The 138194-nt window shown below is 49.1% G+C and overlaps 9 protein-coding genes, 1 long non-coding RNA gene, 1 other non-coding gene and 1 pseudogene across 21 annotated transcripts; 2 read left to right on the plus strand and 10 right to left on the minus strand.

The window, feature by feature from the left end:
• Positions 1-206: 206 nt before the first annotated feature.
• On the minus strand, positions 207-4846 carry LOC148774148 (uncharacterized). Its single transcript, XM_088831252.1, has 3 exons — positions 4777-4846; positions 2081-2751; positions 207-251 (listed from the first exon to the last, which is right to left on the minus strand). The coding sequence occupies exons 1-3, from the start codon at positions 4844-4846 to the stop codon at positions 207-209; spliced, it is 786 nt and encodes a 261-aa protein (XP_088687378.1).
• Positions 4847-8947: 4101 nt separating this feature from the next.
• LOC129543156 (uncharacterized) lies at positions 8948-12011 on the minus strand. Of its 2 annotated transcripts, none has more exons than XR_008683252.2 (3): positions 11889-12011; positions 11562-11691; positions 8948-9136 (listed from the first exon to the last, which is right to left on the minus strand). It is a non-coding gene; the product is annotated as an uncharacterized LOC129543156 (long non-coding RNA). The 2 variants fall into 2 exon arrangements; XR_008683253.2 differs by lacking the exon at positions 11889-12011 and adding an exon at positions 11828-11866.
• A 1452-nt stretch (positions 12012-13463) lies between these two features.
• Positions 13464-13995, minus strand: LOC129543153 (histone deacetylase complex subunit SAP30L-like; annotated as a pseudogene).
• A 12103-nt stretch (positions 13996-26098) lies between these two features.
• On the minus strand, positions 26099-30867 carry MUC21 (mucin 21, cell surface associated). The gene is made up of 3 exons (XM_055406419.2): positions 30626-30867; positions 26905-27728; positions 26099-26272 (listed from the first exon to the last, which is right to left on the minus strand). Exons 1-3 carry the CDS (start codon positions 30687-30689, stop codon positions 26099-26101), a joined length of 1062 nt encoding a protein of 353 aa, XP_055262394.2. The 5' UTR covers positions 30690-30867.
• A 16529-nt stretch (positions 30868-47396) lies between these two features.
• On the minus strand, positions 47397-55048 carry MUCL3 (mucin like 3). Its single transcript, XM_055406058.2, has 3 exons — positions 54967-55048; positions 48051-49261; positions 47397-47543 (listed from the first exon to the last, which is right to left on the minus strand). The coding sequence occupies exons 1-3, from the start codon at positions 55046-55048 to the stop codon at positions 47397-47399; spliced, it is 1440 nt and encodes a 479-aa protein (XP_055262033.2).
• A 2955-nt stretch (positions 55049-58003) lies between these two features.
• On the minus strand, positions 58004-62780 carry LOC148774149 (uncharacterized). The gene is given in 8 exon segments (XM_088831253.1): positions 58004-58108; positions 58869-58972; positions 59543-59550; positions 61157-61193; positions 61196-61276; positions 61279-61863; positions 62317-62631; positions 62720-62780. Coding segments are annotated over 8 exon segments (1296 nt in total).
• Positions 62781-64807: 2027 nt separating this feature from the next.
• SFTA2 (surfactant associated 2) lies at positions 64808-65812 on the plus strand. Its single transcript, XM_055406072.2, has 3 exons — positions 64808-65126; positions 65378-65466; positions 65601-65812. The coding sequence occupies exons 1-3, from the start codon at positions 65066-65068 to the stop codon at positions 65685-65687; spliced, it is 237 nt and encodes a 78-aa protein (XP_055262047.2). The 5' UTR covers positions 64808-65065; the 3' UTR covers positions 65688-65812.
• A 789-nt stretch (positions 65813-66601) lies between these two features.
• Positions 66602-66705, plus strand: LOC129543919 (U6 spliceosomal RNA). The gene has a single exon (XR_008683376.2). It is a non-coding gene; the product is annotated as a U6 spliceosomal RNA (small nuclear RNA).
• A 2390-nt stretch (positions 66706-69095) lies between these two features.
• Positions 69096-80822, minus strand: VARS2 (valyl-tRNA synthetase 2, mitochondrial). Of its 3 annotated transcripts, XM_055406039.2 has the most exons (30): positions 80702-80822; positions 80028-80264; positions 79812-79893; positions 79595-79695; positions 79212-79333; positions 79031-79097; positions 78844-78941; positions 78204-78285; positions 77916-78035; positions 77089-77200; positions 76286-76374; positions 75694-75784; positions 75352-75479; positions 75135-75238; positions 74869-74950; positions 74510-74586; positions 74328-74403; positions 73944-74049; positions 73688-73758; positions 73431-73556; positions 73112-73216; positions 72885-72953; positions 72691-72769; positions 72454-72581; positions 72170-72322; positions 70949-71155; positions 70151-70262; positions 69831-70006; positions 69531-69659; positions 69096-69425 (listed from the first exon to the last, which is right to left on the minus strand). In XM_055406039.2, exons 2-30 carry the CDS (start codon positions 80226-80228, stop codon positions 69321-69323), a joined length of 3198 nt encoding a protein of 1065 aa, XP_055262014.2. In that variant the 5' UTR covers positions 80229-80264; positions 80702-80822; the 3' UTR covers positions 69096-69320. The 3 variants fall into 3 exon arrangements, with proteins under 3 accessions (XP_055262014.2, XP_055262015.2, XP_055262016.2); XM_055406040.2 differs by lacking the exon at positions 80702-80822 and having other exon boundaries at positions 80028-80662; XM_055406041.2 differs by lacking the exons at positions 79812-79893; positions 80028-80264; positions 80702-80822 and having other exon boundaries at positions 79212-79269; positions 79595-79693.
• A 124-nt stretch (positions 80823-80946) lies between these two features.
• Positions 80947-88587, minus strand: GTF2H4 (general transcription factor IIH subunit 4). 2 transcript variants are annotated; one of them, XM_055406060.2, is made up of 14 exons: positions 88366-88587; positions 87600-87686; positions 87233-87337; positions 86775-86906; positions 86417-86513; positions 86236-86324; positions 85689-85800; positions 85475-85543; positions 85191-85274; positions 84807-84939; positions 84485-84615; positions 83393-83440; positions 83138-83216; positions 80947-81267 (listed from the first exon to the last, which is right to left on the minus strand). In XM_055406060.2, exons 3-14 carry the CDS (start codon positions 87304-87306, stop codon positions 81095-81097), a joined length of 1221 nt encoding a protein of 406 aa, XP_055262035.1. In that variant the 5' UTR covers positions 87307-87337; positions 87600-87686; positions 88366-88587; the 3' UTR covers positions 80947-81094. The 2 variants fall into 2 exon arrangements, with proteins under 2 accessions (XP_055262035.1, XP_055262034.1); XM_055406059.2 differs by having other exon boundaries at positions 87600-87742.
• Positions 88588-95607: 7020 nt separating this feature from the next.
• DDR1 (discoidin domain receptor tyrosine kinase 1) lies at positions 95608-111957 on the minus strand. 7 transcript variants are annotated; one of them, XM_055406044.2, is made up of 20 exons: positions 111937-111956; positions 111256-111357; positions 110324-110506; positions 107453-107579; positions 107260-107362; positions 106815-107043; positions 105330-105477; positions 104956-105064; positions 104288-104474; positions 103831-104077; positions 102834-102929; positions 102561-102712; positions 101630-101795; positions 100762-100872; positions 99505-99749; positions 99203-99330; positions 98807-99022; positions 98100-98334; positions 97400-97549; positions 95609-97292 (listed from the first exon to the last, which is right to left on the minus strand). In XM_055406044.2, exons 4-20 carry the CDS (start codon positions 107535-107537, stop codon positions 97152-97154), a joined length of 2748 nt encoding a protein of 915 aa, XP_055262019.2. In that variant the 5' UTR covers positions 107538-107579; positions 110324-110506; positions 111256-111357; positions 111937-111956; the 3' UTR covers positions 95609-97151. The 7 variants fall into 7 exon arrangements, with proteins under 7 accessions (XP_088687185.1, XP_055262019.2, XP_055262018.2 ...); XM_055406043.2 differs by lacking the exon at positions 111937-111956 and adding an exon at positions 111681-111910; XM_055406048.2 differs by lacking the exon at positions 111937-111956 and adding an exon at positions 109616-109737 and having other exon boundaries at positions 111256-111610.
• Positions 111958-133901: 21944 nt separating this feature from the next.
• On the minus strand, positions 133902-134791 carry LOC129537000 (transmembrane emp24 domain-containing protein 2). Its single transcript, XM_055396265.2, has one exon. The coding sequence runs from the start codon at positions 134768-134770 to the stop codon at positions 134165-134167; it is 606 nt and encodes a 201-aa protein (XP_055252240.2). The 5' UTR covers positions 134771-134791; the 3' UTR covers positions 133902-134164.
• Positions 134792-138194: the final 3403 nt, after the last annotated feature.

The following is a 138194-nucleotide window of genomic DNA, read 5'->3' on the forward strand; positions in this document are numbered from 1 at the left end:
CAGAAACAAGTATTTGCTTCATTTCTTTGATCAGACTTAATGAATATCTCTTATATTTGAGTTATGTGTATCTTCTCCAAATAGTTTTCACATCCAAACCTGGTAGATAGGTAAAGGTAATTTTCCTGAAGACATAACCATGGCCAGAATTAGGTGATACTCAAAGTGGACAGGCATTCTTCTGAGTGTCCCTAACATGCTTATTCTCAGGGCTGGCCACCTTCCTCATCTGCCGGTTCCTGGGCTCTAGACTGGGGGAGGAGAGTGGAGGTCTGAGAACACATATTCACACTTTGTAGGGTCCTGTAGAGGCTGAGAGGAGTCTGGTTTGCTCAAGAACCAACCGTAGGCACTGCTGGGATTGTCCTTATGGTGTACTGCAATCCATGACGTGGGGATGATAAACAACTCTGGGGAATGGATTTAACGGCTGCAGGAAATAATTTTTCTAGGGAGAAAGAAAGTGGTTTGTTTTTAAGACTTTGTTCCTCTCTTAATCCTGGTGGTTGTGGTTTATAAAGACCTTCCCACTCATCTCTATGACGCCTTCCCATTTGTCACTTTTTTCAGACCCTGGGACTTACTGCAAAAGATGCACAGTTTTCAAAAACGCTGAAGTCGTGTCAGCAAAATAAAACTATTTTGATCAGAGGATTTGGGGGAGGTATAGAAACACAGTTGATTCTTGTTTTTTAAACTTCTTTGGTTAAATATTTAAAAGTTAAGAATTTAGTAAGTTTGGGAATACAAACTTTCCTTTTATCCCTGTACCCTGGGTCTTTGGAATCGTCTCTTATTTTTAGTCTTTACAAGAGGTTAAGAAGGTGCCCTTGCTAGTGGCCACCCAGTGCCAGCCCTCAGAGGCTGGTTTGGAGGGAGGAAAGTCTCCCCCAGCCTGGAGTGAGAGTATCTGACTTTTCATTGTGAGCTATATGATCAAAAGGCCACTTGTTTGTGATTTCAGTGAACTCAAAAAGGGCTTCCATCTACTGATGAATATTGAACGTGACTCATGCGTGTGTCAAGTACATATGAAGGCTTTCATTCCTGTTTTCTTTTTGTCAGCCATCTTTCAGAATGTCCTAGTTTCACGGTGTGCTTTTGGTAGAATTAAACATGAACACCTCAACTGAATAAAGCGTTACGTTTGGCTTAATCACACAAACGGATCCTGTGCTATGAGTTTGCCTCATGGAGAAGAGGTCAAATGCACACTGGCATCAGTGACCAACAGGAATGAATGAGGTTTTAATGACCTGCGTGAGCTGGCTGATCATGTAAGCCACCCTCGCTGAGATTCCAATGTGCATTTCATCCTTCAGTCAGGATGGCCCCAGAGGGCTGGCCCTTCTATGTCCAGCAGAGGCCACAAGTTGAAGGCTTGGATTTTAGACCAAAGGTCAACAGGAAGTCTCAGAGCTGGCACAGAGTCCTTTTATCTCTTGTTTTAGAAACAAGGCCCCTCAGAGACAGAAAAACACCTAGAGCTCCTCTTTGAGCACTGACGCCCATTGTCTCTCCAGGACAGAGAAGCCCTGCTCATAAAAACCTACCCAATCTTGGTTTTAAAAAATCTGCAGAATTCCCCAGTGGGTAGCAGTTCATGCAAAGTAACATAATTTCTGACATGAGTGGATGTCTAAAATGCTTTCTTTTCTCCTCTTCTCTTATCCCTGCCCCAATTTCTCATCTTGTAAAAATTTACTAATTTTTGCATCTGTACTTACTTAATAGTTTAAGCCTCACTCCAGCTCACATTATGTCTTAATATATTTGCGCTCTTATGGTCCTTTCTGTGCTCCTTTTCTCTCTCCACACTTTCTTCCCCTTCCCTCCATCCTCCTTTGCCCTCTGTCTCTTACACCTTCCTTTCTCCGTTCTGCCCTCAGTTTTTAATGCTTCTTGCTCCTTTTCCTCTCCGTCTCTGTGTCTCTGTCTTTGCACAGATACATCTCTTCGCTCTCTGTAGGTTTCCTCACCTCTGACAGTTTTTTATGTTTCAGCCCCCCTTGCCCACTTCATCCTCCTCCGATGCTTTCATTCCCATAATGTCCTTCACATTTCAGGGCCAAATACTCACCACTAGGAAGCCAAATCCAACAAAGAGTGCAACAGTGACAGCGGTGGCAGCCAGGGAAATGAGGATGATTTTGCTGGGCGTCAGGGGCCCAGGGGGTTTCGCTGCTGTTACTGAGTCTGTTCCCTCCAGTTGAGTGTCTGGATGTTTAGTGGTGTAGTCATCTGTGGTCCCTAGGTCTGGTGTGGTGTAGTTCTCCGTGGTCCCCAGATGTGGTGTGGTGTAGTCCTCTGTGAGTCTCAGGTCTGGTGTGGTGTAGTCCTCCGTGGTCCCTAGGTCTGGAGTGGTGTAGTTCTCTGTGATCCTCGGGTCTGGTGTGGAGTAGTTCTCTGTGGTCCCCAGGTCTGGAGTGGTATTGTCCTCTGTGGTCCCTAGGTCTGGAGTGGTGTAGTTCTCCGTGATCCTTGGGTCTGGAGTGGTGTAGTTCTTTGTGGTCCCTGGGTCTGGAGTGGTGTAGTTCTCCGTGGTCCCCAGGTATGGTTTGGTATTGTCCTCTGTGATCGCCAGGTCTGGAGTGATGTAGTCCTCCGTGGTCCCCAGGTCTGGCGTGGTGTAGTTCTCCGTGGTCCCTGGGTCTGGAGTGGTGTAGTTCTCTGTGGTCCCTGGGTCTGGAGTGGTGTAGTCCTCCATGGTTTCTGGGTCTGGAGTGGTGTAGTCCTCCATGGTTTCTGGGTCTGGAGTGATGTAGTCCTCTGTGATCTCCGGGGCTGGTGTAGTGTAGTCCTCTGTGATCCTCAGGTATGGTGTGGTATTGTCCTCTGTGATCACCAGGTCTGGCGTGGTGTAGTTCTCCGTGGTCCCTGGGTCTGGAGTGGTGTAGTTCTCCATGGTCCCTGGGTCTGGAGTGATGTAGTCCTCTGTGATCCCCAGGTATGGTGTGGTATTGTCCTCTGTGATCGCCAGGTCTGGAGTGATGTAGTTCTCCATGATCCCCAGGTCTGGTGTTGTGTAGTCATCTGTGATCCCTGGTTCTGGAGTGATGTAGTCCTCTGTCATGTCTGGGCCCTCAGTGACATGATTCTCAGTGGTCCCTGGGGCAAAAATGAAAGAACTTCGGGACTTCTCTGGTGGTCCAGTGGTTGAGAATCTGCCTGTCGATACAGGGGACATAGATTTGATCCCTGGTTCAGGAAGATCCCATGTGCTGTGGGGCAGCTAACCCCGTGTGCCACAACTACTGAAACCCTGGCACTCTAGGGCCCATGCTCTGCAACAAGAGAAGCCATCGTACCACAACTAGAGAGTAGCTCCCAGTCTTTACAACTAGAGAAAGCCGACACTCAGCAAAGAAGACCCAGGGCAGCCAAAAATTAAATTTAAAAATGATAGAGTTTTGTCTTGTCTTTGAGTCTCCAGGGCTGGTCTCTGGGTCTTTAGTGGAAACATTTTGGCTTGTTCCTACTCAAAAAAAATTCTTCTAATGTGGATCATTGATGGTCCATTATCATCTGCTCTAATAGTCTTCACAGCTATCTCGCCCTTACAAATAACACATCTCCCTATATAATGGGATTAGATTTATTTGAGTTAAGGATCATCTGATATTTTAGATTTAATTCTGATAAAACATGTTCCAACAGCATTCTTGACAATATGGCATATCCAGAGCTAAGTCATGTCCTTAGAGGATCTTCTCATCCAGCCTTTGATTCTGCCCTTTGTGGTTCTGGTCTCTTCCTAAATTTCACTTCTCCTATTGGTGTTTCAGCATTCTGGGTATTCTGACTCCAGGTTTGTATGTCTCTCCACTCATCCAGTTATGCCTGGGTCTCTGGTAAACAAGTGAGACAGGAACCATGATTCTACTAGAGACAGAATTCAGGTCATGGTCTGGTATATGATTTAGAATGAAGCAGACCCTGGGTCATATCTGGGGCTGAAGTGGCAAGATGGAGGGCAGGTAATATTCAAGGGGGTTTGAGGTGGTATGTGTGCTCAGTCGCTAAGTCATGTCTGACTCTGCGACCCTGTAGACTGTAGCCTGCCAGGCTCCTCTGTCCATAGAATTTCCCAAACAAGAATACTGGAGTGGATTGCCGTTGCCTCCTCCAGGGGATCTTCCTGACCCAGAAATCAAACCCGAGTCTCCTGTGTTCCCTGCATTGACAGGCAGATTCTTGGCCATTGAGCCACCTGGGAAACCCCATTTTGAGGGTAGGAGGAGTCATAAGGGGCTGTGGATATGGTCTGGTTGGGGTTGACAGCAGCATTAATTTGGGTACAAGTAGATGGAGGAGATGAATCTTTCCACCTCCCACCACGCCCACCCGCAGGATGTCAGAACTGGGAGATCATGCAGCCTACATGGCGCACGTTTCGGAGCTCTGGGCTCCTCTGCTCAAAACAGTTCTCTCCCAGCTCCTGCCACTTCCTCAGATTCCTCAAATAGGGCTCAAATGTTTCAATTCCCGAGGGGAGTTGACACACAGAAACATAAAGTCTAAGTAATAAAAAATAGAGTATTTCCTTAAAAGAGGGTGTGAGAAAGATAATGAACAGGCCCATTGGAACCTGCTCCTCTGACCGGGAACTGGGGGCAGGTAGCAGGGTCTGGAGCTCCCCGAGGTTCCTCTTCCACACACCCCCTCCAGGAGGGCCCTACCTGAGTCCTAAGAGGTCCCTTCTCCAGGGATCCCGACCCCCAGCTCTCCAGATCCCGGGGAACCTTTGCACTCTTCTCTCCTAAACAGCTCACTCACCCAATTCCAAACGCCTGAAGAGAAGCAGCAGCAGGAGAAGGGAGGGAGCGGGGCCTTTTCTTTTCTTCATCTCAAGAGGATCCACGTGGGCTGGAACCCAGGATGCCTTTCCCTCCTCCCTTCTCTCTGTGTTTTCTGCCTTCCCTTCTCTGGACGCGCACAGCGGGTGTGGGGTTTATATCTGCTGCTGCCAAGGGAAGCCAGGATGCCTGGGTCTTCCTTCCTTCTTTCGGGGAGGAACAGCCTGCTCTTTCACTGTCAATCAAAGGAAGAAGAATCTGATGCAGAGGAGTGGCAGGGTGGAAGGGAGCTGTCCTAAGTGCAAGAAGGAGATCTTGGTGCTGCCCAGAGCCCAGAGTTGGGCAGTAACAGGGGATCAAGCTTGTCAGTGTGAGTGGCATCGCTTTCTGATGCAGAGCCCTAGACAGACACCATGATTTGGTGCTCAGGGAGGGGCTTGGACTCCCTCTTCCACAGGTGGAGTGGTAAAGTTGGGGTGACCTTGGAAGGTTAATGGCAGGCCTGCCTGAGGGATAGGGCAGTGAGAAAAGAGCAGGACATCCGAGGGTGTTCATAGAGCACTTGGTCCTCACCAAAAAGGAGGATCATTGATGAAGGGGGAGAAATACCCAATCTATCTAAGAACTGCCCTCGTCTCTCAATCAATCATTCACGAAAGTCCTTTCCAATAGCTCATCTCCCACCTGCAGATGCATCTCCTTGCTTCTATTACTTGAATGCCCTCAGCCCACCAAGCTTTCCTCAATGACTAAATGAAATTAGTCACCTCTGAAAGTTCCAGTTGTCTTTTAACGAGAATGGCCATATTGCTTCCTTTTCTGACTCCCACCCCGCCTCACTCCATGTTGTCCAAAAAGCTATAGCTGCCTGTCTTCATTCAGAGGCAGGAAGTTTCCTGACACTTGTGGGGCCTATCTCTTTCCCAGTGTTCTCTTAAGTGGAAGAGGAACTGGGGAATTACAGGAGGGCTGTAGATTCCCCAGATTCCCCAAAAAGGGCTCAAATGTTTTATTTCAGAGGGCAGCTGATTCCCTGAAAGTCAATTTAATGAATGGTCGGTTTACCAAATTTAATTGATTACTTCAACTACTGATTTTATTTGAATGGATTAAATATTTTCAAAGAGAATACTATTTAGATGAATTAAGAACGTATTCCTATATGTTTACTATAACTAATGAATATGTTTTAAAGGACTATCATAAGGAGTCAGTTCAGTTTAGTTGCTCAGTCGTGTCCAACTCTTTGCGACCCCATGGACTGCAACACGCCAGACTTCCCTGTCCATCACCAACTCCCAGCGTTTGTACCTCTTGACTTATTTTTTAAGTCAAGAAGTACTATTTGCATTTAGTAAGACCCACCTTTTTTTCTTGTATAGATCTGTGAGGCTTTGTGCTTTATTTAAATTTTTTAAATTTTGAGATACTTTTAGACTTACAGGAGAGTTGCAAAAATAGTAATGAGAAATTTGAAATTAAAAGACGCTTCCTCCTTGGAAGAAAGGCTGTGGCAAATCTAGACAGTGTATTAAAAAGCAGAGACATCATTTGCCAATTAAAGGTCCTAATAGTCAAAGATATGGTTTTCTCAGTAGTCATGTAAGGATGTGAGAGCTGGGCCATAAAGAAGGCTGAGCGCCAAAGAATTGATGCTTTTAAACTGTGGTGCTGGAGAAGACTCTTGAGAGTTCTTGCAAGGAAATCAAACTGTCAATCGTAAAGGAAATTAATCCTGAATATTCATCATTGGAAGGACTGATGCTGAAGCTGAAGAAGCTCCAGTACTTTGGCCACTGATGCAAAGAGCTGACTCACTGGAAAAGACCCTGATGCTGGGAAAGATTGAGGGCAGGAAGAGAAGCGGGAGACAGAGGATTAGATGGTTGAATGGCTTTACCAACTCAATGGACATAAGTTTGCACAAACTCCAGGAGTTGGTGAAGGACAGAGAAGCCTGGGGTGTTTCAGTCCCTGGGGTCAAAAAGAGTCAGACGCGACTTAGTGACTGAACAATAAATAAAATGATAGAAACTAAGAAATTAATGTTGGTATAACACTACTCACTAAATTACAGAACTTATTCAGATTTCATGTGTTTTACCATTGATGTCATTTTTCTGTCCCAGGATTCAATCCAGAATTCCACACGGCATGTATTTATAGGTCTCCTTAGTCTTTTCTAATCTGTGACAGTTCCTCTGTCTTTGTCTTTCATGATGCTGACACTTTTGAAGAGTATCATCATTTCATAGGATATCTTAAAATCTTTTTATTTTTCATTAATTATAGTTGATTTACAATGTTGCATTTGTTTCTGCTGTTCAGCAAGGTGTATCAGGTATACATATACATATACCACTCTTTTCTAGATCTTTTTCCATATAGGTCATGTCATTACAGAGTATTGAGTAGAGTTTCCTGTGCTATACAGTAGGTCGCTATTGGTTATCTATTATACATATATAGAGTAGTGTGTTTATGTCAATCTCAGTCTCCCAGTTTATCCCCTACTTTCCTCCCTGCTGCTGCTGCTGCTGCTAAGTCACTTCAGTCGTGTCCGACTCTGTGTGACCCCATAGATGGAAGCCAACCAGGTTCCCCTGTCCCTGGGATTCTCCAGGCAAGAACACTGGAGTGGGTTGCCATTTCCTTCTCCAATGTGTGAAAGTGAAGTCGCTCAGTCGTGTCCGACCCTTAGCGACCCCATGGACTGCAGCCCTAGGAACTGTCAATTTGTGTCGTCCTGTTAAGAAGGTTCTGGCAAAGATCCAGATTTTGAGAACTACAGCAAAAGCCAAATGAAAACATGAAACAAAAGTGAGTGATTCATCGGCATGAGGAAGGGTCAGAGAATGTGTGTGATGAGCAAGTTGCACCAGAATCCTTAACGAGGCCTTGGCTTTCAGCATTGTTGGGTGCTGACACATGGATTTTTTGGCCCTGTTCTGAGACCTGGCTTTGTGGGAAGTGCCAAGAACTTGGTTCCTGGACGTGGAGGCTGAGCCCACCCTTGCAGAAACTGGGATCACACTTCTCTGCCCAGGACGGCTGCTGGGGCTGCGAGCCTGCAGGCGAGACAGGTGCCGACTCACACCTGTCTTTCCAGTGAAGAGCAGACCCGTGTGGCCAGGGAACCAGGCAATGTGCCACCTCTGGGGGCAACCCCGTAGCAACACCTTCTCTGCTTCACCATCTGTGAACTTGTGCCCTGACCTCGCACAGAAACTGTTTTCTGATTGTGCAACACAAACCTGTGAAGCCCAGCACTTTCTCCCCCCACCCTTTCCTGATTCCATTCTTCCATCAGCCTGGAGACCTTCAGGGAATGGGGAAGAAGAGGGGATAAATATAGTCTGGATTTCACTCTAGAGATTCAAGACCTGGGAGAACAGGGAAGAAGGGTCTTTAGGAACCTTTATTCACAGCAATGTATAAACACACACCCGCAGCGTCTGGTTCCACATATATTTGATGCATTTATTCAACAGTTCAGTCACAGCTACAGCCTCCTTTTGTTGGAAGAATCAAACCGGGAAGGAGGACCCTCAGAGGCTGAAGAAACGTTGGGAGGAGCAGGAACGAGGGGACACTTAACCCCTCGATCCAGGTCAGCCACCTCTCTGCCCCCGAGGACTGGGGTGCTTCTGCCTTCAGGGACGCTCAGGGCCATGCTTGTCTCCCAGTCAGCTCTCTGGCTGCAGGAGAAGACAGGTCTCCTCTGAAGTCAGTTACCGTCGCCCTGGACCCTTCTGGGACTTCATAACAGCCGTGAGGGCATAGCAGTTGGGGCGGCAAGAGATCTACGTTGAAGAGGTTTCTTAGGCTTGGAGAGTTTCTCTAGAAGACAAGAAGCTGAGTAGTTTCAGAGTCTTGCCCCCTCCTCCAGTGCTCGCCCACTCCCTGTATTTCTTTGGCTCCCATCTTCCCCTCATCACTTTCCTCTGAATGTCTTGGCTTTTTGACCCTCTCTTGCTGACTCTAACCTGCTGTTTCTATCTTTCCTGATTTTCTTATCCCGTTACTCCTGCAATCACCCTGCTGTCTCTAGCCTGACTTCCCTGCTCTCTTTCCCTCAGTAAAAAAGGGGTTTCTTGCACATTAGACACTCACGAAATAGAAGAGAAGCCCAGTGAGGAGAATCACAGCCATTGTAACCGAGGCCAGAGTAACTAGGACGACCTCCCCTGGCCTCAGGTGTCCGTTAGGGTTTTCCTCTTCCCTTGGTGGAGCAGTACTTGAGCTGGTGACACTGGAGATGGTAGCGGTTGTGTCAGTTCCACTGGATAGTGTGGCCAATCCAAGGGAGGTGGTTGTAGTGTTAGCAGTAGAAGTTACAGCTTATTAATAAAGGATGGCTGGTTAGTTCCATTGGAAGTTTTGTTTGATTCTGCAACTACTACTACCACCAACGGCAATAATGTGTGTGTGTGTGTGCACACGCGCACATGTGCTCAGTCACACAGTCAATGGCAATAATAACTATCATCTATTGAATAATGACTATGCTCCAGGTGTTGTGCTAAATGCCACATATGAATCAGTACTTCAAATACTCACAATACTTCCATGAGATAGGAACTTTTAACACTCCCATTTTATAGATAGAGAAATTGAGGTTCAGAGAAGTTAAGCCTGGTCCTAGGTTAGATAGCTAGAAGTTCATGGAGCAGGAATTTATTTTTTTTTTTTTTGTTTTAATTTTATTTATTTATTTATTTGCATTACAATAGTTTAATATGAACAATCAGAACTAATTAACAGTATAACAATATTTTACAACTGAAATAATTAAAATAAACTATAAAATTACTACATAAAACAGGTCTGATCTAGCTTATTTACTTTCTATAATCTCTTCAGTGCTGCAAAACCATTTATTTCTTTTTTTTTTTCATGTTTTAATAAACACTTCGTCTTTTTGTATTGCTTTTTTTTTCATCACAATAATAGAAATATAACATCATATATCACTGTAAAACACATTTCCACATAAATGCTGATAAGCACAAAATATTTTTCATCATTTACATTTTAACTGTAATAATATATGGCAGAATTAAAGCTGCATCCATCATGAGTCTAACTCACCTTGCTGTAATGAATTTTTAAATGTAATGGTTTCTGTCGCAAAGTAAAATCGTACATAATGTCTAGTGACACAGTACGCTGGTGGATGGGTGGATTTGGAAAATGGAAATTCAACTTCATTTTTAATTAGATTTATAAACTTCACCACCTCCACCTCCAGCCAGCTTCCCAACCCTCCCTCCCACCACCATTATTTATTTATTTTTTTATTTTTTTAAAATGAGGCTTTTAATTAATGTTTGACAGAGCTGATTCAGGTTGAATAGACTAAATTTCTTTAAACAAACTTACTTATACTCCAGAGTCCTTTAAAAACTTAATAGCATTTATACATTGAAGGAATTTAAACCAAGGCTGACTGACACTAACTCCAGCCCTTAACCTGTGTGTTCTACATCCTAGGTCACATGACCTGGGAAGTCACATGACCTGGGGTCTAACTATTCATGCTACTCTTTAGATAAAGAACATAAAAGAGCTAGTTGAAGGGTCCATGTGTATATACACGTGTATATATTGAGCTACTCTCCAAACAGAATTGTACCTGTCTTCCAGGGGAGAGATAATCAAGGGGAGGTTTGGGAGGGGAAATAGTGTGTATTTTCACTACTATCAGGTAATTCTTATGCACACAAAAGTTTGGGAGCTGCCAGGTATGGGACCTTAAGTGACCTTGACACTTGGCCTGGCATAGAACTTGCTGCAGGTAGCCTGAAATGATAAGATCTCCCAGGATTCTGGGAAGGGACCCAACTTCCTTACTTAGTGAGTGAGCATTAAGATGAGGCTTGTGCTTTTCCCCTCTATTTCATGTCTCTTTCCTACCCTGTTCTGATTTTCCATCCCAACAACAACCAAGCTCTTGGCCTCCCAGCTGCCTGTATACCCTCACCTCATCTATAGGTCTGTTCTCCTGTTAGGATGTGGTTTTCTTCCCCTTACTTATTCCTTTCATAGTATCATCTGGACTAACATAAATATCACAAATTTAGATTTAGAGGCAGAGTCCAAAAATTCCTTGTTAATGCCTCCGATTAGGGTTACAATCAGGGTCAAGAGAAAAAAGAGGAATTTCCTAAGGATCCAGTGCTTAGGACTCTGTGCTTTCAGTGCCAAGGGCGTGGGTTCAATCTGGTCAGGGAACTAAAATCTTGCAAATGCAAAAGAGAGTGTAGGGGGGAGAGGGGGGGAGAGAGAGACTAAGTGAGAAATTGAGATGAGAAGTTGGCCTATGGAGAGGGAATAGATTTGTTTTGTTCAGGAGCATAAACAAATGAGTCAAAGTCATGATGGGGCAAATTCTAGAAAGAATTCAATCTGTGCGAGTGTGGAACACTTACAGGCTTAACTGGAGACTAGGTGACCACTGTCAGGAATGTTGGAAATGCGTTCCTGCCTATTGCAGGTGGTCAGACATTAAGATACCTTCCAACTCCAATGCATCTGTCCTTAGGGTTGATTTATTACAGAGGAAATAGGTCAGACTTCTGGGCAGAAGAGTTGTTACTGGGAACAGAATAGAGAGCAAAGGCTAGGTTGGATGGAAGAGAATAAAGCAAAATATCTGTCCTTACTTCTTTGATGAGAATGAGAGCTAACAGGCAGAGTGTGCATGCCAGGACTGGACAACATTTTCCCCAAACCCTATTCAGACCTCAAGATTATATCACTCACCATTTCCTAAAAGTAGTAGAAGATGAAACAACAGCCAGCATTCAAGGGAAAACGCTTTTTCCTTCATCTTGAGATACTTTGACTGCCACGCCTGGAAAGGAGATTTCCTGAGTCCCAGATGTGATTGGGCCTAGAATGGAAAGAAAAAATTCTGAGATTCTTCTTTTTGAAGAATCTCAAGGTAGAGATCTGAGACTAGAGTGCTGGGAGTTTGGGTCTCCAAAGAATGGGTCCTCAACCTAAGGAAAAACACCAGTAGGGGGCACCTGGGGCTGCAGACTGGATGCCTGGTCCCTTAGGATCCCTCCACAGAGTGTCACCTCTTACTTTCTCTTTCGAAGAAGGTCTTTATAGTATCATCGGGGCTGGGCATGTTACCTGTTGTTCTTCCAGCTGTGGGAAGGTAACAATATCTGAACTCAGAGAAGAGGGCTGTAGAGGCCAGGAGATGCATGAAAATGGAAGATGACGTGGTCCCCTTAGGCAGGGCCTGGGGAGGAGCAGGAAGTTGTACAGTTCAAGGGGATCAAATTGTCACGGTGGAGGGAACTCCTCCTCTGAGGCACAGATGGGGCTAAAAATCTGTTCAGCTCAAGACCTTGCTTCCTGGAGAGAAGTCCTGAGTAACCAGGATGACTGGGCAGGGCAGGGAGTGTGAGAAGAAAGACTTGATGAACAGACCTTAGTTGGGAGGACACAGAAAATGAGATTCACTGTCACTGTGAATCTCATTGTCCAGTATCACCCGGACTAACATATCTGGATGATATGTTAACTTATCCACCCAAGGAACTTCAGTTGGTTCTTCTCATCAGTGCTGCATGCCAGACAAGCGGAATGATCAAAGAAATTCCTACACTTAGGACTGTGCCAGTTTGCCAGGGAGCTGAGGGCACATTACCACCTTATTTAGACAGTAGATGAGACCAGCAGAAATGAAACAAAGACAGCTGGAGGAGGAGTATAAAACAAAGACAGTAATGGGGCTTTGACAATCCCCTGACAGGGGACTGACAGTGCGTTCATTCACAGTTCATGGCAAAAAAATCAGGCAAGGATTCTATGGGAGTTTTATTTGATACTATGTGTAATCAAAGCAAGCTGTCTCCACCTTCTCCAGCCATGGAGGTTTTCTGGTAGAAGAACCATTTCAGATTCTTTTTTTTAGAGGAGGGGCGGTCATCTTATGGGATTTAGTTCCCAACCAGGGATCAAACCTGTGTCCTTGGAGTGAGAGTATGGAGTTCTAACCACTGGATTGCTAAGGAATCCCCCCATTTCAGATTCTTTAGATGTTTGGGTGAAAGAATATTCATTGCTTGTGAAGCTGGAGGGAAGTGAGTTGACAAGCAGGAGATGTATATTCATCCCACAAATATTTAGTGATTTCCTACTGTGTGTCAGACATCGTACTCCAGTAAACAAAACAAATTTGTGTTATTTTGGAGCTTATATCTAAAATAGAAAAGAACTGTGAATGAATGAGTTTTAAAAGTAGGTAGAGAATGGGTTGTGGTAGAAAATGAGGTGTTGGGTGGGAATAAGCAGATTTTAGGATGTCCTAGGAAAGGCCTTGGTTGTTGATCTACCCACTGTCTGTGATGGGAAGTCCCATGTGAGGATGGATGAGGAGTGTGGTCAGTAACAAGTTGGTATTGGGATCTCAGGTTAAAAGTCCCAGAAACATTTCTAAGTAGAAAGATGTTTTTCTCTACAACATATTGGAGTAATAGGACTTGTCTTAGAGCGAAGGTTTACTGATATATTAGCTGTTTTTCCTTTTTTCATCTTTCAAGGTTTTTTATTTACAATAAAATTTAGCAGTCATTATGGACTTCAATGGAGCAGATGTCAGCTGTGTATTAAGCATTATCCTTCATTCCTTGAAGGCGTGCCTCATCATCACTCAAGCTGCTTGCCACCCTCTGACTTCTGGTCCAGTCTACACTCGTTACTCTTGACCATGTAGATGAAGAAAGTGAGGGTCTCCTTTTCATTCACAGGTATGTTCCTGAAGTGTTGGCTGACGGTTTCTGCTAACTGGGCCTTATTGAAGCCTGATCTGGTCTGCAATTTTTAGTGTCGTTTATAATATCGGAGAGTGTTCACCTGCAGCTGGAACAGATCAACCTCAGGACTGTGTCGTGCTCAGGAGAATCTCCGCCATCGTCACTGGTCTTCCTCTGCCTTTTATTTTGTACACTCTGGATGAAATTTTTGTGGAAATCGCAAATATACAGGTGCCTTACGCCCTTGTCGATGTCCAGCTTGAGTTTCTCCTGTGAGATGCTCTTCTGGACTCTCTTGAAGGAGGCGTTGCCCTCGAGCGGGACCCAGCGCTTGCTGTCCTCGGTGAGGAGGCAGCTCAGGCCATGGCCCGGGGCGGCGGCGGGGGCCCTTCGAGGCAGTTCTTCTCGGTGCTAAAGCCGGTCATCTCCTCGTCCCGGGCCGGGCTCTCTGGGGGAAGGTCCGTTAGGCCACTCCGCAGCCGCGCTCCGCGCAGGGCAGGTCGCCGAGGCCGCCCGCACAAGAAGGTCCCAGAGCCCGTCTCCCGTCGAGGCGCTGCCCGGCCCCGCTCGCGGGAGGCCCGGCCCCGCGCCGCCGCGCTCCAGCTCCTTCGGTTCCCGGCCCGCGTCTCCACCGAGCCCCTTTCTCCCTGCCCGCGGCCTGGGGGTGGTCTCCCGCGGCTGGCACGGCCCGGCCGGGAGTCTCCCCGAGGCGCCTTCTGCCGGGGGCCCTGAACCGTTACCCTTCGGCGGGGACGTCCAGGAGGGCGTCCCAGGAAGCAGTCTTCCCAGGAAGACTCCGGGCCCGGTTGCCAGAGGGTTCTGAGGGCCCCCGCCGGCTCCAGCCTTATTTCAGCTGCGGAGCAAACTCGCAGCTCCCCCGGGGTGGCGCGGCCTCCCTGCGCGGCGCCCGGCCTCGAACCCGCGGCGCCCGGTCCCCTGCTACTCGTCTAGCCCGCCCCACTCCTGCAGCGGCTCGGTTGCGCCCCGAGTCCCGAGTCCCGAGGCAGTGCCTGGGCCGCCCGGCCTCGCCCGCCCAAGGCTCCGCACCTTAGCTGTTTTTCTGAGTGACATCTTTCTCATCTACTTAATAGGGATTATAATTTGAACTTCATGGGGTTGCTGGGAGGACTAAATGATGGTATATTTTTTTAAAAAAAATCATAGAAGTCACTCAGAAGCAAAATGATAGCAAAACAAAGTTAAAAAGATGGCCATTTCATCTAGATACAACATGCATTAATGAACTTTTATTTCTTAGAGTATGTTTATTTCTTAGAGTGGCTAGTAATTTTCTTCTTCATCACACAACGTCTGGAGGAGACACAAGAAGGGAGGAAGGCTCTTCTTAAAGACAAAGTCAAGCTCTGGAGGGCCCTGAAATGAACTGAGTGGAGAAAAGATGGAGAAGCAGTGACCGTAAGAGTTGTTACTGTGCCCGTCCCAATACCCAGTGAAGCAACCTCCTTGATCCTAGAATTCTAAGTTATGAGGAGAGCCCTGGGAACATACTTGATATCAATGCTAAGCCTGATGAAGCTATGAGTCTTTTCTGAAACAACACCCTGCTCCAACACTGCAACTTTGGTTGTCAGACATGGGAAAGCTTTGCTTATTCTTGTCCTTGACCTTGACCTATGGCTATTCCCTGGGAGCATTCTGGTCTTCCATCATGACTCACTCCCTCATCACGGTTCTTTGTCTTCACCTCCATGATCCTCTTCTCCACCAAGGTTTCCTCCCTTAAAATGTCTCCCACTCCCCAGCATCTGTGGCCATGCCCTTTTCAGTGACTCCACTAAGATCTGCTCTGTGGCTGTCACTGGTGTGTCTGTCCTCTTCCATGGTTTCTTTCGTTCATGGCCCCAAGCCTGTGGTTTTCATCATGGCCTCTTCAGTAGAAACCTTGATGACTCATTTTCACAATCACCTTCATGATTGTTATTCAATTCATGGGCCACATGGTAGCTTTTTTCATGGCCAAGGCCACAGGCCTCTCCATGACTCAGTTTATTGTCGAGGCTGCAGAACAGTAGACCCAGGCCAAAATCATGGGTGTAATAAGTGTTTCTCAGAGGCAGAAGAGTATCCCTCTAAAAGAGAAAGATGTGAATATTTTAAGAGAGTAATCCTTTCACATTTCACAATCCACCTGGTTGGTTGACTAAAATCACAAACTCTCACTTTTTTTCCAGGTATTTATTTTCAGTTCAGTTCAGTTCAGTTCAGTTGCTCAGTCGTGTCCGACTCTCTGCGACCCCATGAATCACAGCACGCCAGGCCTCCCTGTCCATCACCAACCCCTGGAGTACACTCAAATTCATGTCCACAGAGTCGGTGATGCCATCCAGCCATCTCATTCTCCGTCGTCCCCTTCTCCTCCCGCCCCCAACCTTTCCCAGCATCACAGTCTTTTCCAGTGAGTCAACTCGTCGCATGAGGTGGCCAAAGTATTGCAGTTTCAGCTTTAGCATCAGTCCCTCCAATGAATATCCAGGGTTGATCTCCTTTAGAATGGACTGGTTGGATCTCCTTGCAGTATAAGGGACTCTCATGAGTCTTCTCCAACACCACAGTTCAAAAGCATCGATTCTTCAGCGAGCCTTCTTCACAGTCCAACTCTCACATCCATACATGACCACGGGAAAAACCATTGCCTTGACTAGACGGACCTTGGTTGGCTTTTTAATATACTATCAAGGTTGGTCATAACTTTCCTTCCAAGGGGCAAGCGTCTTTTAATTTCATGGCTGCAATCAGCATCTGCAGTGATTTTGGAGCCCAAAAGAATAAAGTCTGACACTGTTTCCACTGTTTTTCCATCTATTTCCCATGAAGTGATGGGACCAGATGCCATGATCTTTGTTTTCTGAATGTTGAGCTTCAAGCCAACCTTTTCACTCTCCTCTTTCACTTTCATCAAGAGACTTTTGAGTTCCTCTTCACTTTCTGCCATAAGGGTAGTGTCATCTGCATATCTGAGGTTATTGATATTTCTCCCAGCAATCTTGATTCCAGCTTGTGCTTCTTCCAGCCCAGCGTTCCTCGTGATGTACTCTGCATATAAGTTAAATAAGCAAGGTGACAATATACAACCTTGACGTACACCTTTTCCTATTTGGAACCAGTCTGTTGTTCCATGTACAGTTCTAACAGTTGCTTCCTGACCTGCATACAGGTTTCTCAAGAGGCAGGTGAGGTGGTCTGGGATTCCCATCTCTTTCAGAATGTTCCACAGTTTATTGTGATCCACACAGTCAAAGGCTTTGGCATAGTCAATGAAGCAGAAATAGATGTTTTTCTGGAACTCTCTTGCTTTCTCCATGATCCAGCGGATGTTGGCAATTTGATCTCTGGTGCCTCTGCCTTTTCTAAAACCTGCTTGAACATCTGGGAGTTCACGGTTTACATACTGCTGAAGCCTGCCTTGGAGAATTTTGAGCATGACTTTACTAGCGTGTGAGATGAGTGCAATTGTGCGGTAGTTTGAGCATTCTTTGGCATTCCCTTTCTTTGGGATTGGAATGAAGACTGACCTTTTCCAGTCCTGTGGCCACTGCTGAGTTTTCCAAATCTGCTGGCATATTGAGTGCAGCACTTTCACAGCATCATCTTTCAAGACTTGAAATAGCTCAACTGGAATTCCATCACCTCCACTAGCTTTGTTCGTAGTGATGCTTTCTAAGGCCCACTTGACTTCACATTCCAAGATGTCTGGCTCTAGGTCAGTGATCACATTATCGTGACTATCTTGGTCGTGAAGATCTTTTTTGTACAGTTCTTCTGTGTATTCCTGCCACCTCTTCTTAATATCTTCTGCTTCTCTTAGGTCCATACCATTTCTGTCCTTTATCGAGCCCATCTTTGCATGAAATGTTCCCTTGGAATCTCTAATTTTCTTGAAGAGGTCTCTTGTTTTTCCTATTCTGTTGTTTTCCTCTATTTCTTTGCATTGATCACTGAGGAAGGCTTTCTTATCTCTCCTTGCTATTCTTTGGAACTCTGCATTCAGATGCTTATATCTTTCCTTTTCTCCTTTGCTTTTCGCCTCTCTTCTTTTCACAGCTATTTGTAAGGCCTCCTCAGACAGCCATTTCGCTCTTTTGCATTTCTTTTCCATGGGGATGGTCTTGGTCCCTGTTTCCTGTACAATGTCACGAACCTCTGTCCAGAGTTCATCAGGCACTCTATCAATCAGATCTAGTCCCTTAAATCTATTTCTCACTTCCACTGTATAATCATAAGGGATTTGATTGAGGTCATATCTGAATGGTCTAGTGGTTTTCCCTACTTTCTTCAATTTAAGTCTGAATTTGGCAATAAGGAGTTCATGATCTGAGCCACAGTCAGCTCCTGGTCTTGTTTTTGCTAACTGTATACAGCTTCTCCATCTTTGGTTGCAAAGAATATAATCAATCTGATTTCGGTGTTGACCATCTGGTGATGTCCATGTGTAGAGTCTTCTCTTGTGTTGTTGGAAGAGGGTGTTTGCTATGACCAGTGCGTTCTCTTGACAAAACTCTATTAGCCTTTGCCCTGCTTCATTCCGTGCTCCAAGGCCAAATTTGCCAGTTACTCCAGGTGTTTCTTGACTTCCTACTTCCTACTTCATTCCAGTCCCCTATAATGAAAAGGACATCTTTTTTGGGTGTTAGTTCTAAAAGGTCTTGTAGGTCTTCATAGAACCGATTAACTTCGGCTTCTTCAGCATTACTGGTTGGGGCATAGGCCTGGATTACTGTAATACTGAATGGTTTGCCTTGGAAACGAACAGAAATCATCCTGTCATTTTTAAGATTGCATCCAAGTACTGCATTTCGGACCCTTTTGTTGACCATGATGGCTACTCCATTTCTTCTAAGGGATTCCTGCCCACAGTAGTAGATATAATGGTCATCCGAGTTAAATTCACCCATTCCAGTCCATTTTAATTCAGACGCGACGCGAGAGACGCCGCCCGGGCGCAACGAACGACGCAAAGAGGTGCGGCCGTGAGGAGCTACCCCACGCCTGAGGCCAGGGCCGGAGGCCGAGAGGAGCTACCCCACGTCCAACAGGCGGTGGCTGCGCGGGCGCAGGAGGGCCGAGAGGAGCTACTCCGCGTTCAAGGTCAGGAGGGGCGGCCTTGAGGAGATACCCCTCACCCAAGGTAAGGTACAGCGGCTGCACTTTGCTGGAGCGGCTGTGAAGAGATTTTCCACGACCAAGGTAAGAGAAACCCAAATAAGACGGTAGGTATTGCTAGGGGGCACCAGAGGGCAGACAAACTGAAATCATAATCACGGGAAACTAGCCGATCTGATCACATGGACCACAGCCGAATGTGGTCCACTGGAGAAGGGAATGGCAAACCACTTCAGTATACTTGCCTTGAGAACCCCATGAACAGTAACAAAGGGCAAAATGATAGGATACTGAATGAGGAATTCCCCAGGTCAGTAGGTGCCCAGTATGCTACTGGAGCTCAGTATTTATTTTACTGAAACTGAACTTGAAATTAACAACAATAAGCAAAGCAAAACATAGTAAATGTATTGTAGAAGATCTAGATTAAAAAGTCAGAGGTATAAAAATGAATGGTTTATCCTTTTCCAAGTTTTCCCACCTTGAGGATTTTTTAAAATTGAAGTATAGTTAATTTACAATGTTGTGTCAGTTTCAAGTGTACAGCAAGTTGATTCAGTAATATATATATATATAACATATATATTATACATATTCTTTTTCAGATTCTTTTCCATTATAGATTGTATTTTATTATTATTATAGATATTGAATATAGTTCCCTGTGTTATACAGGAGGTCCTTTGTTGTTTACTTTTTATATATATGGTACAACAGAATAGGAAAAACAAGAGATCTCTTCAAGAAAATTAGAGATTCCAAGGGAACATTTCATGCAAAGGTGGGCTCGATAAAGGACAGAAATGGTATGGACCTAAGGGAAGCAGAAGATATTAAGAAGAGGTGGCAAGAATACACAGAAGAACTGTACAAAAAAGATCTTCACAACCAAGATAGTCACGATAACGTGATCACTGACCTAGAGCCAGACATCTTGGAATGTGAAGTCAAGTGGGCCTTAGAAAGCATCACTACGAACAAAGCTAGTGGTGGTGATGGAATTCCAGTTGAGCTATTTCAAACCTTGAAAGATGATGCTGTGAAAGTGCTGTGCTCATTATGCCAGCAAATCTGGAAAACTCAGCAGTGGCCACAGGACTGGAAAAGGTCAGTCTTCATTCCAATCCCAAAGAAAGGGAATGCCAAAGAATGCTCAAACTACCGCACAATTGCACTCATCTCACATGCTAGTAAAGTCATGCTCAAAATTCTCCAAGCCAGGCTTCAGCAATATGTGAACCGTGAGCTCCCAGATGTTCACGCAGGTTTTAGAAAAGGCAGAGGCACCAGAGATCAAATTGCCAACACCCGCTGGATCATGGAGAAAGCAAGAGAGTTCCAGAAGAGCATCTATTTCTGCTTCATTGACTATGCCAAAGCCTTTGACTGTGTGGATCACAATAAACTGTGGAAAATTCTTAAAGAGATGGGCATACCAGACCACCTGACCTGCCTCTTGAGAAACCTGTATGCAGGTCAGGAAGCAACAGTCAGAACTGGACATGGAAAAACAGACTGGTTCCAAATAGGAAAAGGAGTGCGTCAAGGCTGTATATTGTCACCTTGCTTATTTAACTTATATGCAGAGTACATCATGAGGAACACTGGGCTGGAAGAAGCACAAGCTGGAATCAAGATTGCTGGAAGAAATATCAATAATCTCAGATATGCAGATGACACTACCCTTATGGCAGAAAGTGAAGAGGAACTCAAAAGTCTCTTGATGAAAGTGAAAGAGGAGAGTGAAAAGGTTGGCTTGAAGCTCAACATTCAGAATACGAAGATCATGGCATCTGGTCCCATCACTTCATGGGAAATAGATGGAAAAACAGTGGGAACAGTGTCAGACTTTATTTTTTTGGGCTCCAAAATCACTGCAGATGCTGATTGAAGCCATGAAATTAAAAGACTCTTACTCCTTGGAAGGAAAGCTATGACCAACCTTGATAGTATATTAAAAAGCAGAGACATTACTTTGCCAACAAAGGTCTGTCTAGTCAAGGCTATTGTTTTTCCCGTGGTCATGTATGGATGTGAGAGTTGGACTGTGAAGAAAGCTGATCACCGAAGAATTGATGCTTTTGAACTGTGGTGTTGGAGAAGACTCTTGAGAGTCCCTTGTACCACAGGGAGATGGAACCAGTCCATTCTAAGGGAGATCAGTCCTGGGTGTTCATTGGAAGGACTGATGCTAAAGCTGAAACTGCAATACTTTGGCCACCTCATGCGATGAGTTGACTCACTGGAAAAGACTCTGATGCTGGGAAAGGTTGGGGGCGGGAGGAGAAGGGGACGACAGAGAATGAGATGGCTGGATGGCATCACCGACTCTGTGGACATGAGTTTGAGTGAACTTTGGGAGTTGGTGATGGACAGGGAGACCTGGCGTGCTGTGATTCATGGGGTCGTGGAGAGTCGGACACAACTGAGCGACTGAACTGAACTGAAGTGTGCATATATTAATCTGAAATTTCTAATACGTCTTCCTCCCCCGACTGTCTTTTTGCTAACCATAAGTCTGTGAGTCTATTTCTGTTTGGTAAATGAGTTCATTTGTGTCCTTTTTTAGGTTCTATATATTTAGAATTGGCTAGTATGAAGAATTTCAGCAGGCTTGGGCAATAGGGTGGTCTTCAGTTGTCTGGCACCTGACTTTTGGCGATGGTGGTTTAGTCTCTCTGTTGTGTCCAGCTTTTGTAACCCCATGCACTGCAGCCCACCAATCTCCTCTCTCCATGGAATATCCCAGGCAAGAATACTGAAGTGGCTTGTTATTTCCTTCTCCAGGGGATCTTCCCAATCCAGGGATCAAGCCTGGGTCTCCTGCATTGCAGGTAGATATTTTACCAACTGTGCTACCAGGGAAGCCCCAAACCAGGGAATCTTCCCAATCCAGGGATCAAACCTGGGTCTCCAGCTTTGGCAGGCAAATTCTTTACCACTGAGCCACCTGGGAAGCCATATAAGTGCCATCATATGATATTTGTGTTTTTCTGTCTAACTAACTTCACTGAATATGATAATCTCTAGATCCATCCATGTTGCTGCAAATGGCATTATTTCATTATTTTTTTTTATGGCTGAGCAATAGTCCATTGTATATATATACCACATCTTCTTTATCCATTTATCTGTCAGTGGATATCTTCCATTTCATTTATGGAAGTGTTCTTCTATGTCTTGGCTATTGTAAATAGTGCTGCTATGAACATTGGGGTTCATGTATCATTTTGAATCAGAGTTTTCTTTGGATATATGCCCAAGAGTGGGATTGCAGGATCATATGGTGACTCTTTTCAGTTTTTTAAGGAACCTCCATACTGTTTTCCATTATGGCCATACCAATTTACATTCCCACCAACAGTGTAGAAGGGTTCTCTTTTCTCCTTCATTTATTATTTGTAGACTTTTCCAAAATATATTTATTTTTTTAGCTGCGTTGGGTCTTAGTTGACATGGAATCTTCATTTCATCATGTGGAATCTTTTCTTGTGGCACCTGGGCTTAGTTGCTCTGCGATATGTGGCATCTTAGTTCACCAACCAGGAATTCAACCTGCATCCCCTGCATTGGCAGGCAGATTCTTAACCACTGGACCACCAGGGAAGTCTGCACCCTGGAATTTTCTGCACCCCAGGGTAATGCACCATAATAATATAGGGACTGGAAGGTAAAGGGTGGGTGGCTGTAGAAGGGGAACTAGAAAGGTATAACTAGCTGATGCTTTGACCACAGGCCAAAAAAAAAAACATATGGAAGTTGAAAATTGGGAAGATGATTCCCACCCGTTAAGACACCCCACTCCTGCACAACACTCTTTAGAAGCCTTCATATACTTCCAAGAGTATGCACAGACTCCATTTAAAGATCATTGTGCTTGGCCAGCAGTGCAAAAGTGCTTAATCCCATCCACTGCCTGGACCTCTACTTGGGTCAAACCTGCTGGGCGAGCTGGGGTTTTGTCGGGTTAAAATGTGTTTCGTTCATGTAAGTAGATCCCATGATGAAAGCTGAGTCATGATGCTTCTTAACCCTACATACACACTCCAGTTGCTGGGAATAATGAGATATTCACAGCGTAACTATGTGAATTAACCACAAGCTGAGTTACTCACTGCGGTGCTCTCCCTTTTCATTTCCCTCTATCCTGAAGTGCCTATTGATGTTTATCTTTGGAAATCAAAATTTTTAGTCACAAGTTATGCCTGCTGGGTAATATTTTTACAGCTTTATTAAGATATAATTTATATCACATATAGTTCATCTGTTTAAAATAGATATATTAATGTGGTTTGCAAAGTCAAGTGGGCCTTAGGAAGCATCACTATGAATAAAGCTAGTGGAGGTGATGGAATTCCAGTTGAGCTATTGCAAATCCTAAAATGATGCTGTTAAAGTGCTGCACTCAATATGACAGCAAATTTGGAAAACTCAGTGGTGGTCACAGGACTGGAAAAGGTCAGTTCTCATTTCAATCCCGAAGAAAGGCAATAACAAAGAATATTCAAACTACTGCACAATTGTACTCATCTCACACACCAGCAAAGTAAAGCTCAAAATTCTCCAAGCCAGGCTTCAACAGTATATGAATGTAAACTTCCAGTTGTTCAAGCTGGGTTTAGAAAAGGCAGAGGAACCAGAGATCAAATTGCCAACATCTGTTGAATCATCAAAAAAGCAAGAGAGTTCCAGAAAAATATCTACTTCTGCTTTATTGATTATGCCAAAGTCTTTGACTGTGTGGATCACCACAAACTGTGGAAAATTCTTAAAGAGATGGGACTAGCAAACCACCTTACCTACCTCCTGAGAAATCTGTATGCAAGTCAAGAAGTGACAGTTAGAACCGGACATGGAACAACTGACTGGTTCCAAATTGGGAAAGGAGTACGTCAAGGCTAGATATTGTCACCCTGCTTATTTAACATATGCAGAGTACATCATGAGAAATGCTGGGCTGGAGGAAGCACAGGCTGGATCAAGGTTGCCGGGAGAAATATCAATAACCTCAGATATGCAGATGACACCACCCTTATGGCAGAAAGCAAAGAAGAACTAGAGAGCCTCTTGATGAAAGTGAAAGAGGAGAGTGAAAAAGTTGGCTTAACGCTCAACATTTAGAAAACTAAGATCATGGCATCTGATGCCATCACTTCATGGCAAATAGATGGGGAAACAATGGAAACAGTGACAGACTTTATTTTCTTAGGCTCCAAAATCACTGCAGATGGTGACTGCAGCCATAAAATTAAAAGACGCTCGTTCCTTGGAAGAAAGGCTATGACCAACCTAGACAGCATATTAAAAAGCAGAAACATTACTTTGCCAACAAAGGTCCATCTAGTCAAAGCTATGGTTTTTCCCTTTGTCATGTATAAATGTGAGAGTTGGACTATAAAAAAAGTTGAGTGCCGAAGAATTGATACTTTTGAACTGTGGTGTTGGAGAAGACTCTTGAGAGTCCCTTGGACTGCAAGGAGATCCAACCAGTCCATCATAAAGGAAACTAGTACTGAATATTCATTGAAAGGACTGATGCTGAAGCTGAAACTCCAATACTTTGTCCACCTGATGTGAAGAACTGACTCATTTGAAAAGACCCTGATGCTGGGAAAGATTGAAGGTGGGAGGAGAAGGGGACGACAAAGGATGAGATGGTTGGCTGGCATCACCAACACAATGGACATGAGTTTGAGTGAACTCCGCGGGAGTTGGTGATGGACAGGGAGGCCTGGCGTGCTGCAGTTCATGGGTTCGCAAAGAGTCAGAGACGACTGAGCAACTGAACTGAACTGAACTGAATTGAATGGGGTTTAGTGTATTTGCAGTCGTTAATAAGCCCTTTTGAATTGCAGACTAAATTCTTTCTTCCCTCTTGTTCTTTTACTCCCTCTGGTCTATCTCTTCCTTTTTGCTCTGTTTTGAACTTTGCTACTCATGTGTTAGTCCTCCTGAATCAATCCTCTAAGTGTCTTCTGTTTTCTGGGTGATTTTCATCTCTGATTTGTTGTATCTAATTGAGCTACTTTTCCCACTTTATTTTCCAGATAATTAATTTTATTCTCAGCCAACTTCCTTAAATTTGTCTATTACAATTTAAATGTGAAAATGCATGTTTTGCAATTTTTAATTATTTAAATGGACTACCTTCAAATAATTCCCCAATCTCATTTATTTTCACATTTTTCACATTATACTTTCCACAGTTCACACCAGTGGGAGGCAACTTTCTAGGGGGCTCAACTCAGCTTCTCCTTCTGGTTGCTGGGTCCCTTTAGGTAAGAGGATGGTGGTGGTGGTGGTGGTGGGCCTGCGTATGGCTCATCATGGCCTCGTTGATTAGGATCAACTCTCTGGTTTTCTGACACTTGAGAAACCCGGTGAATGGTGGAAGGCAGAGCAGTTCCCACTGCTGTGAGTTGGGGTGAACCCACCAACAACCTGCTAGCTCTTTCCTGAGGGTTCTGTCCCAGGTGGAAGCCCTGTCGCTGCCTCATGGATTCAGAGCCACTAGCCTTTTCCAACACAGCTCTTCTCTGTCTTCCAAGACCTGTAGGATCGGGTAGTCGTCTATTCTAGACCTTGAAAGGGGTATGTGCAGCCCCTGTGGAAGGGGAATTCATGAGAATCTCGGCTTTACCCCAGGTATTCCTGCCATGAGCCTCTTGGTAAAGTCCGGAAGTCTTTCCCTCAATAAAAACAGGAAGCACTTTCTCTCTGCTTCCAAAGGCAGCACTCTCAGAGTGAAAGTAGCACCTTTACTCTGACAAGTAACCTAAGTCAGGAGCAAATGTAAATGGCCTGGATACTGCGACTTTGAGTGACGCCGCCCTGCCCACAGGAAACCACTACCTGTCATGCTCTGGGTTCTGCATGTGCTGTAATGTAATCTCTATGAACTGCAGGCCTAATTCCATGAGCCTGTAGGATCCTGGTAGCTGCCCTCCTTTCTCACCTCTTCCAATTCAGTTCTGTCAGTCTGGGAGAGTCTTGCGGACATACGGTTCCTACTTCAGGCAAAAAGGATTAGAAAAAGGGGACAGATATGAATGAGGTGTCCAAATTTTACCATGGAGATTCTGAATGCCAAGTGGATTCCAGCATGTGGTTCTCTCATACAACCAGGAGATTCAACTCAGTGCAGCAGATACCCACTCATGTGCACATACAAGTTCTCTCTGTGATTTAATTTCATGTGTTTATTTCTTAGCTTAAAGACGAACAGAGTCTCTTTCCAACATCTGGTAAAAGCAAGAGAGAAAGAGGAAGTGTCTTCCCCAAACCTAGCAGAGATCCAAATGAAGCTGGGAGGGGGCTCCTGGGGACAAATGAAAGGACACTCAGATCTCTGGTCCCCCAGGCTGGCTTTCTCTCTGAGGAATGTGGCTCTGTGGCTTCAGCAGCTGCTCAGAACCCACTGTGACTTTCTCTCATCTCCATGGTTACTGAGGATATGGGTCTGTTCCAGGACCTAGGCCTGTGATGGGCTCCGTGACTCCCTCCAGGGCCCCGGCCGAGGTTGGGGCCATGGGGGTGGTAGACAGCTGTGTCAAGGACATTTCTCAGGGACAGGGAGTTTCTCTAGAAAAAGAAGGTAGAATCCTTTCAGAATTGGGTCCCCCACCCCCAACAAGCCTTCACCAGGGACTCTTGCTGGAATCTTCTCTCCCTTTAAACCATCGCCCTCACATGGTAGTTCTTTCACCAGTCTTTACTTCTTCTTTTGCCCTCCTTTCCCCGCAAGTCAATAGTTTCCTCTGCACATTGATTGGTTCCTCTGTTTCTAACTTGCTGTTTCTCTTTAGAACCTTTCTCCTGATCTTTCTTTCCTCCCTGCTGCTGCTGCTGCTGAGTCACTTCAGTCGTGTCCGACTCTGTGTGACCCCACAGACGGAAGCCCACCAGGCTCCCCCGTCCCTGGGATTCTCCAGGCAAGAACACTGGAGTGGGTTGCCATTTCCTTCTCCAATGTGTGAAAGTGAAAAGTGAAAGTGAAGTCGCTCAGTCGTGTCCGACCCTTAGCGACCCCAAGGACTGCAGCCTACCAGGCTCCTCCATCCATGGGATTTTCTAGGCAATAGTACTGGAGTGGCTTGCCATTGTCTTTCCTCCCTACTCACCCCTAACTTGATGGTCCTACGATTCACACTTCATTTCCTTATGTTCCTGCTACTCCTTCCCCCCAGGCACTTTCCTACATATTAGGCACTCACCACGCAGAAGAAGAGCCCAGCAAAGAATCCCACGACCACTACAACTGAGACCAGAGTGATGAGGAAGATTTCCCATGGCTTCAGGGACCCACTGGGCTTCACTTCCTCCACTGGAGTCCCAGCACTTGTGCTACTTTTGTTAGAAGTTGTGTGTGTTCCAGTTGGAAAAGATGTATCAGAGCCTCCTATGGTTGCACTGGATCCAGTTTTGGAGGTCGTGCTGGTCCCACTGGAGGCTGTGCTGGATCCAGTATCAGAGGTTGCGCTGGCCCCTCCAGAGGTCACACTGGATCCAGTACTGGAGGTTGTGCTGGCCCCTCCAGAAGTCATGTTGGATCCAGTGTCAGAGATTGTGCTGGACCCTCCAGAGGTCACATTGAATCCAGTACTGGAGGTTGTGCTGGACCCTCCAAAAGTTATGTTGGATCCAGTACTGGAGGTTGTGCTGGCCCCTCCAGAGGTCATGCTGGATCCAGTGTCAGAGGTTGTGCTGGCCCCTCCAGAGGTCACATTAGATCCAGTACTGGAGGTTGTGCTGGACCCTCCAAAAGTTATGTTGGATCCAGTACTGGAGGTTGTGCTGGCCTTTCCAGAGGTCACGCTGGATTCAGTACTGGGGGTTGTGCTGGATCCACTAGAGGCCCCTTGGGATCCAGCATTAGTGGCTGTGCTAGGACTACCACGGGTCGTGTTGGATGCAGTGTTCGAGGCTATACTAGTTTCACTGGAGGTTTCATTGGATCCAGCGGTGGCTGAAGTGGGTTCACTGGAAGGTGGGCTGGATTCATTGTTGGCAGCTGGGCTGGTATCACTGGAGGTTATGCCTAACGATAATTATAAATGATGACATATATTGAGCATATATGCTTCCTGTTCAATGTCTGGTTAAATTTATCACCTGGATAATTCTATTTAATGTTTCACTACAGCCCAATGAAATAGATATTATTATTATCAACAGCTAAGATGAAAAAAATTGAGGCTTAGAAATGTTGACACTTGCCCAAGTTTATACAGCTAGTAAGTAGTAGAACAGGAATTTGAACCCAGGCTCTTGAAACTGCATTTTTAACCACCAAGCTAAGTCATCCTCCACATCCACCTCTAATACCAGGGTTCCGTTCCGTTCTGTTCAATCTCTCAGTCGTGTCCGACTCTTTGCGACCCCGTGGGCTGTAGCCTACCAGGTTTCTCCGTCCATGGGATTCTCCAGGCAAGAATACTGGAGTGGGTTACCATTTCCTTCTCCAGGGGATCTTCCCGACCCAGGGATCGAACCCGGGTCCCCCACATTGGAGGCAGATGCTTTATCCTCTGAGCCACCAGGGAAGCCCAGGGTTACATGACCTAATTACCTAATTTCACTGAGAATGAGCTTATTCCATCAACTGCTGTACAATATTTAACACAGATAAAAAGTATTATAAAGGAATTGTAGAACCCAGGTGAAATGTATATATTGGCTAATTCATTTTTAAATTGGTATAGGTTCTTTCTTGAAAAATATTTCTGAGTGTTATTCAGAAACCATCTATATCAGAATTATCTGGGAAGCTTGTTAAAAATAAAGATTTCTAGGCAAACCACTCCAGACTAAATGAATCAAAATCTGAGATGGGACTAGGTATCTAGGTGATTATATATGTATTTAAGTTCCAGGAGCTCCTGATCACAAGGCAAAGATTGGAAAAGAACAAGATATATGTATCTGAAATATGAAAGATCTCCCAGAATTAAGGTCTGCAAATCAAAATCTACAGGTACAGGGAAGCATTTCCACCTTCCTGAAGTCTCAGGTGGAGTTAAGTTTGTGCCTGTTTTTTGCCTCTCACTACCTTGAAGGACAAAGATACTCAGGCTCCCCACATAAAATTTATCTCATTTCTGGTTCATTTTACTACTAACTTGGACCTGAGTGCCTATCACCTCACCCCACACAGGTGTATTTTTCCCTCAGGCTTATTTGAACTAACATAGGATTAGAAAGAAAGAAAGAAAGCTCTAAGTTGTGTCTGACTCTTGGGATCCCATGAACTGTAGCCTGCTGGGCTCCTCTGTCCATGGGATTCTCCAGCAAGCATACTGGAGTGGGTTGCCATTTCCTTCTCCAGGGGAACTTCCCAACCCAGGAACTGAACCCAGGTCTCCTGCATTGCAGGTACTGAGCTATATAATATGTGATTAGAATTTAGCTCTATTTGGGGAAAGCTCCACTCCCCGCTGAAGTCTGCAATGGAGTACAAATTGGAGTTAAGATCAGAATCATGAGTAAAACTAAATAAGAAACTGAGATGAGGACTTCCTTGTGGTCCAGTGGTTGAGAGTATGCCTGCCAATGCAGGGGCACAGGTTCGATCCCTGGTCTGGAAAGATTCCAGGTGCCACAGGGCAACTAAGCCCACTTACCACAACTAAGCCCATCTACCACAACTACTGAAGCCTGCGTACTCCAGAGCCCTCAAGCCACAACAAGAGAAGCTACCACAGTGAGAAGCCTGAGTGCAGCAACTAGAGAGTAGCCCTCGCTTGCTGTAACTAGAGAAAGCCCGCTCACAGCAAGGAAGACCCAGCACAGCCAAAAACATATACATACATAAGGTGTAATTTTAAAAAAGAAACTGATATAAACAAGAGTAGGGGTGATATGTAAAAGAGGAAATGGATTTGATCTGAGACGTTTTGAAGAACAGAATAGATGCATCAAAATTCTATGAGGGCTCATTTTGATTCAAAATGATGAATTCTCAGGGAATTCCCTGGTGTCTGCTGCTGCTGCTGCTAAGTTGCTTCAGTCATGTCCGACTCTGTGCGACCCCATAGACGGCAGCCCACCAGGCTCCCCCGTCCCTGGGATTCTCCAGGCAAGAACACTGGAGTGGGTTGCCATTTCCTTCTCCAATGTGTGAAAGTGAAAAGTGAAAGTGAAGTCACTCAGTCGTGTTGGACTCTTCGCGACCCCATGGACTGTAACCTACCAGGCTCCTCTGTCCATGGGATTTTCCAGGCAAGAGTACTGGAGTGGGTTGCCATTGCCTTCTCCTCCCTGGTGTCTAGTGGTTAGGATTCGGCACTTTCACTGCCAAATGGCTCGGGTTCATTCCCTGTTTGGGGAACTGAGAACCTGCAAACCATGTGGCACAGCCAAAATAAAAATTAAAGGATTCTCTAAGAAGTCATGCTTCCTAGTTGCACAGTAGAAGATGGCCCAAGTAGTGTTTAATAGAGTGTCAAAAGTATGGAACAGAGTGGGAGTTAGTTTTGACTCTTAAATCCTTCTCTCCTTGGTCTGTGGCTGACTTAGGCTGATTGGGGAATCAGGGTTAAGGACAGGAGAAAAGTTAAGTCTATAGAATATAGAAGAGGGATATTTTTAAATAAGTCAATTCTTCTTGTTATTAATATTTAGCCCTCTAGCCATATCTCATGGATTATTGCCATTTTATAGATGCATAAACTGAGGCACAGAGCAGCAAACTAACCTAAAGTGTGTAGGTAACAGATGGAGCCATGATTCAAACACTGACAACTGGACACCAAAGTCCACAGTTCTAAGCACTGTGCTTGACTGCCTCCTGGGTGATACTTTACTAGACTGAAGTGATTGGAGTGAAATGACCCTCAGTCTATGGAGGAAAACCAGAGCTGTTCCTAGTGGTGATCATCATCTCCCACAATCTCTCAAAAGTTCACAGACCACCCACCTTTAAAGAAAAGCACTCACCATGTTGTAATAGTAGGAGATGCAACAGCAAGCAATACTTAAGACAAAAGTTTCTTTTCTGCATTTTGATCTTCCTCTTCGTGGCTGGTAAACAAGGTGCTTGGATCCCAGATGTGGCCAAGACCTAGAAAACAAAGAACAGTATCTTGAGAAAGGAAGAGTTCAAGGTGCAGAGATAAAGGCTGGAGCTTCCAAGAGCTTAGGTTTTCTAAGTATATGCTCTTGGAAAGAATCTTGAGCTTGAGTGGCGGGAGATGAGATGCCTGGGCTACTTAAGCTTGCTTCACACGATGCTGTTGCCTCTTTCTTTATCATGGATAAGCTGCAGGGGCCTTTATAGCTTCATATAGGTTGGGGAGGAGTTGGGAAATAGACCTGTTTTTCAACCAACTATGAGCAAGTAACAAAACAATACTGAGTCTGGGAAGGAATAGACGGGGGGTCAAGAGGAAGGTGAGAAAGGAGAATGATATAATCACACTAGGCAGGGCATTGGGCTGGGTTTGAGCAGGAAGTAGGATTGGATAAGGAGATCAAGACTGTCAGAGTGGAAGGGACCCACCCTTGAGGCAAAAATGGGGTCAGAAACCTGTGCCAGTTCACGACTTTGTTTCCTAGTCACGAAGTGCTGTGTGTTTGCTTTTAGCATGAAAGAAACCCTAACAGACTGAGCAAAGAGGGCAGGACCCCACATCTCCAAATCAAAAAAAGATGAGACTTCAAAGAGGGTAGTAACCAGGGATCTGGGCTCCTGGGACACAGGCAGAAGACAGATGGTACGCTGCTGAGTATGCAGTAGGCACTCAACAATGCACAGTGACTGAATAGGGAAAGAGAGACCCATGGGCAATGGAGTTATCTTTGGGGTCTCTGAGGCATGGGGGGTGAGGGTAGGAGAGAGTGTTGAATATGCAGGAACAAACTACTTGTCATATTCATAGCAGGTGAAGGGGTGACATAGGGCCTCCCTTTAAAAATTTTATTGAAGTATAGCTGATTTACAATGTTGTGTTAATTTCTGCTGTAAAGTGATTCAGTTGCACAGATACACAGATTCTTTTTCATACTCTTTTTCACTATGATTTAATATAGTTTCTTGGGCTATACAGTAAGACCTTGTTCTTTATCCATCCTACATATAACAGTTTCTTTCTGCTAATCCCAAACTCCCAATCTTTCCCTCCCCACCCTCAAGGGCCGCCTTTTGATTCTCAACCATAGGGGTTCCCTTCTTGTTTGTCTTCACAGTAATTCATAGGAGCTTTTCCTCCCTGGGACCCTTCAAATATTCCTTCTCATCATGGGAACCACATCAGGAGACCTCAGCTCTGTTGGGGGAGGGAGAAAATGGTCCCAGTTCCTTAGGAACTTCAAGTTGGGTGTGGACGCAGATACAGTGGGAGAAAGGACACACAGTTGGCTAAATGAGCATGACTGAAGCGATGCAAATGCGTGGAGGGTTTGAGGAGTTCATGGGGAAGACTTCCTGGGGCCAGGGCGAGGGGGTGGGGTTGATGGGAGTTCCAGTGCAGTCCTCATGATCAAAGTCAGCTGTCTCCATTCCTGGTCAGTGAGGAGAAGCTTCATGGAAGAGGCGACATCTCAGCTAATTTATTTACGGGTGAACAGGCATCCTTGACATGTCAGACCTGCCACAAAGAAGCTGGCAAGCAGGAGGTGGCTGGAAACATGAAGGTGCTTGGAATAATTGAGTCTGAGAGCCAGAAGGGACAGAGTGTGCTGGGAAAGGCTTGCATGCAAGCCTGGATGGTTTCTGAGGCTGAGGTGTGAGGTGCCAGTCAGGGACAGGTGGGCTTCTGGACCCCCAGGAATCCTGTCCTGTGGCCAGAAAGCCAATAGAACTCTAAGAAAGAAAATTTCTTCCCTCTAGAATTATTTGGAGGAGGAGGTCCTGAATTCAATTCCAGATTTCACTTTTTAGAGTTTTCCTAAAAGACATGCATACTTATCAGTCTAAATGTAATTAATATCTTTACATTCCTTCAAACAATATAAGGACCTTGGAACACTTTCATTCTTATTACATCTTATTATGTCTCCCTACTCATACTCTTACATTGTCAAGTATGTTAAATCTATCTTTTTTTTTTAACTTCACAAGAGATTATCGCTTACACACCATAAGAACATAGTCACAGTTGATCTTTGTTGGCAAAGTAATGTCTCTGCTTTTTAATATACTGTCTAGGTTTGTCATAGCTTTTCTTCCAAGGAGCATGTCAGTTCAGTCACTCAGTCGTGTCCGACTCTTTGTGACTCCATCTACTGCAGCACTCCAGGCTTCCCTGTCCATCACCAACTCCAAGAGTTTGCTCAAACTCATATCCATCAAGTCAGTGATGCCATCCAACCATCTCATCCTCTGTCAGCCCCTTTTCCTCCTGCCTTCAATCTTTCCCAGCATCAGTGTCTTTTCAAATGAGTTCTTCACATCAGGTGGACAAAGTATTGGAGTTTCAGCTTTAGCATCAGTCCTTCCAATGAATATTCAGGACTGATTTCCTTTAGGATGGACTGATTGGATCTCCTTGAAGACCAAGGGACTCTCAAGAGTGTTTTCCAACACCACAGTTCAAAAGCATCAGTTCTTTGGCACTCAGCTTTCTTTATAGTCCAACTCTCACATCCATACATGACTACTGGAAAAACCATAGCTTTGACTAGATGGACCTTTGTTGGCAAAATCTCTGTTTTTTAATATTCTGTCTAGGTTGGTCATAGCTTTTCTTTCAAGGAGTGAGCATCTTTTAATTTCATGGCTGCAGTCACCATCTGCAGTGATTTTGGAGCCCAAGAAAATAAAGTCTGTCACTGTTTCCATTGTTTCCCCATCTATTTGCCATGAAGTGATGGCACCAGATGCCATGATCTTAGTTTTCTAAATGTTGAGTTTCAAGCCAGCTTCTTCACTCTCCTCTTTCACTTTCATCAAGAGCTCTTTAGTTCCTCTTCATTTTCTGCCATAAGGGTGGTGTCATCTGCATATTTGAGGTTATTGATATTTCTCCTGGCAATCTTGATTCCAGCTTATGTTTCATCCAGCCTGGCATTTCACATGATGTATTCTGCATATAAGTTAAATAAGGTATATATATATATATATATATATACACCATTATTTAATATAGTGGTATATAGTCACACAGCTACATTAAAAGAGAGTCTGGGAATTACAGTCCTTTGCTGGGTGGACATGTGCTCAACTAAAACTTGAGAATTCTATTGTCAAAGATGGAGAGTGGATATTAGTAGACAACCGTAAAGCTATGACAATACTTATGATTTTTTGTGGATCTGATCCTGCCATTTGTTTTGTTTTGTTTCTTGTTGGCTTTTACTTGTGGTACCTCATTAGTGCTTTGAGATTTATGACTATAAATTTATTTTTCTTGCATTATTATGTGTGTAAGTCCTTTGAAACCCGAAATGATTTCTGACCATCCACAGTAAATTTGCATGTTTTTGCCAAGCACAGGGAGGCAATACCACTTGAAGATTCCTTTAAAATAAATCATAGGCTTGAGCTCTTTTGAATTACCAAGTTTGCATGATTTGGGGCTGCAAACCATGTAAAGTATTGTGTATAAATTATTTCTCAAAAGGTACTTCCCCATCCTTCCTTCCTCTGCCTAGAGTTTAGAGGCAGACAATTTTGCTCACATTTCTCTAGAGGAAAAGTGGGTTAGTTTTTACACTCTCCCTGAAGGTTTCAGTTTTATGTGAAGGTCTACTGAGAGAGTCCTTACTTGGGTCAGTCTGACTGAGGCTGTGCTACCGGAAGCTTAAGTTCACTGGTTGAGCAAACATTGGCTTGAGTATTCCTTGGGTTCCTACTTTAACTTTAGTCTTTCCTTTTAGCATTCCTTATTGTCCTGCTGAGTCACTGATACATCGAAGAAAAGTTTTAGTCCACCATCTTTAGTTTTTCAGCATATTTTAACTCAAGGCAGGGAGCCCATTATAGAGCCAGACACTTAAGTTTTCATTGGATTGTTCTGAGAAATAAATGATGGTGTATTTAAAGGCACAGCACAGTGTTTAGTGGGGGCTTCCCTGGTGACTCTTTACTGCTCAGGCAGTGAAAAATCCACCTGCCGATGCAGGAGATGTGGGTTTGATCCCTGGGTCAGGAAGATCCCCTGGAGAAAGAAATGGCCACCCACTCCAGTATTCTTGCAGGGAAGTTCCATGGTTGGAGAAGCTGGGCAGGCTACAGTCCATGGGGTGACAAAAGAGTTGGACATGACTTAGCGACTAAACAACAACAATGTTTTGTACATAATAAGCAAGCAATAATAAAGGACAAAGGAAAAGCATAGGTTCAGTTCAGTTCAGTTCAGTCACTCAGTCGCGTCCGATTCTTTGCGACCCCATAGGTGCTAAGTGTATTTTGAGATTTTAATTGTAGCACATGGCAGTGATTTTCTCCTTACTTGCCATATAGCATTTGGAAAAGACAAAGTGGGGAGTGAGAATCTCCCCGAAAATAAAGGAGACCTGGAGGATATGAGTAGGTCAAAGGCGGCTTTCTGTCTACCCAGTTTGTATGATTTGAAGCTACAAACCCAAATGAAGAATGTCATGCAATTACAGATTTTCAGGGGAGGTTTTTAACTCCCTCCACTCAGCGTCAAGTTTAGAGACAAACATTTGTCTCAATCGCCAATATGCAAAGTGGGCAATACAATTTCATTCTATTTAACCACAACACTGAGGCTTTAACCCTTTTAGGTCTCAGCTTTCTTTAGAGTCTCCTGTTAGACTCCACACCTTATGTAGGTCCTGGACTTTGTTTCCTGTACCTTACGTGCAAAGAAGCTGAGAGAAGGTAAGTTTAAACACAAATATGATAAATGCCTTCAATATGAATATTGGTTCAAAGCTTTCCTCAGCCTCTCTGAGTCTCCGCATTCTCTTGGGTGTTGATCTAAATATTACTTACTATCTACCCAGCTGATTGATAGTTTCTACCCAGGTGACTGACACATTTACAAATATTTTTTTCAATATTTTATCCAGCAATGTTTGTCATTTTCATTAACAGGGGTGGTTAAGGCATCCTGTCCACTACCTTGCCAGAAAAGTAAAAGTTCTCAAAAGACTGTTTTGAGATTACAATTTCAAACTTGTTAAATGATAGTGCATTTAAAGTTACCTAAAAATGCAGAGACATTACTTTGCCAGCAAAGGTCAGTCTAGTCAAGGCTATGGTTTTTCCCGTGGTCATGTATGGATGTGAGAGTTGAACTGTGAAGAAAGCTGATCGCCGAAGAATTGATGCTTTTGGACTGTGGTGTTGGAGAAGACTCTTGGGAGTCCCTTGTACTGCAAGGAGATCCAACCAGTCCATTCTAAGGGAGATCGATCCTGGGTGTTCATTGGAAGGACTGATGCTAAAGCTGAAACTCCAATACTTTGGCCACCTCATGCGACGAGTTGACTCACTGGAAGAGACTCAGATGCTGGGAAAGGTTGGGGGCGGGAGGAGAAGGGGACAACAGAGAATGAAATGGCTGGATGGCATCACCGACTCAATGGACTTGAGTTCGAGTGAACTCCGGGAGTTGGTGATGGACAGGGAGGCCTGGCGTGCTGTGATTCATGGGGTCGCGGAGAGTCGGACACGACTGAGCAACTGAACTGAACTGAGTACAATGCTAAGCACATAGTAAGCACTCAGTAGTAAAGAGGAAAAGGAGGAGAAAGAATGCTCAAACAGATAAACGAAAAACAAGGCATCTTGCCACCAGAAATACGAGTTGTTGTGTTTGTTTAAGCTGTAATAATATTCTTCTTCTTCCTGCCAGTCACATTGTGTCCTGAGGAAATAAACAACAATTCCAAATTGAAAAGGGCACGGGTGATTACTTGTGTATTACAAGAGCAAAGAGATATTGTTGCACGGTTGGTCACTGTGACTTCTTAAGAGGTTCTGAACTATAGTGAAACTTTGGAAGTATCTTAATTTGAGCTCATGTCCAAATATGATGGATGAGGCTGCAGGTCTCCTCCAGAACACTCTCTGTATTTCCGGCCGTCCTGCCTCGGTGACCTCTCGTCTTTTCTCTGGCTCTTGTTTTTTGTTTTTTTACCTTGCTCATGACCATCTCCATGGCCAATTCTCTGCAGACCATTGGAAGCCCATCTCGACCCACTTTATAATCACTCCCCTCTCTTCTGTAGCCCCCTTCTTCTGCGATATTTCCTTTTCCAAAGCCTCCCTCATATCCCGTCTTTGTCCACACTCGCCCTTCCTCTTAGTTTTCCTTGGTGGCCTTGTCTGTGATCCACTTTATGCCCCTCGCGTGGCTCCCTCCATGTCTTTGACTCCCTCCAGGACTCATGCCGTAACCACCTCCTTGGTGGTGGATGTTCAGTTGCTCAGTCATGTCCAACTCTTTGCAACCTCATGGACTGCAGCATGCCAGGCTTCCCTGTCCTGCATCAATTCGTGGCACTCTCCATGGCCTACCCTGTGTCTAAAGCCTATGCTCCTCCCTGAACCAGTTCATTTTCTAGGCCATGGAACATTCCAGAGCCCAATCCTGAGTCAAGGTCCAGACCAATGCCAATTCTGTGGTCAGGGAGGTTGTAAATGCCTCTTTTTTATCAGGGAAATAGAAATGTCCTTCTAGGGGCTTCCCTGGTGGCTCAGTGGTAAAGAATCCACCTGCCAAACAAGAGACACAGGTTCGATCACTGATCTGAGAAGATTCCACATTCTGTAGAGTGTCTAAGCCCGTGCTTACAACTATTGAGCCTGTGCTCTAGAGCCCAGGAGCCACAACTACTGAAGTCCATGCATCCTACTAGATTCTGTGCTTCATGAGAGAAGCCATGAAATGAGAAGCCCGAGCACCACAACTAGAGAGTAGCCCCTGATCTCCACGACTAGAGCAAAGCCCACACAGCAACAAAGACCCAGCACAGTCAAAAGTAAATAAATAAAATCATTTTAAAATTCCTTATAAAAGAAAATATATATATTATTAAAGTTAAGTCCTTTTCTTTCAGATCATTAAAACTTGGATTGCCAAAAATCGCAAATTTTCTCTTTTCATCCATTCTTTGTGTGTGTCTCTCTTCCTCTCATTTATTTCTTTCAGCATCTCTGAGAAAACAACCTTCCTGATTACTGCACTTACATATTCTCTATGTGAATGCTACGATCATTGCTCTCTACCTTGGCAAATCCACAGCCAAGAGTAGAGTCTCCCAGAAATAGGGAGGCTTTCATTGTGTTTATCAGCCAAGAAAGTCACATGTTGATGAGGGCAGGTGAAAACAAGAAACTTATGAGAGTTCATAAATTAGAAGTCAGAATAATACTTAGTTGGTCGGGCAGGTATTGACAGGGAGTAGACACCAGAAACTACTCAGATGCTAGGAATGTTCACTATTTTGAATGGGTTGGTGGTTATTCGGGTGCGTACACATTTTTAAAGTAATCAAGGTGTACACTTGAGATCTGTGCACTTCTTGTAAGTTACACTTCAATTATTTTTTAAGATAAAGGAAGGCCCATTAAGAACTAAAAGTTGGAGAACCAGCTCTAAGCACTGAGGCTAAGAGCACAGACTCTCCTGTGAAGCAGACTTGGGTTAGGGCCCCAGTTCTGTCACCGCCTCGCCCTGTGATCTTCAACAAGCACCTTCGGGCTCTGACTCCAGTGTCTAGCCTGTAAAATGGAATAATGAGAGTACACGCCCCAAAGGTGGGTAAGCAGAATTAAGGAGAAATAACGCTTTCTCGTACTTTAGACCAGGACCTCGCACCTAGTACACAGTTAATAAAGTACTAGTTATTCCTATTACATCCTTACCTTAAACAGTTAGAGGATTGTTCATGGCTGGGAAGTCACATTTTGTTCTCCCCACTGGGAGGGATCAGAGAATCTGAAATAAGAAATGCAAGTAAGTTGATTATAAATTATGCCAACCATTTGTGGCTGGTGGTGGATTTTTCATTTATTTATTGTGTATTTACTCTGGCTCATCCTACACACGTTGAAGTCTACTTCAGGAATACATACTGCCCCAAAAGGAAAGCATATATATATATATATAAAAATTTTTTGTCTGCACTGGGTCTTCGCTGAGGTGTACGGGCTTCTCTATAGTTTGGCTCATGGGCTTATAATAGTTGCCCTGTAGCCTGTGGGACCTTAGTTCCTCGACCAGGGATCAAACCCACATCTTCTGCATTGGAAGGTAGATTCTTAATCACTGGACCACCAAGGAAGTCCCCAGAAAGTATAAATATATTAAAAAAAAATAAAACAAGAGAGATATATCAGAAGGTTAAAACTAGGATGGAGAATAGAATGCAGAAATGCCTTCTGCCACTGGCATGTGGCTGTCACTCCTCTCCCACCCCCAGAGGACTGTAGGGGGCTTTAGGCCTCCAAATAGGTCAGCTTTCAAAGCTCAGAAGCCTCTTCTATACAAGAACAGGTGTTTCTGGGGCTCTGTCCTTGCTCAGGGTATTTTCTTGTTATCCTCCCTTAGTGAGTCCAACTTATTTGAGGTGTACTATGGCAGAAAGTGAAGAGGAACTAAAAAGCCTCTTGATGAAAGTGAAAGAGGAGAGTGAAAAAGCTGGCTTGAAGCTCAACATTCAGAAAACTAAGATCATGGCATCTGGTCCCATCACTTCATGGGAAATAGATGGGGGAATAGTGGAAACAGTGTCAGACTTTATTTTTGGGGGTGCTCCAAAATCACTGCAGATGCTGACTGCAGCCATGAAATTAAAAGACGCCTACTCCTTGGGAGGAAAGTTATGACCAACTTAGATAGCATATTAAAAAGCAGAGACATTACTTTGCCAACCAAGGTCCATCTAGTCCAGTGGTCATGTATGGATGTGAGAGTTGGACTGTGAAGAAAGCTGATCGCTGAAGAATTGATGCTTTTGAACTGTGGTGTTGGAGAAGACTCTTGAGAGTCCCTTGGACTGCAAGGAGATCCAACCAGTCCATTCTAAAGGAGATCAGTCCTGGGTGTTCATTGGAAGGACTGATGCTAAAGCTGAAGCTCCAATACTTTGGCCACCTCATGCGACGAGTTGACTCACTGGAAAAGACTCTGATGCTGGGAGGGATTGGGGGCGGGAGGAGAAGGGGACGACAGAGAATGAGATGGCTGGATGGCATCACCGACTCGATGGACATGAGTTTGAGTGAACTCTGGGAGTTGGTGATGGACAGGGAGGCCTGGCGTGCTGTGATTCATGGGGTCGCAAAGAGTCGGACACGACTAAGTGACTGAACTGAACTGAAATGAAATGAAGAGTTGACTCGTTGGAAAGGACTCTGATGCTGGGAGGGATTGGGGGCAGGAGGAGAAGGGGACAACAGAGGATGAGATGGCTGGATGGCATCACCAACTCGATGAAGGTGAGTTTGAGTGAATTCCAGGAGTTGGTGATGGACAAGGAGGCCTGGCGTGCTGCGACTCATGGGGTAGCAAAGAGTCGGACACAACTGAGCGACTGAAATGAACTGAACTGAACTGAAGAGGCACCCCTGGTGGCTCAGACAGTAAAGAATCTGCCTTGAAGTGCAGGAGACCCATGTTCGAAGTCTGTTTCAGGAAGATCCCCTGGAGGGAGGGCATGGCAACCCACTCCAGTATTCTTGTCTGGAAAATCGCCTGGACAGAGGAGCCTGGTGGGCTACAGTCCTTGGGGTCACAAAGAGTCAGACATGACTGAGTGACTAACATACACACACACAAGAGGCACCTACAAAAGTGAATTTATTTTCACTTGGATAAAATCATAAAAACAGGGGAAAAGAGCCCCTTAGTCTCATCCTGGGAATTAGCATGTGGGGATATCTATGATAGTGAAAAATCTGTTGGGGGCCAGATCTTCATCCCTTTCTAAAGATCCTTTTTTTAGTGCATAGTTCCAGCTTTTTTTTTTAAATGTTATTTTATTTAAAGCTTTACAGTCACACTCTTGGATGGGCTTGTTCAACATGAATGGTAGCCGCACTTGAGGATCTACCTGGGAATATCAAAATGAAAATCACAGACAGACATCACCTTAAAATTACTGGGATTCAGAACATAGGGAAGATGTTTTGAATTTATAGTGCTTCATACTCCATTCTTGGAGAAGGCAATGGCAAGCCACTCCAGTACTCTTGCCTAGAAAATCCCATGGATGGAAGAGCCTGGTAGGCTGCAGTCCGTGGGGTCAGTAAGGTTCGGACAAGACTGAGCGACTTCACTTTCAATTTTCACTTTCACACATTGGAGAAGGAAATGGCAACCCATTCCAGTGTTCTTGCCTGGAGAATCCCAGGGGAGGGGGAGCCTGGTGGGCTTCCATCTATGGGGTCACACAGAATCGGACACGACTGAAGTGACTTAGCAGCAGCAGCAGCAGCATACTCCATTCTAGACTTACACCCAGATCTGTGCATAAAGGTTAGGTCACATCAGTTGTTAAAATGTTAAAATTCTTCTCTACCAGTTGATAAATAACCACTGTACACAGCCCCCTGAGCAAAGTCCCTCCAATCAAAGACCTTTCCTCAGGACCCCAGGACTTGCCACAATCAGACGAAAGAAATAACCCTGACACAGTAGGATTCTTCTCAGGCTCTGCACCAAAACCAAGGCCTGTGCCATTCTGCTGGTAAATATTTTAAATATTGCTCCTGAAATGAGAAATGGAGAACTTGAGTGGGCTGGATTTTAGATAAGATCAACTTAAGAAATGTCCCTTTTTATATGTGCTTTGGATCCTTTACAAAATCATAGTGGAAGACAGACTCTATTACAAGTCTACTGTCTCGTTACAGGATTCATGTGATAAATTTCTTGATTTCTTTGAGAGTGCCTCTTTTCTGGAGATGCAATTTGCTTCTCAGGAAATCTCTTGTGTGTTCAGTTTGGCAGAAGGAATACATTACAGTGTAGTTGTCGTTTTGCTTTGTCTTTTAGGAATTCCAGAATGAAAATGAATACTCAGTTTTAGTTCCAGCTATTTTTTTAAAAAAGATATGCTTCCTTTGTCCTCGCCTCTATCCAAACCACACAGACCCAGCTACTCTTGGGCCCCACTTCATCTTTGTTTTCTTTTTTTTGGCTTCTTGCTATATAATCTATCATTTATATTTTCTGTTTGGCTCCCTCTTGTGGCCTTTGTATTATGTCGTGTGAGAAAGTGAAAATCTGACGGAGAAGGTAACAGCCTGTCTTACAGTTCACCAGGCTGGGATAACAATGGTGATCAAACCAGATGCAAAGATCACTGAAAGTATTTTTCCCAAGGACACGCTGCAGCTGCGAAGCATCAAAACAGCCCCCTTCTTTGAGTGATTTACTCACTTTCGATGATTTTGTCAATGAAAAATTTAATTCTGTGAAATCATAGACTATCGCAAGTTAGCCATTTGAAATTTTATCAGGAAGAAGGAAATAGCCTATTCTTATCTGGAGAATCTAAGTTACTCTGCCACAGAGAAGCAGCCTGGAATTCCTACCCCGGAGGAGATGAGACTTTCTGAATAATATTCCATGTCTCTTGTAACTCTGTAGTTTCCAAGGAAATCGGGTCTACTTCACAGTCTCCAGTTGCTGTAGATCCTTGTACACACAGTCCTGCTTTGTTCTAAGCTTACTAAAATGGCTTCATTTAACTTGCACGCAAACGCCATGCTTTCCTCAGCACTACAGTGGCTCTTCCTTAGTTGGTAAGAAGTTCCTTAGTCCCTCCAGTGTACAGTCTCCTTTGGTGCAACAAGCCAATAAATCTGACTTAGTGAGACTACATGTTTGCTCCGGCTGTTCTTGTGTTGATGAGGCTAGCATTTGTGTGGCTTGCCACACACTGCTTTCTCGTTCTGAATGTCTTACTGGTCCCAGTTCTATTATTCCGTTCCCATTCATGATCCATCTTCTAGGTGGGTCCCCCTATCTCCATGCACAGTAATTCACCAGACAAAACTCAGTCCTGCATTAGTCCAACTCAGCCACGGCTGCAGCCAGAGAAATGAGGGTGATGCCTCAGGGCTGCAAATATCCACTTGGTTGAAGCACAAGTGTTTGCGTGTGGTTCACACTAACTGTGCTTGTGCCCGTGCTGACAGGGCTTGTTTCATGGGAGATGCTGCTGATTCCAGGACCGGTGGTTGGCTCACGGGGACATCCTGTCCTGGTGGTCCTAGTACCTGGCACTGTGGTGGTGGATGATGCTCCAATAATGGATGTTCCCAGACCAGAGGTATATGGGGCATCAGAGCTATCCCAGGAATGGTATTGCTGGTAGCAGGAGATGTGGAGTTCTCTCCAGGAGCTTGGGTGACAGAGATGGGGGTGTCTGGGCTTTGTTGCAGGGATCCTAGTGCCTAGGAAATAGATTACCCAACATGATGCACTTGTAGTGGAGAAAACTAATGGAGAGGCTGGTGTACCTAGAGCAGATGGGTTGACTCTAACACAACTGTGGTGCTGGTTTGAGGGGAGGTGTTGCGGTGGGAAGAGAGACAGTAGAAAGTGATTCTCCCGAGGCCACAGTCCCCAGAATAGAGACGAGTGTCTTACAGAAGAGGAGGTAGAGTATGTGCATGGATGGTACTGCGGATGGTCGAGGCAGAAGATTGAGGAAATGTGACCATGGCTGATGGAGAAGTGGGAGATCTATTCAATTATGGAAGTGGCCACCCACAGAGAAGAGGGTGTGCTGGGATAAAAGGAACAGGGTCTGACACTCTTGTAATCTAGTCACTGGGTATAAGGATAGTGCTGGAGGAAGAGACGACAGAATAAGATTTACCCATGGATGAGGCAATGGTCATGACTTGGAGCAGAGGTGATATAATTGAACACAGTCGTGGTGATCAACAAAGTCGAGCTGAGTGTGCTCCAAATAGATGTGGAAGAACCTGACCCACATGAAGAAGATGGTGACCCCAGGGACCGGGGCGGGAGGACGGGGGACTCAGACAAGGAGGGAAGACCTGATACAGAAGAGGTATTAGAGATGGTGGTGTCCGCACCAAGTTGTGTTTAGATGAGAAGTGGCTACGCTGATAGAAGAACAGTCTTAGTCACTGGAATAGCAGAAGGTGTCAGAACAAAGTGGTAAAATCAGTCCCATTATGAGGGCTGAAGGCAAGTGCAGAGGTGGGTTTTTTTACAAGTGTCAGAGTATGAAAAAAAAACTAGTTTTGGTCTTGGACTAGAACAGGTTGGCAGACTCTTCCTGTAAAGAGCTAGATGGTAGATTTTTAGGCTATTTGGTCACAATCTCTGTCACAATTATGCAAAGTAGCTGGAAAGCAGCTATAGATGTAAACAAATAGGTGTGGCTGTGTTCCAGCACTTAATTTGGAAAGACAAATAACAAGCAAGATTTGACTTGCGAAGTATGCTTTGCATCCCCTGGACCAATACTCAGTATTTTGAGATGGCCGCAGTAGTTTCAGAGGCCTGGGTGGGCACAGACTCCACAAGGGTTCCTGAGGCTCTGGTAGAAGCGACGGTGGGTGGTCTCAAAGCCTGTGGTGGTTGGTGGAGACTGTGATGGGCACAGATGCCACCGAGGCTGTGGTGGTCTCGGTGGGCACTGTGGTAGCTGTGGAGGGCACAGAGGCTTTAGTGGACTCTGCTGTGGTATCAGAGGCTGTGTAAGCAGCTGTCCTGGTCTCAGGGTTGGGGGTGGAGGCCATGGTGCTCTCAGATGTAGCGGTCCTGATGGTGGAGGCTGTGGTGGACACGGATGTTGTTGCTGAGGCCCGGTAGTCTCAGAGACTTTGGAGGAGGCCTGGGTGGATTCAGAGATCAGAATAGAGGGTGCCGGAACTTTCCCAGTGGTCCAGTGGTTAAGACTCTAACACTTTCAGCACAAGAGGCTGGGGTTCGATCCCTGGTCAGGGATCTAAAATCCCACAGTTTTCCCGCACAGCCAAAAACCAAGTAGAGCGTGTCTGTGGGCACAGACATCACGTGGAGGTTGTGGGGCTCTCAGAGACTGTGGCTGAGGCCAGGAGAGGGGACTCACCTGAAACAGCCCCCTGCTCACCTTCTCCCTCGTCAGCTGCAGGTCAAGTGGGGCCTCCAGGGACGGAGGGCCACGTCCCCGTCTGGGGCACCCTGCGCCCCGGCTGCTCAGGCTCCCCCTCTGCTCTCGCACCCAGAGCCCCCCAGCCCTTGGGGTCTTGGACGCCCCGGGCTAGGGCGTGCTCTCCTCTCCCCGGGGACTGGGGCCCTGGGAGCGCGTGGGGGCAGCAAGAAGCCTGTGAGCCAGGAGCCACTCACTCCTTAAGTAATTTTTCCTAACCCAAGCCCAGCTCCAGAGCTTGTTAAAGGACTTGTCCTTAGATTTCCAAGTGATCATTATCCTGGGAGAGACAAGTGAGAAGGGAGACATTCAAGGCCGTGCCCTGGGGCCCATAGTCCCTGTTTGCTTTGGGGAGATGAAGAACCTCCCCTACTCGCCCAAACGGGCACCCTTTGACCCCGAGTGCTCCATTTTGGTGCCTTGAGGGGGAGGCATTGGTCGTTGGCTGTTTTGCTTTATTTGTTTGAGTTCTTTGATTAGTGTCCAGGCTGGGAAAATTCAGTGTTTAAGAGTCTGGGGTTAGGGAGTATCTGCTTTCCTCCTAGGGCAAGTGACCTCCTGTCCTGGCAGCTGTCACATGATCAGTCACCATCTGCCAAGAGTCTGGAAACCCGGCTGCCTCCTCCTTTTTTCTTACAGCACCCCAGCCTTCTCTGGGAACCAGGCATTCCTCTCTGCCTCTAGGCTCTCTCCAGGCACATATGTTGGGGCTCCCTCTGCACCTGGCTTGCCTACTTTTCAGAACCCATGTTACGGATCTGCAACGGGAGATGCAGAGAGCCCCTCAGGCCTGAGGGCCCTCCCAGCCCAGAGCTGGGTCCTGGCAGATGATCCAGTGACAGGAGGATCCTGACCAGGAGTGGTGTCCATGATGGCCTTCCAGCCTCCCGCAAAGGGGGTTGCCAAAAAGCTGCCCATGACCCTGCTGCTTGATTCTGGATGGAATCAGGTTTGGAAGGCCTTGGCAAACTAGAGAGCCTTTCTCTTGCCTTTCTCTCTCACTCTTGCCTTACCCTCTTCTAGCAAGGGTGAGACCCAAGGCTACATGGATGACGGGCAGATGTTCTGTCGGGACCTACGTCTGGACACAGAATGGTTTTAGAGCAGGGCTGCTGTCTTAATGAGTACTTGACGAGGCAGATGTGCATGAATTTGGGCTTAATTCATTGGAGTCTTATTTTATTTTGTGTAGTACTGCCTTGTGATAACTCTTATTGAATTACTTAATCCCTACTTTCCTGTTTTGGTGTCTCAAATGAGAGCAATGTCTTATACTTCCTTGTAATCCTCAACAGAATATATAATAGGTACTTAGAAATACTTGCTTACTAACCCACGTTCTCCTCATTTTGTCACCATGCAAATGAGCCAAGCATGAATTCAGGCTGGCTCTTCTCAAAATCCAGGAATGAGCCATTTTAGGAGCAATGGAAATTCGGCCTTCTCTTCCTCACCCTCCAAAGAATCCCTGACTTCTACCCACTCCTGCTCAAGGTTCTCTGCAAGGTCACAGCTAAAGCCAGGAACATGTCAGGACTTTCTCCCAACTGATAGTCCAGTAATTATTATGCTTTACTTTATAACTATTTTACACTTTATTATAGAAAGACCAATGGATAGAAAGAAGCTCTCTGTCATCAGCTGACTCTCCTTCTGCCCAATCAATAAGATGAAAGAGCATTAGTAAATTGGAGAGAAAAACCCAGATGAAATGTCTGTAAGGTGAAAAATCAGAATCTAGGGTGAAGGTGTGAGGAGAGAGGATAAGGGCAGTAGAGAAGATGGGTGACTCCTACAGGAAAAAGCCAAGACTTTGGGGCTTTAGGGGAAGAGACAGGAAAATAAATGATGAGTGGGGAACACTGTCAAGGAAGGCCTGGGGTGGAGATCCATGGAAGAGATTGCAGGCCAGACAAAAATCCCTCCCTGCGTGCCCACCCACAACCCAGCAACAGGATGCCCACTGTAGACATTTAGAAAAACTAAAGGATTCAGAAGGAAGAGGGCCGAGCCATCTGGGTGGGAGATATCATTCTGTGGGATGATCTTTCCTGGAATTTTTCTGAGAATGTAGAGGGTTGAGAAGGAAATCCTCTTCTCTTTTCAGATCTTAATTTTTTATTTAAAAAAAAAAAATCAAGGGCCCTGAGAACTGAGAGACAAACCTGTCCCCGCACAAACTCTAAGTGAGAGGTGGAAATAACATAGGTTGGTCCTAAAACCTAGAGGCTCTGTCTTTTGACTCCCCCTGCCCATAATCCTGACTCGGTCAGGTCTGGAGCATTGCTTTCTAAGGCTCCCCAGCTGTGCTGCCCCTTCCAGGACTCGGAGTCCTATATAGATCTCCGCCCCACACATCCATCAAACACCTTTTCATTTTCAGATCATCATCTTCTACAGAGAACACTCGCTTGTATTATTCAGTCTTTCTTTTCCATACCCCAAACTCACATCCTTTTTGCTTATCACCTCGTGCCTCAACTGGTTTAAATAAGAGCACAGCAGTTGAAGTGTTGGCGTGTTAGATCTCAGTACTTTGCCCTTCTTGGAGTCCAGGAAATAGGAACTGTGGGTCTCACTGGTGGGACTCACAATTGTGGGTCCCTGTTATGTGGGTCTCATCCAGGAAAGGGATAGGTCATGGAAAATCTTGGGGTGAGTGACTTCTGAATGATCATCGTGGGCCAGGGGTCTGGGATGGGCCGAGAGTCTGTTGCTCCATCAGGTAAACTGGGTAGGAATTGGAGCCCCCGACATTCTCTGAGTCATTATTCTCAGTGTTCTGGATCAGCGCACGGCGTGTTCGAGCCAAGTATGAGGCCTGTGATTGGGAGGAGACAAGAGGAGTGAGTACCATCTGCCATGCCATTTGCTTTAATCAACACCCATAACTCAGGTCCTCGATTCTGTTCTCCCTGACCTTGGACCTTTGACTTGCTCCTTTCCCAAGATTCCACTCAAACCCTAATCCTTATTCCAGTCCCAGATTCAGTATAGAGTTCCAGACTTCATTTCCAGTTTCCTTTTCTGTCCTCTTTTCTTTATCCGAATGTCACCTATTCTCACCCCCAGACTCTGTATCCAACCCCTACATTTTCCCTGCTTCACAGCTTTTTTCCCCAGTCACTGCTTGCTTCCCAATTCCATTTTTAATGTCCCATGCATCTATTTTTTTTCTCCATAGTTTCCACCACCATGCTCCCTCTATTATCTTTTCCCACACCATGCAACTTTTCCTTGACTTATCACTCCCTCCAGTTCTGATCCATAACATCATCTCAACTCCCTATTCCATGGATTCACCCCCCTGGGCATTACTCTCTCTTACCAGGATAATCAGACCGATGAACACCAGAAGGAGAATCACACACAACAGGATCACGACCACTATGGCCCATGCGGGGAAGGAATCACTCCCTTCCGTTTCTCCCTCATGGACACCTCCTTGTGAGTCGTCTTTGTTCTGCTGTGGATGGCTCTTGTTGTCGGGGACTTCTGACACAATCGACCTGAGGGGTGTAAAGGAACCAGTGGGTACACGCTGAGAAACCTCAGTGTTACTGGTACAAGGAGATTTAGTGCTGATGGATGCGTCTCCTGTGACCTTCACTGCAGGTCTTATGTTCTCTGTGGCTGCTGTGATTTTTGCTGGATTTTCTGTGAGCTTTATTGGTGCTTTTATGGTCTCAGTGACCGATGTGGTCTTTTCTTGATGTCTAGTAGATTCTTCTGAACCTCCTGTGGTCTTATAATGGCCCCCTGTGGTCTTTCCTTCATGTTCTGTGGGCGTTTCTGGGGTTCCCGTGGTCTTCTCATGGCCTGATGTGATCTTTTCTCCATGTCCTGTGGGCTTTACAGGGGTTTCAGTTGTCCTCTCAAGGTTTGATGTGGTCTTTCCTTCATGTTCCGTGGACTTTTCTGAGGCTCCAATGGCCGTCTCATTGTCCCTTGTGGTCTTTCCTTCATGTTCCGTGGGCTTTTCTGGGGTTCCTGTGGTCCTCTCATGGCCCCCTGTGGTTGATGGCTTGTAGTCAATCACTTTTCCTGTTTTTTGTGTTGTCTTTTCAGTAGTCTTGCTTGAGGTGGTACTTGGTGTTACAGCTTTGGCTGGTTTGCTTGTCACTGTTGATCTGCTTGTCGTGCGCTTAAGACAAGTAGTAGTCTTTCTGTTGGGTACTGGAGTTGTATGTCTTTCCCCATCTGACTCTTTACCTGTATTAGCAGTGTCATTAGATTCAGAAGCACGTTTGTTCCGGTTAATTGGCCCTATTCCTTGTTTGTTGGGGTTCTGTTCAGAAGCAGGAGGAGTAACTTGAGTTGTGGAGCTTTGGTGAGCCAGCTTGGAGCAGTACGTGGTAGCGCATCGGTGCTTTGGCTTATGGGTTTCTGTAGATATCAGGGGGTCTGGAGAGCTGTGTTCTGAATGAAGAGCAGTGTGGTTAGACGAGATAATGGAAACAGGGGCTGGAGCCGGAGATAGCAAATGATCAGATGTTAACGATTCGCCAGTTTTCCGGAGTTCTCGAAGTGTGGCAGCACCTGTGAAGGGAGAGAGGCAAATAAGAAACTTCCTCCATGCTCTTCCCTGCTTCCCTTCTTATGTCATCTGTAGGGCTCCCTTTGTTGTCCCAGATGTGTCTCCCCAGCCAGTCTCCTTAGAATGCCCTGCTGTCTAATTCCTGTTCTCACTTCCAGTCCCTGGACCTCTGTGTGTGGCTGTGCTTTCAGCAGGAATGCTGCCTCTCTCCTCTCTACCTCCGCTCTTCACTCCTCAGTTTCGATCTTCCTAGCTTTATGGCCTTTTTCCTGATCTTTCTCAGCAAATAAGCTCCAACTTCATCTCAGTGTTCAAAAAAGTCTTTGTTAGTTACTCTTTCCTGCTACCTTCAGTGTGACATGCCAGTTATTTGTGTGACTGTCAACCTCTACCCGGGCTTCCCAGGTGGCACAGTGGTAAAGAACCCACCTGCCAATGCAGGAGATGCAAGAGACATGGGTTCAATCCCTGGGTCAGGAAGATCCCCTGGAGGGGGAAATGGCAACCCACTCCAGTATTCTTGCCTAGAAAATTTCATGGACAGAGAAGCCTGGTGGGCTACAGTCCAGGAGTTGAGTAGAGTTGGACACAACTGAGTAACTGAGCTTAAAACCTCTACCCCTGTCCAGTTTATCACACTGTAAGATTTTGAGAGGAATTATTGCCTGACATTTTACTTTGCAAGTGTTGCACTAGAGTTTACATACTTATGGAACAGAGTTGTCTTTCCACGGCAGAGCTGAGCGGAAAGGGAATAAATGTCCTAATCTTCATCTTTCCATAATAGTCCAGCTCCATTCCAGATGTAAGTGTGTGAGAGTCTAAGTAAGACCTCTAGCAAAGCCTCCCACAGTCAGTAGACACCGGTGACTCACGAGAATACAAAAAGAGGGACAGAGGTGAGTAGAGGAGGGGCCTGGGAAACTTTCATTTTGGTGATGAAGGTTGATCTGGATCCCAGGATGCAGAAGAGAGGACTCAGCCCTTATGGCTCCCCACTGGCTCCCCCTTCTCACACACCTGAAGCCCTCTGAGACAGATGAAGGTGGCCCTTTTGAAAGAAAAAGAGATTTACTTGGGGGTCCTAGGAGGTGTGAACGAGGCAGCTGAATTGGCAGGGATCGAATATGTTTAAGGACAGGGTGTGACTCCCATCAGTGAACAGATATGGGCCTTAACTCCATGGAAGAACAACCAATGGAGACAGAGGAGATGTCTCGGATATCTAACCAGGAGAGTAAGGGCCAGGAGAGCACTGAAAAGTGAGAGATAGCGTCTTTACATAACTGAGATTTCCAGGTTCTGTTAGCTCAAGGTGGCGACCAGAACCTGGACGCACTCCCAATCCCAGGAACCACAATCCACCCTGCCGCCTGCTGACTGCTTAGGAGGGCTGACGGTTGAGGAACTCAGTCCTTGAAAGAAATATGGATGGACAAGAAGGGGTCAAGAGTGGGAGGGAAGCCCAAGTCCCCTCATAGGATTCGAGGTTGGGGGGAGAGAAGAGGGCTGAACAATCAGCCCTCACTTCACTGGCTGGAGTCATTCTCCAACTGTTTTTGGCAGCAATGCTGATCATGTGTGCACATGTGTGTGCTCAGTCACTCAGTCGTGTCCAACTCTTTGCGACCCCATGGACTGTAGCTGGCCAGGTTCCTCTGTCCTTGCGATTCTCCAGGCAAGAATACTGGAGTAGGTTACCATGCCCTCTTCCAGAGGATCTTCCTGACCCAGGGATCAAACCCATGTCTCCTGTGGTTCCTACATTGGCAGGAGGGTTCTTTACCACTGAGGCACAAGGGAAACCCATGGCTATCATTTATTGGGGCCCTTTTTGGGGCCAGGCACTCTGCCAGTTGTCTCATAGCCATTCTCTCTGGGTTGTCTTCTAAGGTAATTGATCTCCCAGCTCCCCACAAGGCATCTCAGAAACTGTCAATGTCTCTGTTTTATAGCAAAGAAACTCGAGTTTCTTGGAGAAATGATGACTTTCACACAACGGTGACTTGACCATGGCAATGGCCAACCTTTCTGGAACACTTACTGAGAGACAGGCAGGTCTTATGAAGAGGACATGTATTAACCCATTTACGTTTCACAGCAACCTTTTGAGATTGAGAATTTATTATCCTCTCCTTTTTATAGATGAGGAAGCAAGGTTAAGAGAGGTTAAGCAATCTCCCCAAGGACACTCAGCAGATAAGAGGTTGAGCCAGAACTGGAACACATATTCTGGGCTCCCAGGCCCAGGCTTTTACTGGTGAAGACCACACTCAGTTCAGTTCAGTTCAGTTGCTCAGTCATGTCCAACTCTTTGCGACCCCATGGACTGCAACATGCCAGGCCTCCCTGTCCATCACCAATTCCTACAGTTTACTCAAACTCACGTTCATTGAGTCGGTGATATAGCCCATAAGTCAGCCCAGTCTCTTGGGGAAGAAAGATAACTGACATTGGTGGAACCCCTGAAGGATGCTGTTCACACACTTGTTCACTTAATCTTCACCATGAACTTGTGAGGCAAGTATATGATATATTTTACAGGTGAGAAAAGGGAGTTCAAAGAGGGTGAGTGATTGACAAAGATAGGCTTTTCACTACACCCCAGATGCTTTTTAATGTGATAAGGGATGACTAAATATCCACGGAGTGAAGAAATAGGCAGATGGGCAGTTCAGAACAGCCAATTCCACTGGCCTTAAGGAGTCAGAGGACAGGATGGAGTCCAGGCGCTATCCCTCACTAGCTTTGCATCTTCACTCAGGCCACTTAAATGCTCTGAAGGCTCATGTCCTGAACAGTAAATAGCGATGTCAACCTACCAGTTTAGTGTGAAGACTAGAGGAAGTATAGAGCACTGACGATGCTGACGTGTGGAAGACTCTTTAATATCAATATCAAAACTGTGTGTACAGTTCCAAAGGTCTGTTATAACTGCTTCTTTCACTAGTTTGAAAATAATATGGACATCCTACTAAGTAACTTGTGCCATGGGGTCTCTGTCCTAATAGCCTCACCCAAAAGAGTATTTCTGATGTTTCTTGATGTCCCATCCCTCAAAAATGGCTTACTCCATTTGCTTGCTTGTTAGTGTCTATATAGTTTAAGCGCAACATGTGACCTAAAACACAGACACAGCGAAAAGATGAAAGAGAAATACACTCAAATATTTGACTGGGCAACTGGGGTTTATTAGAAGAGATTTTCTTTTTCTATTTTTTCCCATTTTCCAGTTTCTAGAATGAGCATATATTATTTTTGTAATAGAAATTAAATCAAATGACACTTACTGTAGGAAAATGTCTTTTTTAGATTCTCCCCAGAACCTCAGCCCCATCTGTGTTTTCTGCAGTGATAATTTAATCTAGATTCTGCACCTGTGGTTCTGTGGTTGCATGATGCAGACTCTGGGGTTCTAGGATCTAGTTATCTGCGTCCGAGTATTGATTGGTCCTGTGGGTAAATGACAGTGCGTACTCCAGAGCTGTGGGCTAAAGGTCTTCATCCACTCCTCTTGACACTCTTCCCTCCCCACCCTGGCCTCACTCTCTGCTGGACACAGTCATGTCCTGGCCCTGACTCACACTCCACTTCCACCCTGACTCGCTCCCGACCTCACCCCAGCTTCAAGCCCTCCCCACCCACCACTCCCTTGTTCCACTCTGTAGGATCTGAGCACCCAGGGGCCCTTCCTTCCCCACCATCCCCTCGGTCCCAGCCAGCCAAGCTCTAGCATGGCCGTCTCCCAGACCACACCCACAGAGCCCCGTGTCCTGCTCCAGAATTCAGATTTCAAGTGTGCCCTGTGCCTGTCCTATGCCCTAGACCAGGGGTCCCCAACATCTGCGACCTAAAGCCTGATGATCTGAGGTGGAGCTGATGTAATAATAATAGAAATAAAGTGCATAATAAATGTAATGTGCTTGAATCATCCCGAAACCATGCCCCCTCACCATCAGGTCTGTGGAAAATTTTTCTTTCATGAAACCAGTCCCTGGTGCCAAAGAGGTTGGAGACTACTGCCCTAGAGTAAATCTCCCTCAAAACTGAATGTGAGAAAAAAAAAATAAATGAATGTGTGCGGGGCTGATTCGAGACTCATTCCCTTCTGCCTCTACAGGATCCTCTCCCTGGGCAGAAGCGTGACGGAGGGCCGGAGAGCGGCAGGTAGGACAGTCAGCCTTACGGGAAGGGGAAGAGAAGGTGGGTGAGACTGGGGTGGTGGCTCAGGGCGGCTCTGGTGCCTCTGAGGTGGGGAGGAAAGGCCTCCGATCACAGTGCTGCTGAGACCTGGTGGAAATACTGAGAGATTTCTCGGCCCCTGCCCCTACTGTCCACCATCAGCCCCGTCACCTGCCCCTGGCCCCTCCAGCCTCAACGTGACCCTGAGCTCAGGGGAGGAGAAACGTCACCTTCGGTCAAACACTGTTGGAAGGAAAAGCTGCTGCCTCCCCTGTCCCAGCGTGTCCATACTCAGGCCTTGCTGAGCCCTGGTTTGGGATCATCAAGGCTATTATGTGAATGACTTCATGCAGTACATTGAGTCCCTCTGAACCTATTTCTGCCAAGTGTCTACCTTGTAAAGACCCTCCTCTGAATTGTTCAGGTCCCTCCAAACCACCCCTGTGTTTGGGCATCTCCACTCCCCAGTTTCAGTTGCAGAACTGTCTCTTAATTAAGTGAACTAAATTTGCAATTTCACTTTACCTGGTAAGGTCTATTTGGCTTGTCAAACATTTCTTTTTAATTTTTATTGGAGTATAGTTGATCTACAATGTTGTATTAGTTTCAGATGCATAGCAAAGTGAATCAGTTTCATATATATATATATATATATATCTCCACTCTTCTATTTCCTTTAGATTCCTTTCCCACATCAGCCATCATCAAACTTTTCTATATTCCCTTTCTTCCCAAAGCCTTGGGATGTTTCCCAACTGTAAAATGGGGATAAAACCACACTCATCTTATTGAGTTGTCATGAGGATTAAGTAAGTAAATATAGATGAAATGCCTAGAACAACACTTGGTGTGTAGTAACCAGTTGGCCAGATACATCCTCCCATTTTACAGAAGCCCAGACTAAACACCTGGGCCAGAGTCAGGGCTGGAACACAGGTCAGTGCAGAACAGGGAAAGAAATGCTCTTTATGAGCCCTGAGGACAGCGGCGGGGGTGGCGTGGCAGGATCCCTGCTTGCCTCTGTGATTTTAGACAAGCATTTTACCTCTCTGAGTCTCACTTTCCTCATTATAAAATGGGATATCATTAATCACCTCAGGGGATTTGAGGACATGTAACGAGATGACGTACTTTGAACCCCCGTGAATTCCTTGCACAAAGCAGATGCTCAGGGAGTGTCAGATCCCCACTACTGCCCGGCCAGGACTGCCAGTAGCCAGTGTCTTCATCCAGACAGGAAGAAGGCCCCCTTTGGTGTCTGCAGCCTTGCAGGCCACGTTTTAGCAGAGCGAAGCAGAGCATAGGCTGTGTTTCATCTCCAACATATCCCTCAGCTGCCAAATTTGAGCAGCGCACACCCTAGACAACCGCCTGCAGCAGCTCGGATCCCACCCCTCTTCCCAGCACGTACTCACTTGCTGTTCCTTTCTGTGATTGGTCAACCATATGCATGCTAAGAAACAACTCCTCTCTGTTTTCTGTGCCCCTGTGTGATGGTGACCCCTCGCCTCTGAGGGCATCTTACCTGCCTCCCGAGAGGCAAGAAGGAAGAGGAAGAAGCACTGGAGGCCAAAGACGCAGTGGATGCAGTGGGCTGGCTGGGCCATGTCGGAGCTGGATGGCTGCTTGAGGCCGTGGGTTGGGGTCCCCTCAGCTTATATGGGCCCAGCTTTGACGTCACGGGGGCTGGGGCTCCTCAGGTCGAAATCTTAAACAAATGGAACCGCCCCGCCTCTCAGGGGTGCCCTGATAACGGGAGACCACAGCGGCTTCGTCATGGAGCAGGGAACGTGGGTGTCTACCCAAGGGGTGGGATCTGAGGGCAGGGAAAGGCAACTGGGAGGGACCGACTCCTGCCCCAGCCCCAGCAGAGGTTGGGGGGCTTGTGGGGGTGGTGTCCGGGATTCTGGGCTAGTGGGGAGCAGACGGTGGCTTCTAGAAAGACTGAGATCTGGCTGGGGCGGGATGGGGAGGGGGACGGTTCCCCTGGGTTCTGGGGAGAGATTCAAATTCTGATTCTTCTTCAGCTGCTCCCTCCCCTTCCCACTTCTCTTACGTCAGCCCAGCTCTCCACACCCCTTACCCACACACGGCCACTCTTCTTGCCCTGGGTGGAGCTGCCCATGAGTATGAGGTGAAAGAGCAGAGACGGGGAAAGCCCTCCAGTGGCTGGCTCCTGCAAAGACAGGTGCTTCCAGGTGTCCAGAGATGACACACCAAGAAGCTGGTGCAGTGGGAATGGAGACGAGGCAGACATGCAACCCCAGGGACTGACGCAGCCCTCAGCAGGGGTGGCGGCTGGTCCAGGCCACCCAGAGGCACCTTAGCCAGGGTCTTTGCCAGAGATGCTCAGCAGACAGGGGCCCTGCCTTCACTGCCCTGCTCCCTCCTCTCCCACCTCAGCCCAGCCAACAGCAGGCCCGCCGCTGTCTCTGCCCGCAAGCCCCCATTCACCCCTAAACAGAAATGCAGACCTCTCCTGTCTAGGACCTCCCTGGAGTCTCCCTTTCCCCTTCATCTTGATTCCCTGCCTGAAGCAAACATTAGCTAGGAGGTTGTCAAAGTTCATACACTGCGCTCCCAGGAGACAGTGCCTGGGGCTGGCATAGGGGGAAGACAGGCTCCCTGGGATTCTAAGGAGAGAAGAAGCTGTGGGTCCAGGGGTCTTAGGTCACCACCCCTATTGCTCACTTAATTTGTTCACAGTGGGTCTCTTCTACTGGGGAGTCAGCAGCCGGCGAGGTCTTTGTCATGATCACTGCTGCAGCCCCAGCACCAGGGCCAGGGCCTGGCACACGGGACGCAGTCAATCGTGTTGACTTGGCTGAATGGAGTGGAAGCCAGGGCTGGCTCCTACCTCTAGGGGTGAGTGGAGCAGGCAGAGTGGGTGGAGAGGGCCGGACCTGGAGGGCAGGGCACCAGGGCCCTGGGGCCGCGGGGCTCATGGGAGGACTAGAGGGCCGAACTTGTGAATCCATCTCAGTACTTGGCATGATTGGTCCCTAAGACCTAGGCAGGGCTGGAATGGAAGGGAAGAGGATAGGCCAGCTGTTCATTAACACAATTAATGGGAGAGTAATTAGGCTCCATGGAATCAGACCAAAGTCTGACTGCTCAGAACTGGGTAGCCTGCCTCCCAGGCAATGCATCCTGTAGGGTGGGGAGACTGAGGCAGATGTAGACCTCCTCTGTCTCTCTGTCTGGACCCAGAAGGGACTGAAAATCCCCCTTTCCACTAGTCTGCCCCCCCACGCTTTCCTCCAGGGACCCAGGTCTCCAGGAGAGTAGTTCTCAACAAGGAGGGGGCAACTTTGTCCCCTGCGGACATGTGGCAATGTCTAGAGACAACCGTGTCCTACCTGGGAGGGGGTTGCTCCTGGCACCCAGTGGGTAGAGGCCAGAGGGGGGCTGCTGGCCATCTTGCAGGCACAGGACAGCCCCACAGCAAAGAACTCTCCAGCTCAGATCAGTGGTGCTCAGGTTGAGACTCTCTGCCTTCGCTGTGTAAATAAACATCCCCCATTCTCTTTTAGCCACAACGTCGCCCAGAGGACACACACGTCAGAGGTGGAGGAACTTAGAGGTATGTGCAGGCTCTTGATGTCAGAAGAGGTTGTTGGGTCTGAGCTATAATAGTTAGGTTGTGTGTGCATGATGGCTCAGTCATGTCCGACTCTTTAGCGACCCTGTGGACTGCAACCCACCAGGCTCCTCTGTCTATGGGATTCTCCAGGCAAGAATACTGGAGTGGGTTGCCATTTCCTCCTCCAGGGGATATTCCTGACCCAGGGATCAAACCCGCGTCTCTTGCATCTCTTGCATTGGCAGGAGATTCTATGCCACTGCACCACCTGAGCTGAGAGGGTCACAAAACAACCCTGCCAGCTACTGACGTCTGAGCTGTTCTAGGTACAGAGAAATGTGCTGAGCGCCTTACCTTGTTGTAACCTACGAGGTTAGCAATGTCAGCCTCATTTTACAGCTTGAGAACGAACAAGCTCGGTTCAGGGAAGTGATTTAAATGCCCAAGGTCACACATCTGGTAAGAGGCAGAGACCAGACCCGGTCAGTGCCTGCCCGACGGCAAAGCACTTGGACAAATACACAGTGGCTGGGAGACCAGGGGAGCGTTACTGTTTTATTTAGCAAGAGTTGTGGTCTAAGCAGGGGGCGTCACAGAGCAGGGTTCCTCACCTATACTGAGGTGAGAGAATTGAAGATCTCAAGAGGGTCAGGAGCCAGCCCAAAGGGGCTCCTTATAGAAAGGGGGAACCCCCCATCCTGTTCCCCAGGAGTTCCAAGCAAAGTGTCCTCAGCTAAGTTCTCTGATAGTCGGGGAAGAGGATGGGCACGGGAAGAAAGGGTGAGGAGAGGAGGTGCCAACCTCCCAGATCGGGATTCCATGAAGGCTGGAAGACCTCTGGAGACCACGGTGCCCTGGTCTTTCCTTCTACAGATGAGAGAACTGCATCAGAGTCTTGAGCGACTTGAGTGAGTCTGCTCAGGGAAGGAAGGAGGAAGGCCGTCGGGAGAGGGGCATGGGCGATCCCAGCTATGCCCTTTCACTTGACGGAGTAGCGATGGCTGGTGGCCTCGTGGTGGTAGCCATGGGGGGTCACAGAGCCACAACCACACGCCATGTTCATCTCCTTCCGGAACTCACAGGCCTGTGAGGTGAGGGGTGGATAGGAAGGGTTAACTAAGCTGCCCAGGCCTCAGCTCTCCCCATGGATTGCGGCCTCCCTCAACAACTCAGGTTCACAGAGCTCCTCTTTCTGCAAAAACAGTAATGCCAATGAAGCAGACTAATTTGCTGAGCATTTACTATGTGCCAAGCGCCTAAGCGGATTACACGTGTAAGCTCATTTTACCCCCAACAGCCCTTTGAGATGGATACTATCAATATCATGCTCGTTTTATCCAGGACTCCATTACCTCATCAGTAGAACAAAAGACAGTAATATTGCTTAGATCACAGGGCTTCTGTGAGCTAAAATATGTGCAATACCTGGCACAGAATAAGTGCTATTTAAGTATCAGCTATTACTTATTGAGTAATACAGAACACAGAGAGGCTGAGTAACTTGCACAAGGTCACACAGCTGTAATGACAGAGCCAGGATTAAAACCCAAGTTATAATGTAATTCCATGAAGTTGACTCTTCACTGCCTAGAGCTGAATGCAGTGCCTCCATGGGCTGGTCAGCCTGCAGCATTCCCCTGCCTCTCTTTCAGTGGCCCCAACCCCCCACCCCTGCCCAATCAATATTTCCTCTCAGTCACCCAGACTGTGGTCCCTTTCCCCCCTCATCCCTCCCCAAGTGTGGTAAGCTGTCATTTTCCCCTGAAGCCCCTGTCCTTCTGGGGCATCAGGGCCAGCCCCACTGGCCTCAGGGACCCATACATTTGGACCACAGCTTCACTCACCTTTTTGATACCGTACAGTAGGCTGACAATTGCTGCCACCAAAGAGAGAGTGATCAACACGATGGCCCAGTCGGGGACAGAGCCCTTCTCCCGTGGCTTCGGGCCTGAGAACCAGAGTGGGACAGTGATCAAGGCAGGTGGGACCTTCACCCCCGACTCCCCACTGCCCTCTGTAACTTTGCATCTTTCCTTCTGTGACTCTGATGTCTACGTGACTCTGAGATCACGTTGCTCGGTGGAGTTCTATCTTGTCATCTTGGGAACAGAATTTCAGGGGAGGGGGTTTCAAAGGGCATCACACCAAACCTCACTCACTTCTTCCCTAACACCTGTGGACGTGTCTGTCAGTCTCTAAAGTCCTCACTCACATCCATGCCTGTCCGTCTTTCTGAACCTTCCCCCATATCCCAGGCTGCTGTTGTGCCTCTCTCATCTGCAATGCCTCTGCACTCTGACAGTCCCCCGGTAGGTCCCTCATCTTAATCAGAGGCTGCCCCCTCGCCCTCCTCACCACCCAACCCTGACTCTGATCTTTAAGGGGAGCCAGAGCCAGTCCTCTTGTTTTCCCGTCACTCACTTCCTGTCCTCAGACTGTCTGGTGGGGAGACTTGGATTGAATGGGAGGGAGGAAGGAGACAGAGGGAGGAGGCAGACAGGATCTCAGGAGGGGATACTTGTTGCCCTGCAAAGACAGGTTGGGCCACGAGGAATGAAGTCAAAAACCTTTTGAGGAAGCAATCAGGTAACAGCCATCCAGCTTCTGGTGTGACCAGAGGCTTGAGGGGCACAGAAACCCTTTGAAGAACTGGAGACATTCTTGCTGCTACTGCTAAGTCACTTCAGTCGTGTCCGACTCTGTGTGACCCCACAGACAGAAGCCCACCAGGCTCCCCCGTCCTTGGGATTCTCCAGGCAAGAACACTGGAGTGGGTTGCCATTTCCTTCTCCAATGTGTGAAAGTGAAAAGTGAAAGTGAGGTCACTCAGTTGTGTCTGACCCTTAGCGACACCACGGACTGCAGCCTACCAGGCTCCTCCATCCATGGGATTTTCTAGGCAAGAGTACTGGAGTGGCTTGCCATTGCCTTCTCCGGAGACATTCTTAGGTATACTCAAAACACAGTAGAAAGCAGGCCTTAAGCCTGTCCCTACAATGGCAACCCACTCCAGTATTCTTGCCTGGAGAGTTCCATGGACAGAGGAGCCTGGTGGTCTACAGTCTATGGGGTCGCAAAGAGTCGGACACGACTGAGCGATGAACTCTTTCACACTTCCACACTCCTCTCCAGGAGCTGGGATGCCTGCCAGTCAGTGACTCAATGCAAACAAGAGCACCTTACTGGTCAGGATGCTGAACCCAGAGGAGGCAGTGGCTGCTCCAGCTGTGGTGGGTGCAGAACCACCTGAGATAGTCCCACCTGGTGTGGAAGCCCCAGGCACGGGTAAAGCAGTTCCAAGGGTTGTTGTTGGGGAGACAGATCCTAGAAGGGCTGAGGGGAACACAGGTGGAGATCTGAGCGAGAACAGAAGCAGAAATTCCATCCAGTGCCATCTCAATTGAAATCCTGGCAAGTGTTTGGTAAATGAAAATAAAAGGACTGAGAAAAGCTAAGACAGTCTTAAAAACAGAAGTGGAAGGATTATACTACCAGACCTTAAGACTGGCTGCAAAGCTGCAGACATTAAGGACTGTGGGCCTGGAGTAAAAACAGACAGAAGAGAGACCAGAAATAGACTTGGTCACTTTACTTTCAATAAAGGGACTCACACATTTCAATGGTGGGGAGAGAGGGAGAGTCTTTGAAATGAGTGGTTCCAGGGCAACTGGTTATCTGTAAGAGGAGAAAAGGGATCTTGACCCCTACCTCACTCCATACACAGAAATTAATCAGAGATATGTCATAGGCTTAAATTTGAAAGCTGCTACTGCTGCTGCTGCTAAGTCACTTCAGTCGTGTCCGACTCTGTGTGATCCCATAGACGGCCGCCCATCAGGCTCCCCCATCCCTGGGATTCTCCAGGCAAGAACACTGGAGTGGGTTGCCATTTCCTTCTCTAATGTGTGAAAGTGAAAAGAGAAAGTGAAGTCGCTCAGTCATGTCTGACTCATAGCGACCCCATGGACTGCAGCCTACCAGGCTCCTCCATCCATGGGATTTTCTAGGCAAGAGTACTGGAGTGGCTTGCCATTGCCTTCTCTGAATTTGAAAGCTAAGATTCTTAAATTCAAAGATTCTAAATTTGAAAGTAAATCTTCTGGAAGAATGCATTGGAGAATATTTTCGTGACCTTGAAGTAGGCAAAAAAAATGTCTTAGGCAGGATATAAAAACACTAACTACAAGAGAAAAAGTTGGTAAGTTGAAAAGCAGAAGGGGGTCCTTTGTATAGCCACCAAAGCCAGGACTGCTTCAGTGAGGTTCTGGGAGCTAACGATTTTTCTGTGGCTGAGCACAGGAAGCCCCCACCCAGAGCTGCAGGCAAAGTCAAAGAGCTCTTCAGAGATGGACTGAGCATCAGAAGTGTCACCTGGCAATGCTGATGCTGCTCCTGATGGGCTCCCAGAAATTGTCGGAGTTAAAGTCTGAGGATAACTGGGCAAAGCCCCAGGTGTTGAAGAAACTGTAGAGAAACTCACTGAGACAGTGGGGAGACTGGCAGAGACATCCCCAGAGACAGTGGGGAGACCAGCAGAGACAGTGGGGAGACCGGCAGAGACAACAGGGAGACCAGCAGAGACAGTAGGGAGACCAGCAGAGACATCCCCAGAGACAGTGGGGAGACCAGCAGAGACAGTGGGGAGACCAGCAGAGACAACAGGGAGACCAGCAGAGACAGTGGGGAGACCTGCAGAGACAGTGGGGAGACCTGCAGAGACATCCCCAGAGACAGTGGGGAGACCTGCAGAGACATCCCCAGAGACAGTGGGGAGACCAGCAGAGACAGTGGGGAGACCTGCAGAGACAGTACTGAGACCAGCAGAGACAGTAGGGAGACCTGCAGAGACATCCCCAGAGACAGCGGGGAGACCAGCAGAGACAGTAGGGAGACCTGCAGAGACATCCCCAGAGACAGTGGGGAGACCTGCAGAGACAGTACGGAGACCTGCAGAGACATCCCCAGAGACAGCGGGGAGACCAGTAGAGACAGTGGGGAGACCAGCAGAGACAGCAGGGAGACCTGCAGAGACATCCCCAGAGACAGCGGGGAGACCAGCAGAGACAGTAGGGAGACCTGAAGAGACATCCCCAGAGACAGTGGGGAGACCTGCAGAGACAGTGGGGAGACCAGCAGAGACAGCAGGGAGACCTGCAGAGACATCCCCAGAGACAGCGGGGAGACCAGCAGAGACAGTAGGGAGACCTGCAGAGACATCCCCAGAGACAGTGGGGAGACCTGCAGAGACAGTACGGAGACCTGCAGAGACATCCCCAGAGACAGTGGGGAGACCAGTAGAGACAGTAGGGAGACCTGCAGAGACAGTTGGGAGACCAGCAGAGACATCCCCAGAGACAGTGGGGAGACCTGCAGAGACAGTGGGGAGACCAGCAGAGACAGTAGGAAGACCTGCAGAGACATCCCCAGAGACGGTGGGGAGACCTGCAGAGACAGTAGGGAGACCAGCAGAGACAGTAGGAAGACCTGCAGAGACATCCCCAGAGATGGTGGGGAGACCTGCAGAGACATCTCCAGAGATGGTGGGGAGACCAGCAGAGACGGTGGGGAGACCTCCAGAGTTAGCTGTCCCCGATGGGATCAGCTGAGCTGTTGGCAGAAGAAAAATGAGAAGATGGAGTTAGAAGAGCTGGCCCTCTCCTGGATCTTGAGTCCACATCTCGTCCCCTACACCCACCATGCTCACCGTAGACAGCCAAGGCCTGCAGGCCCAGGAGCAGCACCAGTGCAGCAGCCATGGTGCCCACTGACATGTGCTTCCAGGACCGTCTCCCTGGCTCTTTAAAGGCTTGAAGGCCCTATTAGAAGGCTCAGGAGAGCCAGGTGTGCCCGGGCCTCCATCAACACCAGGATCTTCATTCCCAGGGAGAGGTCACCCAGCTGTCCCCAGGGGATTAACCTGTCCCAGCTTGATCCCAGGAAGCACTGGGCGAGGGGGAGAATGAGTAAGAGCCTGAGGATTCTCCTTCCAGGCTCTCAGGCTCTTTCCGGGTTTGGGATCTAACCCCCAGGTCAGAGTCAGTCCCCAGTCCAGACCTTCTCTGAAGGGAAGAGACCCAGGTCTCCTATCCCAAGGTCCTCGTGCTCCTAGAAATATGACCATGGGGGGTGAGGTATACGGGTCCCTTGGGGATGCAGGAGATGAAGAATGACTGATGCTGCCCAGGGACCTCATCTGACCCTCAGCAGAGACCAGGGCAGGGCAGGAGGGTGAACACCTGAACCATCCCTCTTTCACAGTGGCTGCAGCCCACAGAACTTTCCATTCCTTTGGGGGAGAAGGGGTAATGAGAGGAAAGGGGCACCAGGCCAGACAATCATCTGTTCAGGGGCAGTGGGGTGAGCAAGTTCAGAACCCAGCTCTGAATCCACTGCACTGGAATCTACCAATTCCAGGCTGTGCACTCTCGGGCGAGTCATGTGACCTATCAAAGTCTTCACCCCTAAAACTGGGGTAAGGCAGTACCTACTTCAGAGGGCCATGATAAGGATTAAAGAAAATAATGTTTCTAAGGTGCCCAGCACACAGCAGCCTCAGCTATCTATGATGATGAGGAAAGAGGAACGTCCGCTGGGAAAGACAGAGGCACGCTCCCACTCTCCTCTTAGGAGGACTCAGATACCCCAAAGCACCTCTGTGTTCCCACTTCCTTCCTGCTGCTCCTGTCTCCTATGTCTGCTGATCCTTTTGTCCATGAATTCCTCCCACTCTGGGCTTCCTGCTGTCAAGTACACGTCTGAGAGCCCCCAGGTTGCTCGTTGTTTACATTTATGGTACAGACAGTGTCTCCCTCCTTCTCTCCATCTTACTGGTGCTGCTTTTGGCTTTTCTCCCTGACTCTGCCCTGTACCCTCTCTGTCTCCATCCATCTGCTCAGGGGCCCACTGGTTTGTCGGGGGAAGGGAGAGAAGACACATAGGGAGGCAACTAATATGGTAAAAGGGCCTGTGCCCTTGTGTATTCTAGAGGGTTTACACGACTAGTTTGTCAATCTGTTGAGCTTATCCCTGTGTCTGGCATCATGACAGCCTGGTCTATCTCTAATCTCTCTGCTACTGACTTACTATGTGACCTTAACAAGTCATTTACCCTCTCTGAGCCTTAGTTTCCTATTTTTTAAAGAAAGAAGGTAGGGACTTCCCTGGTGGTCCAGAGGCCAAGACCACACTCCCAATGCAGGGGGCCTGGAGTTTGATCCCTAGTCAGGGAACTAGATCTCATATGCCGCAACTAAGACCCAGTGCAGTGAAATAAAATAAACAAATAAGAAAGCAAGAAGGCAGACTAGACAGATTCCAAATTCCCTCTACATCCTGCCCTTGTGTTTGCCATTGCTGAGCGATTTGGGAAAGGGCTTTGGCTGGGAGCATGAAGGGATTTCTTTTGCGTGAGCGCACAAAGCAGAACATGGTGGGGATATTTGATGAAACTGCGTCTCCGCCCAAGTTGCTAGGATATGTTAGAGAGACTAAAACAAAATATTCAAAGACGAAAGTTCCCCCTCACCCAGAAAGTCACTGTGGCTGAGGGCGCAGGACACTTGGGTTTGGGGAGAACTCGGTGTAATCTGCCCCTCCCTTTCAGGCCCACATTCCTGAGCCCTTGGGTGGCATGGCTGATAGGAAATTAATCGCAGTTAATAATTAATCCCTAAAGAGCAATGAGAAGCCCAGGCGTGGGTGGGGCCCAGACACCAGCACGAAGGGACGCCTCCCCAACTTCCCTCCCTGGAGCACCCCCTCCCTCTCAAGCTTTGAGACGTGGGGAAGAAGTGGGACACGGGACTGAGGAAAGGGACCACCCTCCCTATCCCCAACAGCCGGTGAATGGCCCTCTCCTGGGTCCTCAGAGCCTCATTGAGAGAACTGGAAAATCCAGTTGCTCAGCCCCGCTCCCATCGCCCCACACGCACCATTGCTCGGGACTGAGTGGGGAGCAGGAAGACAGGCCCGGTGAGGAGAGGCCAGCGGGCCTTCAGACATCTCTTCCGTCCATCTGAGAAGCAAGAGGCGTAGAGCCGCGATGGGGGCTGGGCTGCCCCTCATCCTGCTCCTGACCCTTGTCGGCAGCTCACAGGGGGCAGGTGAGTCTGGAGGGCTACACACCTAGTCCCCAAGACGTGAAGAGGCCGAGAAGGGGGTGAGAGAGACATGGAGGCATCCTAGTCCTGGGGTCCTGAGGGCTCAGGGCTGAACTGCAGCAAGAGGGTCTGGAAGGGCATCGTCTGGAAGGGATGAAAGACCTCGGGTTGGGGTGGGGCAGGAGGGGCACCCGCACCCCTGAGGGAGCCTGTTCCTGGCAGCTGGGTCCTCAGCTGTGCATCTGGATCCCTAGGGCCAGGAATGACTTTGCAACTGAAGTTGAAGAACTCCCTTCTGGCAAATTCCTCCTATAATTCCAGCTTCCTGGACTTTCTCCAGAAGGTAGTCCTTTGGGAGGGAAACAGAGGGGGCTGTGTGAACTCGGAGTGTTCTGAGTGGGTTTGGGTGGCTGGCCGCCCCCAGGTGTGAGTGAGAGCCATCTTACACCTCGCCTTCTGGCCCTTTGTCTCCCTCAGTTCTGCCTCCTCCTCCACCTCCCCTTGGGGACCAACGTCACCCTGCACCAAGCCGGGTCCTCACAGCACGTCACCTGCAGAGTCTGAGAGCAGTCGAAGCCTGTGCCCTTTTTGGCTGGGGCATCCGGTCCCCGGGGAGCAGGCGCATGCCCCGACCCTGTCTTCCAGCAGGCCCTCACCCTGTTAAGTGGCAGTAAATATGCTGAATTCAGTGACCTGACTTTGTGGGTTCATGAGCGGAGGGGCTGGCGGGAAAGGAGAACTGGATACGCAAGTCTCTGATTCTCCCTTCTCAAGCAGAGGGTTTCCCAGGGGGATGTGCTCTCTCCTACCACGCCAAAGGCCTACTGGGTGACACATGCACACACACACGCATGCACTTCAGGTTGAGTTCCTCAGAGCACCTGGGAATGAAGGAAAGGAACCTTTACTGAATTCCTGCTTTGTTCCAGGCAACAGGCTTTCCCATGTCAACGCCTGCAGCAGGTTCCCATGTAGCATAATAGATCTCATTATCCCATTTTACAGATGAGGAAACCGAGGTTTAAGAGAGAGTAAGTCACTTACTTGAGGTCCATTAGCAATGGAGATGTCTGACACCAGACAAATGCCTTGCTTTAAGCAAGATTTCAATTTCCTCTCCCTTTGCTTATGCTTTGGGGCTGGGGGCTCAGGAACCTCAGGCAGGGATGTGGGCAGAACATGCCCAGGGGTCCACACAGGCCAGTCAGGGTAGCAGGTGGGGTGGGGGACCATTGATGTGAGAGATGAGGAGTTCAGCTTCTGAGAGGATGGCCAGCCTGGCAGAATAGGTGGGGAGACAGCATGGTGCCTACGGGAACGTGTAATCCCACAGGCCCACGCTTATGCCCTAGATGAGTTGCTTATCCTCCTAGAACTTCCTCTCCCCCAACCCCGCTCTGGGTATTAGTTGAGGCATGTGGGATCTAGTTCCCTGGCCAGGGATCAAACCCAGGCCCCAAATTAGCTCGAAGTCTGGTGCTTGCTTCAGCAGCAAGCATACACTAAAATTGGAACAATACAGAGATTAGCATGGCCCCTGTGCAAGGACGACATGCAAATTCGTGTGGCGTTCCATATTTTTATTCATGTTGAGGTTTGACAGAACACAACAAAATTCTGTAAAGCAATTATCCTTCAATAAAAAAAACATTTTAAGAGCCATTAAAAAAAAGAAGCTCAAAGTCTTGTTAAGACTGGACCACCAGGGAAGTCCCACAGTCTCCACTGCTTTACCAGCAAAATGAGGATAATGGTAGTACCTGCTTCCTTGGATTTTCCTGAGGATTCCATGGATAAGCTACTGAGGACACTTGCCATGGTACCTGTCAGCTAAGTGGGTCTGGGTGGTAGGAACTTTCATTAGGGTAGAAACCTGGCTCCAGTATAAAAGTCTTGGTCCCCTAGGGCTCTTCCTTCTCCTGCTTTTTTTTTTTTTTTGGCTGCACGGCATGCAAGAGCCTAGTTCCCAGATCAGGGATCGAACCTGGTCCCCTTGCAGGGGAAACACAGAGTCCCAACCACGGGACCACCAGGGAAGTCCCACCTCCTGCTGTTCTTAAGGCAGGCACTCATCTTACTCCACACTCAAGATGCTCTTGACTTCTCACTGGCTGACTCTAAATGCAAGCATGCAGCCCAGCCTTGACCATGAAGGGCTATTGGTATAACTGCTTCCTGCTCTCCACAGTAGCTGTCCACCAACCCGCTCCCACCCCGCACAGCACCACCAACACATGAAACTAGAGACTGACTCCTTGGAGCAAAGGAAAGGCAACAGTTCCAAATGGAGTATCCCTGAAGATAAGAAAGCACAACAAAACAAAATTTCTTTCATTTCCTTGACAACTGTCCTGGGACTACTACCCCTGGAGGAGAGGTAGCTGGGGGCTCTGTATGACCCCAATATTTCATGACTGACCCCTAGGCTGAACCAGTGGGCAGGTGGGTCAGCTGAATAGACCCCAAACAAGTTGAGGGATTGAATGTCTGGATCTCCAAAAGGATGGAGGAGACAGTGCACTGTTTTTGTTGCTTAATTTTTATTTATTTTATATGTGTATTGTTCTGACTCTCTCTGCTAGAATCAAAGTAAAAAAAAGTGAAAGTGTAGTCACTCAGTCCTGTCAGATTCTTTGCAACCCATGGACTGTGGCCCACCAGGGCTCCTCTGTGCATGGAATTCTCTAGGCAAGAATACTGGAGTGGGTTGCTATTCCCTTCTCCAGGGGATCTTTCCAGCTCAGGGATGGAACATGGGTCTCCTGCATTGCAGGCAGATTCTTTACCATCTGAGCCACAAGGGAAGCCTAAATCAAAGTACAAAAGAGCAGATTGTTGTTTCTCTCACTGATAAATCCAGGGGTTCAGAATAGAGCCCAGCATGAAAGAGGTGCTCAAGAAAAAGGTGCTCACTCCCTCCTTTTCCTTCCCCTCTGGTGGGATGTGGTACACTGGTGGGAGCATTCCCTAGACCCAGAGTTGGGAAGAGTGTATCAAGGTGGCAGGAAAGTAAAATCAAAAGGGATATGGACTCCATTGCGGAGTCCTGCACTGTTTCCGCCCAGAAAAAGAAACACCTATCTCGTCTAAGCCATTATCTTTGTTGCTTTTTAAAAATAACTCGTTTTTTTATTTTTTAATTGAAGTATAGCTGATTCATAATATTAGCTTCAGATGTACAACATAGTGATTCAATATTTTTATAGATTAGCCACCACTATCTCTGAAGCTTGGTTACAGCAGGCAGATAACTGCCACCTAACTTACTGGGCTGAACTCCAGTAATTCCAGCTGACACTGTGGACTAGTTTCATTTATTCCCTGGGCAAGTCTCTTCAACTCTAAAGTGGAGCAAACACCCACCTCATGAGGTTCTCAGGAGGAATAAATGGCTCCACAGAGGATCCAGCCAGGCCCACCACATACAGTAGTTCTCAGAGCTGCTGGACAGAATGTCACTTGGGTGGTAGGCCCCTGAATTCCACCAATGAGACAAGGTGTGTAAGGTGGCTAGGTGGGCGTCTACATGTGTCTGTGTACCCCTGTCTGAGGCTGGGCAGTGGGTCCCTAGCACTGAGGTCTCAGGTACAAAGAAGCAGGAGGAACTTGATCCCCAGCACAGCCTGAAGCACCCCAGGCCTGTGGGAAGTCCCCCATCCCCTCAGCACCTCTGGAGATGAGGCCAAGAAGCAGGGAAGCTCCCTTTTGGCAAGAAGCAAAGGAGGAAGAGCCTGCAGAAGTCGGGCCACTGCCAGTAAGTGCAGGAAGTAAGTGGAAGCCGGGTCACTGTGCTCAGGCCCTACTCGAGAGCATCTCTCCTCCAATGAGGGAGGCCCCACCCGGCACCCACACTCCCACCATAGCCCAGAGCCCTAGGAGGTCGCCCCCCTTTTCCCAGACCAGTGTCAGGAACAATCAAGAGGCGGGGAAGTCAGGGCTAAGGGAAAGGATAAAAGGACCACAGCAGACATGTTTGGGATTTTAAGTTTATCTGAGTGTCCTCCTTCCCAAACTTGCAGGTGGGATTTCGGAGGAGGGAGGCTAGGCAAAAACATGAGCGTGTCGAGGTCACCCAGTCACCTGACCAAGCCAGTCTGTTTCCTCACTGACAAAACAAAGGGGCTGGATCACATAACACCCTGCCACTGCCTGGTCTGTCCTCACAGGCCTCAAAGGCGGGTCTGCAAGGGAGGAAAGTCACGGGGATGGTGAGCCCCCAGGGCTTGGAGACGCATCCATCAGCTGCCGGAGGTGAGAGGCCGCCTTGTCCAGTTTTGACAATTCCAACTGGAGGGAAGAAAGCTGGGCGAGGAGAGAAGTGGGTGAGAATGGGGGCCCACCCTGCGCGCCCCTAGCCCTCATTCCCTCAGGGAGTCCAGTGTCCTGAGTGGCCACCCCCAGCCTCACCCTCTGCTGCCTCTGGGTCTCCGCCTCTCCCTCTGATGGGGGCCGGGCTAGGAGGCCATCAAGCTGCTTCTGCAACTTGTGTCTTCGAGCAGCCAGCCGAGGAAGGTGGGTCTGGGGGTCCACCAGGCCCTGTGGAAGAACAGAGGAAGAAGGCTCAGACCTCTGCCGTCCACCCAACACTCCCTCCCACTCACCCACCACCATTCCAAGACCCCTCCTCACTTTTACAGAACCCACCCCTTGCCCTCCTCCCGACATCCTTTCAGCCCCTCCCTGCCCCCTCCAGTCTCCTCTGCTCACCTGCAGCTCCATATATGCCTGACTGGTGTCACTAAGGGGGGCCTGGACCCAGCCCGAGGGGGCTGCTGCACCAGGGGGTAGAAAGCCCACCGCTCCACAGTGGCCCAGGGTGCCCAGCGGCTCCAGGAAGGCCTCAAAGAGGCCCTGCTCGCCCGGCTCTGAGCTCTGCAGCAGCACTGGGGAGGAACGGGAGCTGTCAGGTGGAGGGCCCAGGTCCCCCTTCCACACCTCCTAACTCTGGGCCCTGCCCTCCAAGCTCCCCCTCTTCCCCATCAGACCCTCCCGTCTGCAGGGACTCAGGAGCCTGGGGCCCGCCTCACCTCGGGGCCGGGCCTTGGTGAGCTGGTAAGTGGCACGCAGAGCCCTGAGCGCCTGCACGGACTCCTGAACCCGGGAGAAGCGCCGCTCCAACTCAGGCTGGTGCCAGTGCTCCTGGGTGTGCATCCAGGGTTGGTAAGCGGGCCCCCCGAGACTCGGTCTCAACTCTCCCAGCTCTGACCTCCACCCACCCACCCCCATCTCCTTAGAGCAATGATCTGCTCTCTCCACCACACACACAATTCACCACCTCAAGGAACGGAACATGGCGAAAACTAGGGCATCGTCTAAGAAGGTCTTAGATGATCCATGAACAATGTTTAGACCGAAGATGACAAACAACCAAAAATACATTATAATTTAAAAGGTATTATTCTAAGCTCACAAAACCAAGTAAGCAAAAAAGAAACTTGAAAATGATTTTTGGGTGAGTTTGTAGCATTTTAAAGCTTAAAACTACACTAAGATTTTTGGGATATCCTATTACTAAGATCTAATCCTCATCATAACCGTGACACATACTATTACTGTCCTTGGTTTAAAGATGGAGGAAATCGACACACAGTCACACAGCTAGTGTCAGTCTGGTGACAGCATCCTGCTCTTAACCACTTGCTAACACTGCCCCTGACACCTTAGAGTTATTCCAGCCCTGCAGGAACAATCCATCTTCCTCAAGACTCCACGGCAAAGTACTGACCAGCACTGTCAATGACCCCACAGTAGCAAGCCCTTCTAGAAGACTTCCCCCCGAGTCTTTACCAGTAATCCCACTCCAAGACTCCATGGGCGTGACTCACCAAGCTGCGGGCACTTGGGTAGGGGGCAACACAGATGCTGGCAGCAGGGGGACCACCAGGCCTAGGGGGCAGCCTCTGCCAGAGCTCTTCAGCCAGGAAAGGCATCAATGGAGCAAGGAGGCGGAGACCGATGTCAGCGCAGAAGAACAGGACCTGAGGTGGCTCCGCGGGGCAGGGCGAGTGCTTCAGCACTGGCTTCACAGCCTCCTAGGGAGGAAGCCAATGGTCAGGGGGCAGCCACGGCCACCTCCTTCCACCACACACTTGCCGCCCTGCCAGTGGGGATGCTGTGGGTAAATGGGAGCACCCAGCATCTCTGAGACCATGAGCTGTCCCCAGACACAGTAGGGAGCATGTGACAAGGGGAAATCTAGGGCAGGGACTCAGGGGTGGGTGAGGAATAAAGCTGTCAGGGATGTTTCTATTTAGAATGAAAAGCATTGAGTTTTGTGGGGTTTTTTTTAACCAGAGACAGAAATATTTTTTTAAAGTTGAGTAACAGAAATCTAGGACAGGGGTCCTCAGTCAACAGTGTCAGGATCACCTGGGACAAGAGATGAACACGCTCGCCACCCATATCCCAGCCTGCCTGACTGAGCTGCTCTAGGGGTGGGACCTGACACTCCATGGTAAACAAGCCCTCCCTTTGAGAGAATCCCCGGGTCTAAAGACCAGTACTCTTGCTCCTGTCTGCTCCCAGCCCGCCAGGGTCCAAACACAGCAATTACAGGAACTGAAAATAATCTCCATCTACGATGCGAAGAGCTGACTCACTAGAAAAGACTCTGATGCTGGGAAAGATTGAAGACAAAGGGAGAAGTGAAGTGAAAGTTGCTCAGTCAAAGAGGGCAGCAAAGGATGAGACATAAAGCATCACCAACTCAATGGACATGAATTTGAGCACACTCCGGGAGAAAGACAGGGTAGCCTGGCGTGCTGCAGTCCATAGGATCGCAAAGAGATGGACACAACTTAGCAACTGAACAACAAACCTCCCAACCCTGTGCTGTCAGACTCAGTTTTCTAGAAGTGTCCCCTCCTCCTCCCCGCTCCTCAGGTGACAGGCAGGGCACAGTGCCCAGGCCAGTCCCAGAGGGGAACTGGGATTTTTCAATCTCACCTCTCTTCCTATCCTGAGGGAGGAATTAAAAACTCAGTTCAGAGCTCTCTGCCAGGGGACAGGGAGCAGGACTGCAGGGGGACTGCCCCCGCCTCACTCACCAAGTAGACATCGCAGAGGTTGTGCAGCCAGAAGTGGTGCAGGGCGTGGGTGACGAGTGAGAGCTCGCGGGTGAGGAAGCCCCGCTCGCAGTCCTGGGCTGTGCGGGCCAAGCAGCTGAGGATCCAGGCGTCCATGCGGGAGGCGGGGGACAGCTGCGGCAGAAGGGGCTTCAGGTTGGGACAGCTCGATTCCCACCCAACCACCTCCTTTCCTTCTAGACTCCTCCTCCAAGACTCAGATGTTGGACTACCCAGCTCCCAAGCATCTCCTCTTTCTCTCTTACCGCCTCTGCAGGTTGGGGTATGAATTCATCCCCAAGAGCATTCAGGATGAAGCGCAGGGCATTCCAGATCTTATTGCAGAAGTGTCGGAAGCTCAGGACCTCAGAGACGGACAGGTGCAAGTCACCTCCTAGGAGGGAGTGGAGGAAGGGAGCATGTACCGGTGGCAGCTGCAGGGGAGTCCTTGGTCCCGCTCCACCACACAGAGGCCACTGCCTGCTGCCCTCACCCAGGCTTACCCAGGGCCCCGTGGGAGCACAGGGTGAATCTCAGAGCATCTGTCCCACACTCGGGGATCCCATGAGGGAAGTCCTTTCTCTGTAACAAGAGAGACAGGAGGGGTGGCAGCTGCCTATGAGGCTGCAGGGCCAGAAGGCGGATTGCAGAGGGAACTGGTGACCAGGAGATAGATGCCAGAACAGGTCAGACTCACCTGTGCTGAGGCTGCAATCGCCAGCTCTGTGGGGTCCAAGTTTCCATCCCTCAGCTTGTCCTGCAGTACCTGGGGTGGGTGAGAAACTCACTGGCCTCAGTGGAAGCCCCTGCCCCTACCAGGGTCCCTCCCACTGGCCCTCCCAGCTCCAGTCTTCCCGCCAGTCCCTCCCTTCAGCTCCCCTTCATCTGGAAAACCCCATCCCCCTTGGGGCCCTCCAGCCTGACCTGCAGCTCCACCCCACTGATGATGTCCCGTGGGTCCAGCACGTTCCCCAGGGACTTGCTCATCTTCCGGCCCTGCCCGTCCCGGACCATGGAGTGAAGCAGGACCTGGGGGCATGGAGGGGGTCAGAAGTGGGGCCTGAAGAACTCTCCTCTGGAGGGCCCCTGGCTGTCCTTCAAGGATTAGGGGTTAGGCTGGAAAGTGAATCAGGCAAAGGAACTGGGAACCCAGAAAATCCCACATGAGGGGTTAGAATGGAGGACAAGGCTTGGAGGAGACTGGGGAGTCTCAGAGAAGGGCAGGCCACCAAAGGGTCGTTACCTTGCTGAAGGGGAGCTGCCCTGTGAGCTGGGTCCCCAGCATGACCATGCGGCCCACCCAGAACAGCAGGAGGTCACTGCCCGTTTCTAAAAGTGACAGTGGGTAGAAACGAGCCAGGTCTGGGGTCTAGGAGGAAAGAGAGAAACAGCGAGAGGCCCGAGCCTGGGGCCTCCCAGCTCTTCATAAGTCCCTCTGAGGGGCCCTGGGGATCATTTCCTCATCCCCACCTTCACTCTCTTCCTCTCAACCCACCTCACCTCTCGGGGCCAGCCCAGGGCAGAAAAGGGGAAAAGAGCTGAGGAGAACCACGTGTCCAGGACATCAGGGTCTGGGAGACAGAACGGAAACAATTGGAATCTCAGCATCAGGACCTCGGTCCACTGCTGCCGACCTCTCCAGCCCGACCCTCACTCACAGAGACCAGGGCTCTGCCCCATTCCCAGCTTCCCCAACCCCACTTTTTCCATCTCAATACCTGTTCCCTCCCCTGCCCGCCTCGGGTGGAATACCCACCCCTCTCCAGGGTCAGCTCTGCCCCTGGTCTCCCTGTTAATTCAGCAGCTACTTCTCTGGCCTCAGCCTCTGTCCGCCCGACCACCCAGCAGTCCTCCGTATCATCCTGCAGAAGTAAGGAGTAGGGGGCAGTGAGAGAGAACAGCACGCACAGGTGTGGAACAGCACTGAGTGACACGGTCTCCAGTGGGCTGAGAAAGGCTGGCGCCATCTAGTGGTGAGATTAAGAAATGCCAGCTCAGAAGCTCAGCTCACACAACAGAGGTTCATAGGATCAGAAGCACAGCAAGGGCAGGGAGCTGGGACCAGCGCTGAAAGCCCTGACTCCTGTGCTGAGGCTCTTCTGGCCAAATCCAGCCCTCCCTTCCTCTTTCTCCTACCGACCTTTGCATGTTCCTCTACAACCAGGTAGGCTGGAATCTGATGGCCCCACCACAGCTGCCGGGAGACACACCAGTCCCTGCCGAGAGGATGTGAGTGATTTTTTTCTTCCTTTTTCCTATGAGTGATTTCTTAGCATGACCAGTGGGCTGCCTTCCCCCTCCTCTGAGAGCTCCCCTTCTTACCCAATGTGGGAAAACCAGTGCTGCCAGTTCTTCTGGTGGAAGGAGGGACTGAGCTCCAGGACCCCGGACTCCACCGCCTGGAGGAGGAAGGACTTTTAGATGGTGGTTCCCCACCTGCACCCCTGATCCCCATGAATGGGACCAGTGGTCTTTGAGGTAGTTTTGAAACTCAGAAAGAACCTCCCAAGCCTCCTGAGAAGAGTCTGGACTTGAGTGAAGATGCAAGCCAGCCCTTTCTGGGCACCCTGCCTCCACCCCTACAGCTCTCCCCTCAACGAGCACAGCGAGAGAGGGCCCCCAGCCTCCATGTTTCTTCATTCCCGCCCAGGCCCCAGGCCCTCCCTACACTGCAGCCTCACCTTGGCTGCTCGCTCCCCCATTTCCCGGCAGCGGACAAACCACTGGCTCTTCAGTAGGTATTCTACCACGTCCCCGGAACGGCTGAAAGGGACACAGGACCCGACTCTGTGGCAGGCCCTCAGTGCCAAGGACACAGCAGCCAACAACACAGACACAGAGCTCGTATTCTAGCATGAGGGGTGCACAGCCCATCCTGCAGTCACTCTTAAGCTTCGCCCATCCCCTTCTGGGGGCAGTCAAAGGAAAGGAGTGAAAACGGGCTTACCTGCAAATGGGCAGCACCATGGGGTGGTTCTGGAGGCCCCGGAACAGGCCCCGTTCCCTCAGTGCTGACAGAATCTTTTCCCGGGCCACAAATCGGTGAAGACCCTGTGGAAGAGTAACAAAAATAAAGCTCAAAGGCTACTAGAAAAATAAGAGAGTGGGGGAGGGGAGACGGGGCAGAGGGTGCCCCCAAAGGACGGGGTATCACTGGGTATCACCTGCAGCCAGTCCTCACAAAGGGTGGTCATGGTCCCATCCTCCGCAATGACACTCCGGGGGCTCAAGCCGTGTCGGGCCCCCAGCTCAGCATCTGCAGGGCTGTGTGCTGGAGTCACCTTCACCGCCCCTAAGGGAGCAGGACTGCCGTTAGCACCGGACCCTGACCCTGGCTTTTGCTTTTCCAAGTGTGTCACCATCGCCCACGATACCCCATCCCTCCCTCTCATCCCCCACTATCCGCTAAGACTACCCTTCCCCGACTTTTTGCCTCTTCCTGGTTCTCTCCCCTCCCCTCGCCTCCAGAAGCCCTGACTTCCTGTCTCTCCCCTGCCCCCACTTACCTGTGCCCAGGTGTGGCTGAACAGTGCAGTCTGTGATAAGGGGGAGAAGCTGCCCCGTCAAGGGATGACAGAGTTGTCGCCCATGTAGATGCTGAAGGGAAGGGACAGGGATCAAGGACAGACACAGGTGTCGGGTGGAAGGGTCTGGGCTGGGCATGGGAACCCTGGGAATATGAGGGTGAAAACCAGAAGGTAAAGACCTAGAGCAGGGCTCAGTAAACATTTTCTTAAGGGGCCAGAGTGTAGGAATTTTAACCTTTGCAGGCCAGGAGGTAAATCCAGTCTCTACAACTCCACGCCACTGCCATGGCAGAGTTATAACACATGATGGAGCTGCAGACAACACATAGGGAACGAGGGTGGCTCATACAGAAACAGGAGATCTGGCCCACGGGCCACAGTCTGCCAGCCCCTGAGCTGAAGTGTAGCATCAGGAAGAGAAGGGAACTGCCTCAGAGCCACCGGAGAGCTGAGATGAGGGAAATTTCAGGAAAAGGAAGAGGGAGCAGAAAGCAGGCGCTGCCATCCTAAAAGGAAGGGAAGAGAAAGTATGGGGGTGGAAGGCCAGGCCGCAGGGAGCACTGAGTATTACCGTGTAGCGGGAGTCATCAGGATGGACCGCCACAGCCACGTCTCCAGGCAGCGTCTCTGGCCTCGTGGTTCCCACCACAACCTCTGCATCTGAAGGCAAAATTCAAGCACTTAAAGGTGGTCCTCGCCCTCACCTTGTACTCCTGACACAATTAAAGTCAGGAGAACTGGAAAAGGTAGGAGGCAGGGATGGTCAAGGTAGAGCAGGTGAACAAGATACTCCTGGTCAAGGTCCAGGAGTAACTGGAGAAAACTAGGACTAACGTCTATAGGACCCTGGGGTTTCTGCTAAGCTAATGACCAGAGGCCTAAGGGGATATCTGGTGCTACAGAATTCAAGAGCCTGCTTGGGAGATAAGAGTAGAATGTTAATAAATACAACTAGAATCTCTGCTTGGTGCCCTGATCATAAATGTTATACCTTCTTGGAGGCAGCACCAGTCCCTCCTCTAAGAAACCTCTGACTATTCCAGCTCATCCATCTTCCCTTCTCCAAACTCCTGGGAATACTTTCTGCTCAAACCACACTTCAGAACTGATCCTTTGTCTCTTTTGGGGGTAGCAGCCTGCTGTGGAATTACACTAAGCTCCCTCAGGGCAGTGACTGCGTGCACTTTTCTTACATGGCCCAGGATACCCAGGGTGAGTATCACCAGGACACAATACTTCCAAGGGTCCCTATGCCCCTCTAACCAAGTCACACGGAAGACAGGCTGGTGGGTTGCCTCCATCAGCACAAGGCGGGCTCAAGAAAACAGGGGAAGCAGAGGTTAAGTGGGTGACCCTTCCAAGGACTACCCTCACCAGGCTCTCCATCCACAGGGAAGGCCACGGAAAAGAGGAGGCCGAAAGACACGGGGGTGGGGCAGCCAGGCAACTGAAGCTTCGTGTGGCCAGGGAGGGGCCGGCTCTCCACCTGGGGGCGTGAAAGAGGCAGGGTCAGACAGCAGCCTCCCTGCAAGGCTCACAGCTGATTTCCCATCTCCACTCATCCATAGCCCCGGCCTCCCTGCCATCCATCAAAAAGCCACTCAGAGGACCTGGGAGCCACTTCCTTCCCCTCACCTAATCCTTGTGTAGTCACAGTTAAAAAACATATTCACTGGACTTCCCTGAGTTAAGAACCCGCCTGCCAGTGCAGGGGACATGGGTTTGATCCCTGGTGTGGGAAGATTCCACACGTTGCAGGGCAACTAAGCCCATGCACCACAACTACGAAGCCCTCGCTCTAGAATCTGTGCTTTGCAACAAAAGAAGCCTGTGCACTGCAACGAGAGCAGTCCCCACTCAACCCAACTAGAGAAAGCCCACACAGAGCAATGAAGACCCAGCACGGCAAAAAATAAATGAGAAAATATTCACTGAGTACTTAAACCACACAAAGGTATTATGCCAACCTCCTAGGAGTTCTCGCTGAATTCTCACAACACCCCTGTGATGCAGGCATTTCCATCACCCCTGAATTTTATAGACTGAGGAAACTGAGGCTGACAGAGGCCAACAGCCTGGCAGGAACCACATCGCTGGGAGGTGCCAGATTCAGATGTGGATCCAAGCAGTCTGGCTCCAGAGTTCAAGCTCTGCCCCAGGCTCAGAGCTCTCACAAAACCGCCTCTCCTTCTCTGCCTCACCTCAATATCCGAGATGGCGGAGCGTAAGGCACACGACCAGTTGACCAGCTGCCGGCTCCGGTACAACAACCCAGCCTTGTAGAGCCGCACGAAAGCTTCTGTCACGGCCACTGAGGAGCCCTAGAATGACCTGAGTGTCCACATCCAACAGCCTCTTCTCAGCCCACCCCCCCGCCAGGGACCCAGGCATCCCCCTGGCCCCCCTAACATACACAGCAGCCCGCCTCCTCGCATAGAACTCCGAACACCTCCCCGACACCCACAAGGACCACAGCACAGGACACTCACGGTATCCATGGTAAAGCACTCTCGGTCCCAGTCCAGGGAGGCCCCCAGCACTCGGAGCTGCTCACAGATCTCCCCACCTTTCCTGTGCCCAGAGACATTTGGGTTAGCGAATATGTCCCAGACATCAACTATGTCCCGGGCCCAGTGAAGCCCCTTTAGTGCTGGATGCTGGAGTGAGTTCGACACTGATCTAGCCTCGAGAAGCTAATGGAGACACACAAACACAGTATGGGGCTCTCCATGATATTGAAAGAAACATAACATTTCTAGTAAAAGGGGAAGGGGCAGCCAATTTGTGGGAAACACAAAGAAGCTTTACAGAGAAGACAGCATGTGATAACAGACCTGGAAGAAAAAGGGTAATGTCAAGTGGATGCAAAGTGGGAACAGGTGAGGACAGATGATGAAATCCAAGCAAAGGAAAATGGGATAAATGGAAGAAAAAACATATATATACACATGCATATAAATATATGGGGGAGCGCATGCATGCTTAGTTACTCAGTCATGTCCAACTCTTTGACACCCCGTGGACTGCAGCCTACCGGGCTCCTCTGTCCATGGAAACTTCCAGGCAAGAATACTGGAGTGGGTTGCCATTTCCTCCTCCAGGTGATATTCCCTAGCCCTCCATACTCACTCCTCCTTCCACTTCCACACCTCCCTAAGGAAGTCTTCCCGGCTCAACTCATGTCTCCTCACTCCTCGCTCCTTCCACAGCTGTTTCTCCACCACAGCCTACAGTAAGATGAGGGGGCAGAGAATCAGGTCACTTTGGAGGAAGAAATCTCTCACTCAAGAAAAGGGACGAGTGGCAAAAGACATACTTGAGTCGCAATCCCTGCATGATCTGAGCCAGGGACCCATAGCACCCGATCCCCACGCATCCGGTGCCTGCGAAAGAAAAACCCTCATGGAAATCCATGGCCTTACATGTTCATTTAGCCTCATCCCTTCCCAATTTCTCTTTCTCCTCCAAGAACTCAAGCAGCCCCATTCCCCTCTCACCAGCGCACGAGAGCATCCTGTATGGCCACGGTCAGCGCATGCCCAATGTGCAGGGAGCCTGTGACATTAGGGGGTGGGATACACATGGAAAAGGTCTCCCCTGTGGCCTGGGGCAGCCTGGCCTAGAAGGAAAGAAAAGTCAAAGGGCAAGACAGGACTGGATGTTCCCTGGGGAATAGCACCCTCTGGTGTCTCCAAAGCAGAAAGAACTATAGGAAAAAGTCCGGCAAGTAACAGGGAAGAGGAAAACCTTTGAAACCAGGGGGAGAAGACAAGCAGGCTCTGCAATGTGGTTGGCTGTGAGCTCCAGACTCATGCCCACCAATCTCACGGGCCATTCTGTCCTGAGGACCATTTAGCACTCCTCCCTGCCAGGTACTAACCTGATATTCTGGTTTGAAGAAGCCCTCTCGCACCCACCAAGGGTACCAGGCAGCCTCAACGTACTGGGGGCTGTATGCAGGAGGCAGGGGCCGGGAGACATCTATGGAGGCAGAGGAGAGCCCCACTAACTCCTGACTTCTGTTCCCAGGTAGCATTTCAGCAGACCAAATGGGCAACCAAAATGTGAGGGAAAAGGCCTTCAAGCTTCCTAGTTACCTTTCTTTTCTCCATGTTCTGTGGGGATTTCATACAACACTCTCTCCTTAGGGGTCCAGGCCTTACTGGATTCTGCAGGTGACTGCAGAGAGGAGAAACCAGAATGCGGGCTGCAATTTCAGGATACCCCAGGCATCTGGAATCCAACCAGTCTCTCCTCCAGCGCTCTCCCAAGATTTCTCAGAGAACCAAGGACCAGCTGTTGGGACTCCTAACCTTGTTCTTGGGGGCTATCCCAGCCTCCAGCGATGCCTGCTTCTCTCGCAGGCGCTTCTGTTTGGCTTCACGGTTCCTCCGGGAGATGGCTGATCCATCGGGCTCTGACTGGGTGGAAAGGGGACGGGACCTGGGGAGGCCCCGTGAGGGCCTCAAGCCCCAAAGCCGTGGTCGAAAAGAGGTCAGAGGCAAATGAGGCATCGGGAATGCTTGGTAAGAGGCCAAAGTCTGTTCCAGCTACAGCACATTGAGGGTATGGTGGTGAGGGAGGGTCACACCCTCTTCCCCCCGCCCCTCCCCGCCTCCCTCCAGCACTGGTCGATTCAAGTATCTAGCCCACCCCTCACAGCCCTTCCTGTGAGGACTAGAGTAGACAGGGTCTTGTAATTTCAGAGCTCTTCCGGGACAGGGTAAGTCTCAGGCCGTCAACCTATTCAGCTGCGACGTGGGGGTGACCGTGGACACAGAGGGGAAAGGACTCAGGGATTCTGGCAGATGACGGACATCAGAGCCAGCAAGAAGTCCCACCAGGATCACTACTTGTCCGCCTGCTCAAAGGCCATCTGCACTGCCCCCAGCCCGCGCGCTGATCCGCCTTCCCGCCCGCCCCACCGCGTGGGTCCTGACCCTCCAGCACTTCCCACTCCCCGATCGCCGGCCCGCTGCGCGCTCACCCGGTGAGCCCGCCGCTATCCCAGGGCGCCCCGCGGCCGGGAGCGTAGGGTGCCGGGGAACCAGCTAACCCTGCTGGAACATGACTCGCGAGCCGCGCGGCGCTGGGGGACCGAGCCCCGCCCGGGCGCATGCGCACTAGCGGGCCTCGGCCACACCTCCTCTCTTTCGCGGACCAATGGCTGTCGACGAGAAGATGAGCGCTCCCGGCGCGGAGAAAGGAGGCTTCCCAGGGAGGTGGTGGGGGTCGTGTGGTTCACTTTCACAATTTTATTAAACTAGAAGGGTCCCGACGTGTGAATTAAAAAAAAAAAACACCTGAGTTCTGAGGCCGCGCCGGCCTCCACGCAGCCCGCCTCCCCGGGTGCGCCCCGCCCAGGTCCAGTCCCGCACTCTCAGGAATTGTGCTTCTGCCGCTTCCAGAAGCGCTTGACGTCGCTGTGCCCAGCCGGGGTCACCACCATGAGCCGCTTAGCCGAGTTCTCGAACACCAGGACGCCCAGCTCCCGCGCGTGGGCCAGCAGCAGCTCAAAGTCCACTTGTGACAGGAACTGGTTATACAGGACGCCTGGGGTCCGCAGGTCAGGGGCAGCGGGGAGAGAGAGGAGGTGAGAACAGGAGGCGAGAGCCCCTCGATGGCAGCCTCAGGGAACCAGCGGTCTCAACTTGCCACCCACATTTAAATCCTAACACTAGCATGACCCAGCCATATTCAGGAGGGCGGTATAATACAATAAGAAAACCCATTGCTTTCCAAAACCAGAGAAATTATCCCTATGTATTATCCCTCAAATCCTAAAAGACGATGCTGTGAAAGTGCTGCACTCAATATGCCAGCAAATCTGGAACACTCAGCAGTGGCCACAGGACTGAAAAAGGTCAGTTTTCATTCCAGTGCCAAAGAATGTTCAAACTATGGCACAATTGGACTCATCTCACATGCTAGCAAAGTAATGCTCAAAGTCTTGCAAGCCAAGCTTCAACAATACGTGAACTGTGAACTTCCAGATGTTCAAGCTGGATTTAGAAAAGGCAGAGGAACCAGAAATCAAATTGCCAACATCCGTTGGATCATGGAAAAAGCAAGAGAGTTCCAGAAAAACATCTACTTCTGCTTTATTGACTATGCCAAAGCCTTTGACTGTGTGGAACACAACAAACTGTGGAAAATTCTTAAAGAGATGGGAATACTAGACCACCTGACCTGCCTCCTGAGATATCTGTATGCAGGTCAAGAAGCAACAGTTAGAACTGGACATGGAACAGACTGGTTCCAGATCAGGAAAGGAGTATGTGAAGGCTGTATATTGTCACCCTGCTTATTTAACATATCAGAGTATATCATGAGTTGGATATAGGATGGGTTGGATGAAGCACAAGCTGGAATCAAGACTGCTGGGAGAACTAGCAATAACCTCAGATACGCAGATGACACCACCCTTATGGCAGAAACCGAAGAACTAAAGAGTCTCTTGATGAAAGTGAAAGAGGAGAGTGAAAAAGTTGACTTAAAACTCAACATTCAGAAAACTAAGATCATGGCATCTGGTCCCATCACTTCATGACAAATAGAGGGAAACTCCCATTACTTCATGGCAAATAGATGGGGAAACAGTGGAAACAGTGACAGACTTTATTTTTGGGGGCTCTAAAATCACTGCAGATGGTGACTATAGCCCTGAAATTAAAAGATGCTTGCTCCTTGCAAGAAAAGCTACGACCAACCTAAATAGTATATTAAAAAGTAGAGACATTGCTTTGCCAACAAAGGTCCATCTAGTCAAAGCTATGGTTTTTCCAGTAGTCATGTATGGATGTGAGAGTTGGACTATAAAGAAGGCTGAGTACCGAAGAATTGATGCTTTTGAACTGTGGTGTTGGAGAAGACTCAGAGAGTCCCTTGGACTGCAAGGAGAACAAACCAATCTTAAAGGAAATCAGTCCTGAATATTCATTGGAAGGACTGATGCTGAAGCTGAAACTCCAATATTTTGGTCACCTGATGCGAAGAACTGACTCATTGGAAAAGACCCTGATGCTGGGAAAGATTGAAGGCGGGAGGAGAAGGGGACAACAGAAGATGAGGTCGGTGGATGGCATCACCAACTCGATGAACATAAGTTTGAGTAAGCTCCGGGAGTTGGTGATGGACAGGGAAGCCTGGTGTGCTGCAGTTCATGGGGGCACAAAGAGTTGGACACAACTGAGCGACTGAACTGAATTGAATCCCTTCCAATTTCCCTCTTCTAGCTGAATCCAAATCACACTCATTTGAGAATTTATTTACTGCCATCAGCTCATCCTGAAATAAAACATGCATGGGTTTACTAGCCTATGCAGTAAACAAAAAATAAAATGCATGAACAGCTTTTTTAGCTCACCAAGACTGAACTGTCCTTCTGGCCAATGACCAAAAAAACCCACCAAAAGCCACTCACCTTCAGTGAACCGGAGTCTGTCCCTTTCCAGCTCCCAGAGCCGAATCTGGTCTGTGATGGTGGGAGGCAGCACTGGTGTCTGCAGGGGCAAGGGATGGCCCTTGTAAGATTCAGGAGCACTACTCCAGGCAGCCCCAGCCCTCCACTCATTCCCCAGATTTGGAGGTCCATTTCTCTTTTCCATCACTTCATCACCAGGTACCAAGGGCTCTCAACCTCCTGCAGCTGTCTGTCCCTCCAGCCTCCTGTTCGTACCTGTTTAAGCATCACTGGGTGGGCCCTTGTCCTTAGGAAATGGATGATCTAGGAAAACAGACAAGAATTGGGATCAATGGCAGTAAACAAATTCTCAAGTGAGTGCAATTCTCATTGCACAGAATTCACAAATAAGAAAGCAGAAAAGCTACCTGTCTCCTAATGTCACCGAACATCAATTGATTGTTTAAAAACTCATAGGCATATGCCTATCAATTCAACACATCCCAGATTAGCTGTTGTCCTCAGGTGTTGCTCCCATTGGTGATGTCTGCTGCTCCTTCTTTGGTATATTTGCCCTTTCCATAGTTTTTTTTTTTTCTTTAAAGTAACAGCAACTATTATTTTTGAGCACTAACTGCATGGCAGGCTCTGAACTAAATGCTTTACCTCTATTTCATTGACTTCATTCAACAACCCTTTGCTCAGTGGCTCAGTCATGTCTGACTCTTTGCGACCCCATAGACTATGCAGTCCATGTAATTCTCTAAGCCAGAATACTGGAGTGGGTAGCCTGTCCCTTCTCCAGGGGTTCTTCCCAACCCAGGGATCAAACCCAGGTCTCCCACATTGTGGGCGGATTCTTTACCAGCTGAACCACAAGGGAAGCCCATGAATACTGGAGCGGGTAGCCTATCCCTTCTCCAGTGGTTCTTCCCAACCCAGGAATTGCACTGGGGTCTCCTGCATTGCAGGTGAATTCTTTACCACCTGAGCTAGCAGGGAAACCCTGATAGCTGAAGTGAGAACTATCAAAAGCCCTGAAGCGAGAAATGTCATTATTTCCATTTTCCAGGTGAGGAAACTGAGGCTCAGATAAGAGGAACAACTAGGTCATCTGTGCAGCTAGGAAGTGGTGGTGCTGAGACACAAATCCAGTTATAGCTTCTCCTTACGTGTCTTCTGCAGGAGGGTCTACCTCTCCCCACACTGAGAGACTTGACTTCTCATGACCTAATGTTCACACATAGACAGCTCACCAGCACCTTCTGTAACAGACCCCATGCTAGCCTTCCGGAAGGTAACCACCCCGTACCTGACAACCCAAGTGCAGCCTTTCTTTCCACCCACACCTTCCCCAAGCAGCGATACCTGCTGGGCTGTGATGCCACTGGCAATGGCCTGCTGCACACTCTCCCGGGTCACCTGTGCCACCACCATGTTGGGGAAGCGATAGAGCATCTCAGAGAAAAGGGCAATGAGGGCGATCTGCAGCTCCGACTCTGACCAGACGATAGGAAGAAAGGATTAGGAGGCTTCCTACATCTAGGCTCCCCCAAGCCTCAGAGAGCTCTGTAAACCACCAAGTTACAAGTGTACGTGACCAGAAACTGGCAGTCCCTCCTGCTTCTTTCCCCTTCTTCCTCCCCTGCCCACCAGCCTGCTCTCCCAGGGGCCCCCTGTCCAGCCTCACCCGTGTAGGCATACAGTCGGTAATTGGTTTCCACAACAATGAAGCCTGGCTGATGTGCAGTGCCCCCAGCCCCAGAAACACCTGACGAGAGATTGATGGCCAGGCGTGTGGGGTAGTAACGCCGAGATTTCCTCTGAAAAGGAGAAGGGAAAGGCCACAGGCCCTCTCTCAGGCATCACTGCCCTACATCCTCCTCCTGAAACATCAGATTCCTCCCAGTGCCCAGGACCTCAGCTCCCAACTTCTCTCCCTCAAGGGAGAAAAGTGTTCAGTCCTGGCAACTGCATCTTGTGACTGCCTCCCAAGACCCCACTCTCCTTTAAAGGCCAAGGCACCATCCCACCCCGTCTCTTCGGTAGAGGCCATGTGTCTGGATGCTCATACCTTCCTCTGGAAAACAAGCCCAAACTCACGCAGATGTTGCAGGAAGTTCAACAGAGAATCACTCATACCTTCCACAGAGTAATCCTGGGGAAAAGGTGTGGCCAGCTGGGGTCCAAAACACATCCCATTCTCCCTTTCCCAATCCCATAAACTCACTCCCTCGTTTCCCATCTCTGCATGTTCTGTGTTCATTCTTATCCTCCACTGTATTGCCCCATTACCTCATTTCCCCTTCCCATCTCTTTACTCTCTTTCCATCTCGCCCACTCAAGCCCCCTGCTCACCTTGCCCAGAGTGGAGAAGCTGAGCTGGAAGAGGAAGGAGAGAATCTCCACTAGGTCCATGCCCCGACTCTAGGGAGGAATCGGCAGAGACAAAGGGGGAAGGGTGGGAGGAAGGAAATGAGAGAAAATCAGGGAACAAAGTCTGCGGGAAACAGTCCCTCAGTGGGTCTGGGGAAGAGCAGAGAGTGCTGGTGGGCACCCCTGACCTGCTCACCTGGGCTGTCTGCAGATACTGCAACATAAAGTACCAGAGCTGGGCTGGGGTGTCCAGCAACAGGAACTGGAAGCCGGCAGAGGTAATGCAGGGTGGCTCTCCAGGTTCAGCACTGGAGACAGACAGGGCTCATGGCAGAGGTGTGCAGAGAAAGGCTACCATCCCACCTGTGTGCCCACGTTTGTTTTCTTTTTTGGTTTATCTCTTGCCATACTCTGCTCCACTCTCCTTTTAAAAATATTTATTTGGCCATGCCTGGTCTTAGTTGTAGCATGCAGGATCTTCCATCTTTGTTGCAGCAAGCAGTATTTTTAGTTATGACATGCAAACTCTTAGTTGAGGCATGTGGGATCTAGTTCCCTGACTAAGGATCGAACCCGGGCCCCCTGCATTAGGAGCGTGGACTCTTAGCCACTGGACCACTGGGGAAGTCCCTCAGCCCTCCTTTTTCAGTCAACCCCCTCCAATCCTGACCCAAGGTGGACTCAATGTAGCAGGGACTCAAGGAAGTGGCAAAACAGAGCTGTTGTACCTCCAGCTTCCTCACCTCTTCATGAGCCCAGCCTGGCTGAGGAGCTGAGCCAAGTCCTGGCTGACGGCTGCACTGGGGGACCCCACCATGAAGTGCAGGACCACCTGAAGAACGGAAGAGAACAGAGTCGGATGCCTTAAAGGCTCTGGGAAGCAGGAACACAAGTAGAGACACCCACAGAGTCCCAAGTCCTCACCTCCCATCGCTCCTCGGCGTACTTGTCAAGTGAGGGGACGTCCCGGGCATGCTTGTCTGGTCCCAGCTGACTTGTGTCATCAGACCAGGCCTTGCCCCTATGCCAGGATGGCCAACAGTAAGGAACCCTACCTGTGTTCCCCACCCATGTTTCTGCCCTTATTCTACCATCATCCCCAGGGACCGTGAGTGGGAGACATGTCCTACACCATGTAACTCCATCTGGTCCAACTTACTCCTAAAGGAGATTCCAAAGGTAGAGCCCACAAGGTTGCAGAGAGGCCCCTCAGGAGCTCCCTGGCCAGCAATTCAATCACTATGTCCCCTACCTAATTTAGGAAAAGACGGAAGTGACATACCCACCCAGAAGGGCAATGCGGAGGTTTTGGCGGAAGATGGGGTTGAGAATGAGGCCCTGGAGACCACCAGGGAGCAGCTGGGTGTGCCAGATACGGAGGCCGCTCAGCAACCCCGTGCTTTCCTCCTGAGCTCTGGAACAGAAGCAGAGAGGTGAGGGAGATAACTAGGGAACAGAGAGAAGGAGACCCACAAAGGCGTCAGTTTCTGCCTTTTCTAAACTGGTGGTCCTTGGAACAGTGTTTCACAGAGTGAGATCAGTGTCTTAAGGCAAATTTCTTTACTGGAACACCTACCAGACATCACAACTCTCCGAGAGGCAAAATACAGTAATGAGAATTTCCCAAATGTGTTGTTGGTGTCCCCATTAATATTTCCTAGAAGTGTTCCAAGAACAGCAGTTTGGGAAGCCTGGCTGTTGAGAAATTTGTATCTGGCTAAAAATGCAGGAGAGACTCACTTGCTGAATTCCTTCTTCACCCACAGGGCCACAGCAGCTTGCGGCAAAGGCTGCTCCAGAAAGAGCATCCGCATCACCCAGTTCTTAGCCAAAGATGGGAGCTCCCTGTAAGCGAGGAGAGGGACAATGTTAATATCAGAAACTGTCTTAGAACTGCATCCCTGCCCTCCACGGCCTCTCAAACATCTCACATTCACCCCCACACTTTAACCTGTCTTGCTGACCCCACATCCTCCACTGGTTTGGCCTGACACACTTTACTCTCCCAGCCCACCAGGGCTAAGCTTCTACCCACAATAACTTATTTCAGTCTGCAGGCCCCATTACATTTCCCCACCGTGGACCCTACCATGAAGGGGGTCCTCACCTGAAGACAGCCAGACAGGTGGCAGGGTGCCCATACAATCGATCCAATACTCCAGGGCTCAGGCCTCCTAGGAATTCCTGCAAATTCCTGCATTGTAGGTGTACTCGATTCAGTCCACCCCTGGAAGGGGTGCTCTCCATCACCTGAGAGATCCAAGTGTTAGTGTAGCCCCCCAAGCCATGCCAGTGTCGCCCCTCACCTTTCTGATTCCCGATCCACTGGCCCCCACGAAAACTCATCTATGGTTTCCTTTTTCATTTCACTCATCTCTTGTTTCTCCCAATCCTGACCAACCTCCCCTCTTTTCCTGCCTTCTCACCTCACTTCTGGCCTAAACGCCAGTCTTCTCTCAATTTCTAGATGACAGAATTGTCAACTGTCCCATATTTGCAAAAACATTTGATATTCAATGACTTGTCTCATCTTTACCTAAGCAGTGACAAAGATACTTGTTTGAGCCCAACGCTCTTTCCCTTCTGCCTCTCTTGGTCTGATCAGCCTATAAGTTCCAAATCTGTATGTTCTTCCCATCCACTTCTTGGCCCCACCTCGTGTTGAGCACGGCAGTAACTATTTTTCCCCTCCATGTCTCCCAAATCCAATTCCACTTCTTCCCTCTTCCCTCACCGAAGACCAACTCACACCATTCACCCTGATCTACACCGCACGATCTCCCAACTTGTCCCCTACTTTCCTCCCGATGCTCGCCTCTCACTCAACTCTGTGCCTCATATCTCCGCCACCCCTTCTTTCCCTGCACCCTTACCGTAACTCAGTGTCGATCCCCTCCTCGTGCACTCCGAGTCACAAGCCGTCGCTTAAACGGAGCCAGTGGCTCCCGGGAAGAGGACAAAGGATGGCGGGAAATGACAGGGAAAAAAATGGGAGAGAGACGAAGAATTTCACCGACTGGAGCCCACAGTGGAGGATTCCCAGAAGAGAAGGGAAGGAGTGGAAAAGTGAAGAGGATAAGAATCGGAGCTGCACCAGCCCACAGCAAGGCATGCTAGGAAGTGGAGTCTTGTCCTCCCTCATCCGGGAGCAAACTGAGGCGCGTCTGACTACAACTCCCAAAAGGCAGCGCGAGGAAGCCTAGCGGAGAGAGCCGGGAGCACCGGAGGTCTGGCTGCTTCGTTCCGCCTCCCTTTCCACCCACTCGGCTAACGGCGAGTCTAACTGACTGAACTGGAGTGGGGACTCTGGGAGTAGAAATACCCCGAGGGCTTCCTGGCGGAGGTGCAGAAACTGCTTGATAGTGAGGCGCTTACCTGTAGAGACGAAGGAAACTGGGTTCCTTGAGCTCAGTTGCTTACCGTAAAATTGGAATAATGCACTTTGCAGAGCATTTTCTCGAATTAGGAGTTAATTCAATCCATTGCGCCTTCCTCGGTATTTAAAGTGAAGTCGCTCAGTCGTGTCTGACTCTTTGCAACCCCATGGACTGGGGCCTGTCAAGCTTCACCATCCATGGGATTTTTCCAGTCAAGAATACTGGAGTGAGTTGTTGTTTCCTTCTCCAGGGAATCTTTCCGACCCAGGGATCGAACCTGGGTCTCCCACACTGCAGGCAAACTCTTTACCGTCTGAGCCAACAGGGAAGCCCAAGTCCTCCACAAATGTTCTCATGTCCTGCATGCTTCCACCCACCTCCCCAGTTCAGTTCAGTAGCTCAGTCCTATCTGACTCTTTGCGACCCCATGGACTGCAGCCAGGCTTCCCTGTCCATCACCAACTCCTGGAGCTTACTCAAACTCATGTCCATTGAGTCGGTGATGCCATCCAGCCATCTCATCCTCTGTCATCCCCTTCTCCTCCCGCCTTCAATCTTTCCCAGCATGAGGGTCTTTTCCAATGAGTCAGTTCTTTGTATCAGGTGGCCAAAGTATTGGAATTTCAGCGCTTCCCGTTTAATTAGAATATCCTAATAAATGCAGTCTTTAAAAGAAAAATTGTTTGATCTGATTTGAATTATGAAACTATTACGGGGTGAAGGAACTTCTTCAGTAAAAGCCAGAGCTATACCTTCCCCCAAATTCCTGAAAGGCAAGTTTTATTGGGAAGATCCCCTGGAGAAGGGAATGGCTACCAAGTCCAGTATTCTGGCCTGGAGAATTCCATGAACTGTATAGTCCATGGGGTAGGAAAGAGTTGGACACCACTGAACAACTTTCAGTTTTGTTATTCCCACTTTGCAGACTAGAAAATGGAAACTCATTGAGATTTAAGAAATTTGTGATTGCGATTAGATAGCTAGAAAGTGCTGGAATTGGGATTTGAAGTACATCTGCAAGTGACCAGGAATCAAAATGGTAAGACTAAGCCTTTGTTACACTTTGTAGCCAGCCCATGCATGTTTTGTTGCTCTGTTTCTTGAGCAATGTTTAAAATCCTCAAAGAGTGACACAAAACTGGCAAAGCTTCTTTATGACAGACTTTAAATAAGGTTAAAGGACAAATTATAATCCTTATTTTTGGGGGCTCCAAAATCACTGCAGATGGTGACTGCAGCCATGAAATTAAGACGCTTACTCCTTGGAAGGAAAGTTATGACCAACCTAGACAGCATATTAAGAAACAGAGACATTGCTTTACCAACAAAGGTCCATCTAGTCAAGGCTATGGTTTTTCCAGTAGTCATGTATGGATGTGAGAGTTGGACTTTAAAGAAGGCTGAGCGCTGAAGAATTGATGCTTTTGAACTGTGGTGTTGGAAAAGACTCTTGAGAGTCCCTTGGACTGCAAGGAGATCCAACCAGTCCATCCTAAAGGAGATCAGTCCTGGGTGATCATTGGAAGGACTGATGTTGAAGCTGAAACTCCAATACTTTGGCCATCTGATGCAAAGAGCTGACTCATTTGAAAAGACCCTGATGCTGGGAAAGATTGAGGGCAGGAGGAGAAGGGGACAACAGAGGATGAGATGGTTGGATGGCATCACCGAGTCAATGGACATGAGTTTGGGTAAACTCCGGGAGTTGGTGATGGACAGAAAGGCCTGGCGTGCTGCAGTTCGTGGGGTCACAAAGAGTCGGACATGACTGAGCGACTGAACTGAACTGAACTGATAATCTGGGAAGAAATGGTTGATAAAATAGCCAAAATACAAAGAGCAATTATTGCTCAAAAGCAGTAAGAAAAAGAAACAATATAATAGAAATACTAAGAAATAACAGACAGTAAACGGAATAAACACAAGTGCCTTGTAACACAAGTGCCTTTAAGAAACTCTCAAAAGTGATTCTTTGCGACCCCATGGACTATACAGTCCATGGAATTCTCCAGGCCAGAATATGGAGTGGGTAACGTTTCCATTCTCCAGGGGATCTTCCCAACCCAGGGATTGAACCCAGGTCTCCTGCATTGCAGGTTGATTCTTTACCAGCTGAGCCACCAGGGAAGTCTAAGAAACTCTCACCTTCACTCTTAATTGAAAGTGAAAGTGAAGTCACTCAGTCGTGTCAGACTCTTTGCAACTGTATGGACTGTAGCCCCCCAGGCTCCTCCATCCATGGGATTTTCCAGGCAAGAATACTGGAGTGGGTTGCCATTTCCTTCTCCAGGGGATCTTCCCAACTCAGGGACGGAACTCAGGCCTCCCTCATTGCAGGCACTCTTTACTGTCTGAGCCACCAGGGAATTCACTCTTAACTAAGGAAAAGTAAATAAATAATGTCCAGTTAGCAATGATAGTAATAATGACAACCTCACTGTTGGCTTCAGTATACATGAGCACTTGACCATATTCATAATCCTTTTGTGGAAAGTTAACATAGGCATACCCTTTTAAGGGTAATTTGGCGGTATGTACCAATGGTTTTCAGAGAAGGCAATGGCAAGCCACTCCAGTACTCTTGCCTAGAAAATCCCATGGATGGAGGAGCCTGGTAGGCTGCAGTCCGTGGGGTCGCTAAGGGTCGGACACGACTGAGCCACTTCACTTTCACTTTTCACTTTCACACATTGGAGAAGGAAATGGCAACCCACTCCGGTGTTCTTGCCTGGAGAATCCCAGGGATGGGGGAGCCTGGTGGGCTGCCGTCAGTGGGGTCACACAGAGTCGGACACGACTGAAGTGACTTAGCAGCAGCAGCACCAATGGTTTTAATGATTACACTTTGACCTAGCAACTCCCTATTAGGAAGGTAGCATACTGAAATTCTCCCACATGGGTAGAGAGATATACATGTAAAGATGTTTACTAAACTGTGTTTGTTGTTGTAGCCTGAAAACATTGAAGACAGTCCAAATGTTTATCACTGGGAGCTGGTTAGATAAAATATGGGTCGTTGAAATATAGGATACCAGGCAACACTTGCAGAGGAGGACACTGCCTCCTGGCCTGAACTGTGGACCACCTATCATGACAGGAAGAAAAGGAGATTATAAAGTGGCACACCTAGTCCAGTGCCATTTTTTAAGTAAACATTTATGTGTGCACAACCAGTCCATTCTAAAGGAGATCAGTCCTGGGTGTTCATTAGAAGGACTGATGCTAAGCTGAAACTCCAATACTTTGGCCACCTCATGCGAAGAGTTGACTCACTGGGAAAGACTCTGATGCTGGGAGGGATTGGGGGCAGGAGGAGAAGGGGACGACAGAGAATGAGATGGCTGGATGGCATCACTGACTCAATGGACATGAGTTTGAGTGAACTCCGGGAGTTGGTGATGGACAGGGAGGCCTGGCATGCTGTGATTCATGGGGTCGCAAAGAGTCGGACACGACTGAGTGACTGAACTGAACTGAACTGAAAACTGAAATAGGCCATATGCTTCATTTTAATCAGAGCAAGCAAGGCGAGCTGGTTGGACTGGATCATGGTTCCCTACAATGTAGAGAAAACTAAGTCTGCACTGTCCAGAACAGGAGCTGCTAGTCACCTGTGGCTATTTAAATTAACTGAAACAAAAATTTAAATTCAGTTTCTCAGTCATATTAGCTCTGTTTCAAATAATAGCTGCAGGTAGCTAGCAGCTACCTATTAGATGGTGCAGTTGTAGACCATGATCACAGAGTTCTCTTGGAGAGCCCTGATTTAAGGGATGCAAGGGGTCTGATGTCCGGCTGAGCACAGTCTGAGTTCCTAGAACTGGCCTTCAGGAAGAAAATCAGCCTGGGCTCCTAGGAGCTGCAATTATGGAAAGAGGTCCCTGACTAGGGCTATCCACTCTGTGTATGAAAACATCCTATGATGGGTAATAGAGAGCTCATGTCTTCTCCCCCTCAGGTGTCCTGGAAAGAAGGAACAGAGCCAGGAGCCGGCAGGCTGTTAGCCATCAGTTTTTCCATTTCCCAGCTGTGCTGCCCTGGACATATTGCTAACCTAACAGAGGTTTTTCTTCTCTGCGAAATGGCAATAACTACTTCCTGCATTGAATTAACTAAGATATAAAACTCTAGAAAAACATTTACTTCTGCTTCATTGACTATGCTAATGCTTTTGTGTGGATCACAACAAATTGTGGAAAATTCTTAAAGAGATGGGAATAACAGACCACCTGACCTGCCTCCTGAGAAACTTGTACACAGGTCAAGAAGCAACAGTTAGAACTGACCATGGAACAACAGACTGGTTCCAAATTGGGAAAGGAGTATATCAAGGCTGTATATTGTCACCGTGCTTATTTAACTTATATGCAGAGTACATCATTTGAAATGCTGGGCTGGATGAAGCACAAGCTGGAATCAACACTGCCGGGAGAAATACCAATAACCTCAGATATGCAGATAATACCACCCTTATGGCAGAAAGTGAAGAAGAACTAAAGAGCCTCTTGATGAAAGTGAAAGAGGAGAGTGAAAAAGCTGGCTTAAAACTCAACATATAAAAAACGAAGATCATGGCATCTGGTCCCATTGTTTCATGGCAAATAGATGGGGAAACAATAGAAACAGTGACAGACTTTAGTTTCTTGGGCTCCAGATGGTGACTGCAACCATGAAATTAAAAGATGCTTGCTTCTTGCAGGAAAAGCTATGACAAACCTATATAGCATATTAAAAAGCAGAGACATTGCTTTGCCAACAAAGGTCTGTCTAGTCAAAGCTATGGTTTTTCCAGTGGTCATGTATGGGTATGAGAGTTGGACCATAAAGAAGGCTGAGTGTCGAAGAACTGATGCTTTTGAACTGTGGTGTTGGAAAAGACTCTTGAGAGTCCCTTGGACTGCAACAATATGAAACCAGTCAATCTTAAAGGAGATCAGTTCTGAATATTCATTGGAAGGACTGATGCTGAAGCTTAAACTCCAATACTTTGGCCGCCTGATGTGAAGAGCTGACTTACCGGAAAAGACCCTAATGCTGGGAAACACTGAAGGCAGAAGAAGGGGACGACAGAGGCTGAGATGGTTGGATGGCATCACTACTCAATGGACATGAATTTGAGCAAACTCTGGGAGATAGTGAAGGACAGGGAAGTCTGACATGCTGCAGTCCATGGGGTGGCAAAGAGTTGGACATGACCAAGCAACTGAACAACAGCCTGGCACATAGAGGGTGCTCAGTAAGTAGCATTGTCATTATTTTTTAAAAAATAACTAAAAACATGTAAATTTATACCTGTAGTAAGTGCTACAAAGAAGAGTCATGTGCTCTGAGAGCATCAAGAGGGGATTTGACCTGGTTGGGCAAGTCAGGGAAGGTTACTGAAGGACAAGCGGGAGTTAACAAGGCAAAAACACCAGGGAACTGTGTTCCAGATGGAGGAACATCAAGCTGCAAATGCCATGTGGCGGGAAGGACTGTGTCCACTGGAGGGACTGAAAGAAGGCCAGTAGTGCACAAAGTAGGGGCAGGGGAGCAAACTTGCCCCAAAAGATTTTGTTCTATTTTGAGGTCCATGGGAAGCCATTAAAGGGTTTGGAATAAAGGAGTGGGTTTAGATTTGCATGCCTAAAGATCACACTGGCTTAAACAAATCAGAGAGGAATAGAACCAGATCCTGGGAGATTACTGCAGTGGTCCAGGCAAGGTGGAGGTAGCATGTGCCCCGATGGGGATGGAAACAGAAATGATGAATTTAAGGGGAATAGGGGAAGCAAAGGCAACAGAGCTTCTTGGTAGATTGGACTTGGGAGATGAAAGTAGGGGAAAAGGGGTATAAGGATGATCCCCAGGTTTCTGTCTTGTGCGGCTGTCAGAAAACCACAGACTAGCAGCAGGTTTGAACCTGCTGAGACTTAAATTCCAATGAACCCAAGGTGATTGCATAGGTCTAGAGCTTAAGACTTATAAGGTCAGAGGTTTGGGAGTTCTTTGTTCTGTCAGTGCTTATCTTAAATTGTGGGTCATAGTGATCTGACCTGTGTAGTTTCCAGCAGGACTCAGATCTGTGACCTGGAACCCCAAGGGCCTATTAATACAACCTAAGATTAAATTATCTTTATTGTCACTCCATTATCCAGTTAACTCATTTTGTGAATGTCATCAACTGAGACCCAGGGTCTTCATTTCACATGAACTGCCATCAAGATGGGTCTGCCTTTTCCAATATTTGCAGTAAATTTTTTTGTTTTCATTCCAACCAAATTTGAACGCTTTGTTAAACATTTTCCTGGTGGCTGTGGCTCATCCTTCCAGGCCTCTGAGATCATTTATGCTCTTGGTTTGGCTCTCAAACAATTTACGCCTGTTGGGTTATTTGCACACTTGATCAATCTAATCCAGGGATTCTCTACCTGTGGCTTCCAGACCCAGGGATCCAAGACATGGGAGGGTTTCCTAGAATTTCAGCAAGAAAAAAATTACACCTCTATTTTTATTATTCTCTAACTGAAACTTAGCATTTCCTCCAAGTATGACTGAGCAAAAGCCCCAGTATATTAGCAGTACCTGTGACTTGTCACTGATAGACACCGTGGCTATTTTCATATCCCACTACAACTGTAGAAATCTCAGAATATCATTTATGCTCATTACTTTTTTGAAAATGTCAGTAATTATTACGCCTGCTGCTAGGTCTTCTTATTAAGTATTTTTTAAAGAAGCACACATTACTATAACTTTTATTAACATTTTGTCAACTTTCAATTGCTTTCCTGTTTTATATACATGTAGTCATAATTGTATCTGTGTATATATATTACATATATGTGTAATGTTTTTTAAACAGGTTTTAAAACATAATTCTGAGGAAGAATCAGTAGACTTCTCCAGACTGCCAAAGGGGTCCATGGGCCAGACAAAGGGGTCCACGGGCCAGGCCTCCCTCTAGGCCTCCTGCAGACCCCCGATTTCATGTGGGACCTTAGGTCCCACAGGCAAGGGTCTGGCTTATGCAGAAACAGAACACTCTGTTGGGCAAAACATGTTCAGTTCAGTTCAGTCGCTCAGTCGTGCCCGACTCTCCGCAACCCCATGAATCACAGCACACCAGGCCTCCCTGTCCACCACCAACTCCCGGAGCTCGCCCAAACTCATGTCCACAGAGTCGGTGATGCCATCCAGTCATCTCATTCTCCATCGTCCCCTTCTCCTCCCGCCCCCAACCTTTTCCAGCATCAGAGTCTTTTCCAGTGAGTCAACTCGTCGCATGAGGTGGCCAAAGTATTGGAGTTTCAGCTTTAGCATCAGTCCTTCCAAAACATGTTAGGCAATGGAATGGGGAGAAGAAGGAAAAAAGGGGGGAAGGAAGAAAGGAAATGGGTTGTGGGGGAACGGGAGGCAGATTTTGACGAAACCCCAAGAAGCCCACTCTCAACTGTGGAAAACTCAACCTTTATTATTACCTGCCTAGTGCAGGGGATTAAAATAGCATTGAGCTAGATTCATATATTAGTGTAAAAATCTGTGTCTCTCCCCCCCAAAAATGTACAAACCCCAAGTGATTATAGAAAAACCAATGTGGCAGCTACGATCGAGATGTCCAACCCCAGGGCCACAGGCCGTTGCTCTGTTTCCCCCCTAACCCCATACTTATTCCACAGAAACATACAGGCTTGGAGAAGTTCTAGCTACAACATGGCAGGTGTGGGGTGGGGAGGCGGAAGGGTGGGGGTAAGGATCACCCCCAAGTCCAGTGTTTCAGAGGGTGGAGGGGGGAAAGGCCAAAGCTGAGGGCAGTTCCAGGAGGAGATACAAGGAACCCCCTTCTCCCTTTCTCGTCCTCCTCACTCCCCAGATTCTCAGCCAGTGGGGTCCAGTGTGTGATGGAGAGAGAGAGGCTGTGGGCGGCAGCCTCCTCTCCAGGTACCAGTGTTGTCCAGTGGGGCCCAGGTGTGCCAGTGGGCCGGGTCCAGTGTCTGCCCTATGTCTTCTCCCAGCCTCCCCCAAGGGATGGCTCAAGGAGGTCAGAGAGGATCCCATCCACAGGGCCAGCTGGGTGGGCGGCAGGGGCTTCCAGGAGAGGAGCAGGAAGGAGGCATGAGAGCGTGTCCGGGGGAGGGAAGGCATCAGCTCCCTGGCAGGCCCAGCCCACCTTCGGCCACACTGCCTCTCAGAGGTGAAGGGAGGTCGGGAGGGGGAATGGAGTGGGGGTGCCGTAAGCTCCTCGTTTAGTGCCACTGGCCTCCCCTGAATCCTCCCCGAGGTGGGTGGCTGGGTGTCGTGAGTCACACTGTGTTGACCGCATCTTCTGCCAGGAACCGATGCAACTGGGAAAAGGGTGGTCGCTGCTCAGGCTCCCGGCTCCAGCACCGGAGCATCAGCTCATACAGGCTCAGCGGGCAGGCCGGGGGCCGGGACAGGTACACCTGTGTTGTGGCAGCGTGGATGAAAGGCAGACAAATGGTCTTTAGTCCCTGACAGGCTCTGACCCTCCCAGACCCTTGGACCCATCTTCCTTCCCCTCTGCTCTCACCTGCCGGCCCTGGTCCCGGAAGAACTCCCCTGCATTCTCGATGACTTGCTCATCCGTGAGCTGTCCAAAGGGCTGGGCCCTGCAGAGCATCAGCACCTCCCATAAGGTGACCCCAAAGGCCCACACATCACTGGCGGTCGTGAACTTCCCCTGGTGCATGGTAAGGCAACAGTGGCAGAGAAAGCCATCAGTCAACAGAGACCCTCCTCCTCTCCCCACGGGGACCCCATGTCCACTCAGCATCACCACCCCCCGACACTCACTCCCTCCCCACCCCCGACACGCCACCCTTCTTAGCTGGCCCTCTTCCCCACCAAGCCCACTCCTGTCCCCTGGATCTGCCTTCCTTCTGCTCCAGTCCTCACCTCACCTATTCCTGTTTCTATCCATCTTCCTTCCCATTTTCTGGTCCTGATTCCCAATCTGTCTCTAGCTTCTTTATCTTCCTTTCTGTCTGCTACCCTGACTCCATCTCTCACACTCAATCTTGACTCCTGGGCTGTTTCCCAGGAAACCGTAACTCCCTGCTTCCTCAAGTCCCTTGAGAGCTTATAGAGCATCAGCCCAAACTTTCACTTTAGCGATGAGGAAGACTGCAGCCCAGGGAAGGCAGGTGACTGAACGAGCTCCCAGAGCCCCGAGTGGCAGTCAGTGCTACTGCAGCCTGCCCTCCCTGCCCGCCGCTCTGGGGGCCGCTCACCATGAGGATGCACTCCCAGGCCATCCAGCGGATGGGCAGCACCGCCCGGCCCTGCACACGGTAATAGTCCCCGGCGTAGAGGTTCCGGCTCATGCCAAAGTCGGCGATTTTGATGGTGAAATTTTCCCCAACCAGGCAGTTCCTCGTGGCCAAGTCCCGATGCACAAAGTTGAGTGTGGCCAGATAGCGCATGCCCGAGGCGATCTGGGCCGCCACGTGCAGCAGCATCGGGTAGCTGGGTACGAGAGCCGACGACAGAGGGTCATGGGGCAGCCCTAGACGCGTGCCTGTCTCACAGACTGCTGTGCCCACCTCACAGAGTGCTGGGAGATGAAGGAGAGCCCGCTTCCCAGGACTGGGTCCTCCCTCCTCCTGGTGCGGAGATGGAAAGTCCAGGTGGAGGCCCACTCAACCTTTCTCTATGCTCATCCGACCCCCAAGGAGGTACCGTGTTTATTATGCTCCCCAGTCTGTACTCAGGGCCAGAGGGAGAGTGAGGGGGAGAGCACAGGGAAGTTCCTGACCTGAACCACCCTCACTGCCGTCATCCCCGGCCTTCCTGCCCCTCGAGTTCTAGATGAACGCAGCCATGTGTGTCTCCTCCCAGGTCCCCTCCTGGAACCTTGCCTGCCTGCCCACCCCATGCTTCCCCGTTCCCTCTAAGCTGGGGCGAGGGCAGCAGACAAGACCCCTCTCTGTGTATGTACCTGATGGTGGGCCCCTGGGCCGCCTCCCCGGCCCCGGCCCCCTCCGCCGCCTTGTCCTCTAGCTGATGGGCGCTGAGGAACTGGTTGAGGTCGCCATTCTCCATGTAATCGGTTATCATGCAGAGCGGGTCGTCCTGCACACACACGCCCAGCAGCCGGATGATGTTTGGGTCCTTCAGCCTCGACATGATCTTCACCTCCTTCAGGAAGTCATTCCTGGAGAAGCAGGGAGAAGGTGGCAGGACACCGAGGGGCTGCCCTGCAGTTTTCTAAACTAGCACCGCTGCGCTGCTGCTCACAAGTCCCCAGCCACTCTCCCCACTGCTGGTCACCACCAGGTTTCTCTCTCGATCACGCCTCGCTCTTCATCTTCCAGACGCCATCCCTGGTCCTCACCTGGCGTTCTTGGTGGCATCTGGCCGTAGGATCTTGACCGCTACCAACAAAGGGTGTCCCTTGCGCACACTGAGCGGGAAATCGAGACTGACTAGATCCTGAGGGCTCTCTACCTCACAAAGGTGCACCTGGAGGCAGAAGGGGATTCGCTCAGAGGTCTCAAGGCTCACCAGGGTGACAGGGCCACCTGGGCCAATACAGTCGCAGAGGACAGGCTCCCGGCCAAAGGGGAGGCCTGGGCGTGGCATGGAGCCCCACAGAGAGGCAGACACTACAGATGGCTGGAGAGGAATCCTACTTACCTCCCCAAACTGGCCCTCACCAAGCTTCTCCTTGAAGCGGAGCCTCGACCGAGGGAAATCCACTCTGGGCGGCCCATCCCCCGCTGCCCCTGGGGGCAGTGCGGGCACAGCATAGGTGTTGCCCCCAGTGACGCCCTGCAGGGTGACAATGTCAGCCTCGGCATAATGGGGGACGCTGTTCTGGGGAGGTGGGGGCAGAAGCGGGGCACCTGGCTTCTCAGGCTCCATATAGTCCCCACTGCAGGCTGGAGGGGTGAGGGAAAGAAGACAGAAAGAAGCATCAAGAACAGCCCCTGAGAGTCACGGTTCTCCACATCCCCCGCCGCCCAGAGGCCCCACCCCCTGCCTCCCAGGTGGGCAAGAGACAGGATCTACCCTCCGCCTCCTGGTATTCCACCCAGCAGCCTCAACACGGAGGAGGCGCTGGCATGGGATAAGAGCTACTACAGAGCTTTCAAGGCAGTGCAAATGGATAAGCAAAGAAGGTCATGAACTCATATTCTCTAGGGATCCTAGTACTGTCCAAGACCGTGAAAAAGTCTTGGTTGAAAGTGGAATTCCTCTACCCACCACTAGAAGAAGGATGGTCCCAGCCCTTGTGCCACTCACCGCCACCCGCTACGTTGCTGGGCTACCCCCTGCTTTCATCCTTTCATCCTCTCTGCCATGGTTACCCAAACCCTCCCTGACCCAACACACCAAGCTCAGAGACAAGGAGAGACAGGGGCACACGGAGGGAGAGGAGAACAGCGCCTCACGGCCCACACAACATGGAGTCTACAGACAGGAGAGGAAGCAGAGCGTCCCCGCTGAGCCCTGGGGAAGGGGCGACAAGAAGGCAACACAGGGGAGAGAAGGAGCAGATGGGAAGGGCGGGGCCTGAGCAGAGAGGACACATGGGGGTGAGGCCCTCCCTGCAGCTGGAGAGAGAGGGAAGAGTGAGGGAGAGGTTGCAGAGAGCCTGGAGCCACCGCAGCATCCTCCTCTCCGGCTCTGGGAGCTCAAGAGATGGGCGCGACAGGAGGAGGGGAACCGAGCTGAGAACCAGGCAGCTTTCTACTCCTCAGCTCAAGCGGCCTTAAAAAGGAGCAAGCAGCAGCAGAGGAGAGCTAAGGGGCGTAAAAGCTTCCTCCTTGGGAGCTCAGGAGAGCGGAAGAGGCCACAGTGGGGAGAGGAGGGAGAGCAAGGTCTGAGGACTTTCCCTGCCCCAGTAGAGGTACCGGGAGCCTGGCGGAGCCTAGGGGTGGAGGGGCTTACCCTGGGTGTTGGTGGGTTTGGCCCAGGCGGGTGTGGGGGGGCCCGGGCCTCGAGGGGGGCGGGCGTAAGTGGCCAGAAGGAGACGGTAGGCCGGATTGGAGAGCAGCAACGCTGTCGGGAGAAGGAGGGGGGGAAACACGGGGAAGGGGTGAGACTCAAGGCTAGACAGAGGGTGGGCGGGGGGAGACAAGGGGAAGGGGTGAGACTCAAGGCTAGACACACAGGGAGACACAGAACAGGGCAAGACTACGGCTGCTGAGACCGGATGTACTGAGAGAGACGGTGTAAAACGAGGATCTGGAGGGTGCTGGATAACTGGACGGACAGGTGATGGACGGATGAACAGATGATGAATGGACGGGTAGACGGATGGATGAACAGATGTGGGGGGATGGAGACTGAATGCATGGACAGATGATGAAAGGACAAACGGATGATGAGCGGTTAATGATGAACGGACGAATGGACGCATGAGTATACCTGGATGCATGGCCAAACAGATGGAAGAATGATAGAATGGATATCCAAATACAGACAGACGGATAGAATGAACATGGTGAGTCGAGGAGAGGAGAGGAGCCAGGAAGACGCAGTGAGAGGACACAACAGAGAAGACAGCAGGATGCGTGTGGGACAGTGACAGGATGCGAGCACTGGGAACTGTGGGAAATTCCTCAGGGACATTATATCGCAGGGGCACGAGTAACACAGAGGGCTGGGGCCAGGGACCCGGAAATGAGAAGATGAGTTGAAACTGGGAAAGACAGTTTGGTAAAGGAAAAGAAAGGAATGGCAAAGGAGAGAGGAAAGGATACACCGAGAAGACAGGCAGAGGATGGAGGTGGGGCTGGAAACAGGCAGGTCTTACCAGAGCTGTTGGGGACACTGGGAGCAGAGTGCGGTGGATTCCCACGAGGCCGCGGCTCCTGATAAGGGGGTGGCTCTCGGGGGCCTGGGCGGTTGTTGATGAGGATGGTATCCCCGGGGACGGAGAGATGAACTGTCAGCTCCTCTTCCAATACCCTACGCTCGGCCTTGCCGTGGGGAACGGGAAACGTTAAGCGCAGCTACTGCTCAGCTATGTGTTGAATGCTCTCCCGTGTTCCCTCCTTCAGCCCTCACTACAGGCCTGCAGTCGTGTCTACTGTTACTCCATCTCACCGGTAAAGAAACAGGCTCTGGTGCATTGAAGTCCCACAATGGGATTCCAACCCAAATCCTACCAGTCACAGCTATCAACTTTAACGGGTTATCACCACCACTGGACTCTCGCCCAGAAGACGTGGGTGGAGAGGGGGAGGTGCCCCACTTCTTCCAGTCGCCCCTCTAGCTCCACTTGCCACCTTTTCCCACTGGGCTTCTGCCCCAAGAGGTTGATGTATGGGCCACAGCAACGGGCTGGGTCTGGGTTGGCCCGAGAGGGGCCCCAGCAGGAGTTTGGAGAAAAGGCAGGAAGTGAGGTCAGGGTGGTTAGCCTCCCAGCCTTGCCCCGAGGGATGGAGCCAGGTGAGCCACCTCCCGGAACCCATGTCCGTTGGCAGTCTCAGGTGCCCTCTCCACACTCCTCCTAGACTCCTCCTGGAGTCTGCCTCCTCCCCTCACCCACAGGCCCAGGGAGGGGGGCAGCGCTGCAGTGAGCAGGCCCTAGGAACTGCACTACTTCTCCTGATTTACATAACCCCTGCCCATGTCTCTCGATGTGGGCTCCTTACTAAGCCTCCCTCTAATTATTCTCATCCGACTGGCTGTCTGGTCCCTGCTCCCCGCCCCCGCATCCCACCCATCCCCCCATCGCCCACCTTGCTGAGGAGCCGGCGCCAGTGCAGCCGCCATAGCATGAGGGCAATGATGAGCAGCAGCAGCAGGATGATGGCCACCAGGCAGCCGATGAGGATGGCGGTCGGGCTCCCCTCGGCCTTGGCCACAGGCTGCTGGCCCCTGGGCTCCAGCTCTGGCGGGGGGAATACAAGGGTCAGGACCACGGGAGACCCCCCACCCATGCAGCGGGGGTCCCAGGGAGGACTGGTGGCACAGGACCCACACGCCTTCGAGGGGGCCCGAGGGCGGCTCACCCAAGCTGCTGAAGTTGGTGGGAGGGGGGCCAGGTGGCCACCAGGGGGCTGGTGGGAAGGTGCCCCCCAAAGCCAGGGAGGAGTCATTCACAATATCTGGGGAGAAGGGAGAAAAAAGAGGGAGTCAGATAAGGGGGCAACCAAAGGAAGGCACACATGTACGAGAGCCAAGGAATTATCTGTTATTTGGTTAGAAGCAGGAGCAGGGCTTCCCTGGTGGCTCAGCAGTAAAGAATCCTCCTGCAATGCAGGAGACCAGGGTTTGATCCCTGGGTCAGGAAGATCCACTGGAGAAGGGAATGGCAACCCACTCCAGTATTCTTGCCTGGGAAATCCCATGGACAGAGGAGCCTGGTAGGCTACTGTCCATGGGGTCTCAAAAGAGTCAGACATGACTGAACAACTAAGCAACAAACAGGCAGCAGGGCTGATACTCAGTGTATGCAGCAACCCACTGGGAAGGGTGGTAGAATAGGATCCTGGAGGGTCATGGCTGTGATAGTTGTTTACCTTTTAGTTGCTGGATTGTGGGGAGAGGCTGGACTCATGGGGAGCCCGGGGTGGGGCTCAGGAGGCTCAGAGAAGAGGCTACTTCTCAACCAGCACAGAATATTTCAATATTTTAACAACCACTCTGTCATACTGCTCACCATCAGTCAAGAGTGAGGAGCTCATAAAGGAAAGACCGAGATAGGCAGGGAGAAATGGAGAAGAGGGGCTCAAATTAGTTAGGGCCCCTGCTGGGTTCAATCCCTGGGTTGGGAAGATCCCCTAGAGAAGGAGATGGCAACCCACTCCAGTGTTCTTGCCTGGAGAATCCCATGGACAGAGGAGCCTGGTGGGCTATAATCCAAGGGGTTGCAAGGAGTTGAACTCAACTGGGCGAATAAGCACAGCCCTGCCTGGAAAGGCTCGTTGGTGCCAAGAGGGGTTATTTGGGGTCACTATGGGTTAGCAATCCCCAGGGCCTGGAACTGGGCAGAGACCAGGAGCTTACCAGAGACGAAGGAGATTTCGCTGAAGAGTAGCCAGGGACCCGCAAAGAGGAAGTGGCATTGCAGGAAGCGGCCCATGCGGCCGCCCAGGGGCACTGACACAGTCCGGGCTCTGGGGTCCCCCAGGCTGCCCCCCAGAGCATGGCGCACAGGCTCCCCCTCCCAGGCCATGGCCGGGCCCCTCTTGAAGCGACACTCCACCCCACCGGGCAGGCGGGCTCCCAGTGTGTGCATGTTGTTACAATGGACCTGGGGGAAAGGGAGGAGGACACGAGGTCAAGGCCAGGTGAGCCCAAGCGAGCGCCCCGGGGCACCCAGCCTGGTCTCAGAGCCTGCCCTGGGAGCTGGCCGCACCCACCTGCATGGCCTGGAAGGCCCTCAGTCCTGGAGAGCCCAAGTGTGCACTCCAGGGAACCCAGCCTGGTCTCAGAGACTGCCCTGGGAGCTGGCTGCACTCACCTGCATGGCTTGGAAGGCCCTCAGCCGGTCAAACTCAAACTCCATCTCCACGTAGCCACTGGGAAAGCTGTGGTTGCTCCAGCCCACGTAGTCATAGCCCGGCCAGACCCGTAGCTCCTGGCTCTTCCTAAAGTCATCCAGCCCCACCACACCATCTGCCAGTTGGCCCAGACCTCCGTACTGCAGCCTGGCAAGCCGGAGGCCGAGGAAGAAGAGGTTGGAAGAGACGGAAGTGTCACCTGTCTGGTGTTCTACAACCCTGCCTCCCAGCAGTCTGGCCAGCCTGGCCCAGCAACCCCCCACCCTTGTCCCAACCTCACACAGCTCTCTCTTCTCCACACCAGGGAGGGGGGTGGAGTGGAGCACCTTGCAGGCACCGCCTCTAAGGGACATCAACCCACAGTGTGTGTATTTACTGTGACAGTTTACAGTGGAGCTAAGTGTCTTTGCAGAGGCAAGACTTTTCCTAATTCACACCAAGTATCACATGAGCTAGTGGTCACCCTGCTATCCCTCAATCCCAGTCCTGTCCCTGGAGGCCCCACCCAAGACATCCCCCTCAGCAGTTCCACACTCTCCCTGCCCAGACAGCTAACCAATCCCCACCCACCCACCCTGTCCACCCTCCCACCCCAGGCTCCATGTCCTGCAGGGCCCGCTTCTTTCACCCGCCAACAGTGTGCGTGGTATATCCATCGTAGGTGGAGTCATTGAGGTGCACGGCCTCAGATAAGTACATCGTCTGCCCCACAGGGGCCGTGTAAGACAGGAGTCCATCTGGGGTGGGGGTAGGAGGGGTGTTAGGGGCACAGAACCTCCAGCCTCCCTCCCCCACCCCTGTGTCAGGCCTGGGTGGGTTTCAGGCCCCTCTCTCAAGTGCTGCCATAGGCCACTGGCATGGCAGAGGCAATGCTTGCCTGTCCCCTCCTTACTCATAGGGACACCTTCCCAACAGGAGAGAGGATCCTGGACGCCCCTCTCCCCCATTCCCGCTCCCCCATCCCCAGGACAGGAATGAATCCTTGGGGGTCTGAACACTCACCCTTCCAGAGGCAGCCATAGAGCTCCACCCGCAGACACACGCTCATGACCCGGTCTGCCCGGGGATAGAAGCGAACCAGTCGGGCCACCATGGGGGGCCCAAGATCCTTCAGTACCACTCCCCCAGGATCTTCATTACCTAAGATCACCTGTGGGCCAGGACATGGGATAGATGGGAGAAGAAGGCTCCAGATCAGATCTAACTTTCCAGCCACCAGCGGCTTCCTGGCCCAGCCCACAGTGGCCACAGAGAGACCCACAAAGGGTGGCACAGAGCACCCGGGGCCGTGGAGTAGAGCCGGGCCTTCAGTAAGACAAGGGGCTGCAGCAGAGCCCTCCGACACCCCTCCCAGCCTGACAGTCTGTCCTGACCTCCAGCATCAGCTCTCCCATCCCTTCCTTGCCCGGCTCCGCTCATCCTGTTGTGCCCAGATTCTACCCAGTCCCTTGCAGCTCTGCACCCCTGCTCTGGCTTCCCTCTTCCTTCACCCCAACCCCTCTGTTCACTCAGCAGCCACTGGCTGAGCACCCACTCTGTACCAGCCAGGCACAGCCTCCAGGGGGTGAGCATCCACCCCTCCCCTGTAGGACTGAGAGTCCAGGAGGAGAGACAGCTGTGACAAGCAAGAGGCAGCGGGAGGTGGGGAGTCCAAAAAGGCTCTGAGGAGGTGATATCTTGGGAGAGAACTGAATGGAGGGAGGAGAGCCTGGGCACAGCCGGGGAGGGAGAGCTTTCCAGGCACAGAGACCGGCAAGTAAAGGTGTCTTGAGACTATGGGATGAGCCCGAGAGTGTTCCAGGAACAGCGAGAAAACCAGCATGGCCTGCATGAGCAGGGAGAGGTGCAGACAAGAGCCAACCTGGGCTGAGCTTCTGCACCCAGGAGGGAGCTCAGTTTTTGTGCTGGCAGGGAGGAAAGCCAGCAGAGGGAGTGAACCAGGCATGAGGCATCTGCTTGGCATTTTCTCAGGTACCTGGATGTAGCCTCTAGGTACAGATGACGTCAGGAGAGAAAGAAGCAAGGAGAGCCATTTGGAGACTACTGCATTCGTCTAAGCAGGGGATGGTGGGGCCTGGCCTAGGGCAGTAGAGGTGGAGGTGCCAAGAAGTGAGCAGATTTCAGGAAATATCATGGAGGCAGAACAGACTTGCCTTGCTGATGCTTTAAAGTAGGAGGTGGGAAGAAAAGAGGAATCAGGGATAGCATCTTAGTTTACAGTGGTACCACTTCCCAAGTTGGAGAATGCTGGGGGCGGGGCAGGTTTGGGGTGGGAATGGGGATCAAGTTCAGCCTGAGAAGTTTACGGTAAGCTTGAGAATCCTATTACACATCTAGGTGGGAAGTGGTCAGGTTTGCAACACTTGATGGAGCGCAGAGGAGATGCCGAGGCTAGAGAGGGCACACGCTGCAGAGTCGTCAGTGTACAGGGCACAGCTGGGGCACAGAGGAGCCCCAGCCTTCCGGGGCTGTCCCCGCCAGCCTCACCTCCTGGCCCCAGCGGTCCCTCCAGTCCATCCAGCGGTGGCCGTCCCGGGAGTAACGCAGTCGGTAGCTGGGAGAGAACTCCTTGCCCAGGCCCCCTGCGTGCCGTCCCTGGGTGCCCACCAGCGCCACCAGGTGCAGCCGCCGCAGGTCCACCTGGAGGTATTCCTCCTCCTTGGGGAACACCGGCCCTGCAGGGCACCAGGCACCATCTCCATCGCTGCTTTCAAGCCTGGGAGGGGGCAGGAGGTCACAGGGGATACCTGGCCCTAGGTCTGCCTCTGTCTCCAGTATTTAATCCCCACCCCGACACTTGAATCTTGGGGGAGGGGGTGGTTGCCATTGGCACTGGCCCTCTCCGAAGCCTCTTGACTTGGTCAGACGGCTGGAAGCGCAAGCAGCAGCCCCGGGGGTTTCCCTCCGGGACAGCCCCAGGTGTGCCAGGTACCTGCTGTGGCGAGCGGCGGTGGAGTCTGACCAGGAGCTGGAGGCAGAGATGTCACCATCTGGGATGGTCCGGTCCTGCATGCCCAGGGCATAGCGGCACTTGGCTGGGTGAACACAGGCGTATGGAGGGTCAAGGTCACCGACTCAGTCTCCCAAGCCCCATCCATTAGGGACCCAACAGCCAGTCTCCTCACCAGGGTCAAAATGTCCCTTCATGTCAGCATCTCCAGTTGCCACCAAGAGCAGCAGCAGTAGAAATGAAAGGGCCCCTGGTCCCATTGCTCCAGATCCCTTGGGCCTATGGGGGCGGGGGCAGCATCTCTGCAAGGGACATAAGTCGGGGGAGGTTAGTGTAAGGGCAATCAGGGAGACTGGCTCACGGCCAACAACATGAGAGAGACAGAATGGACTGCTCTGGGGATAACAGCAGCAAAATGACCACAACAGTCGCTGTTTAACAGCATCAGCGGTATTTTTAGAATGCTCCCCATGTGCCAGACACAGAGCTAAAGCCTGGTTTCCCTCCCCACTTAGGAGACCAGAATTCTCAAACAAGTGGGGGACCCCAGCACCTTCCAATCTCAGTGACCTCCACAGCCCTGCTGGTCCCTGACCCAGCAGCTTCAGCAACACCTGGGCACTTGGGTGAAATGCAGAATCTCAGACCCACACAATCAGAATCTGCATTTTAAAGCAATTCCCAGGCGACCTGTGCCTGTTACAGCTCAAGAATCCCGGCTCTTCCTCACTGGGCCCCAGGCAGCTTGCCCCACCCCACCCCTGAAAACCATTTCAACTACAACTCCTTATGAACCCAGGTACCTACCCTCCCCAGCCTCAGTCCCAGGCCCAGAGCCAGACCAAACTATCTTGACCTGTCTTCTTCCCAGCAGAGGTCAGCACTCAGTTCTCCAGGCCCTGGAATCGGGGACCCCTAGCGCCACCCCTCCGACCTTTACCCTCTCTGCCATCAGGCCCCAAGCCTCCTATCCTCTCTGCCTGCTCTGCCTTCCCTTCCTAAGATCTTGACATCCTATTCCCCCAGTTCCCAGTTTCTGAAGAGGGCTGCCTCAGAAGGAAGAGCCCAGGGCAGAGGGAAAGGCTGAGTTGCCTTGGAGATGAGGGCGGTTCTAAAGACAGGGAAGCCAGGTCACCCCAGGAGGTAGGAGGAGTGGGGGGACACTCCCCCATCCCTTTGTCCTCCTCCAGCTGCTCCCACAATGCTCTAGGGCAGGAATGTAAGAGGCAGCTGAGACCCCACAGCTCCGCTGCAGCAGCAGCTGAGGGGCTATTGAGTTGTGGGGGGACCCAGCTATCAAAGGAGAGCTGGAACCAGAAGCATCACACCTGGTTCCTTGGGGGTTGGGGAGCCGACACCCAGAACAGACTGCCGGAGCCCCAGGCAGGCAGCCTGGCGTTCCTGGGTGCTGCTCTCCACCCCCCACCTCCCCAGGGAACAGCGGGGCCCTTGTTCCCCTGAGTAACCTTCATGCCTACCCCAGATGAGTCATCGGAGCCAGACGGAGCAAGCAAGAGGAGCCTGGGGCAGAGATACAAAGACAGGCAGAGGAAAGAAGGCAGGGGGAGACAGGGCGAGAAACACAAAGCAAGAGGTAAACAGAGCAGACTTCGAAGTGCAGGGCACAGAGCCAAGCAGAGAAACGCACAGAGAGACGTCTGGGGCAATCTGTTCTCTGACACCCTGTCACCCCACTTCTCTCCACTGGGTCAGAAGCACCAAGGACAAACCCAGAAGACCTTCCCCAACCCCATCACAACCAATTACAAGCCAGGGGCTGGAACACTCTGCTGCAAGCCCATCACCCTCTTCTCCCAACCCCCAACCCCCACCCCAGACAACACCCACAGAGCTCTGTACACACACACACACATATACACACGTGGTCCCTCAAACTTACAGAGCCAGATGTAAACACTGGGGTTAGATGTAGGGTGTGCACACATACATACACAAAACTGTCTCACAGACTTTCAGAGACGGTCTCATAAATCCATTACACACATAGACACCCCCCCAACCCTGGGGCAACACTTGGGCACACATCAGCTCCATCCACACCTCTGTATTCTTTCAAGTCCACTTAGTGACTAGCCATCCTCCAACACCTGTGAACGTGACATAAGAGACACGTTCCTATGACCAGAGGACAGTGTGACACACACACACTCAGGTCCTCCGGCACAGGATCCCAAGAGAACTGGAGCCCACCCCCTAATACTCAAGGTGACCAGGTCAGAAGGAAGTCAAGAGAGTGGGGAACAGAAAGAAACTTGGGTGGCTGGAGTGACAATAAGAAAAAGCCATTTCTCTGCTTTCCCATAGGCTCAGCATTCACCTGTCTCCACTGTACCACTCAATTCTGGACACACCTATGTGCCATCAGCAACAATGAGTCTGGCTGGGGGTGGAAGTGCTGGAAAGGAATGTCCACCCAGCAGGAGACCTGTAGGGTGAAGGCTGGAGAGGAGGGAATAGGGGAGGGACACTGAGGATGGTGCTCACTGGGCAATGACAGTATCTCCTGGCAGAACCAACTGACCATCCAGCGTGAATGAGTGCCTGTCGCTGGCAGGTTAGGGTGTCAGGACCTCTTTCTGCCAAGCTGAGGCCAGGCTGCCCAACTGGGAGCTGGCTGGGTGAGCAGGCTAAACAGTGAGCAGATGCCCGCAGAGACTGGCCCAGTGGGAGGACAGGCCCACTTCTCCAGGAAGCTGGGAGATGATGGTGGGGGGGGGCACATATGAACACCTGTTTTCCTGGGGTGCAGTTCCTTCCAGACTGAGTTAGGGGGTCCTCCCTCAAGGCTGGAACACGCTTTCTCGGAGGTAAGCCCCCCCCCCCCCGCCCGGATTTTCAGGCAGTAAGCCAGAGGGCTGGGGAGGCGGGCAGAAACTGACTTAGCAACGCTGGACAACCAAGTCCAGCCCGGGAACGTCCTGCCTCCCGGCCAGGCCCTCATCCTTGGGCCACCGCGCGCCCCCGGAGCCCCGGGCCGCCGCCCTCGCCCCTCCACCCCGCCGGGTCCTCCCGCCGCTCTCCCTACCTCTCATCGCTCTTCGCCGCAGACCCGGGCGTCCGACCCCGAAGCGGGGCCTCCTCGGAGGCGGCGGCGGCGGCGGCGGCGGGGCGCGGGAGGGGGAGGCGGAGGGAGCCGAGAGCCGGGAGCGCGAGGCGCCGGCGGGGCTCGGGTGTCGGGAGGCGGCTCCAGCGAGCAGCTGTCGGGGGCCTGTTCCGGGGAGAGGAGCCAGGGCTGGGGCGGCTCGAGCCCAGGCGCCGCCTCCCCCTCCCCGCTCCCCCGCTCCGCCGGCTCTCCGCGCGCCCGGGCCGCGGCCCTCCCTTCCCCCGCCCGGGCCCGACCGTCCCCGCCCGCCGCTCCCACGCCCGGCGCCGCCCTCCGGGCCCCGCGCCCCGCTCCGCGCCGCCACGCCCACCCGCATTCCCCCGCGTGCCGCGGCCTCCCCCAGGTAACCGGCTCGGCGCGCCCGCCCACGGCCCACCCCCGGAGCCCCACAAAGGAGGATCGCCGCCGCGAGGGCCAGCGGTGGACCGCTCAGGGCCTCCCACACTCCCTGCCCCCACGACGGGGTGGCCCCCCTTCCCACCCCCCACCCCCTTTCTGGGCTCAGTTCCTAGAGAGGGAGGTGAAGGGGAGCAGCCCCAGGGCACAGGGAAGGAGCGCGTCCCCACAGGCCCCGCGCGGCGCCGGAGTGTGAATGGGGGAAGGGAGCGGGGCTCACCTGTCCAACCTGGACTCCCAGACCTACCCTTTCCACATCACCAGCCTCGGCTTCGCTTTGACCGCTCTGAGTCTCCGGTCCTCTACACCCCAGCCCAGCCCGAGGGCCAGCTCCCCCTCTCCCAGTCCCTTCCTCGACTTCCACCCTCCAGTTCCTCCCCATAAGCCCGCAAGGCCCTTCCCAGTCTCTCTCAAGGACCCTAGCGTCCAGACTCCGAGGCCCTGGTTCCCCTGGCTACCTGCTCAGAGCCTCGGCGTCCTCCTCAGGGCAGGGCCCCCTCAGGCCCAGGCAGCTCTGACCCTGGTGGGGTCGGAGGGTCTGATCGCTGGCAAGGACAGGCCTGGACAGGTGAGCGGCGGGGGTGAGGAGGAGGACAGAGAGGCAAAGAGAAAAGAGTCAAAAAGGAGCGGTACAGAGAAGCTGGGTGCCAAGAGACGGAGTAAACAGATTCAGTGTGAGAGAAAGAGCGGAGAGCTGCTGGGTGAGGTGGGCAGGTCAGAAGAGCTGTGCGGGGAGGTGTTCCACCCCACTCAGGGGCTACCGGGGGCCCCACCACCTCTCTCCACACCCACACCTGCCAATCCCCTGCAGGGTAGGGTAGGGCCTCACGCCACTGCAGATCTCTGCCCCATTGCACCTCACAGCAGGTAGATAGAAACTCACCCTACGTGCAGACCCAGACAACCCAGACAAGAAAGAAACACGACGTCCCGGATAAGGACACAAGCGCACTACCAGGAAGACGCGGGCCCTTGGGAGAGCCGAAGGCACACATGGGCACGTACTCCAACCCCGGGTCAACCCACAAACCTTGGGGAACCCCGACTGCTAAGGGACTCACTAACAGACAGCCCCGGGGCCACCCGGAGAATTGCCTCTCCGTCCCCTCCCACCAAAGCCCCAGGGTTCCCGGGAATACCTTCCCCCTCCGGAGTCGGCCGCAGGGGAATCTGGGCCCGGAGAGGCCGGGCCGGGGGTGGGGCCCGCCGGGGGTGGGGCCAAGGTTTCCCGAGTAACCTCACCTGGGTGGACTCTCGGCCCCTCCTTCCCGGGGCTGTTGCTCCCGGGAAGCCCCGGGCGGGCAGCCGGGCTGAGCTGCCGCCAGATCCCTCAGGGAAGGAGCCACAGCCCCTCACACCCCAGTGGGACATTCCACACCCCAGGCACACGCTGACCCTGGCCAGGTGGCATGGCGGTGCCAGACCGAGGAGTCCGCTGCAGAGTCAAAGAAACCATAGACTCCTGAAACCCTTGCTCCCTCTTGTCCCCCAGGAGACATTCCTAGTCGGTGATGCCCACCTCATCCCAGCCCAGAGCTAGAGGAGTGGGAGGGATGCGGGACTGGGGCCCAGCGGAGTCAAGTGACAGCGAAGAGGGGACTGGAGCCGGCTGGAATGTGAGGCTCTGAGCCGAGACTCTCAGGGGCCAGAGAGGGAAGTCCCAGCCATCCAGGCCCCCAGAGTAGTATCCAAGACCGAGTGTATCCACACACGCGTCGGTGGTCCCCAGAGCCCGCCCACATCTCCCGAATCACTCCCAACTCCAGTAAGCCCCCATGTCCTCCTGAGCCTCCAGAGGACCCTCTACCCCTCCTCCCTCAGTGTCCTCCCATTCTGGACTTCCCTCCCCTTCAAGCCAATGGCCTCCTGCTGCCCAGGAAAAAGGAGGAACAGCTGGGGAAAATGTGAGGAGAGGCACGTAGGAGAGAGCAGCTCCAGCCCCCAGACCATCAGACCACTACAGGGAAGCCCAGCAGGACCAGTGAGAGAGAGGATGGGCCCTCCATACAAGTCACTGTCCCCTTCCTGGCAGAGGCAGCTGCCTCTGGGACAAGCAGGCTGGGTCAGCAGCTGGGGAGTGAGAATCCTCTGGGGGGTGGGGGGCAGGGGAAGGGGGTGGACAAGGCCTCGGGTGTGAGATAGGCCTTGATGCCACCAAGTCCGCTTGGGAAACTGAGGCCCGAGAGGAGGAGGAAGGGATGATGTGACACAGGGAGAAAGATGTTGCAGAGCTCAGCTGTGGGCAACCTGGAGGATGGAGAGAGATGGGGCCGCGGCGAGAGAACTCAGAGAGCAGGGGATAAACTAGGCTGCGGCAGAGGGGAACTGGGGATCAGAGAAAGGGAGAATGAAGATAGAGGGCGCACAGCAGAAGATGGGAAGACTGTAGTTTGGGGAGACGGGCTGGGCAGGCGAGAGAACTGGAGTGGAGGCGGGAAAGGGGTGGGGGGGACGCTCAGAGACGACAGAGAGGAGAGGGGCCTCAAAAGGGGAGAGATACACCAAGGGGAAAAGAGGAGGCTGCAAACCAGAGATGGGAGAAGAGGAAGATGGAAGCCTAGGGATTGAAAGGAAGGGACCTGGGAGAAGAGAAGAGTAAGGGGCTTAAAAGGGCAGGGAAAACTAAGGGACAGACTAGGGGGACAGGGGCCCCAATTCCAAAGGTTGAAGCGAATCTGCCTCTGGGTGTCAGGGCACGAGGGTCCCAGAACTCCCCTTGGAAACAGACTGGCCCTAGCCCATCTGCCACACCTCGGCCCCAACTCCGTTCCCCATCCTTTCCCTCCTCCCACCCCGCGGGCTCGGCCGCACTTCCCTCCTCCCACCACACCTCCAGCCTGGACCGCCCGGTCCCTCCCTGAGAGGGGAGGGCCCAGCGCCAGTCCCCACTCCTGCCCTCCCGGTTGGGCTCTGGCTTCCTCCCTCTCACCTCCAGCTCAGGGCTCTCCTGGGTCGCAGGCCCCCCCTGTCTCAGGGCTTTGGGGTTCCGGCTCCGGGGCTGCCAAGGCCGCCTGGCTTTGTCCGCCCATCCGGAGCCCCAGGAGCAGCTGCCCGGGCCAGCTGCGGCCGGCTTCAATGTGACCATGGCAACCCAGTCCGCTCCCCTCGCTGAGCCTCCCGGCCCCCGCAGAGAGGGAGGGAGCAGCCAGGCCGGGGAGAAAGGGAGGGGAGGCCGAGGACTGTGGGCCGCAGGGACCACAGACAAAGACCCCAGACAAAGGGAGGCGAAGGGAGGCTGCGAGGCAGCCAGGGAGAAAGCAGCCGCGGCAGCCTGAGGCTGAGAGATTAGGCAACAGGCATTAGGTCCTGCTGAGGGGGAGAATCCAGGCAAGAGGGACAAACAGACAGGAGGTGGGAGAAGAGAATAACAGTGGTCCTTCCCAGGCCTCCTTCTGGGTCCCTAGCAATTCATTTCCTTCCCTCAGGAATTCATTTTCTTCCCTTCTGGGGAGAACGAGAATACCAGCATCCTAGTTGGCTACCCCAAAGTATTATACGGTGAGTGCCCCCCACCAGTTACACCAAAGCATAAGAAGCACCCAGGCCCTATAGTCACACTCAGTTTTCAAGAACAATCCGACTTTCAGACATATTCTGACCAGTCATCTCTGAAGTACAAATATCAACGTCAGACATGTACTCCGATTCTTGTAAAATATGTTCCCCAAAGCCAAAGGGGCCTGATTAGGCCTAGAGGGAGTGGAGCCAGGAGGGAACAGTGATGAGGTCTCACGGTGAGATGAAGCAAAGTACCAAAAGGGAAGGAGAGAAAGTCAGGCTTTGCTGCTGAGAAGCAAGGATCGAAACTGCCATCCACCATCTAGCTCCTCTGGCTGAGTCTTACAGCCTCCCAATCTTCTCATCAGAAAGAGGGCACTAAGTACCCGCTCCCGGGGTCTGCTGGGATGATAATGTGGGATGGCATACAGATCCCACTGATGGAGACAACTATTGAAACCCCACTAACAGGATCTCCATCTGTGGTTTTTCTTATGGGTCACTTGGGTCCCTGAGTTCCACCTCTGAATTCATCCCACAATTATGAAAGGTTTGTGCAGAGCAGGGTTCTAACAGTAAGAGCTACAAAGGATACATTGAGGAACACAACCTGCTCCACATCCTCTGGGCATTTACAGTCTAGAGGGGGGACCAGGCAAGTATACACGTGTAAAATATGTATTTATATATGTATATGTGCTTATATATGTACAGAATCACAGAAGATACCCTGACCCGTGCTATAGTCAGAGCTGGAAGGGGCTGTGGGAACCCAGGAGAGGGGCAGGCCAGGTCCTCCTGAGTTCTGGAGGAGGCAAGATTAAGGACAACGTCATGGATGAGCTGGAGCTTGAAGTGGGTTTTAAATCAGACAAAGATCTGCAGAAACCAGTCCAGGCCGTCCCTGTCCAAAGAGACTGAGGGAACAATAGCAGAGAGATGGAAAAGTGGGTTATGCGAAAATGCAGCTGTAACTGGAAGACAGAATCTGCCCCTGTAAATCCAGAGAGGTAGAGTGAGGTGGGTAATCTCAGTAGCAGTTTGGTTTACTCTGAAGGTGAGGAGGCAGGGCGTTGGGCTTCTGAGCTGGAACACCGCGTGGCATGATTAGATGTGAGGTATGTGGTTTCTGGCAGCAACATGTCGGATACACAGCGCAGAGTAATGGCTGCGGAGGAGGAGGGAGGAGTTAACACCTTTCTCTTGTCCACCTCCATTTGGGATCCGCTCCCCCCACCAACCCCCAGCCAGGAATGCCCTGCCCAAATGGCGAGATCCTACAGAAAAGCACATGCTAGGCACTCTTCCCTGAGTCTTCACCGATCACTTGGTTGTCTCCCTGGGGCCTCTGAGGTGCATGGGGCAGAGCGCTTCATCAAAAGGCAACCAGGCACGGAGAGGTTGTAACTTGCCTTAGATGTGTGGCGAGTTGCTGCTTCTCACCCAGGATTTCTAGATCCCTCCGCCTCTCTCTTCCAAGAGCGGGCGGGGCGGGGGCCAGGAGGGAGGTGCAGAACGGCTCCCGGAGTGGCCCAGCTGGGCAAAGGCCGGAGCCGCTGGAGTCCTGCCCGCCTTGGAAACCCCACCTTCCTTCAGTCTTCTGTGGACCCCACGGTCCCGGCAATGAACAGGAAGACCACGTGGGGGCGCTCGCCGCACAGGTGACCAACCCTAGAATAATCGTGAAAGCCTGGAGCGAAGACGTTTCAAGACCGGGCGCGGAACCCGGCAGGGCCGAGCTCTGGAGAGGCAGCCAAGGAGGAGAAAAGACAAAGGCTGAGTGGAAGCTCAGGGTAGCTTGCGGGGCTCATTAGAGCGAAATATCTTCACAGTCACAGAGCAGAAATATTATTTTTTATAGACAGAATCTTAGAATCTTCACTTTCTCTTTGCTATCATCCTTTGCCAAAGCCTGTGGCATTCTCAGCAACCCCTGGCCTCTTCCTGATAAGAGCTGATTCCTGAGCCTTGCTAGATGGGTGCCAGGCTCTCCCCTCGGCACCTGCAAGAATTATCTCTCTTGGCCCTCAGTGCAGCTCTGTGATGTGGCATTTTGAGATACTTCCAGTTTTACAGCGGCTGAAACAGGATCAGAGAAGTCAGGAACTTGCCCACAGACATATACATGGCAACTGGCAGATCTAGAGTTCAAACCCAAGTCCTTTTGACTGCAAAGTCAAAGTTGGATTGGAGTGTCTCAGTTAACATTATTGGTTCAACTCTAGGGATCTGTCATAAACCCTCACCCTTTCTTTTATCGCCCTTGAAGACCCTGGGACATTGTCCTTAACTCCTCTATAACTTTCTTCTTCTCCCAAGAAAGTTTCTATTCTTGGGCCCCAAATTATTCTCGTTTGTGCACAAACAGCGTGCAGAGATTGAACAATGGCTAACAATTTGCTCAAGGTCATACCAGAAGTCAAGGTCAGCCGTAGGATCAAACTGAGATCCCGTGAATTGTCTGTGAAATGTTTTCGTCTCACTGGTAATTTTTGGGCAAGTGTTTTAAGCATGTTCTGGATACTGCGTAACTGATCTAGGGCCCTGCGTGCTAGTACCTGCATTCCTGTTGTGTGTTTACTTGCTGATGGTCAAGTTAGCACTTCTTTGATTGTCTGGGTTGCATTTGTACCAAGTGAAGTCCAAGGGGCATGTGCTAACAAAAATTTCCTAGTTATTTGAATAGACACAAGTCAGGGGAGAACTGAGTCATGCTGGGCACACAGTGGAATATCGTGTCAGCTGCAAAAGAACCAGTTAGGCAGTACTTGTACGTGTTCATGTTGCCAACAGCAACTTCATTTCAGAAAAACACTGTTCGTCACATCAACTTGCTGTGCTTAGTCGCTCAGTCGAGTCTGACTCTTTGTGACCCCATAGACTGTAGTCTACCAGGCTCCTCTGTCCATGGAATTCTCTAGGCAAGATTCTGAAATGGGTAGCCGTTCCCATCTCCAGGGTATCTTCCCAACCCAGGGATTGAACCCAGCTCTCCCACATTGCAAATGGTTTCTTTACCATCTGAGTCACCAGAGAAGCCCAAGAATACTGGAGTGGGTAGCCTATCCCTTCTCCAGGGAGTCTTCCCAATCCAGGAATTGAACCAGGGTCTCTTGCATTGCAGGTGGATTCTTTACCATCTGAGCTACCAGGGAAGCCCCCATCACATCAAATTACTTTTTTATTTTAATTTATCTTTCTATTTGTGTTTGTGTTTATTGCAGCTTTGTTTGGGGTTTATGACTGTTTAAGTCCTGAAGCATGAAGAGTTCATAGATAGCTGCATTTGCACATATTTGTAATAAAAATAAGTTCATGAGAATTATATTTCTTCCCAAAAGGTCCCTCAGAGCAGGGCTAAACTTGACCTGGCCCTTCAGGAGTCTCGAAAGGAAAGCTATAGCTTTGGAATCTCTGTTAAAGTCCAAACTCTGCCCCCTCCCCCAAAGATCCAGAGCAAGGAAGTTAGAGCCTGGGACCTCTGGACTTCTGAGAATTGCGGGGAGAACATGAAGGTGTGAGGGAGACCACCACCGGCTTTGAGTAGAAGGAAAGGTGAATCGTGAAAGATGATGCTGGGTAAACAAAAAGCAAAAGAAACGAAAGGTTCTGAGTTCAAAAGTTCCCCAGAGAAAAGAGCTCTCAGTTAATGTAGTGGCTTTATAGTATCATCAAGGACCAGTTTTTTTCCAGCTGTCTGCTTTCCCATCCTCAGTATGTCAAGACTTAGCATCATAGACTTTGGTTGCCCACCTCAACTGTAGATACTGCATCCTCAACAATGTCCAGAGGGCTTCCCTGGTGGTCCAATGGTTAAGAATCCACATGCCAATGCAGGGGACACGGGTTCGATCCCTGGTCCGGGAAGATCCCACATGCTAAGGAACATCTAAGTCCTTGAGTTGCAACTACTGAGCCCGCTTCCTTAGAGACTATGCTCCACAAGTGAAGCCACTGCAGTGAGAAACCCATGCATTTCAATGAAGCGTAGCTCCTGCTTGCTGCAGCTAGAGAAAGCTTGTTTGCAGCAACAAAGACCCAGCACAGCCAAAAAAAGTTAACAATTAAAAAAAAAAAAAAGCCCAGAGGCATAAAATCTTTCCTGGAAGTGCCCAGCCAACTCCCCACTGAATACCCACCATGTCACACTGAGTCCAGAACCTTGCACCTATATCCATTTTGGCAAGAGGAATGGCGTGGCTGGCTTACAGCCATCATAGTAATATAGCTCTTTTGGCTGTGAAGAGACCGCTGTCTCTGAATATATGCAAGGACAATGCTGAACCAGTAAATAAAATTTCTAAAAGGTTTGCCAGCAAGAAATTAGGGTGGCCGTTTTGTGAGTGCCAAAATTGTCCTCTGCAAAACGTGTTCATGAGATTGGACAGGCTTTCTTGAAAGGACTTGCCCACCACACCTAGAGATTTGGATCTTATCCAGTAGGTTCTGGAAAGCGTTTTTAAGAGTTGAGTCTGGACATGATCAGATTTGCATAATGATAAGTTGCTTCAGTCGTGTCTGACTTTTTGTGACCCTATGAGCTGTAGACTGCCAAGTTCCTCTGTCCATGGGATTCTCCAGGCAAGAATACTGGAGTGGGTTGCTATGCCCTCCTCCAGGAGATTTTTCTGACCCAGGGATCGAACTCATGTCACTTATGTCTCCTGCATTGGCACACAGGTTCTTTACCACTAGCGCCAGCTGGGAAGTCCCCATTGCATAATGTTATAAAGAATAAAGGGGCTTCCCAGGTGGTACAATTGGTAAAGAACTTGCCTGCTGATATAAGAGATGTAGTTTCGATCCCTGCATCAGGAGAAGGAAATGGCAGCCCACTCCAGTGTTTTTGCCTGGGAAATCCTATAGACAGAGAAGCTGGGCAGGCTACAATCCATAGAGTCAAAAAGAGTCAGATATGACTGAAGTGACTTAGCATGCATGCATAAAAAATAAGATAAAGGCAAAGTGGAATTAGAGGCAGAGTTGCCAGTAATAAGGCGATTTTTTTATGTGCTTCTAATTCTAAATTATACACATACCAGGAAACAAGAACTGGCAGGTGGATGGATAGCTCATCATGCCCTCTGGATCACAAGGGCAGCAAAAACTGCCCCTGTTGGAGACCTTCCACCATGAACTTCACAATTCTTCAGCCATGGGAGGGGCTAAGCTGAGTACAAACAGCGGACTCTTAGTGTCTGACTAGGACCCAGAACCACCCTGTGTGTGTGGCTTCGGTGGAGGAGTCAATCAGAGGTTGGGGTGGGAGGGAGCCTGTAATGTTTTAATCAAAGGAGACTCACACAAGTGCTAAATTGTGCCACTATGCTGAAACAGACCACTGTGTCCCACTGAGGGTGCTAAAAGTGATACCCTGAGACTCCTAACTGTCTAATTTTAAGCATCATGCCATAAACTACATTCCCATCTATGACATATTCATGGGTAGGGGGAAGCAGTGTCCAAGGGGCATCTCATGCCCCTATCACCTAGATTCCAGAGAACCCACTGGCAAGGGCTTCATAATGACCTGCGTCCTGACTGGAGGGCAAATAGTGGTATAGACAAAGCGGCCTATGTCATCCTCTGGATTGGCTGACTCCCTCCGTTCATCAGATAAATAGTCTGCCTCCACCACACAACCATGTGACCATCAGCTGAGGCTTGAAATACACATAGCTCTGGAAAATAGCATTCAAACTTCGCCTGTCCACTTGCCACTGCCTGCAACCCGGCGGCCAGATTCAGTCACCTTCTGGAGGCTTCCTCCAGCCTCAGCAAGGCTCCCACCTGGAGTGAGGCTTGTGCTTCCTGAAAACCCCAGTCTGAGGAGTAGGGATTGGAGGTGGGAGGTGGAGGAAGAAACTTTTCTGCAGCAATCTATCCTCCCCATCACGGAATCAGCCTTTTAATTTATTGAACTGACATTATAACATCAGTTCCAGAATATTCTACTTGCTGACACCGTGAAAACTTTCAAAATGTGAAAGAATCTCACACTTGATAAAAGAATCATGGGATCCCATTAAGCGATATCTTCTCTTAATGTTTCCATAGTGTGTGTTTTCACATCCATAGACACGTCACAGAGGGAAGGACTGAAAGTTTCTGCATTCCAAGCAACAGAACAATTAGAAAGTAAACAAATAAAAATCTGAAATTCTAATTGTTTAAAAAAAAAAAAATTTATGTAGTTGGTTTTCCTGGACAGGAAGCTAAATTCCTGGGCTGGTATTCGACTCTGGATGACCTTCAGATGGAGCAGGAACCTCAGCTGGGTGTCTCTGGGATGCACAGCTGGAGAGGGCTGAGCAGTGGGGAAGGCCCAGCAGGCAAGGGGCTGGGTCTTGCTGTGTGCTTGCTGGGGTGTCCTTTCCTCACCTGGGCAAGTGGGGCAAGGACACATTTCGGAAATTTGGGAGCTGAGGAGACTCTTCACCTTCACAGAAAACCCCGAGGAAGGATGGTTCTGAAGGTTTTCAAGACCAGATCCAAACAGTACCAAGTCTCTGGGGTTTGCACCTGACGCCCGGGCCTTGGAGCTCTCTCTGTTCTAAGTCACAGATGTGGTTCTGGTATGGTTTTCTCACCATTAAGATACAGACAGATCCTTTTCTTTTTTTCCAAATCCCTTTCTTCATCTTAAAATTCCTAAAATGGGCCTTCTAATCCTATTTAGTCCTGGATTTTTCTTCCCTGTTTGTGTATACAAGGCTCTAGGAGTAAGAATGGGAAATGGGTTGACTATACCTGCATCTGACATTTACTTCCCTTTGCTATGAACTCCTCACTATTGAGCCATTGAATCTCCAGGTGGGTGAAGAGATCGATGAGTGCTAATCTTAACATTATTGGACTAAAACGTGTATCCCACCTGTGAAGAGAAGTCCTGAGAGTCCTGCGGGAGTCTGAGGACGAATGCAGTTGATCCCTGAGTGTTAGGCTGTCCTTTCTGGTTGCATCTGGGTGTGACTCGGTGCTTGTGGGGTTTGGAGGCCGAGGTAAGGGGTGCCCAAGTCTGCCAGTCTGCCGTGGGTCTTTGAGGCTGAGGAGGTGGGAGGAGGAGGGGGCATGAGAGCGGTTATGACAAGAGGGAACTGAAAAAGTAAAAACATGCAGTGCTTGTTTTGTGCTTCTGTACACTTTTGACCCTGGGGGGTCTTCAAGGACTTTTTCTAATATTTATCTTAGATGGATGGAGTCACTCATTCAATAAATATCCCAAACACCGTGTAGGGGTTGGGAATAGACTGTAAATGAGACGAAGCTCCAGCCTTCAAGGGGCTTTCTAAGTTTATTTTTTAGCCCCCCAAGGACAAGATTAAAATATCAGGAGAAGAGGTTTCATTGAGGCCCCATTGACCACCTAACTTCCAGATGTGTGGATGGAGACACAGCTCCAGCCAAAGCAGAATTCCTTTAAAACTCTGCTGATTGTGAGTAGTAAGTCAAAATGGGAAACCTGCAGGATAACATCCTAACTCATTTCTTTCTTCTTTCTTTCATTTCATTTTTGCCTTGATGCACAGCTTGCAGGATCTCAATTCCCCAACCAGAGATTGAACCCAGCCACAGCAGTAAAAGTGTGGAATCCTAACCACCAGGAAACTCCCACTGGATCATTTCTTACACAAAGGAAATCAATGAGTGTTTGCTGAAGAAAGGAGACAGTAACACAATGGGAACCACGGGGCAAAAATGTAAATTGCTCCCTGGTGACTGCTAGTATCTTGATGATCTGATAAAATGGTGTATAAGGCAGAGCAAACACACCCTTGTGATAAAGCCGGAAATTTCATCCACAGTGAAAGATGCTAAAGGCAGTGCCAGGGTGGGTTGGAGAAAATCAAGACTGGTGTCTGGAAAAATAGTTGAGAGGCTATTGAAACTGTCTCAGTGAGCAGTGTTGAACGCTTGAGTAAAGATAGCCGCCAAAGGCAGGTGGGGACAGATGGGAGACAGACTTCCAGGCTGGGGACCTATGTAGGGGAGACTGAGAAAGAGGACTACAAGAACCCCTAAGGCCCGTGTTCTTTCCTCACATACCATGTTGTCTTGTCATGGAATGAGGACCCAACTTCAGTCCAACTTTTCCACTTTATAACAAAAGGAGGACATTAAAACCCAGGAAATGGCAACTCTCATCTATGGCTAAACTGCAGGTTGAGGGAGGGATCCCAGTGGAAACCAGGTCTCCTTTCCTGATCCCACCCCTTCTGTAGGTGCCCTTTAGAGCCAGCCGGGCCCTCTTTCCACACCCCTCCAGCAAATCGGAATCCCAGGGCTGGGACTGTGGACTATCCCAGGGCAGTGCTCAAGCTTCTCTTCTACTGCTGTGACCTTGATACTGCATTCTGCCTGGACCACACTCTCTCTGTTTCATAACTGCAATACATGATTGCAATACATTACATGTTCCTACTGATAATTAGAAAGGCGCTGAGTGTTTGGATGAAGAACTGTATGCAAACAAAATCCTTCTTTGTAGGCCCATTAGCGGTAATAAACTGGAATTAATTTGCAAACATCTCATTGCAACTGCAAGAGAGGCAGGACAGGGAGGACCCTCCAATAAGAGAGGGTTAATGGACAATCGTTGTTCGGTCAGCAGTTACTCTGGTAAAATTTGTAATCTTTTATGAGCTTATTTTGGCAAAAATAAAGAATGCTTTTTAAACATAAAAAAATAAAATCTTAAAAAATTTTAACTGTGGCAAAACACACATGACATGAAATTTACCACCTTCACCATTTTGAAGTGTACAGTTCAGGAGTGTTAGGTTTGTTCACATTGCTATAGACCATCACCACACCCTTCTCCAGAACTCTTTGCATCTTTCATGACAGGTTCTGTACCCATGAAACAACCCCTCATTCCCCACTTCCCCTAGTACCCGCCATCTTACTTTCTGTCTCTACAAATCTGACTACTTCTTATAAGTGGAATCTTAAGTATTCGTCTTTTAGAGGCAGCTTATTTCACTGAACATAATATCCTCAAGGTTCAATGTTGTAGCATCTGTGTTAGAATTTCCTCTCCTTTTAAGGCTGAATAATGTTCTGCTTTATGTGCAGACCACATTCTGATTACTCGTTCATTCACTGACGGACTCAGGTTGCTTTCATCTTTTGGCTATTGTGAATAATACTGCTATGAACACAGGTGTGTAAATATCTCTGTGAGACTCTTCTTTCAATTATTTTGGGTATATCCCCAGAAGTGGAATTGCTGGATCATATGGTAATTCTGTTTTAATTTCTTAAGGAAGCACTGCTCTGTTTTCCACAGCGGCTCCATGATTTTACATTCCTACCAACAGTGCAGAAAGGTTCTAATTGCTTCATATGTTCGTCAACACTTGTTATTTCTATTTTAATAGTAGCCATCCTAACGAGGAAGTGGCATAAAACCTTTCGAGGACATAGGTTTACTAAAGATTTTGATCTCTCCTATCCCAACTTTGCATAAAATCCTAAATTCTTTAATCACAATGTTTTCATTCAAGGAGATTTTTAGAAACATAACCCCCATGGTTAGAGAAGGAATACTATATTGTCATCTTAAAGCCTTTATCAACTAGAAAGATAAAGTTTGAATTCTATTTTAATTTTCTTTCATTATTAGTGAAGTTGAACTTTTCACTAAATTGTTAGCTATGGTTTCTCTGTTGTGAATTGTTTGTGTCTGAATTTCTTACATGGTGCAAAATAAAATGGAAATAGCTATGTGATAGCTACTGTTCTAAGAGCTTCACATGTAGTAACTGAATAGTTACCGGGTCAGTTAATCTGATCCACCATGAGGCAGGTGCAATTATTACTTTATGGAGGAAACAGAAGCACAGAGAGGTCAATGAACTTGCCCAAGGTCCTACCCAGGAAGTCTGGATTCAGAGACTGTGTCCTTACTTATAATATGGCCAGTATTTTCTTATTTGTTTGCTTTTAATTTTTTTCCATAAACTATAAAAATGAAAACAAAATTGTGGTTAAATGTATCACTATACTCCTTTTTTTTTAAAAAAACAAACTGGACCATTTAATTCTTTTAGCCAGCTGAGAACATCCTTTCCTTTTCAGATAAGAGAAAATATTTGGATTTTTGGTATATAAGATGTTTCACATATATACGTATTTTCCCAAATAGTCATTTCTCCCCAAACAGTTATTGAATTATACTCTTTCTTCCATTGTTTTGTGATGGTACTTTTCTGCTAGTCTTTATTTCCTAATTGCTGTGTTTTTTTTTTTCTAATGAACATTATATGTTCAGTCATTTCTTTGAGGATACTGAAGTCTCTTTCTGGTTGTTCTGTTCTTTTCATCTGGCATGAATCTGTCTCTGGAGTGTTTATTTTGCTGGCTGCCTTCCTCAGTGTTAGTTTTCATGTATTCTGGAATTTTAGTTTATAAGTTCACTTCCAGGTTTTCTCTCTCCCTTCTCTGGTTCCCTAGACCAGCAGAAAATGGGCCTCCAAGACTGCCCTCAGTTTCTCCCACACATCCTTCTTCAACCTGACCCCTCTCTCTGTACAAATTCCCCTTCATTTACCTTCTCTCAAGGTCTTACACCTCCCTGTGCCTGGTCTGCGCTGGCCTGACCCCTCTTACCCCAGGATTAGAAAATCTCTGGCCTCCTTTTATATTTTTGAAGTTATCATAGTGGCCTGGCCAGTCTCTTAAGCAGTTTTACTGCAGGGAGTAGAGAGTTTCAGACACTTACAGCACAGTAAGGGTTAACCTCCAGCGCTGGGCCCCAGGGGATTCCCGTGGCAGCCCAGTGAGGAGGAGTGCTGCTGCCTTAGGTTAGGCGCTATCAGCGTCTATTTGCCTGAGGGTTGACAGGCTTCATGCACAGAACTCACCCAAGCAGAAGAAACAGCCAAGTACAATGAACTTGACCCAATAATAACAAAGTCTTGAACGTTACATTTAAGTGCTTTTTTGGGGGGGTGGGGAGTGGGGGGTGGGGGGTGTTTGGTTTTCAGTTTTGCATCAGGCTGAAAGCTCCTTGGTTTCAGAGACCACATTTATCTTGTTCACCATGTGACTAGCGAGGACGAGGAATTCAGGAAATTTCTGGTGACTAAGAGAGTCAGTGGATGTTATTTGTCAGCATCCCTGGTCCAGTCCTGCCTGCATCCCAGGCGGAAAGAAGGTTGAATGGCAACATGGAAGCTGTAGCCCTACAAGCTCTGCAAGATCCCAGAGGCTACAGGCATTGCAGAGACATTGCACTAATGAAGTGGATCACAAAAGAGAGGAAAAGCATCTCCCCTCTAGGCGTAGACACCCCCACCTCCTGCAGATTTGGCATCTTTAAGGGCTCCAGTTCGGTGAGTGATGCTCATCGGGAGATGGAGACAGTTACCATATACTGGATGACTAGATTTGTGAGACATGTGAGACCTCACTCAGACCCCCAGAAATACTTAGAGAAGGGGACTTTGCAAGGGTTGAAAAGAGAAGCTAAAATTTGGCTTATTATCTTAAGATGACCCTATTTGCATATCCCAGGTGGCTCAGTGGTAAAGAATCCATCTGCCAATGCAGGAGACATGGGTTTGGTCCCTGGATCAGGAAGATCCCCTGGATGAGGAAATGGTAGCCCACTCCAGTATTCTTGCCTGGACAACCCCATGGACAGTGGAGCCTGGTGGGCTACAGTTCATGGGCTCGCAAAGAGTTGAACACGAACAACTAAGTGACTGAACGTGCACCCCATCCATAGGCTAGTGAGACCCAGGGAAACTCAGGCTACATGTTTTAACTCAACCTTGAAATACTGCTTGCACCAAAGACCAGTAACTACCACTGGGGTGAGAGAGTCCCTTGTTCTGTTGGGGATAGTGGCAGTGACAGAGGCGTAGGCGGAGTCCTGCTGCAGGTGACCTTGGGTGAGGAAGGCTGGAAGTTCAAACAGAAGGAGAATAGAATGCAGTTTCACTAGAGCTTCTGGACATGTTCATTTCCCCATGATGCCCTGGAAAATAAGAGGTAAGTGGGTGGGGTTGGTGTTTGGAAAGCAAACAGACAAGACAAGTGACCTCTTATTTAAGACAAATGAGCTTCAAATCAAAAAAAATTTTGAATCTCTTCCTCAATAAGAAAGGAATCTTGAGGAAGGGGCCAGAGCCCCTTTACAGTGCCGAGCCGGGAATGTCTCCATAAAGCTGGGACCATAGGTGGGAGAAGAAAGAGGGTAGCTCTTCAGTCTCTTGAGGAAATCTGAGACAGGCCTTTCCTTCCCTTCAAGCCCAGGGAAAGGGGCTTCATAGTACCCTTCAGAGAGTTTACTGTGTGTTCCCTGCAGTGTGGAGGATAGGGTGAACTGGTGGCTGGCTCAATCTGAAAATCATAAAAAACAGACTGGTTAGCTGCCCTGATGGTGTAACAAGAGAGGTTGCTGGGTGGAGAGGCTGCCAGCCTTCCCAGATTCCAGCACCAAATTTATGACATTTCCTGTGGACCAGATGTGAAGGCTGATGCAGTATGATGTTAGATCCTGTCCAAAAGTGTTACCTAGAGGGATTTGCTGAGCCTGATGGAGTCCTGCCCAACTCCTAGAGACTGGAGAAAGAAATATAGTTTACTAGCCTGAACAGGGTACTTGCCCACATCGAACAATCAGGGAGTGAGAAATCCTAGCAAAGGGAAGGCGTTGTCTCCAAAAGAATCCACAGAAGTGCCTAATGAAAGGAAGGATCAGCTCTGCTAAAAACTTAGGCCATCTCACAGGAGTTCTAGCCAAATAAGTCCTCCTGGTCCCTTTCAGCCTCTCCCTCACACCACTCCAACCCTGTTGGGGTCCAAGGTAAGCTAGCAAGATGATGCAGGAAAGACAGAAGCATGCATACAGGATGAACTGAATAGTTAGTATACAAGTGCAGCTGCTGGGGGCAAAAGCTTCTGTTAAAAAGAGACAAAAGTTGTATTTTTCATGGAATGTTTCTGACATAAGGACTCCTGGGCTGCATATGTTAATTCCACCAGGTTGGGGACTGTGGATCCTTCTATCAGGCTGTTCTGCCATTCACTAGAATGCTGCTCTCACCTGAAAGGTTGAAATGACCCATCACCACATCTGCTGGGTCCTTGTCCCAGCCAGTGGGAAGAGGGAAAGGGGAAGGGGAGCACCACCCCTACCGCAGTCCAAAGCATTACCAAATAGCTCCTCACGCACTTTATGTGCTTCCGTGCTTGGTCACTCAGTCGTGTCTGACTCTGTGACCCCATGCACCGTAGCCCGCTAGGCTCCTCTGTCCATGGGGATTCCGCGGGCAAGAATACTGGAGTGGGTTGCCATGCCCTCCTCCAGGGGTTCTTCCCATCACTCACTTTACTCAGACCCTTTTGCCCAGAAGTTAGTCACGTGGTCACACCTAGCTTCAAGGGATGCTGGGAAATGTAGTCTTTATTCAGGGTGGCTACAAGTCCACCAAAAATTTGGGAGTCTTAGTAGTAACGAAGAAGTGAATGCACGATGAGGGACAATAGCAGTTTCTGCCGCAAAGCAAGAAACAGGAAACAAGAGGTCACCACACACTTCAGTTCCCGGTGACAGCAGCTGGTCTGTTTGTGGCACAAAGAGAGGAAGAAGCCTTGAATTTAAACAAAGCTTGAAGTCTTTACTATTACATGAGACCAGACTATTTACTTAATGGATTTTGGAGGAAATTAAACCAAGTGACCTTTGATTACATGTGTGGAATCTGTTTGTTTCTTTTTTAAGATTTTTTTTGTGGGGGGGGCTGTGCTGGGTGCTTGTTGCTATCCACAGGCTTTCTCTAGTTGCAGCAAGTGGGAGCGACTCTCTGGTTAAAAGGCGCAGGCTTCTCACTGTGGTGGCTTCTCTTGTTGCAAAGCACAGGCTCTAGGCACAGGCTTCAGTAGTGTTGGCACATGGGCTTAGTAACTCCACAGCCTGTAGGATCTTCCTGGACCAGGGATCGAACCCGTGTCCCCTGCATTGACAGGCAGATTCTTAACCACTAGACTACCAGGGAAGCCTGGAACCTGTTTTAAATGTCCATTAAGGAGCAGAAGTAGAATGAGTCCCACCAAATGGGTTTCAAGGGACAAAGAAAAATGAAAATAAAATTGCTTTGTCATCCTCCCTTCTATTAGTTAGACTAGGCTGTGGTAGTAATAAAAAAATAGAAAAAGCACTTAAAGTTAATATAATACAAGTTTTTTCTTATATAACAGTCTTGAGAAGGTTTGCATTCCAAGAGCAGCTGCCCTCCTTGTGTTCTATCAGGCACTTGGAGTGATAGTGGCTCTGCCAATTTCAACTTATGGCTTCCAAGGTCACCTTGGGTGTCAAGCTCCCAGTCAGCCAGAAGAGGGAAGAGAAAAAAGGAGGAATGTGGGAGATTTTTTAACAGAGCAGGCCTGGAGGTTGGTATGTACACTTCTGCTCACATTCCATTGGAGATAACTTGGTCTCCATTGGAGATACCTTGATCATGTACCAAACCTGTTTGGAAGGGTGTCTGGGAAACGTAATCTGTGTCCGCCAAGAAGAGAGGAGTTTGTTGTGTAGCTGATGGTCTCCACCTTTATGCCCCATGATTTTTCTTACCTAGTGTATAATTGTAAGCATTGTAAATGGTTATCATGAGTTACCAAAAATGCAAAGCCTTTGAACCAAAGATGATTTCTGGTAGTACTATGCCAGGTCTAGAGAATAAACCATTTAATATGCTGGCTGGAACTTTCCTCTAAGATACTGGAGGATTAGCAGAGTCATAGAAGGAGAAAGAGAAGGGGACTGGTGCAAAGCTTATGGGTCCTGCACCAACAGTATCTGTGGCCTCAGGGCAGACAGGGCTCAGGGGCAGGATGCTTGGGGTGGCACCTACACAGGGTTTAGAATTGTGGACAGTTCCAGAAGCATGCCAATAAATTTCACAGCAAATGTTAGAATGGAAAGGAAGTGTTAGAGACCTCCTGACAGAGAGAAGGGAAAAAGAGACCCTTGGAGAGTTCCCTGGTGGCCTGGTGATTAGGATTCCAGGCTTTTACTGCCATTTGCCCAAGCTCAATCCCTGGCAAGAGAACTGAGATTCTACAAGCTGCATAGTCAAAAAGAAAAAAAGAAGGGGCATGAAAAGATGGCAGTTCTGGCTTACCCCCTCAAATCAGGAACAGTGGGCAAGACCCACTCCTATGATTAGTGATGCCAAAGAAGAGAGAACGAAAAGAGGAAGCCTAAAACATTCGCAAGAATGGCCAGGAACTTGAGCCAGAGATGTAGTGCTCAGTAAAGCCGAGGACCCAATGCCTCAGAGTGACATCCAGGCAGTGACTTTAAAGTCTGCCACTGCTAGTGGGCACCAGGCCCACTAGGGGAGCACTGGACCCACTGTCTAATTACTGCTGTGGTCAGGCTTGCCTTTTCCTGGCAAAGTAAAACAATGCCACGAACAACTCCCAGTGACTGAGAAAATCCTGCTTCTCATTGTGATGGCTTCCCTTGTTGCAGATCATGGGCTCTAGAGCGTGCGAGTTTCAGTCGCTGTGGCATGAGGGCTCGGTAGTTGTGGTGCATTGTTAAGTTTTTGCTGGAATATATAACCTTGAACATCACTCCCTCCCTCCAGGTCTTATAAAAAACTCAGTTAAGGGAAACAAAATTCATGTAGGGTTCCTCAAAAGAGTACACAGTCCCTCCAGTTCTGTGGACTGTGCAATTACAGACATTCATTGCACTATGAATTTGGATTGCATTGTTACAAACCTTTACAGAATCTCTTATAATGAATTGTGCTTTGGCATTATGCTGTCAGCTTCTAGGGACACAATACAAGTTGGGTATAATGTTGAAGAATTTATAGATGAAATGATATGATGTTTGGAATTTGTTTTAAAAGATCCCTGGGTGGGGTTGCGGAAGGGGGGAAGTAGTATGGGTAGATTAAGTGAGTATGACCAAATTTTGACAGTTATTGAAGCTTTGGGAAGGATACAAGACTCACTCTGCTCTTACAATTTTTGTGTAGGTTTGAAAATTATCATCATAAGCAGAGTTGTGTTTTTTTTTTTTTAACACAGCTTATCTCGGGACTTAATGAAGCTCAGGTTCTTTATGTCTCACCACAGAAGGAATTCAGTGAGAGGCAAAATGATAGGTAAGTAGATTTAGTAATATTTTTTATAAAGGTGTTGCAGGAAAAAGGGGCACAAGAGGATGGTCATGTCCCAAGTCTCGGGCGAGTTCCTGGGATGGGCCACCGAGTGAGGGTCCTTGCCTTTGAGCAGGAAAGAATTCATGATCAGAGCCAAAGAAAAGTGAAAGCAGAGATGCACAGTCCATGGAGTGTGGTCTGTCTTAGAAGGCACATGTGGCCTCTAAATATGGGGTGGGACAGAGTCGGACACGACTGAAGTGACTTAGCAACAGCAGCAGTTTTTATGGGCTGAATAATTTCATTGACTAATAAGTAGAAGGATTATTTCAATTATTTTAAGGGAAGAGGTAGGAATTTTCAAGCCCACTTTTTGGCTTTTTATGGTCAGCCTCAGAACTGTCATGGCAACTGTGAGGGTCATTGTGTTACTGAAAGTAGGCTTCAGCCAGGCTGCTCACCTCTCTAAAGACAACACTAGAAGGGCCAGGTTGATGGGAAGTTTGCTTTATTTCCAGCAATGGGGGGAGGAGGGACGGGGGAAGGTGGCAGGCAGATGCCTGTCCTTGAGGAGAAACTAAAGGTCCTTGACTTTGCTTAATGACTAAACTGTTATTGCTTTGTCCTGTTTGACTACTTTGCTTTGCTTTCTTACTTCTCTGATTAAACTTATTCTTTGGCTAAAGTTTGACAAAAGGCAGACTGAGGACACTAGGTGGGGGCTGGGGTAGGAAAGAACCATATATTACAATGAGCACGTAATGAAGCTCAAGGTCTTCTGGAAGTTGAATCCTGCCGACATCTTGGTCCTAGTAGGTTCTAACCAGATTTTGTTGTAGCCTCAGTGACTATCAGTTCAGTTCAGTTGCTCAGTCGTGTCTGACTCTTTGCGACCCCATGAATCACAGCACACCAGGCCTCCCTGTCCATCACCAAATCCCGGAGTTCACTCAAACTCATGTCCATCGAGTCGGTGATGCCATCCAGCCATCTCATTCTGTCGTCCCCTTCTCCTGCCCCTAATCCCTCCCAGCATCAGAGTCTTTTCCAGTGAGTCAACTCGTCGCATGAGGTGGCCAAAGTATTGGAGTTTCATCTTCAGCATCAGTCCTTCCAGTGAACACCCAGGACTGATCTCCTTTAGAATGGACTGGTTGGATCTCCTTGCAGTCCAAGGGACTCTCAAGAGTCTTCTCCAGCACCACAGTTCAAAAGCATCAATTCTTCAGCGATCAGCTTTCTTCACAGTCCAACTCTCACATCCATACATGACCACTGGAAAAACCATAGCCTTGACTAGATGGACCTTGGTTGGCAAAGTAATGTCTCTGCTTTTTAATATGCTATCTAGGTTGGTCATAAGTTTCCTTCCAAGAAGTAAGCATCTTTTAATTTCATGGCTGCAATCAGCATCTGCAGTGATTTCTTTTAAAGGTTGTGCCCTGCCCCCTTCCCTCCTGTCTCAACTACAGTATACTTTTGATGAGAAACTAAGGGCAATGTTAAGGCTTAGATAAAATAATATTTATCTTAATCCAATGCCTAGCACTGAGTAATCACTTAGCAAGCAACAGTTGTTTATTGTATGATGATTTTATCAGAATTGACTTGTATTAGTAGCCTGACCTACTTGAGATTTGGAGATTTCCTTTGATATTGGACAAAGAACAAAGGGGAAAAATATCTTCTTTCTGAGAGGTTAGTCATAGGAGGTTTTCTGGGAGCTGACTGGATATATAGAATTTCTGGAAGAAATTTTAAGGTTTCCAGAGTCTCGATCCAGAAGATGAAATTTTAGTATGAAATATTTTAATCAAAAATGCAAAGATAGCTTAATATTTTAAAATATATACAAATTTTTCATATCTGTAAGCCAAAGGAGATAAACCACAGGATCATCTAGATTATTGATAGCTAATAAAACTGAACAATTAATACTATAAGTATACAAAAAAAGAATTCTTAGAACCTAGGAATAAAAAGACATTTTTTTAAATCATGCTAAAGAATCAACAACCCAGACAATATATACTGAAACATTCCTATGATTATGTAAGTTTCCCACTATAGCCACTATCATTAGCTATGATTTACATTTCCTAGACAAACATATCCAAAACAATAAGATAATATAAAATTAAAGAGCTTGAATGTATATTGGATATACAGGAAAGGATGAAAAAATCAAAGCATTCTTACTTGCAGCCTTGATTATATTCCTATAAAATCAAAGAGTATCAACCGTAAAACTAAATGCAGATACATGGACAATTGCAAAATAATATATAAAAGCAATAGATTTTCTGTTTATCGGCAACAACCTGTTGGAAAATATAATTCAGAAAATTCTTTTTTTTTTTTAAAAAAAAGAACTGTTTATTTACTGAACCTGGGGCAGATCAGATACACAACCAATTTTAAATTTACATCTTTTAACTCAATTTTGAAGTGTTTGCACACACACACGCACACAAATTGGCATGCAACAGTTGTCCTAAGGTAAAACTCAGTCACCTTAAACTGTTGCAAGTATTTTCACCCAAGGTTGAAAAATTGTTTACCCTGAACATGAAAACCTGTAACAAATTTAATTATACAAAACTCGTTACTTATAGTTTTCCCCTTGCAAAGATCCCCAAAAAATGTACAAGTAACCAATATACATCAGTCACAACATAATCCTGGATCATCCCCACACCAAAACCAGATGCTCCTTGATTTTTAAACCCATCATCAGAGACCAAAAGAAAGTCGTTTCGTTTTATACAAAACAAAATTCACATGTGCCAAAAAAGAAAGACCAAAGGAAAAAAAAAAAACCCTAGTACTGACAGTGATGTTCAGTACCCTAATTAAACCGTGGCCAAAATGCCACTTATCAAAAAATAAAATAGTGGCTGTATATCACTGCAGAGAAATCCTTTAACCCTTTGGCATCAGAAATCCAGATTTTTCCAATTGCATGAATGCATACCTCCTACATGCCAAGAGTAGAGAAGGTGGATGCGCCAGCATAGAAAGAAAATGAGCTACCATTTGCTGAAACACCCAGAGAACTGGCTTTAATAGACTTCTTACAAGGTTAGGCAGAAACCAAAAATTGGTTATTAGCTGCTAATGTCAACAATTTTAAGTGGAGGTGATTGAGTTCTAAGGTTCAAAGTGAAACTTTGGAGGGGTGCGTAAAGGTTATTGGTTTAAGTCTTATCTTTAAAGCGAAAACAAGATAGACAAAGTATAAAAGTACCAACCTGGTCACATACTCTAGTCACAGGGCTCTACCATCAAGCTGGATAGAAAATGTCAAGATTGAGGTTGTTGTTTCTCAACAAAATGAATCTTTCTAATGACTTGAACTGCAGGATAAGGGATCCCAAGAATAGAGTCATTTTAGTAAAGTACTATCGGTAAGGTACTATCCTGAACAAACTGTATTTTGAAAACAAAAGGAAAGAAAACTAAGGACTCTACACCTATATTCGGCTTACAGTGTTTGAATTTTGGGAGGGCCTGTATAAGGAAGGCAGAATTCAAATATGAATTTATGCCAATCAAATGTCAAATTTTCACTATAGCTTTCCTAAAAAAGTGTTTTCCCCCAATATCTATTAATCACAAAGAAACATAAGCTGTGAAGATACAGTTCAGAAAATAAAAACATAGAAACTAATGACATTATTATGACCAAGATGTTTGGTAAACAGTGAATTATGAATTTGGGATTATGGGGAAAAGGCTTTTAAACAACCCTCCGGACTTCGAAGAATCTCTTCAGGTAGTAGATCTGTCCCAATGTCATGGCAACTAGAACAAGAGTTTCAAAGAAGGACCAAAGGACCACTCTGCTGTTTGTGTTGTCACTGATTGCTCTGTGTATTCTCTCTTGAACTTCCATGTATTCCTGTTCATGCTTCACAGCTGTCATCGCCACTGCGAGCTCATTAATCATTTCTTCTAGCTTGTTCTGGTGAGCTTCTGTTTCCATATCTTGTCCTTTGGGGGCTTCCCCGATATCAGTGGTGAACATCACTATCTTCGGAGTCATGGTAGACACCCTATTGCTAAAACAAAACTTATATGTTCCATCCATGTGAGCAGCAAATGTGTATTTCCCACTGGACTCCCGGTCTCCTTTATAAATTCCTTTATTATCAGGTCCTGTAATCTCCACGTCGATGTCCAGGAAGCCGCCCTCGGCCACCTCGAAGATGAGGCCCATCTTGGTGCCCGAGGAGACCCGCTCGAAGAAGCACTCCTCTGCATGCGCGTCAATGCTGACAAAGTAGCCCGAGGCCGTGGCCAGGAGGGCTGCCAGGAGCACCAGGAGCTCAGCAAGCGTCACCATGGTGGGGCTGGGGCTGACCGGGACTGCGGCCTCCGGAGCTGCCATTGTCGCTGCCGCCACCGCTGCCTTCTCAGCCGCCACCGCCTCCCAGAAAATTCTTATTCACAATATTGATATATAAAATACATAAGGAACATACTCAAGAGAAACGCATCCATTCACATCCCTGAAAAGAAGATTAGACATTTTTGAAGGCCCATAAACATTATTATGAATACCCCAAGTTCTTGAATGTGAATCCTCAATATTGTAAATACATCCATTTTCCCCAAGTTATCTTTGAATATAAGATAACTACAATAATAAGAGGACTTTTAATGTAATAAATTTTCAAGAGATTTTGAGAAAAAAAAATAGAAGGAATGAAAGGGTGTCAGACCTACTAGATGTTAAAATACACTGGAAAGACCTGTAGTTAAAATCAAGTCTTGCTGGTACTAAAACCGCTTAACCAATGAAGCTAACTAAAGCCCACAAAGAGATCTAAGTTGTACATAAAAATTTGGTATATTGGGACTTCCCTGGTTGCCCAATGGTTAAGAATCCACCCCATAATGCAGGGGACACAGGTTCAATCCCTGGTCAGGTTCAATCCCTGGTCCTATATGTCGCAGGGCAACTGAGTCCACATGCCACAATTACTGAGCTTGTGCTCTAGAGCCAGCAAGACACAACTACTGAATCTATGTACCCTAGAGCCTGTGCTTCCCAGCAAGAGAAGTCATCACAGTGAAAAGCCCGCACACTGCAACTAGACAGTAGGTCCCCCTCACGGCAACTAGAATAAGCCTGCTCAGCAATGAAGACCCAGTGCAGTCAATAAATTAATTAAAATTTAAAAATAGAATTTGATATATAAAAATTGATAAATGGAAACCTCAATTAAAATAGTCAAGAGGCCAGAAGGGGGAGCTCTCACACCCCATGACAATAGCAAAGCCCAACAGAAAGAAGAAAGACTTCCTCTTCTTCCTGGCAAGAGTTCAGCCAATGAGAGGTTGTCACAACTCAGCCAATGTCAAGCCACTATACTCTGAACTCTCAATTTCTCCAGCAGACTCTCTATTTACTACAGCCCTCCCAACTTCCTTTTCCCCTTTTAAAAAGAGTTTTCCACCCCTTCCTGCTCAAGGACTTGTATTCGGCTTGCTGTGGTTACAGGCTCTGAATTGCAATTTTTGCTGATCCAGAGTAAACTTACCTTTGCTAGGGAAGTAACTGGCAGTTTATTTGTTTTAGGTCAGCAGGTATATGGTAAAATATACATTTCTAATGGGAAATATACATTTTCTAGTGGGAAGACACTTTTATTATATTACATAACATAAATGGTATTTTGTTTCTAACCATATGAAATACATTAACGATTAAGATTTTCTCTCTATACTCAAAATCAATTCCATATGAATGTTAACACGGAAAATGAAAACTTGGAATTGTATAAGGGAGGAAGCCAACTGTACTATATGCTTCCTGGGTTAATCTTTAATCTTGTTCCATCCCTAAGAGAAGGCAAAGAATAAGTAAATTGTGACACTCTTTCGTGTTTGTATCTTGACATAGTCCTCAGCTTCCCTCATCTTTTGGAATACTAGTTCCCTTACAATGGCTGGACCTTTATTACATTCAATTTCAATTCCTACAATAACTGGAGGCTTGGATCCTATGCTTCCGTGACAAGATACTTGCACTTGGTTGATTTTTTTTCATAATGCATTTGCATATGAGGAACGCTGGGCTGGAAGAAGCACACACTGGAATCAAGATTGCTGGGAGAAATATCAATAACCTCAGATATGCAGATGACACTACCCTTATGGCAGAAAGTGAAGAGGAACTCAAAAGCCTCTTGATGAAAGTGAAAGAAGAGAGTGAAAAGGTTGGCTTGAAGCTCAACATTCAGAAAACTAAGATCATGGCATCTGGTCCCATCACTTCATGGGAAATAGATGGGGAAACAGTGGAAACAGTGTCAGACTTTATTTTTTGGGGTTCCAAAATCACTGCGGATGCTGATTGCAGCCGTGAAATTAAAAGACGCTTACTCCTTGGAAGGAAAGTATATTAAAAAGCAGAGACATTACTTTGCCAACAAAGGTCCATCTCGTCAAGGCTATCGTTCTTCCAGTGGTCATGTATGGATGTGAGAGTTGGACTGTGAAGAAAGCTGATCGCCGAAGAATTGATGCTTTTGAACTGTGGTGCTGGAGAAGACTCTTGAGAGTCCCTTGGACTGCAAGGAGATCCAACCAGTCCATTCTAAAGGAGATCAATCCTGGGTGTTCACTGGAAGGACTGATGCTGAAGATGAAACTCCAATACTTTGGCCACCTCATGCGACGAGTTGACTCACTGGAAAAGACTCTGATGCTGGGAGGGATTGGGGGCAGGAGAAGGGGATGACAGAGAATGAGATGGCTGGATGGCATCACCGACTCGATGGACATGAGTTTGAGTGAACTCCGGGATTTGGTGATGGACAGGGAGGCCTGGCGTGCTGTGATTCATGGGGTCGCAAAGAGTCAGACACGACTGAGCGACTGAACTGAACTGAATACATTTGCTAAACACTCAAGTTTTTGTGATAGACTTCTCAAAATATGTCAGCATCTCTCATCTCTATTTTATAATAGAGTCGTACCATAGTAGCTGCGGGGCATTGGTTCTAGTACCCACAAGGGGTCCCAAAATCTGATGATGCTTAAGTCCTGTAGCCAACTCTCTGTATTTGCCAGTTCCACATCCACAAATTCAGCCAGCCTCTCGGGGTAAACATATCACGTGATCCACAGTTGGTTGAATCTGTGGCTGCAGAAACTGAAGATATGGAGGGCCAACTATATTACTATACAGCCTGCTGCTGCTGCTGCTAAGTCACTTCAGTCGTGTCCGACTCTGTGTGACCCCATAGACGGCAGCCCACCGGGCTCCCCCTTCCCTGGGATTCTCCAGGCGAGAACACTGGAGTGGGTTGCCATTTCCTTACGTGTGCTAAGTCACTGAGTTGTATCCAACTCTTTTTGACCCCATGGACTACTGTAGCCCACCAGGCTACTCTGTCCATGGGATTCTCCAGGCAAGAGTACTGGAGTGGGTTGCCAGTCCCTTCTCCAGGGGATCTTCCCAACCCAGGGATCAAACCTGGGTCTCCTGCATTGCAGGCAGATTCTTTACCATTTGAGCCAAGGTTGGGAACATCAATGGAATAGTTTCCAAACACTAGAGGAAGAGTTTTATGTGTTCTGATATTGAAAGATACCCAGAGGAAGTAGTTAAATTTTTAAAAAAGAAGGAGCAGGATATATATAATATGCTTTTTTGTGTAAGAAAGAAGAAAACAGGGCTTTCTTGATGGCTCAGTGATAAAGAATCTGTCTACCAGTGTAAGAAACACAGGTTTGATTCCCGGTCCAGGAGGCTCCCA

The sequence above is a fragment of the Moschus berezovskii genome, chromosome 23 (genome assembly GCF_049115385.1).
Source record: "Moschus berezovskii isolate FMDL1 chromosome 23, NW_MosBer_1.0, whole genome shotgun sequence".
Classification (NCBI taxonomy): domain Eukaryota; kingdom Metazoa; phylum Chordata; class Mammalia; order Artiodactyla; family Moschidae; genus Moschus; species Moschus berezovskii.

Excerpts from the sequence above, each read along its gene's own strand:
- DDR1 (XM_055406051.2), bottom strand. The coding sequence starts at position 107,537 with ATGGGACCAGGGGCCCTTTCATTTCTACTGCTGCTGCTCTTGGTGGCA. Across the intron at positions 107,363-107,452 it reads GAAGGGACATTTTGACCCTG|CCAAGTGCCGCTATGCCCTG; the intron begins GTGAGGAGACTG and ends GTGTTCACCCAG. Across the intron at positions 99,331-99,504 it reads GTGAGGGCCAGTTTGGGGAG|GTGCACCTTTGTGAGGTAGA; the intron begins GTAAGTAGGATT and ends TTCTGCCTCCAG.
- GTF2H4 (XM_055406059.2), bottom strand. The coding sequence starts at position 87,739 with ATGGAGAGCACCCCTTCCAGGGGTGGACTGAATCGAGTACACCTACAA. Across the intron at positions 85,801-86,235 it reads CAGGCTGGGCTCATGAAGAG|TGCTGAACCTGGAGAGCCAC; the intron begins GTGAGGAAGCTG and ends GTCTGTCTCCAG. Across the intron at positions 85,275-85,474 it reads GCTTCTCCACTCTGGGCAAG|GATTACTCTGTGGAAGGTAT; the intron begins GTGAGCAGGGGG and ends CCTTTTCCCCAG.
- LOC129537000 (XM_055396265.2), bottom strand. The coding sequence starts at position 134,770 with ATGGTGACGCTTGCTGAGCTCCTGGTGCTCCTGGCAGCCCTCCTGGCC.
- SFTA2 (XM_055406072.2), top strand. The coding sequence starts at position 65,066 with ATGGGGGCTGGGCTGCCCCTCATCCTGCTCCTGACCCTTGTCGGCAGC. Across the intron at positions 65,127-65,377 it reads CGGCAGCTCACAGGGGGCAG|GGCCAGGAATGACTTTGCAA; the intron begins GTGAGTCTGGAG and ends CTGGATCCCTAG. Across the intron at positions 65,467-65,600 it reads TCCTGGACTTTCTCCAGAAG|TTCTGCCTCCTCCTCCACCT; the intron begins GTAGTCCTTTGG and ends TGTCTCCCTCAG.
- MUC21 (XM_055406419.2), bottom strand. The coding sequence starts at position 30,689 with ATGCAGAAAAGAAACTTTTGTCTTAAGTATTGCTTGCTGTTGCATCTC. Across the intron at positions 27,729-30,625 it reads TCTCCTACTATTACAACATG|GCATAACCTCCAGTGATACC; the intron begins GTGAGTGCTTTT and ends AATTATCGTTAG. Across the intron at positions 26,273-26,904 it reads CTGGGCTCTTCTTCTGCGTG|AGAAACTCCCTGTCCCTGAG; the intron begins GTGAGTGCCTAA and ends TTCTTTTTCTAG.
- LOC148774148 (XM_088831252.1), bottom strand. The coding sequence starts at position 4,846 with ATGAAGAAAAGAAAAGGCCCCGCTCCCTCCCTTCTCCTGCTGCTGCTT. Across the intron at positions 2,752-4,776 it reads CTTCAGGCGTTTGGAATTGG|ACCCAGAAACCATGGAGGAC; the intron begins GTGAGTGAGCTG and ends ACATCACTCCAG. Across the intron at positions 252-2,080 it reads TTGGATTTGGCTTCCTAGTG|TCTAGAGCCCAGGAACCGGC; the intron begins GTGAGTATTTGG and ends CTCCTCCCCCAG.
- VARS2 (XM_055406039.2), bottom strand. The coding sequence starts at position 80,228 with ATGCCTCATTTGCCTCTGACCTCTTTTCGACCACGGCTTTGGGGCTTG. Across the intron at positions 72,954-73,111 it reads TCAGTGGGGTGGAGCTGCAG|GTACTGCAGGACAAGCTGAG; the intron begins GTCAGGCTGGAG and ends CACCCACCCCAG. Across the intron at positions 71,156-72,169 it reads ACCTCTGCGATGTCTACTTG|GAGGCTGTGAAGCCAGTGCT; the intron begins GTGAGTGAGGCG and ends CTTCCTCCCTAG.
- MUCL3 (XM_055406058.2), bottom strand. The coding sequence starts at position 55,048 with ATGGCCCAGCCAGCCCACTGCATCCACTGCGTCTTTGGCCTCCAGTGC. Across the intron at positions 49,262-54,966 it reads TCTTGCCTCTCGGGAGGCAG|GTGCTGCCACACTTCGAGAA; the intron begins GTAAGATGCCCT and ends CTCCCTTCACAG. Across the intron at positions 47,544-48,050 it reads TCATCGGTCTGATTATCCTG|GCCTCATACTTGGCTCGAAC; the intron begins GTAAGAGAGAGT and ends TCCCAATCACAG.